The sequence below is a fragment of the Ctenopharyngodon idella genome, chromosome 3 (assembly GCF_019924925.1).
Source record: "Ctenopharyngodon idella isolate HZGC_01 chromosome 3, HZGC01, whole genome shotgun sequence".
NCBI classification, from domain to species: domain Eukaryota; kingdom Metazoa; phylum Chordata; class Actinopteri; order Cypriniformes; family Xenocyprididae; genus Ctenopharyngodon; species Ctenopharyngodon idella.
Genome location: NC_067222.1, coordinates 21,296,506 through 21,412,777, shown reverse-complemented (window position 1 = coordinate 21,412,777; position 116,272 = coordinate 21,296,506). Strand labels below are relative to the sequence as shown.

At 36.8% G+C, this 116,272-nt stretch overlaps 6 protein-coding genes across 15 annotated transcripts; 4 read left to right on the top strand and 2 right to left on the bottom strand.

Moving 5' to 3' along the window:
- Positions 1 to 8,307: 8,307 nt before the first annotated feature.
- LOC127508473 (nuclear body protein SP140-like protein) lies at positions 8,308 to 15,931 on the top strand. 2 transcript variants are annotated; one of them, XM_051886451.1, is made up of 13 exons: positions 8,308 to 8,594; positions 8,746 to 8,844; positions 8,986 to 9,119; positions 9,378 to 9,431; positions 10,272 to 10,305; positions 10,429 to 10,572; positions 10,772 to 10,905; positions 14,724 to 14,792; positions 14,944 to 15,059; positions 15,146 to 15,245; positions 15,391 to 15,450; positions 15,550 to 15,690; positions 15,804 to 15,931. In XM_051886451.1, the coding sequence occupies exons 1-13, from the start codon at positions 8,498 to 8,500 to the stop codon at positions 15,870 to 15,872; spliced, it is 1,251 nt and encodes a 416-aa protein (XP_051742411.1). In that variant the 5' UTR covers positions 8,308 to 8,497; the 3' UTR covers positions 15,873 to 15,931. The 2 variants fall into 2 exon arrangements, with proteins under 2 accessions (XP_051742411.1, XP_051742410.1); XM_051886450.1 differs by having other exon boundaries at positions 8,309 to 8,594; positions 14,941 to 15,059; positions 15,143 to 15,245.
- A 3,068-nt stretch (positions 15,932 to 18,999) lies between these two features.
- On the top strand, positions 19,000 to 32,215 carry zmp:0000000912 (interferon-induced very large GTPase 1). The gene is made up of 6 exons (XM_051888607.1): positions 19,000 to 19,261; positions 23,718 to 23,760; positions 25,422 to 25,486; positions 25,695 to 25,778; positions 26,648 to 26,679; positions 27,107 to 32,215. The coding sequence occupies exons 4-6, from the start codon at positions 25,730 to 25,732 to the stop codon at positions 31,838 to 31,840; spliced, it is 4,815 nt and encodes a 1,604-aa protein (XP_051744567.1). The 5' UTR covers positions 19,000 to 19,261; positions 23,718 to 23,760; positions 25,422 to 25,486; positions 25,695 to 25,729; the 3' UTR covers positions 31,841 to 32,215.
- Positions 32,216 to 32,761: 546 nt separating this feature from the next.
- On the bottom strand, positions 32,762 to 38,233 carry zmp:0000001062 (GTPase IMAP family member 7). The gene is made up of 5 exons (XM_051888609.1): positions 37,973 to 38,233; positions 37,764 to 37,849; positions 37,579 to 37,638; positions 35,899 to 35,943; positions 32,762 to 33,721 (listed from the first exon to the last, which is right to left on the bottom strand). The coding sequence occupies exons 2-5, from the start codon at positions 37,843 to 37,845 to the stop codon at positions 32,859 to 32,861; spliced, it is 1,050 nt and encodes a 349-aa protein (XP_051744569.1). The 5' UTR covers positions 37,846 to 37,849; positions 37,973 to 38,233; the 3' UTR covers positions 32,762 to 32,858.
- A 1,225-nt stretch (positions 38,234 to 39,458) lies between these two features.
- Positions 39,459 to 46,350, bottom strand: LOC127510200 (GTPase IMAP family member 7). The gene is made up of 4 exons (XM_051889774.1): positions 46,036 to 46,350; positions 45,611 to 45,734; positions 45,199 to 45,270; positions 39,459 to 44,382 (listed from the first exon to the last, which is right to left on the bottom strand). Exons 2-4 carry the CDS (start codon positions 45,711 to 45,713, stop codon positions 43,550 to 43,552), a joined length of 1,008 nt encoding a protein of 335 aa, XP_051745734.1. The 5' UTR covers positions 45,714 to 45,734; positions 46,036 to 46,350; the 3' UTR covers positions 39,459 to 43,549.
- Positions 46,351 to 46,891: 541 nt separating this feature from the next.
- On the top strand, positions 46,892 to 56,188 carry slc25a17 (solute carrier family 25 member 17). Of its 2 annotated transcripts, none has more exons than XM_051886876.1 (9): positions 46,892 to 47,100; positions 47,414 to 47,474; positions 47,569 to 47,635; positions 47,784 to 47,935; positions 50,323 to 50,439; positions 50,529 to 50,677; positions 51,684 to 51,779; positions 54,199 to 54,284; positions 54,452 to 56,188. In XM_051886876.1, exons 1-9 carry the CDS (start codon positions 47,026 to 47,028, stop codon positions 54,600 to 54,602), a joined length of 954 nt encoding a protein of 317 aa, XP_051742836.1. In that variant the 5' UTR covers positions 46,892 to 47,025; the 3' UTR covers positions 54,603 to 56,188. The 2 variants fall into 2 exon arrangements, with proteins under 2 accessions (XP_051742836.1, XP_051742837.1); XM_051886877.1 differs by having other exon boundaries at positions 46,920 to 47,092.
- A 662-nt stretch (positions 56,189 to 56,850) lies between these two features.
- On the top strand, positions 56,851 to 106,677 carry mrtfaa (myocardin related transcription factor Aa). 8 transcript variants are annotated; one of them, XM_051886871.1, is made up of 19 exons: positions 56,851 to 56,953; positions 59,710 to 59,772; positions 63,804 to 63,974; positions 80,300 to 80,365; positions 89,148 to 89,203; positions 89,312 to 89,387; positions 89,542 to 89,703; positions 91,816 to 91,976; positions 94,053 to 94,172; positions 95,380 to 95,630; positions 96,133 to 96,301; positions 96,419 to 96,802; positions 98,418 to 98,942; positions 99,314 to 99,517; positions 99,607 to 99,723; positions 100,846 to 100,995; positions 103,037 to 103,117; positions 103,396 to 103,453; positions 103,559 to 106,677. In XM_051886871.1, the coding sequence occupies exons 3-19, from the start codon at positions 63,818 to 63,820 to the stop codon at positions 104,089 to 104,091; spliced, it is 3,270 nt and encodes a 1,089-aa protein (XP_051742831.1). In that variant the 5' UTR covers positions 56,851 to 56,953; positions 59,710 to 59,772; positions 63,804 to 63,817; the 3' UTR covers positions 104,092 to 106,677. The 8 variants fall into 8 exon arrangements, with proteins under 8 accessions (XP_051742831.1, XP_051742830.1, XP_051742827.1 ...); XM_051886870.1 differs by having other exon boundaries at positions 98,385 to 98,942; positions 99,317 to 99,517; XM_051886867.1 differs by having other exon boundaries at positions 56,852 to 56,953; positions 98,385 to 98,942.
- Positions 106,678 to 116,272: the final 9,595 nt, after the last annotated feature.

The window sequence follows — 116,272 nt, the reverse complement described above, 5'->3', positions numbered from 1 at the left end:
TATTTCTTGATATGCACTGAATTCATGTAAAACTAATTTTTATTTATTTTTTTATTTTTTTCTGTTGAAACTATGTTCGTTTGGCAGGTCCACACTGGTTGTCAAACTTGTCATAATACTATCACTTGGTCAATTTACAAACCCAATTCCAAAAAAGTTGGGACACTGTACAAATTGTGAATAAAAAAGGAATGCAATGATGTGGAAGTTTCAAATTTCAAGATTTTATTCAGAATACAACATAGATGACATATCAAATGTATCATTTTAAGGGAAAAATAAGTTGATTTTAAATTTCATGGCATCAACACATCTCAAAAAAGTTGGGACAAAGCCATGTTTACCACTGTGTGGCATCCCCTCTTCTTTTTATAACAGTCTGCAAACGTCTGGGGACTGAGGAGACAAGTTGCTCAAGTTTAGGAATAGGAATGTTGTCCCATTCTTGTCTAATACAGGCTTCTAGTTGCTCAACTGTCTTAGGTCTTCTTTGTCGCATCTTCCTCTTTATGATGCGCCAAATGTTTTCTATGGGTGAAACATCTGGACTGCAGGCTGGCCATTTCAGTACCCGGATCCTTCTTCTACGCAGCCATGATGTTGTAATTGATGCAGTATGTGGTCTGGCATTGTCATGTTGGAAAATGCAAGGTCTTCCCTGAAAGAGACGACGTCTGGATGGGAGCATATGTTGTTCTAGAACTTGGATATACCTTTCAGCATTGATGGTGCCTTTCCAGATGTGTAAGCTGCCCATGCCACACGCACTCATGCAACCCCATACCATCAGAGATGCAGGCTTCTGAACTGAGCGCTGATAACAACTTGGGTTGTCCTTGTCCTCTTTAGTCCGGATGACATGGCATCCCAGTTTTCCAAAAAGAACTTCAAATTTTGATTCGTCTGACCACAGAACAGTTTTCCATTTTGCCACAGTCCATTTTAAATGAGCCTTGGCCCAGAGAAAACGCCTGCGCTTCTGGATCATGTTTAGATATGGCTTCTTTTTTGACCTATAGAGTTTTAGCTGGCAAATTGGTCCTCTAGCTGTTCCTTATATGTACATTTAACTTTTCCGGCCTCTTATTGCTACCTGTCCCAACTTTTTTGGAATGTGTAGCTCTCATGAAATCCAAAATGAGCCAATATTTGGCATGACATTTCAAAATGTCTCACTTTCAACATTTGATATGTTATCCATATTCTATTGTGAATAAAATATAAGTTTATGAGATTTGTAAATTATTGCATTCCTTTTTTATTCACAATTTGTACAGTGTCCCAACTTTTTTGGAATCGGCTTTGTACACTAAACAGCCATCTCTGATAATGATTTTTTTATTCAACTTTACTATGCTATAATATTCCGCTGCTGAAATGAGCATGACGTGGTAAATCCGTCCCGTGCTAATATGCAGTGTCATGTTTTGCTCGTGATGATGGAGCGACTAGCTTGTAGTAGAACAGAACAATTAACCACTTAGTAACATACCTGTATATTTCGCTTTCTTTTTCTCATCCTCTTTTTTATCTTTACGATACTGAGCCCCTGATGGCTTTGACCTTTTCATGATGATGAAACTAAAACATTTAATCCAGGTAAGCACGGATGACGACGTCCCCTGCCGCCTTCTACATCTCATTTCTCTATTCTCTTCCTAACAGCAGCGGCCACTATCACCAGGGAGACTTGTCACTCAGATAATCGCAAGTTATCATAATGCCTCGAAATGGCAAACGTACGAAACAATAATAATAATAATAAAATATATATATAAAAAATCTCTTGGTGCGGCGGGGGCTCTCACTGGCGCCCCCCAGCTGTTTGCGCCCTAGTCGACCGCCTAGTTTGCCTATGCCTAGAAACGCTGCTGACTATAATTAACACTGCGCCTACATGTCTACTAACTCTCATTAGTGTGTTAGTAGAGTATGAGTAGATTGTAGGGTTAGGGATAGAATAAGTTGACATGTAGTTGCAAAGTCATTCACTGTCAGTAGAATGTGGAGCATCACAATAAACAGTTATCAGATATTAAGCAGTCTACTAATACTCTAATGAGAGTTAGTTGACTTGGAGTTGCAAAGTTACTTATAGTCAACAGAATTCAAAAATGGTCCCTTTTTTATTTATTTTTTAATTGTCTTTCCTTGTAAAGATTTTTGAACTGGTAAGGGATCAGGTGGGCGTTGGCAGATCTACTGAAAGGTGTGGTTTATGTGGAGCAAGGAAAAGACTAGACCTTGTTTGTGTGTACATACTCGTCTGTGCATAAAAGAGAGAGGGAACTAGAAAAACAGACAGCAAGGTGAGTACATTAATTATTAGTAATTCCAATTTCAAAGTCGTTTTTCTGATGTATTGTTTTCTTTCAGTTTTGTCATTCAAATTCTACAATAACAGTCCAGGAAGCAACTTTCAGTTTTGTTCCTGTGTCAGAGTGAGTGGCCTGTACTGTTACTGCACCGTAGAGTAGTACAAAATGTTTGGAAAAAAAGACAATACAGGTAATCTTACTGTAAAAAAAAAAATAGTGTACAAATTAATTAAACTATTTTTATTGTGGAAAAAAATACATTTTATTTAATTAGACTGTCTCTGATTATTAGAGAGAATCAGAGACATTCCACTTGTAACAATATGAATGGGAAAAAATTGTAACTTAAAGGATCTAGTAATTAAATAGTGTTAATATTTGAATCATACTGAGCATAACATCTGTTTCCTGATTCCTGTAATTTTCAATATTCATGATCACAAAAATCAGATGTAAAAGAAGGCATTTGAATCTCAAATTATCCAGTGCGTTCAACAGCTGACACGAGCGGACTGAAATTGTATATTTGGTCAAAGTCCTTTTCAGACACACAATACAAAGAAACACCTGCAAACAGACAGGAGTTTTGATAGCACATGATAGTGCTTGTAAAACTATAAATGTTGATATTTTCTAAAAAGTGTTTAAAGGTAGGCTACTACTGTATGTGAACAAGTTGTAACTGCATTACAATGAGTCACTGAAGGTTTGGCTGGATGTCTGTAATATAATATAATGAAGATATAACATAAATGATAATTTGAGCAGAATTGCCAAATTTATTGGTATAATTCACAAATTTAATAATGCACAATCTGTTCTCTTTTGCAGAATCAACCATATTAAAAAAAACTCACTATGGACTATGGATTTTTCACAGATGAAAAGTTATTTGAAGTTTTCTGCCAAAACAAGACAAAAATATCTACAATAGAAAAGCCGCAGATGTTTCTTCGCCATCTCAAAGACAACACACTCATTACAGATGAGCTTTATGTAAGATGATTGTAATTTTAACTGTAAAAGACTGCTATAGTAAAAACCTGTTAATTGGTTAACAGTAGTTTCCTTACTAATAGAGCAGAAAAGCGTTGTTGGATTTACTGTTTTTTAAATTACAGTCTTAAATTTTAAAATGTACGATTTTTGTAAATATGTTTACATTCTGGCAACCAGCTGCCTGTTGTTGTTGTTTTCATAAAAATTACAGGATTTTTTTACAGTGTTGATCTTAACATTATAAGGAGCCCCAAAAGGGACATGGTGAAGAAAAAAAATATGAGATGGGAGGAAAAATTATTTGGCAATGCTTTTGCGTTCTCTCGCAAATAATTTGCGTTCCCCTGAGAAACTTTGCGTTCACTCGCGAAGAACGCAAACGTTTTTGGGAGGGAATGCAAAGGTTTTGTGAGTGAATGCACAGTTTTTTGGGGGAACGCAAACATTTTGCAAGCGAACGTAAAGTTTCTCGGGGGAACGTAAAACATTTGCAAGGGAACACAAAAGCATTGACTTAATATTTTACCTCCCATCTCATATTTTTTTCCCACCACCATGTCACCTTAGGGGCTCCGTATTTCAAACCAATATTATGTCAATATAAAAAAAACAAAAAGATTTAATATTTAATATTTTTCTTCTCTTTTTTTTTTTTTTTTAAGCAAAAGCTTCAGAAAGGTAGTGATGATAATGGTGTGTATGATGCATTGGAGTATATTCACAACCGTGGAGCGAAGAAGGTTAGAAAGTTCTGGAGATGCGTGGACCAGGAGCACATTTTACAGCGTTACCCCCAACTCTCTGAAATCACTACAACTCTGAAGAACTGTGAGAAATCATCTGTTTAGCTATCCGTCTGTCTGTCTGTGACTTATCACATTGAGGTCAGCAGCATTGTTGATTTATTTCCTAATTCTTGCTTTTAATTCCTCAGCTCTTAAGAGAGAGCAAGACCGAAAAATAAGAGAAAGAGAGATTAAAAAGAGGAGGATAGAGAGCAGCTCTGTGAGTAACCAAGCTGGTATGTCATCACAAAGCACTAACAGCCAGAAGAAGAAAGCTGAACATGTGAAGAGAGGTGAGAATCAGTTAACTGATTGATTAGTCTGTCTTTTTGTCTAAAGTAGTTTGAGGTCTGCTACCATACTGTTTTGTACTTTTAAAGATTCTTCAGATCTTAAGGGTTCTCCAGACTCTACCACAGAATCAGAGTCATTTCCCCACCCATCCTTACGTACGTAAAGCACCTTTTTTGTGTAGAATTACATTTGCTGGACATTATAGTGTCTGATTTTTTTTCATTTTAATCATTTTAATTGTGGTTTTTATGCTCATTACCCAAGAGGAAGAAGTGAATCTCTGGGACAAGCCTAAACACAAGAGATGGCTTCCTGTCACATGTGGGAACAAAAAGGCCTTACTGGACAGAGTCGAACTGTATAACAGTAAGTTACTCTCAATGTTTAAATGTTTTAAAGCAGCATCACCTTCTGACTCACGGCACTCTCTGAACATTATAGCAATAAAGAGTCCTGCATGTATCCTCTTTTGTGTTTCAAAATTAGCATACATTTTGTTCGTTGTCTTTCGTTTTTGCATGTGTTCACAATTTCCTTGTATGACAGCCTGGACAAAAATTGTGTCTGCGCAATTTGGGATGTTTCATTGCGTTAAAACAATTGAATCCAAGCACAACTATGCAATATGCTTACAAAATCCTTAACTTTTTTTTTAATAATATTTGAATAAAAGGTCAAGTTTTACTAGACCTGGGCTGGATTTCCTGACAAAGTTGTCTCGCTACGATGACTCTTAAGGTATACCTAAAGTTATACCTTGAGGTCGCTTAAGGTATACCTTCTTAAAGGGTTAGTTCACCCAAAAATGAAATTTCTGTAAGAATAAACTTTATTGTTTCATACACAATGTGTATCTGATATGAATAAAACATTTAGTCAAATTGTATAATTGAAATAATTATTATTGCAGCTTCCATAGTCATATGGAATTTAAATTTAACAAACTATAAATGTCTTAAGGACAAGACTAAACGGACAAGATCGCAGCTGACATTCAAATGGATTTTTTTATTACGAACATAGGACTGACCTGAAGGAAAATGCTAAATTTGAATGCAGGTAACACACTCAGTCACTCGATATCTCTCTCCCACAATATTCTTCTAAATAATGAAGTAAGCTTCAATGAACAAAATCAATAGAGAACTAACATATGTTTACGTTGCTAAGAGTGGTTGCTAAGACAGAAGCAGCAACATACACACTCAGTGGCACAGCGATACTTGTAATGCGGTCAACTGTATGTTTTCGGGAATTTTACAACGGCTTTGAACGCGGCTCAACCAATCAGAAAACAAGGGCTGGAACTATCTGTTTTATAAAATAATCCTAATGTGGTTAAAAACACTGAATAGTTGTGATAAATGACAAGAGCCGAGTGCATGTGGCTTAGTACCAAAGCCCTTTGTATTTAGCAATGATGCACTTAAAGGGTTAGTTCACCCCAAAATGAAAATAATGTCATTTATTACTCGCCCGTCGTTCTACACCCGTAAGACCTTCGTTCATCTTCGGAACACAAATTAAGATATTGTTGATGAAATCCGATGGCTCAGTGAGGCCTCTATTGAGAGCAAAGCCATTCAAACTCTCAAGGTCCAAAAAAAAATATTTTTGAAACAGTTCATGTGAGTTCAGTGGTTCTATCTTAATATTATAAAGCAACAATATCTATATGGGCCGATTTCAAAACACTGCTTCATGAAGCTTCGGAGCATTATGAATCTTTTGTTTCGAATCAGTGGTTCGGATCTCCTATCAAACGGCTAAACTGCTGAAATCATGTGACTTTGGCACTCCGATTCACTGATTCGATTTGTAAAGCTCTGAAGCAGTGTTTTGAAATCGGCCCATATAGATATTGTTGAACAGTCTTTAATTTGTTTTGTTGGCGCACAAAAAGTATTTTGTCGCTTTATAATACTAAGATAGAACCACTGAACTCACATGAACTGTTTCAAATCTGTTTTTAGTATACCTTTATGGACTCTGAGAGTTTGAATGGCTTTGCTCTCAATAGAGGCCTCACTGAGCCATCAGATTTCATCAACAATATCTTAATTTGTGTTCCGAACATGAACAAAGGTCTTACGGGTGTAGAACGACATGAGGGTGAGTAATTAATGACATTATTTTCATTTTTGGGTTAACTAACCCTTTAACGTTCTATTCACGCCGGTGTGATCGTACGCATCAAAGGGTTAAAATCAACCCTGTTTCGAGGGTGGAAGGGGGACAAATTGAAATAGAAGGGGCACAAATCAGATCTCAGGGGGCAATGCCCCATTTTGCCCCTCATGGCGCTGGGCCTGAGTTGGACCAACAAGATCTAAAAGCTGCTGAATTTGCTGCTGTGGCTCTGTATTTATGCCATAGTTTGACCAAACTCCCTACCACACTTATTCCCTTTAAATAGATTCATATGCCTTTACTGCCTAATGGTTTGCCAGCTGATGTAGTATATATCTTTATATAATATAATTAAAAAGCTAACAACCATCAGTGTAATGACAATTTTATTCTTTGCATGAAAAAACTTAAATGAACCTAAATGAATACTGGTTTATCACAACTTCAGAATTATAGGTGTAAAGAAGCTTTTTGCACAGTGATGGCCACTAGTGGAGTGAACTGCCAACAGTGATAAAGTATAGCTAAGAGTGGTCCAGACCAACCTTATGTACGAAATGATTTACAGAATGTATACTTAACTAAGAGCGTTTCGGGAAACACGTATTAACGGCATATTGTTACAATGTGTTCTGTTGACTTTCAGTTTCTTGTGTAGTCTATGCCAGGCCAGACCAATATACAGCCATTTTTTTATTATTATTATTTCTGAAATTACTTACTGTCTAATTTATATGAAACTGATTTATACTATCTATTTATACTTACACATACCTACCACATACACATAATGCATCAAAATTTACTTCTATTCTCAGGAAAAAGGGATTGCATTAAACATGACGGAGAAATGATCTCCCCTCTACAATTTGAGCAAAGGGGTGGAAAAGAATCAAGCAAGTGCTGGAAAACAAGTATATTATGCCAAGGCAAACCCCTCAAGAGTCTCATGGAGGTGAGAACAGGAAGAAATCAGCACATTAGCTAATGTGTCTCAGTACTTCAATACATTTAGTCAAAATATGAAACTGTATCCTTACAATTCTGTGACTTAAATTATCTTCTTTAAAAAAAATACTTTATTTTCCCTGTGCTTTTTCTTCAGATGGAAATTTTGAAGATACCTAAAGTTAACGGAAAATTTACCCTTCGTAAATGATATGCCATGCATCATTTATTCAGCATTTTCTGTGACTCAATATACTGAGCTCATAAATCGGCTAATTTTGTACCACTTTCAATAAAGTCAGTCAATGAATGGGGTGTTGTAGTGTTGTCTTGCCTATTAAATTATATTGTTACCTTTACATGAAGAGGGCAGCGCTGTTTTATACGAAGCTCAGAAAGTGAAGGCGAGTTATAAATACAGTATCATACAGTATGTGTTCAGACTACTACGCACAGCATAACAGATAGGCTAGAGTGAGATAAAGACAGCAATATATGACTCATGTCTGATTATAATATCAAAGGGTACTAAATGAGAGCTTCCCTCTGACAGTGCACTTTGCTATACTTTGTTTTATTGTATTGAATATTTCAAAATATTGTATACTGTACTGTTAAAGTACGGTTAATTGATAAATATTACCTAAATACAATTGCTCTTTACATTAGGTGTCCCATACAGAAATTGGGCACTTGTTTCTGGCTGTTTATCATAAAAATGATAAATAGAAAGCAGGCAATAGAGGAGGGCAATCATTCTAACCAGCACCGTAGGCCAAAAATACCAAAAATATCAGTGAAGGCAAACCAAGAAGCAGCTTTCAGTTTCGTTTCTGTGAAAGTGGGAGGAGAAGTTTTGCACCACAAACAACTCAACATGGAGGAACCCGTTCGCTTCCTGCTGTTCAAATAATGCAGATGATACGACAGCCTCCTTCATGAAATGATTATTTCAGAGCGTTCCAGTATCTGACTGGCTGAGTGAAAACAGCATAAAGGACAGCAAGGGATAAAAAGAGGAGGATGAAGAAACAAAGCTGTAAGAAGAGACAAGAGATGGAGTTGTCGTCCCTCTGCAAACCCAAGAAGAAGAAACAAGCCAAGAGACAAAACTGCCCCAGTGAGTCCAAAGTATTTTTACTAACAAAATGACAGAACAGCGATGAATATGAAGTAATGAACACGTATGTTCTTTAAAATATGAAGAGGTGCACATTTAAATCTTCTAATGCATTTTTTTCACTGAACTGATTTAATTGTACTTGTTTCAGAGTCGTCTGCAAGACACAAAAACTCTCAAAATAAATCTCAACTTCCTGTTACATGTGGTCATAAAAAGGGCGTCTTGCATTTGAAGAAATATAATAACAGTAGGTGCAGAAACGTTTCTATATGTTAAAGAATTCAGTAGTTTATTAGGAACTAAGCTGTTGAATGTCTCAAATAACATCCAGAAGCTCTAAATCTAGTCATCTCAATAGTGTTTGAATAAACTGTTTTTCTGTCCTTAGAACAGAAGTGCATCTTCAGTGAAGGCCAGTGGTTCAAGCCCACTGAGTTTGAGAGGTTTGGGATGAAGGACAGGAACAAAAAATGGAGAACCAGCATCCTTTGCAAAGGCATTACTCTCCAGAAACTCATAGAGGTGCATAAGACCGGTTTTAATAATTAATCAATACTAACAGTTTCAACTAATGCTCTTGAGTGCAATTATAATTAGCATTTAAAAAAAAAAAAAAAAACATGGCCTTGGTGATTGGTGAGTTGGAACTCATTTGATAAATTGAAGTTAAATACCAGTTCCTTGATATAAAAAATGACACAGTGAACATAACACCAATGATGACATATTTAAATATGTTAATGACATATTCTAACTTTGTGTGCTATTTTCTATTCATAGGATGGCTTTCTTTTACCTAAAAGCTTTCAGAAAAGCAAGGTTCAGGATTCACAGGTTGGGCTGCTTTTGGATGCTTTTCAGATTTGATGGAGGAATTAACCTTTCTAGACTGAAGCTTTCAAATGTGACTTCAAGGGTTAGTTCACCCAAAAATAAAAAATTCTGTCATTAATTACTCACTCTCATATCATTCCACACCCATAAGACCTTCGTTCATCTTCTGAACACAAATTAAGATATTTTTGATAAAATCCGATGGCTCAGTGAGGCCTACATTGACAGCAAGATTGCCCAGAAAGAAACTAAAGACGTATTTAAAACAGTTCATGTGAGTACAGTGGTTCAACCTTAATGTTATGAAGCAACGAGAATACTTTTTGTGCGCAAAAAAACAAAATAATGACTTTATTCAACAATATCTAGTGATGGGCGATTTTAAAACACTGCTTCATGAAGCTTTGAAGCTTTATGAATCTTTAGTTTCTAATCAGTGGTTCGGAGCGTGTATCAAACTGCCCCCAGTGGTGAAACTCTTATGACGTAACAAAGCCTCATTTACTGAAATCACGTGACTTTGGCACTCCGAACCGCTGAATCGAAACAAAAGATTTGTAAAGCTTTGAAGCTTCATGAAGCAGTGTTTTGAAATCGCCCATCACTAGATATTGTTGAATAAAGTCGTTATTTTGTTTTTTTTGGCGCACAAAACTATTGTACCACTGTAGTCACATGAACTAAATATCTTAATTTGTGTTCTGAAGATGAACGAAGGTCTTACGGGTGTGGAACGACATAAGGGTGAGTAATTAATGACAATTTTCATTTTTGGGTGAACTAACCCTTTAAGTTAAGAATGACCAAGATGTTCATCAAAATTTATTTTATGTTTTGCAGAAGAAAAAAAGCCCCGTGGGTTTGGAAAAAAAGGGTGAGTAATTTTTTTTAAATAGAAAATAAATATTCCTTTAAATAATATCTTACAACAGTTATTCAGAAATATATTTAATAAATTATTATGTTTGTGTTTGTGCATTTGTATTCTTTGAATCAGATAAGATCAATGACAATCAAGATAATGATGACGATGATGATGATGATGATGATACTGTTGACATGAGCAAATTTGAAGGTTCAACCCTACCTGTTACCTGTGGTTCTGACTCTGGCATCCTACACAAATGTCGCTTTGCCAAAGGTGTGTGAGTGGGAATGCTTTCGTAATAATTATTATGAATATTAATATATTGTCAGTGTTTTACATTTCTAACTATAAAATCTGAAGTGTTTCTTAAGATAAGTTATCATTTTTTCTCTTACATATTGATGATGAATATAAATACAGTGCTTGACTGCAGTGGTACAAGACTATTCACTCAGTTTTGTATTTATCCCAGGGCGTTGTGGGAGATGCATAAGAACAGAGAACTTCTGGCTGAGCCCTGAGGATTTCATCAAATTGAACAAACCAGATGGATCATGGAGGAAAGATATTGTGTCCCATGGAATGCCTCTTGGGAAACTTATAACGGTAAGAGAAAATGTTAAATAGGAAAAAAAGAACATTTAACAATCTGATTTAAATGGAGAAATTCAGAGAAACAAACAGTGGCTTTCATTCCTCATGCAAAGCTATTTTATGGCTTCAGAAGACTTAATACGTAATACAGAAAACAAAGCATAGTGACTACTTTTTAATCTTTTTGAAGCTTGAGAGTAGTCATGTAGGCCAGTGGTTCTCAACTAGTTTGACCACAGCACCCACATTTTCAATGGTCATTAACAAACAGAAAATGTAATGATATCACTAACACAGATGAATAAACAGAATAAGGTAAGACTATTAAATAGCAGTCCCAAACTAGTTTTTATTAATGCAATAAAGTTAGTAAGTTAGTAAATGATTATTGTTTTTGTTGTTTTGACCCAAACATAGCCCTGACGTCTAGGTTAAAATGACATGTAACCAAATTCAAGGTTGTTTTGGCTAGAAGTGAGTAAATCATAGCCGGACTATATCGGGTCAATAGTTAACCAAGACAAAAAATGAAAGCTATTGCTTGCTGGGAACCTACTAAAAAACCTCAGACTACGGTTAGGTGTGAGTGGCACAAAGAAAAAACATAAGAAAGGTCTTCAAAAACTTGTTGACCACCCCTCATACCCTGCGGAATATACAACTATACAGAGGTCCAGAAATGGATACTGAAAATGTCAAGGTCAAAGTGACAGAGATCTGCAAAGGAGTGGTACCTGACCTTGCAGAAAAAATGAGTGAGGTGGTGGATGTAGCTCACAGATTAGGCAAGCCAGTGTCGGGTCGAGCAAGTGTCGGGTCGGGTTTTGCATTCTTTTCTACAAAGAATGCAAAAGTGACTTAATTTTCGTTTTTTGCCCTGAGGATTTTAATTTTAGGAAAAACAATTGAGGTTGAGGTGAGAAAAATAAATGGAGGTGAGATGTGGTTAGCTCATGGCTCAAATCACTCAGGTGGAGTTAGAGTTTTGTCGAATAATTTCCAAAGAAAATGTGTGTGGAGCAAGGGCAACTCTAAAGGTCATCGGATAATACTACTGATTGATGTAATGATTGAAAATGCATTATTGTTAATGTTTAAGGGTGATTTTTGAAAGATGCAAACACATTGAAATTAGGTGAAATTGAAAAGCGTCAACTCTACCATGAGAAATAACCCTGATGCTAAATGAATCATTGTTGGAGACTTTATTTGGTCGTGAATGGTTCCATGGACAGATGCCATCCGAAAGCAAACAGTGAATCCAATCTTTTACATTTAAGTTACAGTCTTGACTTGATTGATATTTGTAGTTTAAAAAAACCCTCAAATTAGCAGTTTACTTGGAGCAACAAAAATTTCTCATTACAGTCACATATTGACCATTGGTTGGTTTCTTCAGACTTAGAACCTTTTATTTTAGATATATTGCCTGCTCCTTTTACTGAGTATACAGTTATTAGTCTTAAAGTTGCATTATGCATAAGAAACATAGAATTATTAGAGGATATTGGAAGCTCAATAATTCACTGCTAAATTATGAAGACTTGAAATCTGAGTTTTCCATAATCATTGGATCTCTGCAGTTAATAATGGTGAATTTGGTTAACAATGGGAACATGGTTGTTAGGACCTATGGTATATAAAAAAAATAAATAAATAAAAAAAAGCTATTAAAAGAAGGGCAGACTTAATTGAAATTTCAATTAATAATTTAATAGAGAGATGAACTTTCACTATTGATGATTAGGCCTCTTTGAATAAACTCCAAAACTGAACTTAACAAAAAGACCTTCGTTCATCTTCAGAACACAAAGTGAGATATTTTTCATAAAATCTGATGGCTCAGTGAGGCCTGCATTAACAGCCAGACAATTAACACTTTCAGATGCCCAGAGAGGTACTAAAGACATATTTAAAACAGTTCATGTGACTACAGTGGTTCAACCTTAATGTTATGAAGCGATGAGAATAGTTTTTGTGTGCCAAAAAACAAAATAACGACTTTATTCAACAATATCTAGTGATAAGCGATTTCAAAACACTGCTTCATGAAGCTTTGAAGCTTTACGAATCTTTTGTTTCCGAATCAGTGGTTCGGAACGTGTATCAAACTGCCAAAGTCACGTGATTTCAGTAAATGAGGCTTCATTACGTCATAAGTGTTTCGAAATGTTTCGAAATTTCAATGGTTCATGTGACTTTGGCAGTTTGATACACGCACCGAACCACAGATTCAAAACAAAAGATTTGTAAAGCTTCAAAGTTTCGTGAAGCAGTGTTTTGAAATCGCCCATCACTAGATTGAATAAAGTCATTTTTTTGGTGCACAAAAAGTATTCTCGTCACTTCATAACATTAAGGTTGAACCTCTGTAGTCACATGCACTGTTTTAAATATAACTTTAGTACCTTTCTGGGCATCTGAAAGTGTTAATTATCTTGCTGTCAATAGAGGCCTCACTGAGCCATCGGATTATATCAAAAATATCTTAATTTGTGTTCTGAAGATGAACGAAGGTCTTACGGGTGTGGAACGACATGAGGGTGAGTAATTAATGACAGAAATTTCATTTTTGGGTGAAGTAACCCTTTAAGAGGAGCAACATCCCTAAAAACCCAACTTTAGTTGGGGAGGGGGATATACAAAGTGGAAGGTTAACTGATGGACCTAACACAGCTTTGTTTGCCTAGCATCAACCCTTAAAGCCAGCCAAAGGGGAGATATGTTTCAAATAAAAGCAGGCAGTTCAGAGGGCAAGACCGAAAGCATCAATGAAAAAGTTTTTCACTTTCTCCCTGATGTCAGCCAGGTTCTACCACAGATACCTCTCTGCATACAGTTAAGCAATGGAAAGAGAGCTGAAGCAAAATACAGGAAAGCAAAAAGTTATGGCATTGTTTGAAATTCAGCAGATCAGCAGCCTTGAGTAAACCATCAGTTTCTTGTTTCTAATGCACCCATATTTAAAAGGGGTAGGGATACTGATCAAATAATGAGAATAATGAGACTAATTGATATGTATCAAATAATGAGACTAACGGCCAGACTTACTAACAGCTTGTGCCAGTGCAAACCCTCTTCTGGCGTTGAAAAACTACCATCAGGATTTTAACTAAGGACACGCAGTGCAAAATTAGCACTGAAAAGGTGTGGACAGGGTTATTTTTGCGGCTGACCTTATTGCATATGCATTTGTAGGAGTTTGGGAGGAGAGTATTTAAATGAATCATGCAAGGTGACTTACTAAAGTTTGTGCTCATCAATTTATTGGTATTTGCGCCATTATTTACCATTTAAAAAGCATGTCTTAAACCAGATGCTAATTTGCGCAGCTCTTGTTACATTGTGTTGGTCATTACGGAAATGATCCGGCTGCATCTGTGTTCTTTAATTTGCCCGTCATCACTAGATCATGCGCAAAACTTTCTACTCCCATCTGTGCTTTTCTGGAATTATGCTATTTTGCCCTGTTTAGTAAATCTGGCCATAAGTTTGATACTTGCATGTCTCGCCCATTTGAACAAAACTGTCCTGATGCAATTTGTGGAGGCTCCCGTTGATCTTTGCTGAAGTTGTCTTGATGAGAGAGAACCAGTTTGAGTCAGAGGATATTTGATGAATAGAAAAAGAGGGCCACAGCCTTACACAAAGACTTCTAACTCAGAATCGTCTTAACATTGGACTTCCTCCAAATTATGACATGAAGAATTTTTGTAATGATGTAACCTGCAAAAAGAATCACCACTAGACGGTCAGTTTGTCTGGATTGCTGTCTGTGGTCGAGTGTTTTTGTAGTATAAACAATACTGATGTTTTCACATACTTTCCAGAAAGGCGTTTTGGAACCACATACAGTCAACTGTGATTGTGAGATGTGCCAAGAACTGGATCAATACCTAGTAAGACATAATCACTTGCAATTACACAGTCATGTCCAAACATCAGCATGACCATCGAAATTCATCACAACTTCAAAAAATTTGAAATTATTTCTAAAATGTGCTTTAAAATGGTACAGTTTCATTTCTTTATGAACTCTTGTCCCAGCAGAATGATGACGTGTGTTTCGTGTGTGACTCTGGGGGAGATCTTGTGTGTTGTGACGAATGTCCACGAGCTTTTCATTCACACTGTCATCTACCAGCTGCAGACGGAGACTCACCTGGGTGAGAGAGAGAGAAAACCTTTACCTGGTTTAGACAAACTAAACATTTGACTTTGTGTAATATTGTGTGTTTTGTCTGTACAGAAGCAAGTGGAGCTGCACATTCTGTGTGATGAAGAATACGAAAGATTCCAGTCAAAAGACCCAACAGGAAGTTTTAAGCAGTCCAGTCTCTCAATACACACTGGTAAGGTTTGTGCAAAACTTTTTGTCCTTACAATGAAAGTCAATGGGTTCCTAAGTAACATTTATTTTACTGTATAGATGAAAAATTTCAACTTTTTATGTGAACTAACACTTACAGGTATGTTTGTTTCTTTTTTCTCTTTCAGCACTGCCAGTGTTTGCTGTTACACTTGCTACATGAGAACACGACTGACCCCTGCACCAATGTAAATATCATCTTTAGCAGCTTCATCTGTCTGTTTTAGATTATTTAATGCTGGGAGGTAAATATACATGCATGTGACGTCTCCACTGCTGGTGTTTAGGTTCCAGGACACAGTGAAAACATTTGTGGTCCCATGATGCTGGGCAGAGTGAAGCTGAACCTGGAAAATAATGATTATCAAACAGTGCGAGAGTTTATCTCGGATATTGAATACGTTTTTCACCACTGCACATCCAACAGGGTGAGTTTCACTCGGGCTTGCAATTTATGTAATGACAGGAGTCTTACAAATTTGCATATTGTCCTATTTACATTGACTGAATTCTGCATTTTCTTTCTTTCTCTTCTCTGTAGGACAGTGACTTCAGTAGAATGACCTCTAGGCTGAAGGAAATGTTTGAAACCATCTTTAAGCTCATATAGGACTGAAACGACAAGCCCACATTATCAACAACTCAGGCAATAAAAAACTGTCAACAATTTTTTGTTGTTGTTGTTTGATCTCATATGGCCCGTTTTAAGGGCCTGCAATAATGCGATTTGACGAGTGGGGCGTCAATGATGCAATCCCAGATGCAATTCAACAGAAGAAGACACTAGTGATGGAAGAAATAAAGGGTGCTTCTCAATTCTTATTTGTGCATCCTCGTTTCCTTTCCTCGCTTCCTTTCCTCGCGTCTTAGCTCCACCCCTTCAGGATGCAAGGGAAGGACACAAGGAAAAGACGCGAGGATGGAGGAATTGAATCAAGTGAAATGATATCCTCGCTCCCTTTATCGTCACTTCAAAGCGTCATCAGCTGCACTCGAGGGATCTACCCATATGTTGTTAAAGTTTGGTTATTTAAAAAAATTATAATAAATATTAATAAAGCAAGATGTCCCATTGAGATATAAAGTTTATTTAAACTGCAAAAGTAAAGAATACATTTAAATTATTGTGACAGATATGAAGGGGGAGGAGAATTTATACATGCGTCAGGTTTCTCGATGAGAAAGACTTCCACAAAGGATACACCTGTGTATCCTCGCTCATGACTCCTTAGGAAGCTTCCTCACTCCTTGTTCCTCGGAGGGATATTGAGAAGCACCCAAAGTATTTTGAAACTTTTGAAGCCAAAGCATTTCGATCGCTCCTTGGTGGCTGGCTGCAGTATAGATCATAAACCCGCTCTCTCCATGTAGGCTAGTAATTGAATGGGACGCGAGCCAAACTAAAAAAAAATCCAATTACACTTCAAATAATTTCTTTTTTACAGTTTATGATACACATTTATAAACCACGGATCCTTAAAAAGTCTTAAAGTATTAAATTAGATCTTTAAAATTTAAGGCCATAAAAGTCTTATTTTTACTTATGAGAAGTCTTAAGTTTTAGATGACACTTTGACTAAAGACATATCTAAATAATCTACCAAATTAAAACTATCTAATCAGCGTACATATTATTTTTATTATTCTCTCTTTGTGGATTTGCTTGTTCACGTGACAATTCGCGGCATTTACGACAGCGTATTATGTACTCTCTCCTGCACACGAAAGGAAGAGAGAAGCAAAAGAAAATGGGCCATGTAAATTCAGTTGTATGTTCATTCTTTTGTTGCGTTGGGGCGGTTGTGCGATATGTCTCATCTGTGATGACATATAGCCTAGTTCATTGGCTCTCAAACCTGTCCTGGGGACTCCCCACTACTGCACATTTTGCATGTCTCCCTCATCTAACATACCCAATTCAACTCTTGCAGTCTCTACTAATTAGCTGATAACTTGACTCAGGTGTGTTAGATGAGGGCAACGTGCAAAATGTGCAGCGGTGGGGGGTCCCCAGGACAGGTTTGAGAACTACTGTCCTAGTATGGCAGGGCTTTGAGGGATGGGCAGCCTTCGACTTCCATCCAATGGTTGCAGGCGGGCACAGGTGTGCGGCCACAGCTTCATCCAGTGGAGGCAGCTTTTCATATCCCTTCTGTTCAGTGCCATCAACAGAGGTGAGAGCGTGTGAAGCAGACGAGCGAAGGCAGGCAGAATAGGGGGTGCGCCATGATTTCATGAGTTCCTTGTGGACCTCGGGAAAGAAGGGCGCGGTCCTTTGGGGAGGGGCCTGGCAGAGTCCTGGCAGGAACCACTCGTCTAAGCAGCTGCGTGTGGGTTCTTCAGGCGCAGACCACTCCAAACCGAGCTCCTCGACGGCTTTAGATAGGACACGGATGAGCTCGGAGTCTATCGAAGCCCTGGCGTTGATCGGCTCAAGAGACGGCAAGGGGGCAGGGTCGTGAGCTGAGCCCATCCAATCCTCGGCGTCCGAAGCTGCTAGGGACCCAATGCGTCTAAAGCCCAGGATACACTGCACGATTTTTGGCTGTCCCAGACGAAAGATTGCCATCGTGAAACAATCGTGGCGATTTCTGTAATTGTGGCTTTTAATCGGTGGTCCTATGTCATACAGTGAGAGAGGCTCAAAGACGGCTGTTTTCCTGGTCTTGCGACCAAAGATAGCCTACAACCATTTTCTGACAGTGTCAGAAATTCAGCATGATCATCGCACAGTGTGTTTGCTGCGACAACCTAGGTCTACTGACCAGCCAATAAAAATGCGACATGAAAAAAGCCTACGAGTCAATAGGTGTCATCATCGTACAGTTTACATGCGTGTCGTACCCAAGTTTAAAAGATCCATGTCGCACAGTGTGATTTGTAATGATTTTATAGGATTGCTAAAATCGTGCAGTATATCCCGGGCTTTAGCCTAAACGGCTTATGACGCAGTACTCGTTCCATACCTAAGGGAACCGAGGTTACGTTAGTAACCGAGTACGTTATTGTTTTAACGATGTGCGAGCTGACATCAAGTGTGTCACTCACGATTAGCCTACTGCGTGATGTAGGTATGCAGTTATATGGCCTCAAAATTGAAGATAGGCCTACGGGTATTTTTGCCCAGATGAGTTTTTATTTTATTACATATAAACGTTTACAATATCAAAAGTTTTCCCCAAATATCAGCACGATTGCAAATGTGTTATTTATTTTATACAACAGTTAAATGAACAAAAGGTTAAGGCTTTAAACCCTGGCATGCACTTATCACTCTTTATTTATTGTAACATGGCAGCAGTTTTTCTTTTAAAAAAAGGGTGCCTGATTGTAAAGCAGTTGCTCCGGTTATTTGAATTATAGATTCATAAACTATACAAGATGTAAAAATGAAACAAACAAACAAATAAAAGCACAGCAATGAGTTTAGAAAAAAATTCTAAGGTTTCAAAGCCTCAGAAGTTTACAATTTGAATCGATCTGTCATGTTTTTTGCATCCGTTAGCCACAATATTTCAATGTCTGCTTATTTATTTAAGTGTAGACAAAGCTTCATGTTCGTTCTTGATGCGCTCCCTCTGTGTGAAAAATCGATCGATAAACGGATATGCTTAACGAAGTGGGTTTAAACTCGCAGTCGCTGCACCACGTATTAATGAGGCGCGTGCACGCGAAGGGGAGTACGATATGCAGTGTTGCCAAGTCCGCGGAATTGAGCTACTTTTACACTGTTGCCACGGGTTGTTTTTCAAGTCCGCGGATTGAAGCGACCCCAAATAACATGATATTTAGCACATGGAATGCGAATTTTACCAGGGGTACCCGGCAAAAAACGCGGATTTTAGCCCCGGGACACTGGGTAAAAACTTGGTTGTAAAAAAAACCTGGCAACGCTTACAATATGCCCGGGAGTGAGATGTTGGTACAACACCTCTTAGCAGTTTTTCTTTCATTTTCATCTGTGGGTGAGGTTGTAAGACAGAAACCCGATGCTGTAAGGTAAAGCAATGCATTTTGTATCCAATGACAAAATACTATGGCATAATTTCTGCAACAATTAACATAGTAAATCTAGCAAAGTTTTTATTATTTTCATCAAAAAAACAACAACATAATATTTATAACACTATACTTTGTTAGCCTATAGGCTATCTTGCATTAAAAAGTCAAGCTGCGTCCGAAATCGCGTACTGAGTAGGCTACATTTGAATTTAAATTTACCCCACGACAGTTAAAAACGTAGGTTCTATATAGTACGAATGCAGAAGGAATAAACCGTTTTGAAACCAGTTTAATCTTAAAGTTTTTAAACCGGTTTAATCTACATCTTAGCATTCTTAATCTCCTACCCGATGGCAGCATTTCATTCAAACTCACAGTTGTATCATGCAGAATTTTATATGCCTCCCTCAGTATAGACTTTTCATTCAGGGTCTGGAGATAAAAGGGTTCTATTCTTCCCCTGATCTTCATAGCTGTTTGAATAAGACATCCAAGCCTGGATTTCAATTGTACTGTCAAATTACCATACCAAAGGTGTATTCCGTATCTAATCACATTCTCCAGTACAGCTTGATAAAACAACATCATAATCTTACTACTGACACCATGAGCCTTCTCAAAAAATACAATCTTTGTTGTAACCGAGTACACAGATTGTCAACATGAACATGCCATGTAAGAGAACAGTCAATATAAACACCAAGATATTTAAATGAAGACACCTGTGTGATTGGAACGTTATGAATACGTACAGGGCTATGGTCTCCAATTGACTTTGGATCAAATATCATCTCCTCAGTTTTCTTCACATTCACAGTCATCACTAAATTTCACAATGTAATTATTGTTGTTTTTGCTCACACAACTGTTTGTGTGCAGTGTAAAGAGAACTGGGGAGCTCACACACCCTGTACTCCTGTACTGATATATTGAGAGTCAGAGATCATCTTGTTAACCTTAACCTGTTGGATTCTGTCCGTTAAAAAAGAAAAGTACCATTTTATGATATAAGGATTTACATCCATCTGTTTCAGTTTCTCCAGTAATAAATATGGTTGCAATGTGTTAAAAGCTAAAATAAAATCAATAAAAAGAAGGCGTGTATATTGAGTCCTCCAGATGTTTAGAGACTAAATGGGTGATGCTTCCTACTGCATCATCCACACTCCTGCCCTGTCTATAAGCAAACTGCCATGGATCTAATTTTGAGGTTACTTCACTTTTCAATAAAGACACAATATATTTCTCAAAGCATTTCGCTACAATTGATGTTAGTGTTACAGGTCTATAATCATTATTCTCAGATGGATGGGGATTTTTTGGAATTGGAATGATCACATCTTTTTCAGGGTGCAGGGACTCTATGCGAGTCCAGTGAATGGTGAAAATGTGTACACCACACTGGAGTGAATTCTACTGCACAAGTTTACAAAAGCCTTGCAGAAAGCCCATCAGGTCCTTTAGATTTGTTTGTGCATAACTGATGAAACAGTAATTGCACCCTGGAACTATCAACCTCTAATTTAGTGCCCATATCATCTGACCAGTGGGGATGGGAGAAACAAGCAAACTTCTTCTTCCAAATGAGTGTGGGCAGGGCTCCTTTCCGTCCCCTCAAACTCCACAAGAACTCCCATTATGATAGACTAGCTGGCTCACACACCTGGCTCACACACCTGGTCAGACATCTTGCGAGGCTCAGACTCTGGAGCAATAATCGGCTTAAGCGTTGTTGCTGGCATTGGCATCATGGCAGGCTTGGGCTCTGTCTGTGGTGCGCTCAGGTGTTGCATCCATAAGAGGTGGCTGGCTGCGCTCTGGGTCCAAGGCGAGCATAGACTTTTTGAGCAGAAGGGTAGATGTGTTGCTCCAGGGTGCTCACCACCCAGTGTGGCCTGTATTCCATGACATCAGAGAATACAGGGGCTTCATTAAACTCAACCTTTCAACGAAGTCCACAGAATTCCCAAACACATTCCTCTAGAGAGTGGCCATTTTGGGATAGAGACAACAGCTGCTAGATCCATATTTTGAATACTTTATCCTAAAGTCCATAAAAGCATATACATAGTACAGTAGTCAACATTTGAAGTGGATCAAAAAAGTTCATCAAAGTTGTCCTGAGAACTAAGCTGTCCTAAAAAGGTTTGATGAAAGGTTTTGATCCACTTCAAATGTTGACTACTATCTCTCTCTCTCTCTCTCTCTCTCTATATATATATATATATATATACACACACACACCATGTGCATAATTATTAGGCAAGTTGATTTTCTGATCATATTTTTTTTCCAAGCATAATGTGCATAATTATTAGGCAGGTTTTCTTTTACAGGCAAAATGAGCCGAATAAATATGCACACCTGAATATAAGACGTTTTTCATTCCCAGCCTTCATGAACAATTATATATCACTTATAAATGATTAAATACAAAATTAATAGTAGTTACTAAAATTTATGAGGTTTGGAATTGGTAAAATGTGCTTGAAAAAGAAATATGATCAGAAAATCAACTTGCCTTATAATTCTGCACACAGTGTATGTGTGTGTATATATATATATATATATATATATAGTATCTCACAGTAGTGAGTACACCCCTCACATTTTTGTAAATATTTTATTATACCTTTTCATGTGACAACACTGAAGAAATTACACTTTGCTACAATGTAAAGTAGTGAGTCACCGCTGGCCACGAAAGTGAGCACACCCCTAAGTGAAAATGTCCAAATTGGGCCCAAAGTGTCAATATTTTGTGTGGCCACCATTATTTTCCAGCACTGCCTTTACCCTCTTGGGCATGGAGTTCACCAGAGCTTCACAGGTTGCCACTGGAGTCCTCTTCCATGACGAAATCACGGAGCTGGTGGATGTTAGAGACCTTGCGCTCCTCCACCTTCCGTTTGAGGATGCCCCACAGATGCTCAATAGGGTTTAGGTCTGGAGACATTCTTTAGCAAGGCAGTGGTCATCTTGGAGGTGTGTTTGGGGTCGTTATCATGTTGGAATACTGCCCTGCAGCCCAGTCTCCGAAGGGAGGGGATTATGCTCTGCTTCAGTATGTCACAGTACATGTTGGCATTCATGGTTCCCTCAGTGAACTGTAGCTCCCCAGTGCCGGCAGCACTCATGCAGCCCCAGACCATGACACTCCCACCACCATGCTTGACTGTAGGCAAGACACACTTGTCTTTGTACTCCTCACCTGGTTGCCGCCACACACGCTTGACACCATCTGAACCAAATAAGTTTATCTTGGTCTCATCAGACCACAGGACATGGTTCCAGTAATCCATGTCCTTAGTCTGCTTGTCTTCAGCAAACTCTTTGCGGGCTTTCTTGTGCATCATCTTTAGAAGAGGCTTCCTTCTGGGACGACAGCCATGCAGACCAATTTGATGCAGTGTGCAGCTTATGGTCTGAGCACTGACAGGCTGACCCCCCACCCCTTCAAACTCTGCAGCAATGCTGGCAGCATTCATACGTCTATTTCCCAAACACAACCTCTGGATATGACGCTGAGCATGTGCACTCAACTTCTTTGGTCGACCATCGCGAGGAACCTGTCCTGTTAAACCGCTGTATGGTCTTGGCCACCGTGCTGCAGCTCAGTTTCAGGGTCTTGGCAATCTTCTTATAGCCTATGCCATCTTTATGTAGAGCAACAATTCTTTTTTTCAGATCCTCAGAGAGTTCTTTGCCATGAGGTGCCATGTTGAACTTCCAGTGACCAGTATGAGAGAGTGAGAGTGATAACACCAAATTTAACACACCTGCTCCCCATTCACACCTGAGACCTTGTAACACTAACGAGTCACATGACACCGGGGAGAGAAAATGGCTAATTGGGCCCAATTTGGACATTTTTACTTAGAGGTGTACTCACTTTTGTGGTCAGCGGTTTAGACATGGCTGTGTGTTGAGTTATTTTGAGGGGACAGCAAATTTACACTGTTATACAAGGTGTACACTCACTACTTTAAATTGTAGCAAAGTGTCAATTCTTCAGTGTCACATGAAAAGATATAATAAAATATTTACAAAAATGTGAGGGGTGTACTCATTTCTGTGAGATACTGTATATATACAGTCAAGTTTGCATGTGTTTTTTGTGGACTATCATATTTCATACACACACAAATCTATTTTTTTTCAAGTAGGAGGGCCTTTAGCTTCATTGGAGGGAGGAAAAAAGGAAGACCCTGTCCCCTCTTTCTGCCATAGAAAATATTGACGGAAATTGCCTGAAAATCCATGTATTTTTGATCTAAAACTGAATAGCTAACTAAATGATTAATGACTAAATGATTTAATAGAATTCATAAAATTTCAACATAAACATAATAAGCTAACTTAATTTATCATAATTTTATGCTTAGTATGAGCTTAGTATTTAATAAAGCACTTGTGTCCAGATAATAAGAAACCCTATTTTCTTTTCCTACAGTCACCGACGACGAGACGAGAAAAACAGATGTTTTACATCATTGGTGAGAAAAAAAAACTTGCTATTCCTCATGTAGTAGCTCTGGTGAACCGGTTAGGATGTGCTTCTGACATGTTTAGTTCTGTTCCTTTTATATAGGCTATTATGTGAGTGCTTTGTGTTGTTCTTGCTTTCTTCCTCTGTCTTTCACTGTTACTGGAAACTCCCCAACTCTTGTTAATGTTCAAAAGCTGCCTCAATGCCCTATCAGGATTACAGTGTTTATGCAATTATTTGCATACAGTATTTTTTTTTTTTTTTCTCTGAAATGTGTCTCTTTAGTTGTCAGTGGTATTGCATAGGTTGTACTTTTGACATTAAATGCCGGTGGCGTGAGTGTTAATGAGCGTCACCTGCGAACTGCACCGGTCTCGAGTTTCTCACTGAGGAGCTTCGGGAGCATAAGGAGGAGTGATGACAGTGAAAGATGAGAGATGACCAGGACTAGACTTTTTATGTTATGATTTATTTATGTGTTTCACTTTCATTTTGTGTTTGTTAATTTATTAAAGTGTTTGAACATTCGCCGGTTCCCACCTCCTTCTTCCCTGATCTACATCCTTACATTGGTGCCGAAACCCGGGAGGAAGGGAACCAGTGAATGTTTAACACACTTTAATTATCATACAGTAAACACACCCAAAACTACAGTAAAACCCGCAGCCCCTCACGGGTGACTGCCGCACACAAAACATAAATAGTCCAGGCCTGGTCCTCTCTCATCCTTCACTGTCAAACGCTGCCTGCAAAGTCATTGCCTGATAGGGCAGCAAGGCAACAAGTCAGCTGCTTAATGCAGCCTTCGTCTGTTCTTTGTCGTGTGTTAACATTTCATGCTGGTATGTATCACAGTCTCTATATTATGATATCTAGGTGAAAGAGCTATGTGTTGGGGTTTATCTGACTTCTGTGACGTGAGGTGGCTAGCAGATGGTCGATTTAGCCAGTCTGTCTGCTTCTGAATTTCTCTTCTGTAAAACACTTTGTAAACACTGTTTTTAAAAGGTGCTATATAAATAAAACTTTATCTACTTAAAAGTTACTCAATTTTAACTATAACTCAATACAACTGTACTATTGTCTACATTAAATTTTTCAACAGTCTGTACTTTATCAGAGTATTCTAACATAAGGACGCCTCTGCCAAAAGAGTGTCTGCGTGTCGTTATGTTTGAATTAGTAAGTTGATAACTGATTCCTTCATTTTATTTTTAAGTGCCACTCGTAGTCCTCCAGAGTTTATGGAATCATGTAATGGTTTGTACCGCAGACAGATATTTGTGGTATGGTATATGCTGCCACTGTTTTGAGTTGTGTGTGTTTGCAATGAACGCTGACCTATCCGTGGCATGTATAAATCTGTTTTGGTCTTCTCTCTCAAGCAGAGTAACTATATCCACCTTTTGACTTACGGCCACAAAATCACTTAATTCCTCCCTGGCTCCACATACTCATCTTTTTATCATTCCCATCATTCTGAATTGTTGGACATTACGGTCTCTTCTCGGTAGTGACTGCACCACAAAAGCTACTGGTCAGTGCTAATAAAAGAGTTGGTGGAAAAATATTCTGTCAAATGGGGAAAAAAAAGCCATATAGATTTTTGCTTTTGAAAATCTTAAAAATATGCATTGTCCACACAATAAGCATGTTTTGTTTCAACAGCTACAGTGTTCTCTTGTGTAATGACACAACTATTGTGACTTGAGTGGCAAAAAGAGAACACTTGGGTGAGCAAACAAACCCATTCTTATCACTATCAAATCCATTTAACTTAAAAATTAAAATGTCTTGTGTCTGTATGTGTGTGTGTGTGTGTGTGTGTGTATGTGTGTGTGTGTGTGTAAGAGAAAGGAATAGTGTTGGAGAAGTAACTGATATTTTCCCACAGTATGTTACCTCAAACATGCAAGATAAATTATGTTTTCTTGTAAATAGATACACACCAGTCAGTGGCTGAGCGTAAAGACAACATGGCAACTCAGGCTTATGGGCAGGAACCTGGAAAAAAGGAAAAACATGGCAAGTAACCTAAACATAAGTGCATTTGAGCTTTCTTGATTTGTTGATTAGACATACCTTGAGAATATTTTGCAGGGTTAAAAGTGGCCATTCCATTCTTTCACATATCAATTTGATTCTGATTCATAAGCTCTTGATTCAGTTTCAATTTGAGGTAACGCTTTAGTATGGGGAACACATATTCACTATTAACTATTGACTGACTTTTGACTTTGACTACTGACTTTTCCTTCAATAAACTCGAAATTTACTGCTTATTAATAGTTAGTAAGCTAGTTGTTGTAGTGGCTAAGTTCAGGTAGGATTAAGGGATGTAGAATATGGTCATGCAGAATAAGGCATTACCTGAACTTAGCACATATATGTGCTTCATAAGTACTAATAAACAACAAATATGCAGGTTAATAAGCAACTAGTTAAAAATAATTGTTCACCATACTGAAGTGTTAACCAATTTGATTCAATATTGATACATTTGTACTGTACATATAATTTTTTCTTAGAGGAACACAATCTCTCAATTAATGCTGAAAACTATACAGGGAACTCTGTCAGATTGGAATACAATATTAAAGAGATAGTTCACCCAAAAATTAAAATTTACTTGTCCTCATGTCATTCCAAACCCATAAGACTTTGGTCAATCTTGAAAACATACATTAAGATATTTTTAATAAAACCTGAGAGGTTTCTCTCCATTGAAAGTCTGTAAGCTCTAATATGTCTGACAGTTATTTTTTCTTTAAAGCTGCTAATTTTTTTATTGTAAAAAAAATGTAAATTTGAATTATTAAACAAATCATTCATATTTATGGAGGAATAATGGTAAAATGCTGCATGATGTAGATTACTTTTATCTTTATTTTTAGGCAACATTCTTCAGCTGCAACATGATTGCAAGGTAAGGTTCATTTCAATGCAGGCATAATCATATATTACATATTTTCAGCATAATGACATAAAGCATACAGCTTTATTGATAGCATGTGTGGCATAACATTAATTATCACAAAACTTTACTGTGTTCTGTAAATAAAAAAAAGCTAAAGTTGTAGTCACTAACTTATGCATTTACAGTGGAAGTATTGTACACAGCAAAGCAATAAAAATGAAATCATACTTTCAAAAATATAGCTACAAGACAAACATTATACACTGTGATAAAATCACTTATTGACATGGTGTAAATTTATATCATTCACCTTTAATGTCATTACATGCATTGAATTATTAACATTAATTATCTTTGTCTAGTTTTCTATTAAAAATACATAAACATCCATAAAATCTAAAAAAATTAACAGTTAAAATGCCCTTTACTAATTTAGCAGAGAGAAGACAGTGAGAAAAGAGAATCGGGAAAAGAACCACCCCAATGTGAAGACAAGGATCAGATCAAATTGGAAAACATCGACAAGCTCTTTAGCAGACTCGAACTCAGTCATGAAAACTCCTACAAACTGTCAAGAGTCTTTCTGCAGGTAACTCCTCCACTACAAAGGCATGAACCTTGTAATGAGAAGAATTTGGTTCAAACATATATACAAGGACTGCTGATGGCAGATTACACAGCAAGATACATTTCAATGAAAGAGGAAAAAAGTGAGGTGCTTAATGCAAAAGGCGCCATGGTTTCTGATGTGCAAGGGGGTAATGCCTTTGAAAACATTTTCAAGAGGTCTGTGCATGTTGATACGGGCAAAATACATCCCATTCACCCAATGGATATTCAGATGGCAGTGTTTCTCTGTGCCAATAATTTCCTTCGTCAGCTCATGGTAACAAAACTCTCACAATGTCAGTATGCTCTTCCTCTGCTTGTGCCTAATATATTTACCAAGGAGATTGAATTTCCCCTGTGGACCTTCAGGCAATTTAAGAAAAGCTGGAAGTCCCACGAAGAAAACATCAGTAAAAACCAGACAATCTACAAGGCTGAAACACCTATGGTTGCCTTTTTTAGATTTTCAGCAGTTTCTTCATCCAAATCAGAATTAATGAACAACCTGATCAATGAACGGCATGAAACTTTCTTCCACAGACACTGCCGTGGAAGCAGCAAATCTCGCCTGCTGATGGATGGAGTGGTTGAGATCGCCTGGTACTGCCCTTCTGGAGAGAAAACTGATAAATTCACGGATTGTGTTGCCTTCTGTAATCTTCATGGCGATGCACAAGCTAATGACACACAGCTACAAATTCTGACTGATAAGTCCTCAATAAATGTAGTGCTTTTGCCAAATCTTGATAGGAGTGACAAAAGTATGAAAATAGTGGAAGAGCTCTACAACAGCACAAAGCCTCTCATTTGCCTTCTGACTGAAGATGACTCAGGTGTTTCCAAGATGATGGAAGGCAAATATACAATTGGCTTGAAAGAAAGAAATAGATCAGATATATCAGAGGAACTTAGAAGAACCATCAATGAGTGCCTCTCAAAACCACTGTCAGTTTTCAAACTTGAGAATATGGGTGAACATTCAGGAATCAAAGTTGATGAGAATGACGATGACTGCAGGAGAGGAAAAGAGGCAGCAGAGAAGATGATGAGACTACTTGAGACTAAGGAAATGTCCAAAATCAAAGAAACATTTCTGCCTTGTCAGGGAAAACTGTGGCACGACTGGTGTCTAAAGAACAAAGAACTACATCGACCTCAAGGGAACAACATTGAAATGCATAACAGCCAAAAACAAACAGAAATGCACAAAATCCGTGAGCAGCAGAAAAAAATTGGCCTCAGTGAATTCTTAAAATTGTTTATTGAAAAACAAAATTCCATAAATGCTGCTGAGAAGATGTATTCCCTTAAATGGCTGGGGATCCTCCTGGACGAATATACTTCAAAAGATCTCTGCAAGCTTCATCAAGAGTATTATGAAACATGGTCAAAAGTGCTGGATTTGAAAAAGGAACATGATAAATCTGCGCAACTGACAGCAGAACAGTCACAACTAGAGAAGCTATCTGAAAAACTGAATTTAGCATCATTTGGCTTGGAGCACATATTAAGAGAGATTGCCCAGATATATGAATCACACATATCTGTGAGAAAGAATAAAAGATCTGAATGTAAACTAGATTCTCTCCCACAGTTTGCTGCAGAGCTCATGATCTCTGGATACCCACTGGAGCTGATGGACGGTGATGCATCTCATGTTCCTCTGATTTGGGTTCAAGCGGTTCTAGATGAACTTATCAAAATGCTGGGAGACCAGAAAGTCTTTGTGTTGTCAATTTTGGGTATTCAGAGCACTGGAAAATCCACCATGCTGAATGCCATGTTTGGACTGCAGTTTGCGGTCAGCGCTGGGAGGTGTACCAGAGGAGCCTTCATGCAGCTGGTCAAGGTGTCAGAAGAACTGAAAACCCAGTTAAACTTTGACTACATTATTGTTGTCGATACTGAGGGACTTCATGCTCTAGAGTTGGCTGGCAGGTCAACAAGACATCATGATAATGAAATGGCAACATTTGTAGTCGGTCTTGGAAGCATGACTTTGATCAACATCTTTGGTGAAAATCCAGCTGAGATGCAGGACATCCTTCAGATTGTTGTTCAGGCCTTCTTGAGGATGAAGAAGGTGCGACTGAATCCCAGCTGCATGTTTGTGCATCAGAATGTTGGAGACATCACAGCGGGCGAGAAGAACATGGTAGGGAAAAGGCGCTTGCAGGAGAAACTAGATGAGATGACTCAACTAGCTGCTAAAGAAGAGGTCTGTGGTGCAGAATGTTTCAGTGACGTCATTGGATTTGATATAAAGACTGATGTGAGGTACTTTGCCCAACTCTGGGAAGGCAGCCCACCAATGGCTCCACCCAATCCAGGTTACAGTGAAAATGTGCAGGAGCTTAAGAACACAATCCTATCCCGTGCCTCACAATATAATTGTGTGACACTGACACAATTCAAAGATCGTATTGGAGACCTGTGGAACGCTCTTCTGAATGAAAACTTTGTTTTCAGTTTTAAGAATACTTTGGAAATTGCAACATACAGAAAATTAGAAGAGGAGTATGCAAAGTGGACCTGGAGTCTCAGAAGTGCCATGCTGGAGATTGAAGATAAATTGCACAACAGAATCAATAACAAGCAACTACATAAAGTTGAGAGTAGAGACTTGGAAAAGGAGATGGCAGAGACCAATGAAGAGGTGAAACAGTCCATGAAGCTTTACTTTGAAGAACACAAAGAAAAGGAGATGCTGATTCAGTGGAAATTGAAATTTCAAGAGAAAATCAACCACCTTCATTGGGAGCTTGTGAGAGATGCAAAAAGAAAACTAGAGAACATTATCTATCAAAAGAAAGCTCTCACCAAACTGGATGGAGAGAAAACTCTGCTTGAGCGAAAACTCCTTGAGAAAAGCAAAGAGTTTGCATTCAGACTCAAACAAAAAGGTCTTGATGAGAATGAGCTGAAGGCACAATTTGATACAGTGTGGGAAATGTGGGTCTCTGAGTTGGCAGGGAATGTTCAACCTTTTGAAGAACTTAACGTAGTAAGTGACATTATTACAATAATATCAGAAATTCATGAAAAAGCGCTTGTGCTTGACAGATTAAATAAATTTGAACGCATACATCAAATCACTGATTTCACCATATATGTAAATCTCATCGGAAAATTCTGGAAAAACAGACTGTTTGGCCTTCCACCAGAAGAACAAGAGTCAATAAAACAATTGGTGTACACTATTGGTCGTGAAACTGTGAACCAGGTGAAGTCAAAATCAGTTGCAAACACAGGCTACAACCCAAGCTACATTCAAGAAATTGCACAACTTGTAAAAATGAATGTAGGAAACCACAAGTGCAAAAAAGCACAATATGAATTCAAGAAAGAGTTCACAGTTGATCTGACGATCAGTGCTTGTAAGTGGGCAGGTGAGAAGTTTGCAGAGCTCCATCAGGTGTTCAGAAACAACAATGATCCTTCGATTTATTTAGAAAGAAAGAAACCTGAATACTACAGTGTGTTCCGGGGATTCTGCAAAGGAGCGAAATCTGCTGCAATATTTGGAGCTTTGATTTGTAGTGAGCTGAAAAACCCGATTCTCCAGAGTGCCTACAACAAGGCTGCAAATGATCTAGCAGGAGAGATGCGAACAAATATTCCAGCATTCAAAGGCAACAGGTCAAACCTGGAGAAACACATTCTGAAAGCACTAGCAGATGAGGAAGATTTTAAAAAGTTCATTCAGTATATACATTTACCAAGGAACCACTTTGAAGATTTCATCAAAGCTGAAGTGAAAGCATATTTAACAGGGGAGAACTCCCCAGCTCTTGCAATGATTAATGGGAACATCAAGAACAAGGGGCAATGCGTCATCACGGCTGCTGAAAAAGCAACAACTGAAGTCTCTAGGGAACATGGAGATGCCAATATGTGGCTGGAGATATTCTCAGAGTGTCTGAAAGACGAGCTTGAATACAGTAAAGAACATCTCACTGGTATCTGCTGTGAGGACATCACTAACTTTGAACTTCTAAATGAGGTTGTGAAAGAAGAACTTCAGCCCATCACAGAAGAGTCAAACAAATACTTAAAAAAACCCTCTGATATTGAAATGAAAATGTTCAGGGAACCACCAGATGAGATTTTGATTGAACACTTCTGCCAATGCTGCTGGGTTCAGTGTCCCTTCTGTGGTGTCGTCTGTGTTAACACAATGGAGGACCATCTTGGAGATCACATTGCTCCCTTCCATCGTAACTGTGGGATGAGAGGGATGATTTACAGAGGTACAGATAATCTTTGCTTGGAGTTCTGCACATCTTCAGTGGCAAGTGACAGCCAATCCTTTTACCCAACATCTGATTCAGATGAGACAGTTTTATGGAAGGAGTATAGAACAGCAGGTCCGGATTTTGAGAAATGGAGCATCACGCCTGATGTCTCAGAGCTGCCATTCTGGAAGTGGTTTGTGTGTCGATTCCAGAATGATTTGGAAAAGCATTACAACAAAACTTTCAGTGGTTATGGTAAGATTCCAAATGAATGGAGATCATTCACAAAAAATCAAGCTTTGGAGAGTTTGGAGAAATACCTGTAAGTCTAATTGCTGCCTTAAATTTTTAAAGTGGAACCAAAGTGTCCTGTAAGACCTAGAGTTTATTTCCAATAAGCTGTTCTCACCACTTTCTAAAGGCCTTTTTATGAAAAGATGTCATTATAATTAAATTTATGTCAGATTTTTAATTATTTTATATAGAAATGATTATGTGTACCATTGGTTTCCTTTTATGTTCAGGGTTTTTGATTGGTATTTTAATTGTTTTAATTACATAATTTGAAAAAAGTTTTTAAGTCTACTTTTTGTAACTGAAGTTTTTAGTAAATTTACCATCATATTCTTAGGATCCCAATAAAATTATACTGTACTTTTTACAAAAATAATTTTAATAAAACAGTTTTTTTTTCCCCTTGAGCTTTTTCTTAATGCAAATAATGTTCCTTAGAGTAAAATATTTGCAGGACAAAAACAATTTAAAGGTAAGAAAGTATGATTTAGGAAATTTTGTTTGCAAGCTGTGTCTGGGAGGTTATGTATTTGTTTTTTGCTATAATAACTGGCTGATTGTACATTATTGTGAAATGTGTAGGTAATTTTTCCCCTTGAAGCAAAGTTTGCACTTGCTAACAGTCATTACCAGAAGAGGGCAGCATTAAATCATGAAAATCAGTAAGAGTGAAGGTCAGAAACAGAACTGCTCATTGAATACAGCAGGTATAATCCAATTTTTTATAGCAGTGGAGATTACTGCCAGTAGAATTGTTTCATAATTTAGAAATTTTCATAATAGTATTATGGTATTTTCAATTTAATTAAACATGTATGGAAACGTAAACGTTTTTTTTTTTAGATTCTTTTTTTTTTTTACATGTGGAAGAAGAGGTTATTCAGTGTGAATGAATTGCTATTACATACACAGTTAATGAGGTACCTAAATAAAACAACACAACAACATGCAGCAACAATTTAAAACCTGAATAATGCAGATTATAGATGATCAATACAGACAATATTACATTATCTCCATTAATCTTCAGAAAGTTCCTGTACAGTTAGATCAATTGACGTAATGAATGGTCTGTGATTTTGTTACAGATGTGGGGGATCTGGTGAGTTTCACTGTCAGACTTTTGCGTCTTTGTGGATTCTCAGCTAGTTTCCGTGCATCTTCCTCTTCTTCTCTCCAGAGCTCACGCTTTTTCTTCTCTAACTCCTCCTCATCTTCATAATTCTCCTCCAGCTCTCTCTCTTTTCGTGCTATCTCCTCCTGTCTCTCCTCCAGTATCTTCTCTTGTTTTTCACGTATCTTTCTCTCTGAAGTCGGGTAAAACAAATTTGTGTAGCAGCCTCTGCTATTGATGGCCACCAAAGTATCAATCTTCTCCAGAAGTTTGGTCACTTGCTCAAAGTTTCCTGTGTTCTTGTTATTGAAGAATACAAATCCACCACTGCAAGTGCGAATAAAGTCTCTAAGGTCTTTATCTGAGCTGGCAATAACGTCATTCGGCATCTTCCCTTCTAGTCGATCTCCATGCGTCAACAGAACAACTGTGTAATTCCAAACATTCTTTCCAAACATGTCCTGGATCAGCTTATGCATGTTCTTGTCCTCTTTGGTTAAATTTCCCACTGGCAGAACCAGCAGAAACACATGTGGTCCTGGTTTATAGAGCGTGACAGATTTCATGATCTCCCTGACCACCTCCTTCTCTATTCGACTGATCTTATTCAGTCCCGGCGTATCGATTATGGCCACGGGCCGGCCGTTGATGTTTCCAGATGCTCTTTCACAGAACTGCGTGACTCTGCTCAGTTGCATGTCCGTGTTGAAGGCGTTCCACCTGAGGATGGTGTTTCCAGTTGAGCTTTTTCCAGACCCCCTTGCCCCCAGTAACATGATGCGCAATTCCTCTGCCTCTGCTAGAAAAAGATTATGCATATATTTCAATATGTTGAGATTTTAAACTTGGTAGCTTAGGAGCATCAGGGTGATTATTAATATAACTCCGATTGTATTCATCTGAAAGAATGAGTTTAATGAAGAAAGTCATATACATCTTGGATGGCTTGAGGGTGAGTAAACCATGGGGTAATTTTCAATTTAAAGTGAACTAATCCTTTAAGTTTTTCACAGTTATACCACTTCCCACCTCTAGAGGTCACCATCTCCAGGAAACTGACTCAAATCCAGTGTTGCCAACTCAGACCCCTTTACCGACTTAAAATAAATAAATAAATAAAAACTGCCTAGCAACATTCTGGTGACTTTTTGGACAAACCTTAGCAACTTTCCAAATGTCTCCAGTATTGCCCTGAAAACGCAAGGTTTTGCTTTTCCGCTGCTCTCACACCTCTCTGTTTTTACACTGGTCAGTGAGTGACAGAGCAGTCTGAGCAGCACTGTCTGAAAATGTCTATGTCATTCTCGTTCTGTTATCTTGACAGAAAATATGTAAATGAGAACAGCTTTATTGGACATTCGGCTATGTATTATATTAAAATACAATATGTAAGCACAAATTAGGAGAGAAAACATGTAAAGTGCAGACATTAGACAGAATTCAAATACAACGAACTGACATGCTAACTGACTTCATCTGGCAACATTTAGGGTATGTCTCAATCAGCCCCCTAGATCAGAAGTCAGGGCACTGATCAGGGAGTCGGCCATTTTAAGGGCAAAAAATCCAGTGCACTGAAACATTCGCTCCCTAAAAAGTCCCAGAGTGCACAGTGAACACCAGGGAGCTTCGACGCTCACTATGTTCCTTTAATGGAAGTTCTGAAGGGCAAAACTACGCAAGCCAACTAACACATGACACACGATAGATGTTTTGAAAAAACAATTTATTCCATGTCAAACCCTATCTTTGCACCCACATATATAGTTCACCCAAAAATGAAATTTCTGTCATCAAGTACTCACCCTCATGATGTTCCACACCCGTAAGACCTTCGTTTGTCGTCGGAACACAAATTAAGATATTTTTGATGAAATCTGAGTATTAGTATTAGTAGAGTATTGGTATTGGCCGGCTCCTGCGTCAGCATCACACGCATGCGTCATGCTGCTCACGTGAACAGCTTCGGCCAATACTGAAGCTCTGCAACGAAAATAGCGCAGCAATATGACAGGGGACAGACGAATTTGTTGAATAAAGTTGTTATTTTTGCACACAAAAAGTATTCTCATCGCTTCATAACATTAAGGTTGAACCACTGTAGTCACGTTGACTATTTTATCGATGTCTTTAATACCTTTCTGGGCCTCAAAAGGTGCAGTGTCGTTGCTGCCTATGTGTGGATCAGATACCCTCGGATTTCATCAAAAACATCTTAATTTGTGTTCCTAATACAAACGAAGAGCTTACAGGTTTGGGACGACATGAGGGGGAGTACTTAATGACAGAAATTTCATTTTTGGGTGAACTAACCCTTCAAGTAAAATGTTGAATTTGAAGGTCAAAGAATGCCTGAGTTAAAGAACAATGGCAACATGTCAAACATCGTATGTCCGGCCACTGAATTCAGAATGCACTTCACTAATGGTTGATATTGAGAAGTAATCAAATTCAGTATATACAATAAAAGAAGTCAAATTTCTCTAGCTTCCTAAACAAAATTTACCAGATGTTAGCATGTTGACTTAATAGACTAATAAACATAAAAAACACAGCACTCTCAAATATTGGGTGAAATAGTTCATTCCCAATTAAACTGAAACATACTTCAAATTGACATTCTGGAAAATGTTCATAAAGCTCACTGCAAGGCATTCTGCGATTCTTCAGTCTTTAAGATCTGCTTAAAAAAGTTTCACTGTGTCAGGAATGTTCTTATGCCTAAAATGCTATATGTTTACCCGTTTGGAAGAGCACATATGACTTTGCAAATCCTTCTTTAGTTTCAGTTCTGAGCATTCTTGGTATTCTGATCTGATGTGTTTGATTCTTTATCTTGTTTTTGTTCTCTTGGATTTTGTTGACCATTGTCTGCTTCTTTAGACTCAAGCACTAGAAGACAATAAACCAGCTGAACCTGCTTAGTACATTCATTCATTTATATCCATTGCCAGTGGTTATTAATATCATACTTACCGTTCAAGGAGGGTGATTTTGAAATTGCTTTTGAGTCTTGAGTATCTAAACCAAATAAAGCACAGAATAATTATATATATATATACAGGTGCTGGTCATATAATTAGAATATCATCAAAAAGTTAATTTTTTTATTATAAATTATTTTTAAAAATGAAACTTTCATATATTCTAGATTCCCCACATGTAAAGTAAAACATTTCAAAAGTTTTTTTTTAAAATTTTGATGATTAGAGCGTACAGCTCATGAAAGTCCAAAATCCAGTATTTCAAAATATTAGAATATTTCCTAAGATCAATCAAAAAATGGATTTGCAAAACAGAAAAGTTCAAGTTCTTTAAAGTATGTTCTTTTGTGCACTCAATACTTGATCGGCAGGACATATTACAGCAAATGACTTGCTCCTAGCACAAATTACTGCATCAGTGAAGTGTGGCATGGAAGTGATCAGCCTGTGGCACTGCTGAGGCACTATTGAGCCTTCAGATCATCTGTATATTGTTGGATCGACTGTTTCTCATCTTTCTCTTGAAAATATCCCATAGATTCAGGTCAGGCATATTGGCTGGCCAATAAAGCACAGTAATATCATGGTCAGCAAACCACTTGGAAGTGGTTTTTGCACTGTGGGCAGATGCTAAAGTCCTGCTGGAAAAGGAAATCAGCATCTCCATAAAGCTTGTCAGCAGATAGAAGCATAAAGTGCTCCAAAATCTCCTGGAAGATGGCTGCATTGACTTTGCACTTGATAAAACACAATGGACCAACACCAGCAGACGTCACGGCCCCCCCAAATCATTACTGACTTCAGAAACTTCACACTAGACTTCAAGCAGCTTGGATTCTGTGCCTCTCCAGTCTTCCTTCAGACTCTGGGACCATGATTTCAACATGAAATGCAAAATTTACTTTTATCTGAAAAGAGGATTTTCGACCACTGTTCACTGTCCAGTTCTTTTTCTCCTTAGCTCAGGTAAGATGCTTCTGACGTTGTCTCTGGTTCAGAAGTGGCTTGGTAGTCCTTTTCCTGAAGATGTCTGAGTGTGGTGACTCTTGATGTGCTGACTCCGGCTTCATTCTACTCATTGTGAAGCTCTCCCAAGTGTTTGAATCGGCTTTACTTGACAGTATTCTCAAGCTTGCGGTCATCCCTGTTGCTTGTGCACCTTTGCCTACCCAATTTCTTCCTTCCAGTCAACTTTGCATTTAATATGCTTTGATACATCACTCTGTAAACAGCCACCCCATTCAGTAATGACCTTCTGTGACTTACTCTCTTTGTGGAGGGTGTCAATGATTGTCTCCTGGACCATTGCCAAGTCAGCAGTCTTCCCCATTAGTGTGGTTTCAAAGAACAAGAGATACCCGGAATTTATACTGTAGGGATGGTCATTTAATCAAACTCAAATGTAAATATTCTAATATTTTGAGATACTGGATTTTGGACTTTCATTAGCTGTACGCTCTAATCAACAAATAAAAATAAAAAAAACTTTTGAAATGTTTTACTTTACATGTAGGGAATCTAGAATATATGAAAGTTTCATTTTTTAAAATAATTTACAATAAAAAAATGAACTTGTTCACGATATTCTAATTATATGACCAGCACCTGTATATACAGTATGTGTGTGTGCGTGTGTGTATTTAAATTATTGTCCTCACAAAATTATGCTTACCTTTGAGGGTTGGTGATTTTGAGTTTGTTCTTACATTTTCGTATAGTTCATCAATCTCAGCTACATAAGATATTAATATTCATTATTTTATAGACAACGTATATCTTTCAGTAAAAGAACAGATTATATGAATTATTTGATTTGAATGAATTGGTTTAGACTTATATATTGAATGAGTAACTCACAGCTCAGCGATGATTCTAGTTCAAAGGTTTCTTTCTCTATTTCAGCCTTCAGACTGTCCCACAACTTCTCATCTGAAGTCATCGCTCTGTTTAATAGAAAATTACTTAATGAATGAAATATCTGCCCTCAATATTTTATTTCAACAGTTTAGTCTCTTTTTTTCTTTCTAGCATATATATTTAAAAGATATATTCAAGAAAATACTCACAATGTTCAGAGCAGATGTTTATGATTCTGGATCCGCAGAAAGTGTAAAGTGCTTGAATCTGAGTTCCTTCGCCACTATGAATGACTGGGAATCCTGTTTGACCAGTGTCTTTAAGGGTTGCACAAACCCAATGAGAAGTCTTCTATCTGTCCTCTAACAGGCATTTATGATAAGAAAATGAGCTAAACATCTTTCAGATACGCAAACAATTTTCAGTAGTTTCAAGCATGGGAGGGCTGATTGTACGGAGTTGTACTGAAGGATTTCATCCAGACTCCTCCGTTTGCTATCTGACACATTTCTAAGGTATGCTGAGCTGACGTGATTGGAATGAGGTTTTTTTAATCAGGAATGAAGCTTTGATGACCTGTTTTTAGTTTAAATTACAAAAAAATACATAAATGAAGTAATTGTCAAGTGAATTAAAAAATATTGTGAAAGCAGCCAAGAGATATAATTTGCTCATCTACTGCCTTTAATAGTTTCTCTTTTGATATAAACTATAAATATTGTTCAAAAATATTTTCCTGCTTGGGTAAAAGTGGGGTTAAAATTTAAATTTAAGATGACTTGTGCAGTTTTTAAATATTCACACAACAAGTTGAATGCAAAACAGTCCTAGAGTATTTGGAGGTTTTTATACGATAATGATCATGTTAAGAGTTTTGTCTTATGGTGTGTCAGGATGTGATGTGTGATTTGTTTTCAGGAAGTGCATACTGAGATAACACCTGTGAGCTCAGCAACTCAACAACAAAGAAACCCATCAAATGGTGTTATCTCTGGGTGCCATCTGTTGCTATTTTCAAATGTGTTTTTCATCATCTAACTTAGATAAATTTAAATCAGAAAACTCTAAGAAGAAAACATATGGAACCTTCTGTCAGGCACTTCATATATATGACCTTTTAGGCATTTATTTTATGCAATTAGTTCATTTTGTTTTAATTGATATTTAATTTTTATTAAATTTTATGAATTTAAAAAAAATTAAATAACCCATTAAACATGAAAGTATATGCAGTACAGTGTTGGGGGTAACGGATTACAAGTAACGTGAGTTACATAATCAGATTACTTTTTTTAAGGTATTGAGTAAAGTAACACATTCATTTTACATTTATAACAAAATATCTATTAATTTTTCAAATAAGTAACGCAAGTTACTTTGTTTTGACTGACACCTCTCCTGTCCCCTTGTTGAGAGAAATCTGGTCTTTGCTGCTGACATTCAATGACCCATTTCAACCATACTAATAAGCAAAAATGACTTTGATAAACATCACATTTGTTTCATGTTTTGTTTTTTGTTTTCTGAAGTAAGAGTGTTGAACTTTATTCTCTTGCATCTCATTCTTCTGCAATCCAGAATGGCAGCAGAGCTGAAAGGTTTGTGCTGCGCTTTTTACTGGACAGGCGTGATTTTTTGCATTTCCTTCAGCCTGAGGTTTATTCACTTTCGGTATGAAAGGGCTTTTACATTTGCCAAAAATAGAAACAAAGTCCAGCCCATGTGAGAAAAGTAATGTAATTCATTACTTAAAAGTAACTAAATATCGCAGTTTATTTTTTAGGGAGTAACACAATATTGTAACACATTACTTTTAAAAGTAACTTTTCCCAACACTGATGCATTCATTTAAGACATTTATCCTCATATAGAACCTTTCTGGCATGAAGCGTTCTTTAAAATTGAGACAAGAACCCTAGATTAAATGCTTGAATGCTTTAAAATGATTATTTACAAGACATGAGTATACTGTAGGTTACTTAGGATGAATACACAAATGGAAAACTGACAATATGACATTAAAAAAAATTTAACATTAAAATGAAAAAATACAAAAATCTGACTAGGCACACTTGCAGTAGGTACTTTACTGTTGTACTTTACAATAGTCTTTTAACCAGAGGAGGGCAGCACTGAGACGATCCCCATGATGATGGAATAATCTGAGCATGTAGTAGTCAAACCAGTGTTACCCTATAGAGTACTCTGGTATGTAAACATCAACTACAAGAGGTTCAAAAGAAATAAAGAATTTCTGACGGAAGGAAATGACACATCTACGTAAAACACAAGAGTGTGGAGAAAGACAATCACAGACAATAACGACAATAACATTTTTTTTTTTTTTTTGCAGCTACTGTATTGGAAACTGTCCAGCAAAATAATTAGGTTTTGGTTTGTTAAAAGAAACACTTTAACATATTTGACTAATTAATTCTCTTTATCCTGAATAGAATTTATTTTTACACTAGTGTTCTATGTATCACATTTAAGAATGGTACAGACAGTAAATAACATGGCTCATTTTCAATTGTTGTGTTTATAATAATTACATATATTTTCCCAGGTCAATAAGTGAAAAACTACAACAGATCAGTTTAGATAATCATACCTGACCGGAATTCAAAGACTTATGTAAGATTTATTTCACTGGAACATTATTGAGGTTAGATTGAATTTTTCTGCATTGGATAATAGTGATATTTGAATTTATGTCACATTTAATATCAAGTTTTATGTGTTATAAAGTGATGGAGATTTTTCGTGCAGTAAAGGGGAAGATATGTTTCAAATATCAGGTTATTCATCATAACCTGGTTGGGTCGAATCATTCAAATGTTTATTATTATTATTATTAGCCTATTATTAAATGTGATTTGATTTAGTGATTTGATTTAGCTTTGTACCTCGAGGAGCCTCTGCTCTGGTTACTATACACTCCAAAAGTGGGCCAAGATGGACACTGTTCAAAAAATTTAAATGGAAAAATTTTTGTTTTGTTTTTGTGCACAAAAAGTATTCTCGTCGCTTTATAATATTAAAGGTGCAATATGTATGATTTTTGCAGTAAAATATCCAAAAACCACTAGGCCAGTGTTATATATTTGGTTCACTTGCGTACTTACAAGATCCCAAATGTTTCCAACTATTTGTAAATCATGAGAAAATTGCAATTTTAACCAAGGCTCCGGGACATGTGAGGAGTCGCCCTGTCAATTGCGTCATACCCGCGTTACCCTCGGTCTGCCTCGGTTTCCGGTAGGGCTGGACGATTATGGCCTAAAATCAAAACCTCGATTAATTGAACATTTTACCTCGATTACAATTAATGAACGATTCTTTTGTTTGTTTGGTTTTTTGCCCTCATAGTTCACTGACAAGGTTTGTACTGTAAATGTGATTGAATATTAAAGGTGGGATATATTTTCCTATTGAAAGAGTGATCTGACATAACAGCTCACTTTCAGCAGTTATTTTATCTATGGTTCGTAACATTTCTTACAGATTTCTGCTCGTTGTAAATCAGATAAAGATAAATTAGCACAGTACCAGTACGCAATGAGAGCGATTACGTGTGTGAATAAGTCATACCGTCTCTCTATTAATTGTGAAGCTGTGGGTTGTAAATAGTTACTTCAAAAGTAGAAAAATATATGCTATAATAAGTTTTGAGTTTCTAAGCTACTTTAGTGATAAATCACAGGACAGCTCTGACAACTAGTTTCTGTTCCTCAGTGCGCGCGATCTTCACGTTTTGTGCAGCTACTGTTTGTATGAGTGTTCGTGCCACAATGCAGCTGCGCGAGCATGTGTTATCTCAATATAAAAAACACACAGCCGATCGTCTAATCGCTTTAATGTCTAAATTGGCAAACCGTAATACACATGCAACTGACAAAGGTTACTGAAGACACAAGGCTCACTGCTCGCGTGCCATCTCTGTGTTGACTCTGCGTTCACCTGCATGTTAACTGGACCGGGCGGAGTCACATGGCAACACGCACGCTAGTATGTTTTTAAGTGGGAAGTATTAACAGGATTAAAAAACCGAAATAACCGACATGGGAAAATTACGTCGGTTAGAGGTTCTGGATTTCGGTTTCGATTACTTTTAATCGTCCAGCCCTAGTTTCCGGTTTTATTTTGTAGAAACCATGGAAACACCAAAGACGCTTTAATATATTACACGTTTTAATAGACAAGGGAACAACTGTTTTGATATGTTTATAGACAGAAATCGAATTGTTGTTATATAGCTCAACACGTTTAGTCTCATTGTTTAAATCTAATTTTCTTGATTCTTTGTAAGTAGCCTTTACCATGCCTCAGAGAAAAACACTATTTTGTCAAGTAGCTAATATAGCATAATCAGATGCAGCTTTATTTTTAGTAACAGTAATACAGAATTTTCTCCATCATACAACACGTTTTAAAATTAATTGCATGCCATTTATCAACACAAGCCATCCAGCATTTATTAATCTGATATTCTAAAATCGACCTATCTTACTGCAGTGTGTCTCAAACAAGTGTCTCACAGCAGCCAACGAGCGAACGCACAGAGTAGGATTATAACATCATTTTCAACACTCTCAAATGCATCTAATATGATAAACAGAGCTGTGTTACCTCATACTCATGACCGGAAAAGTGGAAGCGGCGCCAGCGACTGTGGCATAATAAAAGTTCCGCTGCTCGCGGCGTTGTTGCGCAATCGCTCCAGCTGCCTCGTTCAGCTCCCACAACACTCGGTCCTGCTCTGCTTCATACTACAATAACGTTAATAATGGCATCCCTGAACATGATTTCTTCCCGAGTCCTATCTCTATTCTTTTGCACTATCCGTTGAAGTGAAGAACACATGTCCCAAGATTCCGCGCTCAAACTTGGTGTCATCAAGCTACGCCTTTGTTTTGAATAGGGCTCTAACGACCTCTAGCGGACAGAAATCCTACATACTGCACCTTTAAAGTTGAACCACTGCAGTCACGTTGACTATTTTAACGACGTCTTTACTACTTCTACTGTGGTAACTTCGTTGCTTTCTATGGGAGATAAAAAACCTCTTGGATTTCATCAAAAATATCTTAATTTGTGTTCCGAAGATGAACGAAGGTTTTACAGGTGTGGAACGACATGAAGGTGAGTAATCAGAATTTCCATTTTTGGGTGAACTTTTGGGTGAGCTTCAGAGATAATCGCAAACTCTGGATTAAACCTGAGTTGACAGAGAAAGTTTATACCGAGCGTTGTGGACCTGTTGAGCCTGATCTAAACCAGTTGGATTTATATGGAACTGTCAACTCTAAACCTACTCTGAAACTTTGTTCAACTACCTTCATGCAACAGGCCTCTGGTGTGTCGAGATTTAGCTCCATGTCAACCTTTCTCGCTTATTGACAACTAACCTTTCCACTCCCACATCATACACACTTCAAAGTAGCCGGAGCAACTTATGCAATTTCCCGTAGAAAAAAAAAAAAAAAAATCATCCTGCTAGGTGTAAAATATAAACACTTATAATGGGCTTGGCTTACCATAGTGAATTAGGGTAAGATAAACACATTCTGTAAGTAAGACTGATGGTGTATTGACTCATTATTTAAATTTGGTTAATTTTGAACAAAACAAAAAGTTACATAGTGCACCTTTAAGGGTATTAAATGGCATAATTTTGCTCAGTCAAACAAAAAATACATTAGAAGAATTCATATCATCCATTTCTATCTTACTATACAAGCCAGACCAATAAAAACACAAGCATTGTCAAATAATTGGACAAGTTTCTAGATGGAAGACTGTCGGTCTTGGTGCCATTTGGCTAGTTTGATGGACAGTTTTTTTTTGGCTGGATTCTCAGCCATTTTTCTTGCATCATTTTCTTCCATTCTCCAGAGTTCCTGCTTTATTCTTTCCACCTCCTGCTCAGTTTTGCAGTGTACCAGCAGCTCCCTCTCTTTCTGTGCAATCTGGTCTTTTCTCATCTCTAAAACTTTCTCCATTTTCTTCCTGATCTTTCTCTCAGCGGCCGGGTAGAAAGACAACGTGTAGCAGCTCTTTCCATTGATGGCCACGAGGGTATCGACTTTCTTTAGGAGTTCTGTCACAGGCTCGTAGTTTGTCGTGTCCTTGTTATTGAAAAACAGAAACCCACCACTGCACTTATGAATAAAACTGCGTAGCGCCTTGTCTGAGTATGCGATAACATCATTCGCCGTCTTTCCCTCCAGACGATCACCGTGAGTGAACACAATGATGGTGTACTTCCAGACGCTCTCCCCAAACATGCTCTCAATCAGCTTATGCATGCTTTTGTCATCATTAGTTAAGTTCCCAACAGGCATAACCAGCAGAAACACATGCGGTCCTGGAGTATATAGAGAGATGGACTTTAGGATCTCTCGGGTCACTTCCCTCTCTGTACGGCCGATCCTGTTCAGTCCCGGCGTGTCGATTATGGCCACGGGCCGGCCGTTGATGTTTCCAGATGCTCTTTCACAGAACTGTGTGACTCTGTTCAGCTGCATGTCCGATTTAAAAGCGCTGCACCTGAGGATGGTGTTTCCAGTTGAGCTTTTTCCAGACCCCCTCGCCCCCAGTAACATGATGCGCAATTCCTCTGCCAAAATCATGAAAAACAAAGGTTGTAATCATACAAAATAAGAGTTTAATATAACTCTCATAGTCTCTCCAAGATTGTTTTAAAATCACCATGAAATGGACAATTCTTATTTTTTATGGAATTTTGGAGCATTTATTATAAATGATTTATCCATGCACATCGATATTTTTTAAAAAGAATGTACCATCATAATCTTTAATCAAAATAACTTCCCCTCTCTCTTGCAACGACATCTATGGAAGCCTGTTTCCACCATGCAATAAAAAATAAATGTAAAAAACAAAACTAATTGAGACTTTTTATCTCACAAATCTGACTTTGTTCCTCACAATTGCGAGTTTATATTCTTTCTGAGAAAAAAGGTCAGAATTGCAAGTTATATACTCAAAATTGCACAATTCTGACTTTATTTCTCGCAATTGTGATATGTAAACCTGCAATTCTGACTTTTTTTTTCCTGCACTTGCTAGTTTATAACAAGCTTCCATACATCTCTTCGTGTTTACTGACGTGAGGGCAGGGCAACCTGTCACTCACATTACATCACAGCAATAGCAAACCACACAAATACAATCAATCCCCCATGGACAAAATCAAGTCCCGCCCTACATTTTTTCTTGTTCGAGAAGCCGTTTCACTCGGATATACATCACAATAGGGAAGAAAAGACTGTCGCAACTGTTTCATGCTGACTTTTATACCTTGAAAAATGCTATTAAAATTGAAGTGCAGGTTGACACAACATGATGTTTCCTAACTGATTATAAACAAATTTTTAAAATGTGAAAATATGGATGCCATAAAATGTCTTACCATGTAAGTTTGTTGATGCACTGGTTTCCTCTACATTATGCAAATTTTCATACAGTTTTTCAGATGTTGCATCTGTGAATAAAGTTGATTAAGTTCTCTGAATAAAACACATTATTTTATGTCGACAGACTATTTTTTTGTGTAATCCTCAATTTTTAAATCATTTATTTTTTTTTTTGAGTGATAGACATTGATCTTCCTGATCTTGTTGATAATCATTGACTGTTGGAATATTGTATGGAACTGTTAGGGTGAATTCTTGTTGATTGGGACACTTTTTCCCAGTCATCTCAATGGCAAAAAGTGTCTCAATCAACCTGAATTCACCCTACTAAAATAGTTTAGATTTTTTTTTTTTTTTTTTGATGTCACAAGATGTTGTAATCGTTTGTTTATCTCCTCTGTGACTCACAGCTCGTTGATGAGTCCCATGCTGAATCATTCTCATCTTCCTCAGAGTCAATCCCATCTTCCTCAGACTCATCTACATCTTCATCTGTCTTCTTACTGTCCATCTTACCCTGAAGAGTCGTTTTCTGATGTTAAAAAGAGATAATTTCAAGCATCACACTGGAGAATACCATTTTCTTATCCAGTATTTTTATCTTGTTTTCCAGTAAGAATATGATTAAATTTAAAGATAAGATATTTAAAGAAGTATGTTTTTCTCATTTCATTAGCATGTTTTTTCTTGTTTTAAGCATAAAAAAAAGACCTCAAAAAAGTTTTCCAAGATTTATGCTTAAAAAAAAGGTCTCTGATCTGTTATTTTTATGTTTAGTTTCACTCTGTTTATTCTGGATCATCGAAGTATAAAGAGATGAGAAAGTGACTTACCACAGTTGGTAAAGTTGTTACAGCAGCGTTAAACCTGTTTACATGCAGCGATCAGCACCTCCACACTTACATGTGACGAGTCTCTAGGAAATATGCTGGTTTCATCTATGCTGAGTTTATTGTGGAAGATGTGTAAAGTAATTCACACAGGTTTCGACTTTAGTAAAGGGGCTGGTCTTGTTGAAGGATGCAATCACTTCACTCAACAAGCGTTTCATTGAGGCACGAGCACTCGTTCAACTTGTTGATCAGGTTTATAGAGTGTGTTTGGCAAGTGATGAATGAAAAATGACCCTTCAGCCTTGAAAGTGGAATTTAGATTTTAACCTGAGTAACAGAGTAGATTAAACTGACAATATTTGAGCACACATCTGTGTTTAAAGTCAAGATACTCTATTTCACTGTAGTCTGAGTTGTGTGGTTGCATTTCAAAATATCAAATATCCATTCTTAACAGTTATTGTGAACTAGTGAGTTGCGTTATACATTATGTAGGCTAAATTTTGCTCTGGCACATGGTACAGAGCCCCTACTGTCAGCTGCTTTAAACTGAACTTCATAACGCATATTGCAATAAAGAAGGTCAATATGAGAATTTTGTATGAATGTTTTTGACTGATTTGAAAGAGAATCCCATTTAATCATATCTGAGACAGTTATTTGTCATATTTCCCCTAGAAAGTGTGTATTCAGCAGAACTAAATAAAAAAACCTTACAGTTTCCTTTTATTTAAATCTGAGGGAACGGTTTCCGTTTCTGATTGGCTACACAACGCGGGGTCAAGAACAACTTTTGTCCAATCATCGTTTATGAAATATCTATAAGCTTTTTCATTGGCTCAATCGGACCCGGAAGTTGACCAGATTGATGTTGACAGGGAAATCTCTACTGGAGCTGTGTATCATTTCCAAATTCTGAACTCAGAAATCATATGAATTGTTTGTGATCTAAATAAGCAATAAAAAGAAAGTATCTTTGCAGTTGCGAGGATGGGATCTAAAGATATGAAACTCCTGGATGTTTTTTCATACGAGAGTCTCGTGCATGCAGTCGCCGGTGCGGTGGTAAAAACACAGCTTTACATGATCACGTTATATCTGTAGGGTTTTTATATGATTCACGGCTTTTTGAACGATGACACATGTGGAGTTATCGCACTTTTATCTGCTTTTCTGACCTCCACCTGCTGCATGACAGCATTAAAAACAATTCGAGGAAAAATAAACAAAATATATATATATTTATATTTTTTTATTTTTTTTATTTGTACCTTTAAAGTCAGCATATTAAATGTGGCAAAATATGGTGAATTTGCACTTATGAATATAGTAGGATATATATATTATTAAAATAATAATATAAGTTATTTGTTTTCAGGGCAGTGTTACAGCAATGACTGTTTTCTTTCCTCTTGACACAGCTCGGCTCCGGCTGCAAGGTAAGAAGTGAAACACATGAGTTTGTTTGATTTTCTGTTTTTTCCCCTTCTGTTCTGTTAAAACGTGACCGCATTTCTTTCTGTTTCTGTGCAGTTGATGACAAGCGGAAAGCCAAATCTACTCCAGCCATTCTGTCAGAGATCATCAAGGAGGAGGGTCTGTAAGTTATTTTGCATGCATTGGATTGTTTTGTGCCATCATCTAAGCCAAAGTCTTTTTCATTTCAGGTTGCAAGCATAACCAGTGATAAATGTTTTTTTTTTTTTTTTTTACTCTCTCTCTCTCTCTCTCTCTCTCTCTCTCTCCAGGTTAGCTCCATATAGAGGCTGGTTTCCAGTAATCTGCAGCCTCTGTTGCTCAAACTTCGTCTACTTCTATTGTTTCCATAGTCTAAAGGCCACCTGGCTGCAAGGTCAGAGGTCAACGCCAGGGCGAGACCTCATCATTGGCATTGCTGCAGGTTTGCTTATTTGAAAAATAGTTTCTGTCATATTTACTTTGTGCAACCAGTATTTATACAGACAAGTTGTATGAATGTACATGTACTGTATGTGTTTCCCATAAATTTGCAGAAAAGCACAATTTTTCCGTTTATACTATATATATATATATATATATATATATATACACACAAACTATATTGCCAAAAGTATTAGAACACCCTTCTAAATCATTGAATTCAGGTGTTCCAATCATTTCCATGGCCACAGGTGTATAAAATCAAGCACCTAGGCATGCAGACTGCTTCTACAAACATTTGTGAAAGAATGGGTCGCTCTCAGGAGCTCAGCGAATTCAAGCGTGGTACAGTGATAGGTTGCCATCTGTGCAATAAGTCCATTCGTGAAATTTCCTCACTACTAAATATTTCACGGTCAACTGTTAGTGGTATCATAACAAAGTGGAAGCAATTGGGAACAACAGCAACTCAGCCATGAAGTGGTAGGCCACATAAAATCACAGAGTGGGGTCAGCGCATGCTGAGGCGCACAGTGCGCAGAAGTTGCCAACTTTCTGCAGAGTCAATAGCTACAGACCTCCAAACTTCGTGTGGCCTTCAGATTAGCTCAAGAACAGTGCGTAGAGAGCTTCATGGAATAGGTTTCCATGGCCGAGCAGCTGCATCCAAGCCTTACATCACCAAGTGCAATGCAAAGCGTCGGATGCAGTGGTGTAAAGTGCGCCGCCACTGGACTCTAGAGCAGTGGAGACGTGTTCTCTGGAGTGACGAATCACGCTTCTCTGTCTGGCAATCCGATGGACGAGTCTGGTTGTTTTTCAGGGATTGGGCTTGGCCCCTTATTTCCAGTGAAAGGAACTCTTAATGCTTCAGCATACCAAGACATTTTGGACATTTTCATGCTCCCAACTTTGTGGGAACAGTTTGGGGATGGCCCCTTCCTGTTCCAACATGACTGTGCACCAGTGCACAAAGCAAGGTCCATAAAGACATGGATGAGCAAGTTTGGTGTGGAGGAACTTGACTGGCCAGCACAGAGTCCTGACCTCAACCCGATAGAACACCTTTGGGATGAATTAGAGCGGAGACTGTGAGCCAGACCTTCTAATCCAACATCAGTGCCTGACCTCACAAATGCGCTTCTAGAAGAATGGTCAAAAATTCCCATAAACACACTCCTAAACCTTGTGAAAAGGTTTCCCAGAAGAGTTGAGGCTGTTATAGCTGCAAAGGGTGGGCCAATTCCATATTATATGGATTAAGAATAGGATGTCATTAAAGTTCATGTGCACGTAAAGGCAGGCGTCCCAAAACTTTTGGCAATATAGTGTGTGTGTATATAATATATATATATAATTTTTTTTTTCTTTTTTTTTTTCTTATATTATTTAGTCGATTATGATCCATATACACCTGTACACTAGCGGTCAAAAGTTTGGAATAGTTAAGATTTTTTTAATGTTTTTGAAAGAATTCTCTTATGCTTACCAAGGCTGCATTTAGTTGATCAAAATGACAGTAAAAACAGTAATATTATGAAATATTATTATCATTTAAAATAACTGTTTTCTGTTGGTGCCAATAGCCTCGTAGGCAGCGCGCCAACATATAATGACGTTGCGTTTTGGCGACCTGAGTTCGTGTCCCCCTCTCTGTCTGCCTATAAAGGCAAAAACGCCAAAAAAATAAATAAATAAATGTTTTCTATTTGAATATATTTTATGTAATATTTTCTGTTTAATATATTTTAATATATTTTATTTAATATACATTTTTTTTAAGGATTTTTTTTATCAATAGACACGTCAAAGAACAGCATTTATTTTAAAGAGAAACCTTTTATAACACTTTTGATCAATTTAATGCATCCTTGCTAAGTAAAAGCATTAATTTACATTTTTTAAAAACTTACTTTCCCTAGGCTTTTTAATGGTAGTTTATCACGGTTTCCACCTAAATATTAAGCAGCACAACTGTTGATAGCATTGATAATAATAATAAATGTTTCTTGAGCATCAAATCAGCATATCAGAATGATTTCTGAAGGATCATGTGACACTGAAGACTGGAGTAATGATGAAAATTCAGCCTTGACATCACAGGAATAAATTACATTTTAAAATGTATTACAGTTATTTTAATTTGTAATAATATTTCACAATATTACTGTTTTACTGTATTTTTGATCAAATAAATGAATCTTAATTATTCCAAACTTTAGACCAGTATATATTTAAATTATTTTTGTTTTTAATTTTTTTTATGGCAGAACATATACACATCTGCTGGCAGTGGCGTTCATCAGATTTTTTTCAAGTTTCCTTATCTTCTACTATATGCATGTAGCTTGTGCTGGGACTAAAATAAAGCTCACTGTCTGCCTTTAGGTGTAGTGAATGTTCTTGTGACCACTCCACTCTGGGTCGTCAATACCAGACTGAAACTGCAGGGGGCGAAATTCAGAAATGAGGACATACAGCCCACACACTACAAAGGAATTATGGGTAAAAGATATCAGACATGATATTAATTTCATTCCCTTTAAGTAAAATGTGTGTCCAGTGATATCATTAGTTGATCTGTCTCTCTTTAGATGCATTTGTACAGATCATACAGCAGGAAGGAGCGGGAGCGTTATGGAACGGGACGTTTCCCTCTCTACTGCTGGTGCTCAATCCAGCCGTGCAGTTCATGATCTACGAGGGTCTGAAAAGGCATCTCCTGAGGGGCGTGAACAGAGAGGTTAGACTACTTATCCAAAAACAGACTTTTGGGGTTTTAAAATGTACTAAAGTTTATAGTCTGAAACATTGTTAGATACAGTTTTAATGCAGTATTGTTACTACTTTGAATTATCTTCATTTAGAGGCTTTTCTCAGCAGACCCAATTATGATCGCATATGAATAAACAGACGAGTCTGTTCACAAGATCTCTGTTTCCTGGGAAACAGTAACTGCAGCATTTGTGATATTGTAGAGCGTGGAGATGATGATTAGAAGTGTTAGGGTGGATTTGCCCATTCAGATCAGCACTCATGAGCGAGCATCTGTCGAGTATGAGTAAACAACTCCACGCGTGGCTATAGACGTGCATTATTACCATTGTAACCTAGCAATAAGATTATGCAACTCCTTGACAACTGTGCATGATGTCACAGAACATTCAGATTCCATTGAAGTTCCATTGCAGTTTAAATTCAAATCAGGCTTTTTGGTTTAAATTTTATGTTCTGTTTCCTCTGTGTTAACAGTGTGACTGTGAATGGGTTTGCAATGTGTTAAATTACCCACACATGTCATGTCCAAACTCATGACTTTCTTTCTTTTGTGGAAACGAAATGAAAAATGTGTGCGCTCGCAGCTTTTTTCCATATGACTAAAGTATATAGTGACCATGGTTTGTCATGCTTCAATAAGTGCAGAAAAAGTACATAAAAGATTTTGTGCACTATTTCAGGTTTTCTGAAGCCTTTGTGGGAGGAACAGGCTCAAATTTTTTCTCTATAATAACTTTAAATCTTGTTCACATTTCACACTATCACATATTCAAACTTGGCGAGGCGCACATGTTTGGTTTCCTTGAAAAAAGACAGAATTATCATTTTTGGTTAAACTAACCTTTACATTTAAAGGGAATATGGCATTAGAACAACACCAGGGTAAAACAACACTGTAAATGTTGGCTTAATTTTCATTTTAGGGTAAACTATCCCTTTCATTAATTGTTTCACTATGATTCTGTTAATAGCTGTCCTCGGTGGAGGTGTTTCTCATTGGAGCCATTGCTAAAGCCATAGCAACCACCATAACCTACCCACTACAGACGGTTCAGTCTGTTCTACGGGTAAGACAACAATACATTTGTATTATATTTACCCCAGCCAGTCTCATATATGTTCAAGCGTTTGGGGTCACTAAGAAAGACATTTTGAAATAAATTAATACTTTTGAAAGAAATGTTATTCTTTGAAAGATATCCATCCATCCTGCAAAATGCTTGTCCTATTTAGGGTCATGGAGAAGTTGTCCATACAACAAAGCTATTCTATATACTATACTTTTATTCCGCAATGATGTATTAAATTGATTTTACATTGTTACAAAAAAAAATAGCTGCAATAAAAAATAGCTGTTCTTAAGAAATTTCTGTTCACCAAAGAAAAAAATATGTTTTCCACAAAAATATTAAGCAGCACAACTGTTTTTAACATTGATAATAATCAGAAATGTTTCTTGAGCGTCAGATCATCATATTAGAAAGATTTCTGAAGGATCATGTGACACTGAAGACTGGAGTAATGATGCTGAAAATTCAGTTTTGATCACAGGAATAAATAACATTTTAAAGCTGCAGTCCGTAACTTTTTTTGCTTAAAAATTATCAAAAATCAATTTTTGAGCATGTACATAACCAGCCAGTGTTCAAAACTATCTCCTTACCTTATCCCGATTCACAGCGGTAAGCTTGTAATAATGTTTTATCATTTGGGTGGTACTGGTGGGTTTCCGCGGGAAATTCGAGCATGTCTTTGCGTCATTGCGTCACGTCTGTATGCATAAAGAACGAGTCCCAGCTAGTACACTACATCGCATGTGAGGCGGATCATTTATAGCCTTTTCTTACAGCAGCTGCAATAATTAAAGTTATCATTTTGATGGCGGATTGTATGGTATGACAAATTAATTTTAGAGATTAGATCTATATGTAATGCTAATACACGCTAAATAGCCTACACATAGTCACACAATGCTGATATGTTAACATTAACAATTTGAGAAAGTATAACAATAATAATAATTTGCACAGTTTGACGTGATCTGAGCTAAACGATCGTTAGATTTAATCACCATTGGCAGCGTGATTTACTGTAATGTTTTTTTTTTTCCCCCCTCAGTTGGTCAGAACAAAAGTGGCAGACATGTAAAAGTGGCAGATGACATTTTCTGTTGAAAATTCTTATTTTGGTCATACTTCCAAGACTACAATCTGCGATTCCAAAGTACAGTATCCACACCGGTGCGGTGATTGACATCAAACATTAGGTTCATCCGTGCTGAGGAGCCGTGCCGAGGCACAATGCATGTACAGATAATAATTCCGCAAACACCTCAAACAGAGATGGCGACAAAGAGGCAAAACTACGAACTGCAGCTTTAATAAAATTGGTAATAAAAGCTAAATAAAAAGTGGCGGTGTCCAATCAAACCGTGTACATATAGATGCATTTGCACAAAAATCCTGTACAGTTTGATTGGACTCATGAACACCAATGTCAACAACAAAAGATAAGTGAGGGAAGCCTTGTCTCCACCCTTTTAAGAGTGGATTTATTTAGCTGTCTTAAAGTGATAGTTCACCCAAAAATGAAAATTCTGTCATCAATTACTCACCCTCACGTCTTTCCAAACCCATTTTCGAAACACAAATGAAGATCTTTTTGATGAAATCTGAGAGCTTTCTGTCCCTCCATTGACAGCTACATGTAGATCGTAAAACTAATCCATATGAATTGAGTGGTTTAGTCCAAATTTTCTGAAGAGACTCGATCTCTGAACAGATTTAATTTAGGCTTTTATTCACATATAAACTTTCATCAACTCATCAGTTGTGGTAAACGGAAGCTCAAGCATGTTTTCTTAAAGTGCGAAAACCAATGAGGTTCATTCTCGTGTGTTACGCAGCACGTTTGAGCTTCTGGAAGAGGTTTGTTCTCACGCATCAAGCAGTTTCGGTTGAGCTTCTGCTCATGTTCGCTGATCAAAGTTTATATGTGAATAAAAGCCTAAATTCAATCTGTTCATTATATAAAGCAATCGAGTCTCTTCATTAAATTTTCACTAAACCACTCAATTCATATGGATTAGTTTTGCAATCTCTTTATGAACTTTTTGAAGCATCAAAGTTTCAGTTGCATAGCTGTCAATGGAGGGACAGAACTCTCTCAGATTTCATCAAAAAGATATTCGTGTTACGAAGATGAAAAGTCTTACAGGTCTGGAACATGAGGGTGAGTAATTACTGACAGAATTTTCATTTTTTGGGTGAACTATCCCTTTAACTATGCACGGTTATATGGTTAGTTTCATTTGCTTACATTCATTTAGCGTGATTTATCTCTGCTGTCCCTATCAGAACTGATCTGCGGCCCACCAGTTCACAACCGCTGTTAGACATCAGGGAATCACGCCTTTTCTAAAGTTTTTATTTTGTTTGTGTACTGATAATATGGTCTATTTAAACTGTCATCCTCATCTGTGTTCAGTTCGGACAGCACGGGCAACCGGCAGATCAATCCAAACTCCTGAATAGCCTGAGATCTGTCATGTATCTGCTCATCAATAGAATCAGGTACAATAACACACATTTCACTTGTGTGCCTGTATAGTGCAAATATTCCACTCCGCAGTTCATTTTTAGTAGCTGAGCTGTCACACAAGTTGTTGTCAAGTGATTTATTATCTGCTTATGACATATGAACTCCTCCTGTCAAACGTTTGTTGATTGATTTACTGCAGGAAGTGGGGCATGCTGGGATTGTTTAAAGGCCTGGAGGCGAAGCTGCTTCAGACAGTCCTCACTGCCGCACTGATGTTCTTACTGTACGAGAAGATCGCCAACACCACCTTCAGGGTCATGGGGGTCAAACGCACAGTGACGTCCCACTGAGCTTCCACGGGGTGTTTAGCAGCTCTCTGATGTCATAGGAACTTCATGGGCTGACATGGGTGCTTGTGTTATGAGAAGTGGTCAAATAATGTGTGTTTGTTTTTATAAATGGACGAAATATACAGTACGGGTTAAAAGTTTAGATACACTTGCCTCAGTTTGTTTCTCATGATCTTTTGATTTATAGGCTTATGCTTACACGTTTGATATAAACTGCAAAGGCAAATGTACGCTTTGCCTACATATGAATATATCTTGTATAAAAAAAATATATCTTTTTTTTTTTTTTTTTTTTTTTTTTATAAATGTTTGAGTTGGTCTGGATAGTGAAGGAAATTCAGCCAACTTGTAGAGTTGTAGGGTTCAGCCCTATTGAAACTCCTTCAATACTGTTTAAAAAGCATCCCAGGATGCACATCTTTGTTTGTGAGAATATCCAGAGTGTGCAGAGCTATGATTTAGACATTTACATTTATTAATTTAACAGACGCTTTTATTATTCAAAAATAAGAAACATCACAAGCAATTATGTCATAAGAGCGAACAGTGTTGTTTAACAAAGCAATTGCTATAATAAAAACTAAAATCAAAATATAAAATAAAAGCTAAATCAAATTATTGATTAATGCTGTAATAAATAATACTAAAATAACACTGATTGGTCGATGACTAGGTTTAAACTAGATATAAAGTGTGGCTACTTTGAAGAAGATAAAATATAGGACATTTTTTATTTGTGAAACTTTTTTGGTTTTACTTAGTTCTTTCTTTCATTGGTGTTATTTCATGGTTTAATGACTTTTATTTAAGAATGTGGCAAATAGTAACAAGGAGTATGTCCAAATCTTTCACTGATAGTGTAGTGATACAAATTAATGATGACAAATAGGATGTATGCAAAATTACTGAAATCAAACCCACTTAAGTAATTCATTCTCTATGTACTTATTAATGCAAAATTGCCTTAATATTTCAATACCTTGGTCACTATTTTATGTAGTATTCTGAACTAACCTTGTTTATGAATAACAGCAGATCTGGACTGGTTTACAAAGTGTCAAAACGAAAATAATGCTTGTGACGGATTTGTTTTGTGACCAAGATCATTGCTGTCAACATCTTAGATCTTAGATCAGCTTTCCTGCATTGATATACCATATGGAAACCAGGCTGGTTTTTCTGGTTCTGTGTAAGTGATACTTGATTCTACTTGACAATACAAAGCCACTGACACTGTAACAGACCTTTAAGCTAAAAAGTCTATAGTCTGAACTTTAAAATATCTTATTTAACCAGTTAGTGAGTCAGAATCACCACATCTGAAATCTGAATGTTGCGCGCAGAAACTTGTACATGCCTTATTGGCAGACTGATTTCAAAAATGTCTCTCAGTGCTGATGTTCACTCTGTACTGAAATGTAAGTTGAATCATCAGCATGCAGTTACAGTTATTTATGAATGTAAAATGTGAATTTTAGTCAGATTAATTCATATTATAAATAATTTAGGATATTATACTCATTAAAGACTTCTGAGATTTTATAAATGTGTAATATTTTTTCTACAATAAAATAATTGATCCATGATTATGTGGTATATGCATTGTTTTGCTTTTTGTTTTTCAAGGGAAACCGGGTCAGACAAACAGACAATTGTATAAATTGGCCTCCAGGAGGCAGTAAAATCGCTCTTTTTGCGCTGGTCTTCAACCCAGAGTCGGTAAGAAGTCTCCATGATTTTAGTGACTAATTAACATTTTTTATTAAAATAATTACAATATTTTAATTATAAAAATATTTGTACTAAATTATTATTGTTGATTTGTTTGTTTGGAAACTAAGGTTATGCCGAATCCATTGTGGACCACAAAAAAAAGAACATTCAATTTGTTTGTTATTGGAGATATTTGTACACTTTAAATCATAGTTTTTAAAATATATGATTTTTTTTTTTTTTTTTTTTTAATTGTATAAACAATAACGTACATCGTGCTAACTTCCATTGTAGAAAAATGTTATTCTATTCCTGTGGTAAAATCTTAACGCTGAGCCTCCAACCAAAACCGGTGAGGATTCCAATTGGCCCTCTGGTTCCACCGAGAACAGAGAGCAGTGATGTGATTGGTTTAGTAGGTCATCGTTCAACACAGTCGATCGTTCGTCTCTTTCGCGGAAGTCATTTACATGAGCCTATTGGTTATTTGCAATGCCAGTCTTCAAAGTGCTCGCCCACTATTGGATGGATCCTAAAAACGGGCGGGGTTCCGGTTGAAGTTTACTGGATATCGGAAACGATTAGTGAAGTCCAGTCCAGTGGAATACCAATAGATGAGATGTATCAACCATTGTAAAGTAAGACAACTGTTAAACTTATCATGTTTAAGCCTTGTTTTGACATGCTAACGCTGCATGCGCAATCTTTTGTTCGAATACTTCCAGGGTGTTTAATATTGCATTATGAGCTTGCTGGAAGTTGCATTGTGTAGTTGGGAACAGCAAGCACATGGTCTGAGTTTGCTTGTCAGGTTACTGTGCCATATGTTTGCTGGGTGAGACAGCATATTTTTTGGGCTGTCATACGTGTGACTGAAGATTATAAGGGATACAGGTCACCTTGGCCACAGTGGGCATAGGAGGGTGCTTGTGGTCCTGATGCTGTGAAGGTGGGACTGTTATGTAACATGCATCATGACATGTTGTCTTTATTCTTTTAATGCATGCATCTGTCATTAGGTGAGTTTGCGTATTATGACAGCTCTTATAACGTGTTTTTTTAAAGCTTTTAAAGTGTGTTGTTTTGCCTTTGGTTCAAAAGTACTATATCATATTTTTTGTACACGATACCATGGTAAATAATACCAAGTTTTTCTGCACATGTAATATGATACTGCCCATGTTTATTTTGACATTATGCTATTATCATACCATGTGTAATATCAGACTGTATGAAGGTGGTAATCAAGTTCCAAGGTGTATGAAAGTATCAATTTTTGTTTTTAAATCATTTAGACACTTTACCAGCTAAAGTCATGTTGAAGCTTATGGTCATAAAGATGCATTTGAACTCTGTATGACTGCATTATTCCTTTATAAGCAATAGTTTAATGTCCTGTTTTGCAAAAATTTTGTTGGTTTGTTAATTCAAATGATTTTTAACAGGCTTGAAAGTTTTTTTTTTTTATTTTATTTATTAATATAAAATATATTAAGGTAAATATGTTTATGAAAATCTATAATTCTAAAAGATAATACATATTTATATTTTTATTTATTACAATAAAATGGGCTCAAGTTTCTGTTAAGTGTCTTGGGATGTATTGCATGATGCGAAAGACTTATTAATCTGTCTTTCTGTTGCATCAGCAATTTTAACTGCAGGTTGGAAACATGAGTATACAATATTCAACATATACACAATAATACCACAGTTTATGATCAACAAGCATGACTTCTGCTTCACAAGTTGTGTATAAACTAGGTCAGCTTATGATTCATAGTGACTAAATAAAGTGGGACAAAAGAAACTCCAACTTCTGCTTCATTTCACACTATATAGAGACTTTGAGACTAAAATTGTAAAAACAACAGTCCTCACTTATTTGTGTAATATATCTACCATGCCTACATTTTTTTTTTTTTTTTTCCCTCCACTCTTACTTTTGTGCTTTTGTCTTGCAGCTCAGGTTTCAAGGAATGTTCCAGGTTCAAGTTCAACCTTATCAACAGCAAAAATGTACAGCTTGTACTTTAGATAAAGCACTTATATTGGTTCTTCTGCTAATATGTGTTATTTGAGCTGTGAGATTGTCTAATTTGTCCTTTTAGTTGTGGAACTGCTGTTTTAGGTGGAAAGACTTCTGGTTATGGGTTACCGCCTTAATTCTAGTGTGTGGATTTCGGTCTTTGTGCGGACCATGTCGGTACTGAGGGATGACGAGTCAAAATGATTTTCTGTGGCATGCTGTTGATGGAGCTGATTGAACTCAGAACATTCCTCTATGCAACAAAACCTTATGCATTATAAAAAGTAAAAATATAGGCCTACAGTATATATACTGTGTGCATATATAGGCCGAGGGCCAGTGTAAAGGCCCGTATGCACAAAGAACGATAACTATAACAATAACTATATTAGCATCCACACCAGCATATGTTATCATATGTTATGTTTATTATAAGCACGCACTGCAGTTTTGTTGCCTGTCTCTTTAAATGCTCAAGCTCTTTTCTACTATAAAAAATTATGTTCTGTAATTGAAATGAAGCTGAAATAAAATATAGCTATAAGGTTAAACTTAAACTTGAAAAAACTGAAAAAAAAAAAGCTGAAATAAACAAGTTTAAGTTGAAGTACTAAACGTGCTAAAACCGAAATAAAAATATAAAACAAAACAAAACCTAAAGAATTTACTAAATTACTAAATCTTAAACTAAAATCAAAGTATTAATATTATGGTATATAAATAATACTGTATTGTAAAATACTGAAAATCTTGTACAACAACATGCATTTTTATTCTTTGCTAACTTGCAAAAGTTTTGCTTTCTGTTATATATGTATTTCATATTATCTTTGTGACAAATCAGCAAAATTTGCAACAGCAGTGTTATCTAGCTTGCTAACAGATTCGGTTTTGTGGAAACTACAAACATCTCTTGTGATATATGTTGATAACTATAAACCAGTTCGTACTGTTTTGCCTTGTACATGTCTGCATTGTTTTCCAGAAGAAGTTCATGAAATGTATGTGGTTACATCAAAGCTGTAATTTCCAGCTTGTTGTTTTGTAGTTCTAAAGAAAAATCATTTTTGTAAAGAAAAATAAGAATATTTCTAAAATAAGTATTTATTTATTAAAATAAATTAAATGTTTGTAACATAAAAATACTTATCACGATCATTCTTTTGTGGTTGGGGTCAATGAACATGTTGACATAGTGAGTAAAAAATTGAAACTACTGGCAAAACAATCCTTATTGTTGAATCCTGATGATCTTCTAATGCCCCTAATGTAAACTGATTTCATAGATGTTTTTTTTTTTTTATTATTATTATTATTATTATTATTATTAGCTAATCTTTCTTTTCCTATTTTTCTTTCTTTTAGTTGGTGGTGCCTCAAACCTGACATGGAATTACTCCGGACTCTTTTGAACAGGGAATAAATCAGGTAACTGAATCACAGGCAACTAAACGTAAACACCTCTGGGTATTATGGGTATTTTTACTTAACCTGTTCTACAATATTTCATGTGTGTTTAAATAAATCTGTCATGAAAACAGATTTTTATGACAGTCACCCTTTAAATGTTTATATTTCAAAAAACGAATTGAAGTAGAAATACAATTATGTAAGTCAAAGGGTTATTATATTATATTCTTCCTTATTGTGTAATTTAAATGTTTGTACACAAATCAGTTAATTTGAACCTTTAATAGTCCTGTACCAATTGGCAGGGTTCCCTGTATAGGTTACAGCATTAGTTGACAGATATTGTTTTCCTTGAGAAAGTTTGACGTGTACTCTACCTGATATACATCCAAATGAATAAATATCGTATTTGAATTTAAACAAAGTTAGAATTGAGTTGAATCAAATCACAAGCCTGTGAATTAGAAATCGAATTGTGAAATTTGTGTCAATACCCAGCCCTAGCCATATAGCCTAGAAGTAAAAGTCAATATGAAACGCCATACACAATTTTGCTTCTGTAATCCGATTCATCTCAGAAAGAAAAAAACAACTGAAAGTCACTTGGCATTGTGGGCCACTTTAGTACCAAGCTGTTGGCCCGCCCGCTCCTGGCATGGATTAGCCAGCTGCCACTTTGCAGAGGCACCAGGCACACGGCATGACATTCTGACCCAGTGACCTCATCTTTTGGGTGATGTGTTTAGTCTTAAAATGTTGACTTGTCTATGCCCTACTTGTTTAGCTTGGTAAACAGTAAAAACAACCATCCAACTGCCTGCTGTTAAAGCTGATCATAACGCCAGAGAGCATTTGTGGAGGGACAATTCATCTCAGAGAGAATGGTGTTTTGCATTTTGGCCCAGATAAAAGCAAACAGCCTGACCACCAAAGCCAAAATAAGAAACTGACCACAGTTTCACAATTCAAAGACCTGAGGGAAACCTTGCTTATGCTGGAGGCCTGGGTTTAAGTCATATCCCATTCCTCACACATGAAAGTAGCCAGAACACCCAGAATTTGTTTGCGCACTGGCTTTAATTGGACTGTCTTTTTGCTGGGAGGTAATAAAACAGTGTATCGGAAAGACTGTAACTTCTGCATAGTGTATTAGTAATAGCAATGAACGTTTAGTGATGTCAGCAAGTGCAGTATGTTCCCAGCAGTTGAGCATCAGTTTCCCATAAAAATCAATAAATCATATACATTTCGTGTAAGTGTATAGTGTAGTTAGCAGGAGTGTGTCCGGCAGCACAGTCAGGATGTCAGAGAGCATGTTTTAAAATCCATCCATCCATCCATCCATCCATCCATCCATCCATCCATCCATCCATCCATCCATCCATCCATCCATCCATCCATCCATCCATCCATCCATCCATCCATCCATCCATCCATCCATCCATCCATCCATCCATCCATCCATCCATCCATCCATCCATCCATCCATCCATCCATCCATCCATCCATCCATCCATCCATCCATCCATCCATCCATCCATCGTTTTTGAAGTCTCTAATGCTCATTGAGACTGCATTTATTTGATTAAAAATACAAAAACAGGAATATTGTGGAATATTATTATAATTTAAAATAAATATTTTCTATTTGAATATCTTTTTAAACATAATTTATTCCTGTGATGGCAAAGCTGAATTTTCAGCATCATTACTGCAGTCTTCAGTGTCACATGATCCTTCAGAAATCATTCTAATAGGCTGATTTGGTGCTATATATGTAAATGTAAATCTCTATACATCTCTATCTATATCTATAAACCCACAAAGTCTGGCCCAAACAGTACATCTGGTGTCTTGCAGTCCCTTTTCCCAACACTTCCCTGTGTTCATTGTCGCTCTCAGCACATTTCACTCACCACAAATACTCCCACTCATATTTTTAGTATTACTTCACAGAAATGTTCTGTGAACCAATGGAAGGGAAGAAAAAGAAGCATATTACAGAAAAACAAACGAGTTAGCAAAGCAATTTTACTGCAGTGCTGAGAAACTGAGATGTAAACAGAATGCACCTGTCAATCATGTTTTCCCATCGTGACATCATTCATCACCATGGCGATAGATTCCAGCAGCACTGTTTTGCTCAGATGGCCTGATGAGAATGAAGCGTGTGCGTTTGTGTGACTCACTTGGCACATGACTAAGCTGTTATCTGTTCCTCTCTTTATCTCTGTACTCGAACCCTGTAGAGAGAAATGCATTTCTGAACACACCTGACACTCTATCAAAACCAATTCTCTTGTTCTGCAGCAAAGTGTTTCGGTTTCTGATAATAACCCTCTGTGCAGATAGATTGTCTGATCTGTATGACTTTTTCTGTTCCACAAAATCAGACATCTTAAGAATCTTTATTTATTTTTTCGGCTTATACAGGACAAATAACACCATCAAATCATCGAGAGCTCAGTGAGAAGCCTTACTACATCAATGAAATTTACTGACATTGTCATTTGTGATTCATGCCATTGTTTGACAAGAACAGGAAACATTCATTTTTTTTTTTATTCATTTTTTCACCTAATTGGGCTCAAAATAAGAAAAAACTCTTCATTAAATATTGCTCCATTATTAAATTGTTTTACCAAGTACATACTTCATATGGCTCCCGCTTGAGTTTGCAGGTTTGTTGGCTTTGTTGATGCTTGCAACTTCTCAGTAAACTAGCTGAATTAACAATGTTATTTCCCTATTATTCAAAGCAAGGTAATAGGATCTGACAATGATCTTTTTTCTGAAGGGGGGATTTTGTAACTTGAGATCAGTTTTGATGGAAGCAGACTCCATTTTACTGAGGAACTCGAGAGGTTATTATTGAAATTCCACTGAAAAAGAGAAATCTGTCATTTGAAATGTACTAATTATAATGTTACAGTATCATAGTTCTTTCAAAAGAGTGAATTGTGTGTAACAACACCGTCAAACTGTCCAGAATATATATATATATATATATATATATATATATATATATATATATATATATATATATATATATAATATATATATAATATATTTTTTAAATGATACAGATCTTACTTGTAGCAATTACAATTACAAGATTATTCAGGACATTTCAATGTTCCACATTGATAGTTCCAAAATGTATCCAATTCTGTAGCATACATTATTACATTAACCATATTTTCTCATGTTGTGCTTTTTTACATGAGAAAACTTTTTGACACATATATCACTTTTTTTGAATAGGTGTTGGAGACATTCTAAAATTTTGTTTTTGAGCATTTTAAATGTGCTAAATGTTCAAAACAGAATTTTTCATCATTTAAGCATTTTAGATGATGCAGACAATGCTAAAATTCTGTTTTTGAACATCTTTCAAGTTCTGTAATTGAGTGTAAAAAGTGTAATGTGAGCTCTTTAGGTTTGCCAAGACATTTCCCCATGACACAGAATATGTAAAGGTCAGAGCAGACATGCTCTCAATTTTCAAATAATCTTTTCAAGCTTTCTAACATTGGAAATGTATGGTTGGAAAGAGTGACCTCATTAGCAGATGTGGCCATGACGGATTTTTTGACTCAGTGTTGGGATGATGGCATGTGTTTATGTGTGTTGGATACCTTCACAACCTGTCCCTGCAAAGATGCTGCTTTCTGCATGTGAAGTGTTATAACATGTTACCATGGTGATGGTGTTTGTCATCTGCTTAAAATGCTTGCAGCAGTTTGTGTTACCACTGTCTTTTTCTGTTGCAGTGAGATCATATATCTCTTCACTACACACACACACACACACACAATCTTTATGAGCTGAATGCCTCATTTCTTTGTTATGTAACTAAAGGTCATGTTCACAATTTTGTACTTTTTCATGGAAAATATCCTTGTACATATTCTGTAAAACTTTTGTTTATATTATAGTTTGTTACTACTAGTAGTTTGCCTACTAACAAATTAAAGATAAAGTAGGTTAACAATGAAGGACTGATGTAATTACTTTTATTAATGCTGTGTTCTCTTTTTTTCCTTTAGGGCTGTTTTTGACCATGGCAACTGTGGGGGAGGAGTCAAGTCCCAGTGTCACCGCCCCTGCTGTTGCAGGCTCCGCCTCCAGTCCACAGAGTGAAGCAGTAGCCAATGAGCTGCAAGAACTGTCTCTTCATCCCGCCCCCAACTTGCTTCCTATTCACGAGAGAAAGAATGGTGAGCTTATCATAATGCCAAAACAATTACATCGAATTACTTAATCTAAAAACATAGAAACTTGAATAATTTAGACTGCAGCCTTTGTGAATGCACTGGACGCTGTTTATTGTTACCAAGCAGCTTGCATATATATAGAGTTAAGTTGATGGTCCAAATGTAATTTTTTGCCACACAAGCCAATAACAGGCAATTTATCTGATATATTGTAAATATCTCACTCAAATTATTTTTGAGTCACACTGGAATTCTTTAAATGGGTCGTATTATGCTTTTTTACATTTTCACATTTCTTTAGTGTGTAAAATTGCTGTTTGAGCATGAAAAAGATCTGCAAGGTTACAAAGTACAAAGACACACCGAAGGGAGTTAGTTATTCTCTATATCAGTAAGCACTGTTTCTCCCTGAAACGGCTTAAATTTTCTTACATTTTCTTCCAAGAGCGTATGTGTCACAATATTCCTCATTTAAATATTTTCCGCACAAGTCATACATGCAAAAAAGGGACTAGGCATTGGGTTACATTAGTAGTATGTGTTTAAAGTCTGGTTATGGGGTGGCATTTCTGAAACTCGTTCGAAACGGTTGACCAATCACAACACATTAGTCCAGCCAACCAATTAGAGCACATTGTGCTTTTCAGAAGGAGGGGCTTCATACAGACCAGAACTAAACAGAGGGTCACTGACAGACTGGGAAGAGAGGTGCTGCAACATTGAAAAATATGTGAAAATTAATGTGATTTTTGAACAGTCCAGCATGAAAACCTATTCTAGAAAACCCTGAAAACAAAATCAAAATTTTGTAAAAGGGCATTATATGGCCTCTTTAAAACAACTGGTTTTTGTAATTTAAAAAATTAAACAAAGATAAATCATAATATCATATCAGAAATTTTGCACCTTTAATGTATACTTACAACCTATGCAATGCCACTGAAAACCAGTGACACATTTCAGACAAAAAAATAGTTTATCTTAAAATAACCTGTGAAAAGGCACCATCTCTCAATACCTGGACAGATTTTGTCCCTCATATTTTTGTCTGGGTGCCTTAATGAGAAGAATATTTCATGAAAATGGCAGTGTCACTGTCACCACATCGAGTTTATCCTAGATAAACTTCTGATGGTAAATTTTCCACCAAAAATGTTAAAGTGGGAAGGTACGATTCATTTTAGACAAAGTTTAATGTTGCAGGTCTTTTGTAAATCTAGCAGCCAAATGTTTGAGTTTTATTCTCATTTAGCACTTATCGGATGCTGATTTTGGACCCTTTATGTGCGATCACAGAATTTTTTTTTCTTTTAATAAGTAGCTTGAGTCCCAATAATCAAATATAAAAGTATGGTAACACTTTACAGTATGGTTCCATTTGTTAACATGAGTTAACTACAATAACAGAAGCTAACAACGAAAAAAAAAACTTGTAAAGCATTTATTAATATCAGTTAATGCTAATTTCAACATTTACAGTACTAAAACATTATTATAATCAAAAGTTTTATCTGTTAATATTATTTAATGGACCTGAGCTAACATAAACTAATAATGAACAGTTGTGTAACTAACGTTAACAAAGATGATCAAATGCAGTGTCAATGTATTTCCCACTGTTAGTTAATGTGTTAACTAATGGAAACCTATTGTAAATTGTTACCAAAATCATAAACGGGACAAAAATGTGCTTCCACTGACATGCATGTATAATTGCACAATAACATAATGTTATAATGATATTATAAGCCTAATGTTATGATCTTCATACATGATCTGCACATGGTGGAAACATGACACGCTCTCACATGCTTAACCATACTTTGCTTCATAGCTGTGACATGTTTAGAATATGGTGACCGGCCCCTGGCTAATAATGGTATCTGGGTTTATTTTGCATTACTTATCTTTGTAAACACCCACACTCACATCCCACAGTCTCTGAATATGTTCAGGGTGAAAATCAGGTTATAGGAACTGTTATCTGTGAGGTTTCACAACTGCCATCTAGTGGATCTTATCAGCATTTTGTTCTGTTTATTTATTGGTCAGCCTGAAATCACTTACTGTACATGACAGGGATTGGACAATGAAACTAAAACACTGGCCAATATAGTGTTGGAGGTTTCACGCCTATATATGCGTGGCCTGGTGGCAAATCTTCATTCCATCAGTAAGAGCAGAGTGTGAAGGTTGAATTAGCATAGCAACAGCACAGCTGCACATAAAATATTGCAATACACACAACATAATGAGAGACATGTCAGAGTTCAGAAGAGGACAAATTGTTGCTGGCGCATCTGTGACCAAGACAGCAAGTCTTTCGAGAGCTATGGTATCCAGGGTAATTCCGGCATATTTTTGGGTATTTTTTGGGTATTTTGGAGGAGAAAACTCATAGTGACCTGGCCACTGTTCTGGAAGAGGAATGGCATAAAAAAATCCCTCTGGCCACTGTGAAGGACTTGTATCTGTCATTCCCAAGATGGATTGTTGTTGTATTGGTTGCAAAAGGAGGCCCTACACCATACTAATAAATTACTGTGGTCTAAAACCAGGTGTTTCAGTTTCATTGTCCAACCCCTGTATATACACAGTCTGGCAAGTGAGTAGTCATTTAGCAGATGCTTTTAACCAACCCTGAGTGACCTGATTTTAAGTGCCTCATTCAGGCTAATGGATCAGCCCTAGCGAGAAGGGTCTGGCTGCAGACATGCACTCTACTCTGTCTGCAATGTCACTTGCACTCTCTGTACAGGAACTGGAAATTAGTTGCATAATGCTGTGACAGATTTTGACACTTTTGGCAACTTGGATTGATATGTGTTTCAGAGGACATAGTTAGTGTGTGTTCTGTGCTTTTAAACACTTTAATATTTTGTTCTCTTATCCAAAGTCATTTATTGTATACTGTGAGTGTAACTTTCAGCAGGTGTCTGAATAATTTTTTGGGGCGAATGTGTGTTTATTTGGACACATTGCATACCTGATTATGTTTTGGACATCACACGGGATGAGAGACCATATATCTCGACCATATATTATTTATATACTATAGTATTTATTACAATTTTGAGTTAGCTGTTATTTTTGCATTTTAAGTTTTATCATTTTAATTTCGTGTACTTTTTTTTTATTTGTATTAGTTTTTTTAGTAATTATTTTTTTTCACTTTCACTTTTAGTAATTTTAGTACTTCAATGTCAACATATTTTGGTTAGTTGGCAAGGCAGCATTTCTAATTTTTAATGTTAAGTTTTTCTTTTTATTTCATTTTAGCTTTATTTAGATTAACGAAAACCATTTTTAATAGTTTTAGTTTTACGTAAAGTCTGCATGAAATGGAAGTTGTGATAGTTTTTTCTCCCCTATTGTGACGTATATCTGAGTGAAACAGCTTCTCGAACAAGAAAAAATGTAGGGCGGGACTTTAATTTTTGTCCATGGGGAATGGGCTATATGCATGGAGCGTTCTTTAGAACTTCCGCATTAATATAAGCCAGCTCGAAAACTTCCGGTAAGATGTCATTTGCTGGTTTGTTGAGCATCAGTAGTGTAATACTTATTTTATAATCAGAATATAGTCACTTAAATAGTCAGGCATAGCATTAATTTAGTTATTCAAACGTAAGACGGCATAAAAAATAAATAAATAAAGACGTACCTCATTGTTCCTCCTCGGCTAAATTCAGTTCGACCATCAGTTTTCACACATTTTTATGTGAAAAAAAAGCTTCAAAAATTAAATATTTATTGTGCACTTTAGTTAGATTCATTTAATAAAATGTGTGTTTTTTTTGTGCTGAAATCATTGATTTTGCGCTGCACTGATTGACAGCTGCTGTAATTAGAAAGGGAAAGCGCGGTGCTCGCGTTCTGTCATGAATCACAAGAAAAGTTATTGTTTTTCTTAAGATTTTTTGAATATTTCATACTAGAAAACCTAGTTATTTTATAATGTTTAATATTTAGTCAAAAACGAAGTGAAAAACGATTAGAGGAAATGGCTGATATATGCGCAAATAAATGCTACTTTGCCGCCACCTGCTGGTTAAAGTGGTAATTATTGTCTTTTTTTTTATTTTTAAATAAACGTTTTCTATCAAATGTTCCTACATTTTGAAACGTTCAGTTTTACAATGGGGACAATCTCAGAAGGATGAACAAATAATGTTTGTGGTCATCACATTAAAATAACATTTGAAGCGCTGGGGGGAAAATTAATGTCTAATTACGGACATGGGCATTTTTAAACGGTCCCAATAGCTTTGTCTTTATTGCAATCATAAAAACTGGTTTATTGGAAAATTAGGTAAATGTGATAAGTGCATTAAAATATTAATACGACATTAAAAAGTCAACCATTGATGGTTTTGTGTCGATGTACAGCGACTACAGAATAAACAGCTAACAGTTCACCGGAAATGCCCGAGCTGGCTTAACGACAACCAGGAAGTAACCGTGCATATAGCCCATTGGTTGGATGGGTGTGGTTTGCTATTGCTGTGATGTCGTGTGAGTGACAGGTTGCCCCGCCCTCACGCCAGTAAACACATCATCACAGAAGAGAAGAGCTGTCACTGCAAGAGGGAGGGGAAAGTATTTTAATTAAAGATTATGAGAACATATGAATTTAAAAAATAATAATGATGTGCATGGATAAATAATTTAAATTAAATACTTTAGTATTCCATGATGTCATGGTGACTATAACAGTAACAACAACTCCATTTTGTCACTCAGGATGTAGGAGACAAGACTGTGGTTACATATACACACATTCTATTCAGTTACAATTTTTTCAGTTTCATTTCTTTTACCCTTGAGGCCATCACATTTTCTTAAGTTTATCAATAAAGCGCATGCTTTTCTCGATTCGTCTCCTCCAAAGATATTTTACACCCTCACACTTCGGCGTGTAAAATCACATGCGGTTCAGGAAAGAGTCTGCAGCACATTTGCTAAAAACAGCTCCTAAAACACCTGCCAAACAGAGCGATTTTACACCTCAGCGGCGAGGTGTGGCTGTCAGACAGACTTTAGAGGCATTTCCATAAATTCTGCAGCCTTAAATAGCTGCACCAGACAATTGTGATGTTCTCTGTATAGCCTCCAGAAAGTCATTTTTAGGAAGTCCTATTTCTCAGATTTTAATTTCAGCCATATATTCATACTGAGAAACACACTTCTGTGAATGTACGTTTCTGTGTGTCATTCTGTTGGCAGAGAGAGGTCATTGAGTGCAGAGTGGGCTGCTTTAATAAAACACACACTACTCAGCACAAATGTGTGTGTGTATATGTGGACTGAATGACTTGAGGAACAGCTGCGGTTGTGCGGTAGTGCTGTCACACACACACAAACATACACCTTTCCCTGCGGATAACTTCAGTCTCAATGCTGCTACTGCAACAGCAGGAGCTCTGGATCTTTGATGTGGCTGTTTCTACTCATCAGATATCTCCCTTCTTTATTTTTTATTTCTTTGCTTTCCGTCATCTTCTGCTCTCTTTTTTTCCTCATCCGGATTCCTGTGAGCAGATCAGCAGTTTGGCTGTTCTACGTGAATGACTGAAACAGATGAAATATGAAAGACACAAAGGCTGAATTAAGTTTTTGAGTCAAAAACTTGAACGTCTCTTTGAAGGAAAAGCAGTGAGGAGTTGCTGCAGAAAGATTCATTTACCTTTTGAAAACATGACCACCATGCTGGACACCAGCTCTTGGCTCTTGCCCGGTCCCGCCTCTTTTGGATCTGCTTCAGTCAGCCGAGTCATGAGGAAACGAGTTGTCCGATTGGACCGTGAGCGGCGTGCCTGCCTGAGTCTGAGAGAAGGTGTGGAGTCGTGTTGCATGTGCATTCAGACCAACAAACACATTTAAAGCCTGTAGCAGGTATTTGAACAGGGCCTTAACTCTATTCAACTTTGCATAGATCAATCTTGTGCTACAGACATGAACTGTGGCGTACTATTACTGTTTTAAGCAATTGGACTTACAATATTAGCCTGGAGGATGATAAAAATAGGCAAAAAAATTTAAGCAACCACCCAGAACACTATAACAACTGCTTAGCAACACTCTGGCAACCCACCACAACACCTTAGCATACTGATGTCAAGTTTTAAATGAATTTCATTATAGCTTTAATTATATTTTTGGTTTTAGCCTCCTGTTGCATTCGTGCCTGTTTTGACCCAATAGGGTTTTTTTTTTTTTTTTTTTAAATCCATAGTGTTTATAATGAGAATGAAACTTTGGAAATGTGTTAAAGGGTTAGTTCAACCAAAAATGAAAATTCTGTCATTTTACTCACCCTCATGTCGTTTCACACCCGTAAGACCTTCGTTCATCTTCAGAACACAAATTAAGATATTTTTCATAAAATCCGATGGCTCAGGGAGGCCTCCATTGCCAGCAAGATAATTAACACTTTCAGATGCCCAGAAAGCTACTAAAGACATATTTAAAACAGTTCATGTGACTACAGTGGTTCAACCTTTATGTTATGAAGCGGCAAAAATACTTTTTGTGCACCAAAAAAACAAAATAACGACTTTGACAATATCTGGAGATGGGAGATTTCAAAACACTGCTTCATGAAGCTTTGAAGCTTTTGTTTCGAATCAGTTTTTCGGAGCGCCAGAGTCACGTGATTTCAGTAAACAAGGCTTCGTTATGTCATAAGTGTTTCAAAATTTCAATGGTTCACCACTGGGGGCGTGACTTTGGCAGTTTCATACACGCTCCGAACCACTGATTCGAAACAAAAGATTCATAAAGCTTCGAAGCTTCATGAAGCAGTGTTTTGAAATCGCCTATCTCTAGATATTGTCATAAAGTCGTTATGTTGTTTTTTTGGTGCACAAAAAGTATTCTCGTCGCTTCATAACATTAAGGTTGAACCACTGTAGTCACATGAACTGTTTTAAATACGTCTTTAGTAGCTTTCTTGGCATCTGAAAGTGTTAATTGTCTTGCTGGCAATGCAGGCCTCACTGAGCTATCAGATTTTATCAAAAATATCTTAATTTGTGTTCTGAAGATGAACGAAGGTCTTACGGGTGTGGAACGACATGAGGGTGAGTAATTAATGACAGAATTTTCATTTTTGGGTGAACTAACCCTCTAAGACTATCAAAATACTCAAATTACTTCTATTAAAGGTGCAGTGTGTAAATTTTAGCAGCATCTAGCGGTGAATTTGAGGTGAAATTGCAACTAACGGGGCACACCCCTCGCACCCCTCCCTTTTGGAGAAGCTACGGTGGCCGTCTGGCCGACACAAGACAAGGATGTCGTCGTCTGAGACAGCAGAGTGTAGCTTGTGTGAAGCAATGAGGTTTCTTCTTACTTCTAACAAAGAACGGTCTCTGCTTCTAATAAACCAGACGACTACTACTACTACTTTGTGCGTATTCAACGTAGTGACGATGCAAGTGGTCTCTAAAAACACGAACGATTTAGAAGAAGAACAACATAGTGATGAGACGTGCTCTGTAGAGTGTTTGTCCATTTAGGGCTGCTGTAGAAACATGTCGGCACAAAATGGCGATTTGACATGGAGGGGGGACCCGCGGTGAATGAGATACAAATGGCTCATTCTAAGGTAATAAAAACATAACTGTTCATTATGTAAGGTCCTTATGTACCGCTGAAAACATAGTTATGTATATGATATTGCATTTCTGTCAATAGATCCTCCCAAATTTTACACATTGCACCTTTAAATACATTTAGCCTCTTTTCTACACTCAACACATTTTTTCCTTCTCACTTGTTTTTTATAAACATGTTATTTAACATGCTTAAAATAAAATGACAAGTTAAATGTCTGTTTATAGATCAGTTTTATCGACCAAATAGTCTAAATTTGAAAAAGGAAAGAGGGGTCAAAAAAAGAAGTCTCCATTTCACTCTACTGCCACCTATTGATGAACCACTGCAGCATGAAAAAGGAGATTTAGGCTGTTTATCATCTTTTTTTTTTTTTTTTTCATCTAAAAGTAAGTTTATGTAAGTAAAATGAATATATTTTGTTTGAAAACATTCATAAATGTAGACTGTTTTGAGCAGTCATGAGTTTTAAGTTCAAAGGAATTTAATTAAATCCATTGAAATCAATGGAGTTTACTGGTAATTTTCATGTTATATGTTCTTTTAAATTTCATAGAATGATATATTCAAATAAAATTTCTCATAAATATTGATATATATTTTCTTGCATCACACTGGTTTTTGCTGTAGTTCTTGTAACATTTTATATTTCAACGAATTTCTCAATTTTTAATTAATAAAAAGGGGTAATTGAAGTAATAGTATGGTAAAAACATGGTAACATTCAAAACTTTACAACTTTTCCGCATTCATTAATGAGAAGTTACTGATGCTGTTTTAGTAGATTTTTTTTAAAGTTATGATTGTTTTATAAGCTTATATTCCACAGGGTCCAAACAGACCCACAATGCAACAGGTGTATACAGTTTTTTTTTTTTTTTTTTTTTTTTATGCATTAGGATGGTTAATTTTTTCATCTAATACTTATATTTTACTTTATTTCAGCTTTATTTAAATTACCAAATAAAAACATTTTTTAGTAATCGTAGTTAACCATAAGCCATTCCTAAAGCATGTTTGTGTGTAAACAATAAAAAAATGTACGTACGCCACCAACTACATATCTTGCTTAATAGGGTAAATGTCCTTCTTTGTGGTCAGTTTTCTCTTTCAGGTCAACTACAGTCATAATAGAGCAATATATACTACCATCGTAATAGAGCAACAGTTTGTATAGAATATTGCTAAGCAAGTTAGTATATCTTTATAGCATGAATAATAACGCACCTTATTTAGAAGTTTGAAAGTAAATCTGTTGCCCTCTGGTGTACTGAGGTTTGTTACTTTCAGACTAATACATGAGCGAATTTTAAAGTATGTTCAGTTGGGCCATACTTTACCCAAGTGCTCACAACTTGCATAGAGAATGTTTCTAGTCTAATACAGTCTACAAACTTGCAACTGTGCAATTATAGCTGTGCAATATAGAAAATCTATCAAAACCCAGTATCTTCTGAGCCTGTTTTACATCCATTAATCTGTCAGTCAACTAAAAATGCTTTTTAAAAAGTCTAAAAACAAACACGTAATTAGGTGTTTATAAGCCTCAAAATGCATGCATCTGCTAATTTATAAATTGGCTGTGGATTAGCAATCAGAACTAATTAGATCAAATGTGAGCTGTGAAGTTGTATTATTGAATATTTTATTAGTGAAACATGTAGACAGCAGGCGTGATCCACTGAGCTTTTTGCACGTGTTTGTGTGATTGTGCGTACATTGGGTGATAAGGGAACCGGAGCGATGACATTCCTCTCGATCCAGGATGAAGAAGCATCAGCTCATGCACGCGCTCACACACATGCACATGCTTTAACAGCACATTTAGGTGTCCTGCAGGTTGCAATTTGAGACATGAGGCGTAATTCACAATGATATCCTCAATAACTCAGCAGCAGCTCAGCGGCCTGTCACACAGATTGAGTGTCAGGTACAGAATAGCTGTCAAGACACAAATAGAAACATATGGAGAGCAAGGTACCGAGATAGATGGAGAGATTCCAAACAACTACCATAAGTCTTGCATTGTGAGCTTAACTGTGAAAATTTGGTAAAGCAACTCCTTTAGAGGGGTTAGATCAGTTTATATTCTGCCGTTGTTGAATCCTTAATTCTGATTGTTTGACAGATGTTGCAGGATATTGATTCATTTTCTTTAACTACATGGCTACATAGTTCCAGATTTATAAATTAACATAAAATGTCATAATAATCTAGGGGGATAGGGGGATTCGCAATCTAGTTATATTTATTTTAGCATTATTCAGTTCAAGAAAAATATGCTGCTCAATTTAATCGTAATTTAAATTTTTAGATTCATATCACTTAAATATTAAGTTTCACCATTTAACCAAATGTATTCATGGTGTCACATCCACCAGCTGGAGTGCCCTTGATCTCCACTGCCATTTTTATCATGAACTGCATTTTCCATAACCCTTTGCCTGGACTCATTATTCTTCAGCAGTGTTGGGGAAAGTTACTTTAAAAAGTAATGCATTACAATACTCCCTAAAAAAGTAACTAATTGCATTACTTAGTTTCTTTTTATGAAAAGTAGTGTGTTACATTACATTACTTTTGCGTTACTTTTTCTCACTTGGGCTGGGCTTGCTTGTTTGTTTGTTAATAATAACAAAAAAGTTCTATTTTTGGCAAATATTAAGGCCCTTTCTTTCACACCAAAAGTGAAATGAATAAGCCTCAGGATGAAGGAAATGAATATTTATGCCTTACAGTAGAGGGCGCAGCTCAAACAAACCTTTCAGCTGTGCTGATTAAAGAAAAATTGGATACAGGAGAAGGAAGTTCAACACTCGTATTTCTAAATATAATCTAAAGTCATTTTTACTTATTAGTATGGTTGAATTAGATCATTGGAGGTCAGCAGCAAAGACATTGCTTAATAAAGTGAGATTAAATACATAAAGTATATTTGTGTCATTTAATATATTTAATTATTACATGTTTGCTTAAAATTCAGAGATTGCGTTTCACTGTTTTTATTTCATTTTGAGGAATACTGAATGTTTTCATGCAAGTGAGATGAGTAAATGCATGTTCACATTTAGTTTAGAACTACAATAACCATCATGTTCATACAGCACACAACACCTCTGCACTTTATTTCTCTCAACATGGGGACAGGAGAGTTGTCAGTCAATAAAAAGTAACTTAGATATTTTGTTGTAAATTGGAAAAAAAGTAATGCGTTACTTTACTAGTTACTTGAAAAAGTAATCTGATTACGTAACTCAAGTTACTTGTAATGCGTTACCCCCAACACTGCTCTTCATTACTTTGAGCTGTGTCTCCTTAATTTGTTAACTCTGCCTTTATGAGCCTTGTGTTTTCAGTTATTGTTTGCAAAGTCTTGTAAGTGTTACATTGCAATTCTGAGAGCTCTCTCTTTGGTTTCCTGTGTTACAATTACAAACATCTGCCTGGTTTCCTGGATTTCCCCGTTTGCCTGTGATTTGGACTCAGTCGTGGTTTAGATTGTTTGTCTTGTTTTTTTTAATCTCTTGCCTGTTACTAGAATTATGATTACGATTACTGCACATGGATCCTCAACCTGTGTTGTCAGCAGTTTGTGACACATGGGATATAATTTCTATTAGGCATAGTACAGTATTTTAGTTATATTTTTGCTTTTAATCTATATTACTATTTACATATTACCAGTGTAATATTTATATACAAATAATAATTACAAATAAATTATGTTTTATATGTCATTAAAAAATATTGTAACTGTAAACCATAAGTAAATGTGCCATGAATTATTTAGAAGCATGATCATCAAGGGATTAGAATGAATTACAAAACCACAATAGAGCAGACGTTTATGTTGTTGGGCTTGTGTACACTGTACAGCCTAGTTAGGACCTGCATCCCTTTATTCTTCTCATTTGTTCACACTCTTCGAGTCTCTGATTTTGACATTACATTTTCCACATCAATACAGATTTTTTTTTGTTGTTTGTGTTTTTTTTGCTGCAGTTTGTGCTGAAACAATTCACTCTGACACTGAAGGAATTCTCTCGCACATCACATCATACACACAATCTTCCCAGACTAACTTTAGATCCCTAATACTGTGATTATGAGTCATAGGCCTCAATTATCTTGCTTACGGTGGGTGTGACAATCATTAACTCGCAATGTTGAGGTTTAATGTCTGTTAGCACCGTTGTCCTCCTGAAACTTTTGCACACGACTCCTGTCAGCCATCTCGATTTCACCTCCCGAGCATCTTTAGTGACCTCATGCCAGATCAAAATTCAGCAGCCCGTCAGCTGTTGTGATGCCTACTGCCAGATCACAATTTAACTGCACAACAGGTGCGTCACTGACTCTATTCCACAACACAAACAGGTGCTATAGGCGCTTGGTTAATAAATATAGTAGTACTGACAGGTTCTGATCCAAAGCCATGTTAAAAACATATCTTCAGGCTTTCATGGTTATCAAATGAATGGTAAAATGAATTTATTACAAACTATGGTACCTATGGTAACTGTGTGTGTGTGTGTGTGTGTGTGTGTGTGTGTGTGTCATATACTGTATTTTATATAATATATACTATTTATTTAAAGGGATAGTTTACCCAAAAATGAAAATTCTGTGAGGAATTACTCAATCTCATGTCATTCCAAACTTTTGTTCATTTTCTAAACACAAATGAAGATATTTTTTATTGAAATCTGAGAGATTTCTGTCACTCCATTGAAAGTCTATTCATTCAAAATTCTGATGCTTCAAAACACTCATAAAAAGATCACAAATTGTATCCGAATGAATCCAGCAGTTTAAGTAAACAGAAGCTCAAACATACTTGATTGATGCAGGAGAAAACCTCAATGGTTCCTGCAGAAGCTCAAATGTGCTGCGCAACACACGATAATGAACCTCAATGGTTCTTGCGGAAGCTCAAACGTGCTGTGTAACACACGAAAATGAAACTCATTGGTTCTTACGGAAAGTCAGACATGCTGCGTAACACACGATAATGAACCTCAGTGGTTCTTGCGGAAAGTCAAACGTGCTGTGTAACACACGAGAATGAACCTCAATAGTTCTTGCGGAAGGTCAAACGTGCGGCATAACACACGATAATGAACCTCAATGGTTCTTGCGGAAGCTCGAACGTGCTGCGTAACACACGATAGTGAACCTCAATGGTTCTTGCGGAAGCTCAAACGTACTGCGTAACACATGATAGTGAACCTCAGTGGTTCTTGCGGAAGCTCAAACGTACTGCGCAACACACGATAATGAACCTCAATGGTTCTTGCGGAAGCTCAAACGTGCTGTGTAACACACGAAAATGAAACTCATTGGTTCTTACGGAAAGTCAGACATGCTGCGTAACACACGATAATGAACCTCAGTGGTTCTTGCGGAAAGTCAAACGTGCTGTGTAACACACGAGAATGAACCTCAATAGTTCTTGTGGAAGGTCAAACGTGCGGCATAACACACGATAATGAACCTCAATGGTTCTTGCGGAAGCTCGAACGTGCTGCGTAACACACGATAGTGAACCTCAATGGTTCTTGCGGAAGCTCAAACGTACTGCGTAACACATGATAGTGAACCTCAGTGGTTCTTGCGGAAGCTCAAACGTACTGCGTAACACACAAGAACGAGCCTCAATGGTTCTTGCGGAAGCTCAAACGTGCTGCGTAACACACGATAGTGAACCTCAGTGGTTCTTGCGGAAGCTCAAACGTGCTGCGTAACACACAAGAACGAGCCTCAATGGTTCTTGCGGAAGCTCAAACGTACTGCGTAACACATGATAATGAACCTCAATGGTTCTTGCGGAAGCTCAAACGTGCTGCGTAACACATGAGTATGAACCTCAATGGTTCTTGCAGAAGGTCAAGCGTGCTGCGTAACACACGATAATGAACCTCAGTGGTTCTTGCAGAAGGTCAAGCATGCTGCGTAACACACGATAGTGAACCTCAGTGGTTCTTGCGGAAGGTCAAACGTACTGTGTAACACACAAGAACGAGCCTCATTGGTTCTTGCGGAAGGTCAAACGTGCTGCGTAACACACGATAGTGAACCTCAATGGTTCTTGCGGAAGCTCAAACGTGCTGCGTAACACATGAGTATGAACCTCAATGGTTCTTGCAGAAGGTCAAGCGTGCTGCGTAACACACGATAGTGAACCTCAGTGGTTCTTGCGGAAGCTCAAACGTGCTGCGTAACACACGATAGTGAACCTCAATGGTTCTTGCGGAAGCTCAAACGTGCTGCGTAACACATGAGTATGAACCTCAATGGTTCTTGTGGAAGCTCAAACGTGCTGCGTAACACATGAGTATGAACCTCAATGGTTCTTGCAGAAGGTCAAGCGTGCTGCGTAACACACGATAATGAACCTCAATGGTTCTTGCAGAAGGTCAAACGTACTGTGTAACACACGATAGTGAACCTCAGTGGTTCTTGCGGAAGCTCAAACGTACTGCGTAACACACGATAGTGAACCTCAGTGGTTCTTGCGGAAGCTCAAACGTGCTGCGTAACACACAAGAACGAGCCTCAATGGTTCTTGCGGAAGCTCAAACGTACTGCGTAACACACGATAGTGAACCTCAGTGGTTCTTGCGGAAGCTCAAACGTGCTGCGTAACACACAAGAACGAGCCTCAATGGTTCTTGCGGAAGCTCAAACGTACTGCGTAACGCACGATAGTGAACCTCAATGGTTCTTGCGGAAGGTCAAACATACTGCGTAACACACAAGAACGAGCCTCAATGGTTCTTGCGGAAGCTCAAACGTACTGCGTAACACACGATAGTGAACCTCAGTGGTTCTTGCGGAAGCTCAAACGTGCTGTGTAACACACGATAGTGAACCTCAGTGGTTCTTGCGGAAGCTCAAACGTGCTGCGTAACACACAAGAACGAGCCTCAATGGTTCTTGCGGAAGGTCAAACGTGCTGTGTAACACATGAAAATGAACACCAACGTTCTTGTTCTCTAGCTGAAAATACACTTTCATTGGAAGGACAGAACATTACATTTAAAATATCTTTTGTGTTTTGAAGATGAACGAAATTCTTCTGGGTTTGAGCATGAGCATGAGTAATTGATTGCAAAATTTTCATTTTTGGGTGAACTAACCCTTTAATGAAAATTTAATAATATTTAATAAATATTTTGTATCTATCATATTTTGTTAATATTGCTCACAGAATGTTTTTTTTTCTGCCTGTTTTGGCAGCTCTTACTGTATTTACACTAACATCTAGATTCATGCATGTTCACTCTAAACCACCACATGGTAATGACAAAACCAGGGAGTAAATGTGTAAAAATGTCAGATGCGAGAAGTAAAACCACAGCGAGAGGTGGCTCGATTTAGCCTCATATCATGTTATTAATCTAACACAGAGGAGCCCGTTCCCTCATGGTGGTGTTTAGTTGTGTGTTTGTTACATGAACGACTTGGTTATGCATTCTCATAGATGTGATAGTAAAATACAATTCAGATGCTTTACGTTTTTATCCACTTGATATGTTTCAGATAAAACCGTTTCTTTAAATTGCACTACTGTTGGTGTTTCTTCTAATGAAGGAGATGGATGCTTGACTTTCGGATTTGCAATGGTGGACATTTGTAGTTCGGATAATGACGATACTTTAATGTTGTTGACGAATTTTGGTTAATCCAAATATGAGCCAATGAGCAAGCCTTGTGCTCTGTCTCATTATTTTACCTCATGTCTTGTCGCTTTATTGGTAAATCACTTGATCAAGCACTTTTTTTTTTTTTTTTGTGACTGTATCTTTGAGGTTCTGGTCGAACCCCAGGTAACCTATGAAGATGTTTGCTTTAAGAAGTATAAATGTCCATAACTCTAGCATCTATATTGTATTATTCATGGTAGATGTGCCATGATCATTTTAATACAAGTTTCTAGGTTAAATAGCAATATAGATTCAAACACTCTTCATTGCAGTTTCATGGAATTGACAGTCTGTCTTCCTGTGGTAAGCCGTAGAAACATCTCACACACTTGCTTCTGTTTTTAATTGAATGTAGAAACAGGAAGAGGAAGTATGTTGTAGTCTGTACTCTCTCCTCTCTGACTGATAAGCTCTCTGCCGGCTGTCAGGAAGAGCTTGTTCGAGGGGAGGATGAAGGAGACAGATCGAGCTACTCGTCGGGTATTTTATCAACTTGTGTGTCTTCTGTCATGATGTATCTCCTTACATTTATTGCGTGCTCTCTCCTGAACATGCAGATATTAAGGCGTTATAATAGTAATGAATTACATTGAATCATTTTGTACAGAGTAACTTTTTTTCAGTTCAGTTGTGTTTCTGTTTTGAGAGGTTCAAATGTTTTTATTGCACAAGACCTGCCTGTTAGCATCTTTTTTACTGAGTTTCAGTCTATGAAATGTTTCATTTGTGTGTATATATGTATAGTTTTGTATGCACTTTTGACATATACAGTTGATGCTGCTTATCTGAATCTAAATGTACAGTTTGTCAATCTTTTCATTGTGTAACAGTGGAACATTATATCCCAATAATTCATGAAATTAGTTAAAAGAGTATTTTTAACCCTCTTTGTTAACCTGTTGTCTAATTCAGAATTGATTTGGAGTCATTTTGTGCTCTTTTTCATATTTGATAATTATATATGTGAGATATGTCTTCATCTTTGACTTTATTTTTTTCTTCTAGTGCTCCAACTTAAACTTCAGCAGAGACGGACTCGAGAAGAACTGGTTAGCCAGGGGATCATGCCACGTAAGAACCACTTTTTATTATGAAGTTCTGTTAGTGGATCTTTTGTTCCACTGACGTTCTGTAGTACATCCCGAATGTTCTCTTGATTTGTATCTTGAAGATATTTTTTCCTTCTTTTGCACAAGTTTCGTCCCACACCTGGCTTACGGTTTTCATCCGTTTGTGAATCTAAGTAAAATGTAGCCTTGTCTTGTGGTTGAACCTAGCAGGTATAGCTAGTCTCTCTCATCCTGTGTAAGATGCTGATTTGGTTTGGTAAACATAGTCGAACTCATTTCCTTTGCGTTGTGGTTTCACCGAGCAAGAAAGGTTGGCCCATTCATCTCAAAACTATGATTTTCTCTGCTTAACTGTCGGGTCATCAGTATTCTGATGGTGCCTACGCACTCGATTTTGGCAAAAAGGTTTCCATCTTGTGTTGGCTGGAGATGTATGGTTTGATTTAAGTCAGTTAAAATTAAAAGATAGTTTACATGATGATTTGAATGCTTAATGATGAGTAAAACGAGTACCCAGAGGTCTTAACCACACATAGATCCCAATGTATGTTTGAACAAGCTCTTTTTGAGGTCAAAACTTTTGAAGTAGTTTAGCCTGAATAACTCAACAAATCTCTCACACTTTTCCTTTTGTACATGTTCTACTTCACCAAGTATCTCTAGAAGAATTATCAAATTATATTTAAAGGATTAGTTCACTTTAAATTGAAAATTACCCCAACCTTTACTCACCCTCAAGCCATCCTAGGTGTATATGACCTTCTTCTATCTGATGAACACAGTTTGAGTTATATTAATAAATATCCTGACGCAATCAAGCTTTATAATGGCAGTGAACTGGACCAACGAGTATGAAGCTCAAGAAAGTGCATCCATCCATCATAAACATACTCCATACGGCGCAGGGGGGGTTAATAAAGGCCTTCTGAAGCGAAGCAATGCGTTTGTGTAAAAAAAATATATACATATTTAACAAGTTATAAAGTAAAATATCTAGCTTCCACCAGACCGCCTTCCATATTGAACTTACGAAAAAAGGGTAACTGACGTTGCGTCAGTTACGCTTTTTTCGTAAGTTCAATGCGGAAAGTGTAGGACGTAGTGTAAGCACTTTGAACTGCGAGAGGCGTTACAGTTGAATACGTAAGTAGAATACGGAAGGTGTTCTGGCGGAAGCTAGATATTGGCTCGAGACCTAGGATGGCTTGAGGGTAAGTTAAGCTTGGGGTAATTTTCATTTTAAAGTGAACTAATCCTTTAATTACTCGAGGTGCATCTCGTACAGTAGCTAAGATGGTCATAGCTAAGATGTTGTGCAAGCAGAATTTTTGACATTTAGCATTCGGTCTGCTAATGTAATTAGGGACTTTTGTTATTTTAAAGACATTTTTGTACCAGTTCACATAAGCTGCCATGTTCAGGATGGTTCTGGTATGCTTACAAGTTTTTTAGTGGTTGTCAAGTTTAGCCAGGTGAGAAGTTTGAGTCGCATCATTCTAGACTGGTGATGTGTCTGAGACCTTCATGTTAAGCGTCTTGTTCACACATAACTAAGACTTTAACACTAAACTTGGTTCACACAGGAAGCACGGTTTAAAAAATGCAACTGTTTTAGACACCTAAAAGATCTTAATATAAAAGTGATCCATTTATCAGCCTTCAAAAAATATTCTAGACGCTGTTGTATGAACTGTTATGGGTTATTCCGATGTACTTCTATTATGGTTGTATAGCACTGAAAGTCTTTTTATATTGTAGGGTATGATTTAATTTGTCACTAGCCATGTTTGCAAATTTAATTCATGTGAATAACTGAATATCACATTATTACACATATAACACAAGCAGTGTTTCCATACAATGTTTTTAAGAGAATAAAATTAGGACAGAGTAGCAGTAAAGATTTTATTTTATTTTATTTTATTTTATTTTATTTTATTTTATTTTATTTTATTTTATTTTATTTTATTTTATTTTATTTTATTTTATTTTATTTTTTAACCACTGCATTTACAAAACCAACTACAGAATCGGTCTCATTTTGTTTCCAAGTTTCCAACACTGCTAATCATGTGCATGACAAACTTACCACCAGTAGCATTCATTTCTGGCTCTACTCCTATACAAAACATTAGACATAAACTTCTGAGGATATCTGGAGAATAGACTAGACTAGCTATTCTGGAGAATATCTAGTTATATAATCCAAATGATCGGACTGATGTGATGCTTCCTTTGCTCTGGCTCTTCATCTGCATCTGAATATTAGTTTGCATTTTGAGTATTTATTTAAAGGTCTTAAATTTCATTCTCTCAAATGTGTAGATACCCTGCAACCATCTCATTTTGTCTCCAGAGATCTGGTCTAGCTAGATCTAATTTCGCATTTGTACTTTGCATATGTGTCTCTTTTTTTCCATTTGAATTTACAGTAGGAAATATAACGGTTAAGTACTGTAGTTTACTGTTTGAATTGGGAAAAAGAATGTCTAATATGTGCCAGTTTAACCTACAATACTCTAATTATGATATGATTACAGATATATTAAATGCACATTCCTTATTAAAGCATGCACACAAAACCCAATATGAAATTTGATGTCAGTTTATGTTTGTTTTGTATTAAATATTGATTGTGTGACTGGCCCTTTAAGGAGGCGCGTCGATAGTGGAACCACCAGACGCTTGCTTAAGATCTCTTCTTAGAATTATCTTAAAAAGAAAAAGAAATGAAAACCAGAAAAGAAGAAGCAGAGAGTTTAAACTAGCTGACACTTCCCTTTAGTAGTTTTATGTAATGCTTCATACTGGTCCCATATTATCTTCCAGCATCTGTGATCCAATTTAAACCTAGTGTCTGCTGATATCAGCATTTTGCTTGGCGCATTGACTGGGCTGTCAACTGTTCAACCATCAACAATGATGCAATAGAACATGCTAAGAAGCAATTTCTTAGTGATTTCCTTACATATCTGCAATTTTATTTATTTATTTATTATTAATTTATTTAATTTTTACATTCATTTTTTAATACCATGTGTACAGTTAATCAGAAAAAAGAAGGTTTGAGAAACCTGTTTGAAAACAGTCATTGCAAATCTATCCCAGGATTCTAAGGTGCGTCTGAATTTGCATACTTATGCACTATTCTATGACGTTTGGTAGTATAAATAGTTATAAAATTCATACACTACTAGGGCTTCCCCCTAATAGTTGACTAATTGTTAGTCGATGAGAAGAGGCTTAGTCAACCAAAATTAATTTGTCACAGAAAAAACAAACCCCACAGGAATTGGCGAAGTCACGCAGTCTGATGGACAGATTGTTCACATTGCTGGTCCATTTGGTAATTATGTCAGGCAGGAAATCCAAATTTTCGCCTATCGTTCATCGACATCAAACATGTTTATCATTTAAAACATGTCAGTAGCTAGCTTAACGTTAGCCACTCTACATGGCAGCTCGCTCTAACATTAATGTTAACCTAGAATAATGTGCACAAATCCAAGTGTTCGTGCGGAGTCTGGAAGCTAACTTAGTACAGCGCTTACTGCACGACATATTTAACTTCACATGTATTTCTCTCTAAAGACGCATCCACTATACTGCAGAGATGAGAGTCAGCGTCGTTAACTTCATTTTTGTCGGCGACATTGACTCAGAAAACACTAGTTTATTAATAAATATATATATGACTAGAAAGTTGACTAGAAAAGTCTGAGGAAGCCCTCAGAATTAGCATTTAATCTAAACGTTTTAATTGCAGTAGATCTGCAGTTATTTGTATTGCAGACATGGAGCGTGTCGAATACACATTATCACACTTAAACATGAGTCTAAGATGAAGATATTTTGTGCGGTCTTACTCATAGTGAGTGCATGACTAGCCATGCTCTTCATTTGGGTGGGTTACACACACACACACACACACACACACATACTTGGTTGAGCCAGTGAGCAGGTGATAAGCAGTGTATTTAAATACATGCCATGTTTCCCATTATATCTGTTAGTAAAAGGTCAGACGCCTGTTATAACCATCAAAGCCATTCGCTTTCCATTTGCTTTCCTAATCCTTTTGATTATACGAAGCAAACTACATACTTTGTGGAGAGAATATAGAAAGTCGTTTGGATGGAAATGGTCCAGAATAGAAATAAACAGCAATGACAGCAGATGGCAACCTAAGGGGGATCTTTACAGCTCTCACCCAATAACTGTCTGGATCTAAATATGGATCCCAAGGGGAAAGAAAAGCCAGCAGCAAATGTGCAAATGTGTATCGGTTCTTTTAGAATATTCCTAAGCACTACTTTCACTGTCTTCTCCCTTTCACTTCCTGTGTATGTCTGCACTTCCTGTCAACTTGAATGCCCTCTTTCTCTCTTATCTGCCTTTTCTGATCACCCTGATGACTGAGTCAACATCTCCTACTTTCAAGTTAATGCTTCCCCCATTAAAACCCATTAATACAACCTCCGGAAATAAGTACAATTTGACCTTTGACGCATCAGAACCATCCGGCCAGATTGTAAATTCACAGTTCTTCTATTTTCGAGAAACATTATTTAACAGTGATATTAAATATTTATTCCTGTTTTATTTTCAGTTTGTCCTTTTAATTTAGATTATTTTTACGTTTTCACTCTTTTAGTTTTAGTTTTGTGTGTGTGTGTGTGTGTGTGTGTGTATATATATATATATATATATATATATATATATATATATATATATATATATATATATATATATATATATATATATATATATATATATATACCCTACTAACCCAAAACCTAACAGTCTACTTATACTCTAAGTGTTAGTTGACATGTAGTTGAAAAGTTACTTATAGTTAGTAGAATGTCTGAAGTGGACTAATGAAATAAAGTATAACCACTTTAGGTTGTTTATGTATGTTTGTACTAAATGATGTCATTACATTTGTCACGACTGTCTATTGAAGTCATGTTTTTTTTGCATTTATATTAGTTTTTTAAAAAGTTAATAAAGTTTTCATGCATTTTGTTTAAGTTTACGTTAATAATGCTTATAAAACTGTTTTGTAGGTGATTGATTTAGTCACGGGAGATGCTACAGTTGAGAAACATTTAAATCTGTGTTGTCAGCACAGTGAATCACATATCCAGGATGCAGTTCAGAAAGGAAACCTGAAGATTTGAGCCTGAGTCTTGACGTGGATGTGGTTACAGGGACTTTCTGCTTAAATTCTGATTACATAACCTAAAAAAAACATTTAGGGCCCTATTTTAACGTTCTAAGCATATGGTCTAAAGCGCACGGCGCAAGTGCGCTTAGGGCATATCCAAATCCTCTTTTGCTAGTTAAAAATGGTCGGTGCACCCGGCGCGTGGTCTAAAAGTGTTGTCCCTAGTCTCTTAATAAGTAATGGGTGTGTTTTGGGCGTAACGTGCATTAAACCAATCAGACTCTCATCTCCCATTCCCTTTAAAAGCCAGTTGCGCTTGCGCCATGGCGGATTCGCTATTTACATGGCGGAATTTGCAAGCGGAAAAACTGAACACTTCTCTAGCGAGGAAACGTATCTGCTCGTGCACGAGGTTAAAGCGTGCAAGCCGACCATCTGTGAGCATTTTATCTTTATGCACACAATAATAATCTTTTATATTGTAATCCTTTTATTTTTAATATTTGGCATGTTTGTGTGCTGCTGCGCATCTCTGTGTGTGTAATAAGCAGAGTGTACGCACGTTGTGCACCCACATATTGGCGCATATTTCTAACGCGCTCTTTAAATAACAAAACAAATATTGTGCCATTGACTTTAGACCAGACTTCAGTTGGTCAAAGGCGCAGTCTATTTCAGTTGCCTCAAAATAGCAACGCGCCAACAATGCACCTGAACACACCTCATTTTCAGACCAGCACGCCCATGGGAGAAAAAATGGGCGTGAGTATATTTGCTATTTGAACAACGTGGCACAGGACGTGAAAATGATCACTGCGTCAGGCTGAATCTAGCAAAAAACACTTGCGTCATGCCTGGCGCCGCAATGCACAGTGTATGATAGGGCCCGAAATGTCATTGGATACTGCATTAAGCCTTTACAGACATCTACGAATGCATTTATAAAAGGTTTTACAACACAAATTAATTGTGTTTGTGCCCTGATTTTCACCTTTTCAGTCTTAGTAATTTCTCATCTGTAGATAAATGACACACATCGCCATTTTTTTGACTGTGGTGGACCATTGTGAATGTAGGACCCTCATTTAACTCATAATCAGCTTTAGTAATTGGTCTGTCCAAGATTTTGATGTCAGATAAAGCGACCTTATTTGACCATAATTATGCAATGAATCCTTAATATCAAGATGGCGGTTGGGTGATGTGGCGTTTGATGGGGTGTTAGAGCTGAAAATGATGATGAGAATTCACACAGATGAAGTGGTTTTTCACACTAACCTCATAATTTCTCTCGCACACACTTTTCTCTCTTCCGGCAGATAATTGCATTTTTGCTGGTCAGGGTTAAAGGGCATTGTGTGTGTATTTGTGTGTCTGTGTGTTGCTGTGGGTAGTGCATGAACCACTTTGACCTCACAGGCCAGAATCTCTCAACAAACAACTACCAGTATTCATCTTATTTTTCTTGCTTTATTCCAGCCCTCTCTTTTTCTTCCTTTCCTCATGCTGTCATTGCATTTATCTCTTAGATTATATAGTTTTTTATTTTTTATTTTTCTGTGTTTGTGGCTTTGTAATTCTCATTCATTGTATGCAGGGTGCAATATATCATAAACATCAAAATGAAAGTTTGAATTCCTGTAATATTATAAAAAGGGAAGGGATGAAACATAACGAAAACAATCTAATGTCTAATAGGAAAATAGGAACAAAAATCATTTTCAGTTGTTTCAGATTGAAAATGTTCTTTTAAATGAAATGTTGCAGTAAATGTTATGCAATATTATGTTGCAATAATATATATTATGAGCAATATCTCATTCATAGCCGTGCAATATAGCTGCATATCAGCACGGCTGTGATTTGCAGGCCGAGTGCCGTAGGTAATCACAGCGTGCTGATATGCAGCCATATCGCACGGCTACGAGTGTGATATTGCGTTTATACAACAGTTCAATGGCACGAGTGTGTAAACAAATAAGAAATAACAAGGGAGTGTCTTTAAAACCCTCTTTTGTGCAGAGCTACTTCCTTCCGCCACGGATTCAAATCTCAAGTTGACAGTTTCTAAATTCTAAAACGTCACTTTAGAACTAGTGATGAAGGAATGTTGAGTCCCTCCATTGAAACTCATTGCATTTTGTACAGTATTAGAGAGAGAGAGAAAGAGAGAGAGAGAGAGAGATCGCCTGAGCAAGCATTACCTGTGTCTGATAAATCATTCATTCTTCAGGTCGATGTCCATAATATTATATCCATTATAAAAATCTGTTTGAATGTCCGCTGAGGACAGCGATCTTTGTATTTGTCCTTTTTACAGCTAAGGGAATTTTCCATAACATACAGCGCTAAAGAAACGTCCTTTGTTTACAAAAGTCCTTTTCAATTTAAAAGTCTCTAAAAGTAAATTTAACATAGCCCAATTCGATTTGCTCAGGAACAAGTAATAGATTAATAAGACCAAAGATCGCCTGTTTTATGTACCCAAAATGAATTATATCATGTTTAACCACTATAAGAGACAGCGGCAAATCCCCGAAGCACTGGCCGAGATGAAGCTGTTCTCGGCGGGTACACAACCACTGGCCTGGAGCTCGCATCTCCTCAAACATCTAAGCAAATTGTAAAATGGGCGCTATGATTAAGTCACGTATTTCAGGTCTAAACAACTACTTTCTCACCTAAAAAAACTCTTAAAACTACAGTTTGTGGTACAAGAAGTGTTGTATTTGTAGTAAAAAAAAAAAAAAAAAGGTGGATTTGCTCAGCCGCCATGTCAGTTGCTTCAAGCGGAGTGATACAAATGGTGAAAAGGTAGGAGTGTTGTTGGCACTAGAATATCGCACGGCTCTCAGCCAATCAGATTCGAGAACCAGAAAGAACTGTTGTTTGTGAGTGAGTGAGTGAGTGTAATAATATGTTTAGTTTCAGTTCTTTTGAGAGGGGATAATATTTGAGGCAACTTCTCAGCGGGGTTTTAGCCACTTTAGACCGTCCAGCAAACCACCCAGAATTTTTGCATGGCAAGAGCCATTCACCTTTTCTTCATTAATCTCTAGTTCTCTGTATCATCAGCCGGGCTTTGCTTTCAGTCTCTGTAGAAGCGTTGTGCTGACAACTGTGAACCAGGAGGAGAAGCTCTGTTTCAAAGTGTATTAAATATGGGACAGACACACAGACACACACACACACAAGTACTCAGACTGTGAATCTGCTGGATTAAACTGTCTCTCAGATGTGCCTGTTACGATTAATATTTTTAGATTTTGCATGTACAAATTGCGTATGTGTGCCTGGAATAAAGAGATGCGGTGTAATATGTTGTTCCTGTATCAAGGTCTTCTACAAGCACTTTTTTCATTTATATAAAAATAACATTTTCACCTGATCCAAAAAAAAAACTATGAAAAGTATTTGCACCACACTGAAGCAAAAACGTTGCCTGCGATCTGCACAGTGTAGATAACAAGTTTGCTATTTATGATTTTTCTCATTTATTGAAAAATGTTTTCCATTCTCACAGCTCTTTTCTTTTTAAAAATAGAAACTTTATCCATTTTTATGTCAGCTTGGATTTAATAGTCTTTTCACTTTGTATCTTTTTGCCTTGCAGCACTGAAAAGTTCTGCGTCCTTTCATGAGCAGAGACGAAGTTTAGAACGAGCTAGGGTAAGTCCTCCAATGCAGATTGTTTTGTTTTTTTAATCATCTCTTCTCAGTGAAGCCAAAATAAACACACTCTCACTTTATTTCTCATACTTTCCTCCTGTATTTCAGACTGAGGACTACCTGAAGAGAAAGATCCGCAGTCGCCCAGAGAGGTCAGAGCTGGTCAGGATGCACATTCTTGAAGGTGAGTATTTTAATAACACCTAAAGTTCAAACACAGACACACATCTCATAGAGAGTCCAGAGGTTAAGACATATAAAGAGGCGTCCAAACGTTTAAAAAAAATATGACTGGATTATGTACAGAATGTTTAACTGTATGTATTTTCTGTATATAGAGACGTCAGCGGAGCCATCTCTTCAGGCCAGACAGCTTCTGCTGAAACGAGCTCGTCTAGCTGACGACCTGAACGATAAAATCTCCCAGCGGCCTGGTCCGATGGAGCTCATTCACAAAAATATCCTTCCAGTTCACAGCAGCCTCAAACAAGTCATCATAGGTACTAAATTAAAGCCAGAAACACAATAATGCATAGTGTTGTCAAAAGTACTGACTTCAGTACCAAGCTGGTAATGAATTTTTAAAAATGTGATGCTTTGAGTGCTGTTGAGCAGATTCGTAAACACCTCTGATTGGCCATTGTGTTCACACGCTCATCAGATATGTCTGTGATTGGCTACAATGATCAATGCTTCAAAAACATGTTGTAAATAGTCATTAATGATGTTCTTCATCTTACACAGATACACACGGGAGCGTTTGAAAGCAGGCGTCTATCTATAGATCGATAAACACTTTCATATTCAAACACTTCCATGTGCTTTCAAACGCTCCCATGCGTTGATCATTGTAGCCAATCACAGACATATATGTTGAGCGTGTGAACACAATGGCCAATCAGAGGTGTTTACGAATCCGCAATGCTCAAAGCGTCACATTTTTTAAATTTCAGTACCTACTTGGTATCGAAGTCGGTACTTTTGACAACACTAATAATGTACACACAGTACAGTAAAAGCTTTATTTAGTTATAGACCAATATACAAACCGTTACAACAAAAACAGTCAGCCATTTAACATGAGTGGTAGTTCCCCCTTGTATTAGTTCTGTTTAATTTTAATTCATTAATCTTATTAACTTAATTTAAACTATTATGTATGTATGTATGTCTCATTATCCATCATTATATTGAATTTTTATAATATATCTAGGACTACAAATAACAATTAAGTTGATAATCTGTCAGTTATTTAATATAAATATTATTATTATTTATTTTTGCAATATTCTTATATATTATCATATATATATATATATATATATATATATATATATATTCTACACTTATACATGTATGTATATGCTGTATGTTATGTGCAGTTACTATATAAACTGCTTTACTGCTTTCAAACTTTTTTTTTTTTTGCAAGTTTAAATATCTAAAAATAATATTAATTATAATAAGTGTAAACTAAATAAATATTATTAAAGGAAAACAAAGAACAAGCCTACTGTTAATTGTCTAAGAAATTGGTTATTTATTTTCATTATTGGTTTTGTTGATTAGTTGTTGCAATCTTAAATATATTGCCATTATATCAAAAAATTAAACTTTAAGATAGCAGTTACAATTTATTGAACTTGTAGATACTCTTTCATACTCATTCCGTCTAAATCTTTATCTATCTTTTATCTATGTGCCCTTTTCAGTCCTCCCATCTGTCTCTTTATTCACTGTTTTTGTGAGTGACCGAAGCAAAGCTCTGTTTTCACGATTTGGATAATTCTCCCATCGAAGCTAACATTCACATTTATATTCCTCTCACTCAACATTTCTGCTGGATCATTCCCTTTTTTTTTCTCAATCTACAGCATATCCATACACAGGCACTCCACTGCTCATTCCAGCACCATTGTTAGGTGGTATGTGCGCATTCATCTTCATATTTATATCCTGCCACGTTCCTGCAGCGGTGCAGAGGGCGATAATTTAATGCGGAGTTATGGTAATGAGATCGTTGTGCGTCAAACACCAAGTTAAATTAATTAGAGGGGAATTTACATTAATGTTCATACAGTATATGCCACTCTGTGGTGACAAGAGTCGATTAACCGTGAAGTTTATGCAGCGTCACACAATGCAGCACAGAGAAGGAACACTGAAAGACGTTTGCACAGAACGACTTAAACTGTTTTAATCCCTAAATACCCTAATTAGAGAGTTAATGATTATCGACATAATGCCACACTCTCAGAGCATGCTCAAATTAAATATAAATATCATGCAGTGGAGTTTAAAGGTTTTATTATGCACTCTGGGACAATATTAGTGCAGTGTAAGTTAAACAGGGAAATAGTGCACTAAAGATCAGAGGTTTCTTTCATGTTGTTTTATCAAATGTATTTTTTTTTCTTATTTAAGATCACTGACTATTTCTATTGCTAATTTTTTTTTTTTTTTTTTTTTTTTTTTTAATAACCACATAGCAACACCTTGGCATTGTGGCAGTGAGTTTTGTGTAGGCAAACACCACTGATGTTTTCTTTAGAAAAAGTAAAAATCTTGTATGTTCTACTCTAACCGTCCTTTTTTCACTGTCTCACCTTCAGAGACGGAGTTTCCAAAAGTAGAAGCAGAGAACTCTTCGTTTGATGAGGAAAGCAGTGATGCTTTCTCACCAGAGCAGATACTCTGTCAGGACTCTCCCCTTGGCCACGCCCACATACCTTCTCCACCTGAGATACCAGCCAATGAAACAACACCAAAACAGGTGCCATATCTTAATTTGAATACATAAAATTGTACCTCAAAGTAATGGAAGTATACTTTGTGCTTAACATGCAAACAGTGTCGTTATTGTTAACTAAAACTATTACAGATCTTTTCTGTTATTTGAAATAAAGCTGAAATAAAAATGTCAGTTAATTAAGTAAGAAGTAATTGACAACAAGCCACTGAATTATTAGAAATATAATGCACATCCATGGTATTATTGCAGCTCCAACGTGAAGCATTTTAACTCATTTAAGACTGTGCTTATGAGGATACTTTCCAAAAACAGACATTTTGACAATTTTTGTGTGTTTTCATAAGATGTAAAAGGGAACTGAAATCGGTGCTGGCACACTGTTTGAGATCTGCTACACAGACAGTGCACCAGTAGCGAACTACTCTCTTTTACATCTTATCATGCTTGAATGGTTTAAAAGCACTTGAATGAATGATTGGCTGATCAGAGGATAGGCCTATTTGCAAACCATCTTCGGCTGACCGCTCTCTCTCACTTCATGGAGCTGGTGAGTGGAATCCAGATAGTGTGATCATGCACACCGAGTCCAAAATTTGTGCACATTAAAAAAAAATATGACCTCACATTGTGTCAATCACATTTACACACTGCCTCCGATACTTTGGCCCATCATAAAAAAAATTCGGATTTTCTGTGTTTTTCGCATCCATAGCAAGCGTTTTTTGACAATTCAGAGCCACCGTACAAGCGAACACCAAAATCCAGAATGGTGTCTGGCAAGTTGAGCCACTTCATCTCGCAGCACAAAGCACTATATGACAAACAAAGTGCGGAATACATATATATTAGTGGTCTTCTTTTTAATATGTGGCTCCAGTACCGCTAGCAAAGCATCAAACTGAGCCACTGACATCCTGAAGTAAACTTTTAATCGCTTGGGATAATCCCGCAGCTCCTTGATAAGGAGGTGGAACACTCCTTCCTCTCTATGCCATCTCAGGACTGGATGGACCCAATATTTCCTCTTTCTTTTTCTCTTTTTAAGTAAAGAGAGGACAACAAAATCATCCTCACTGCTTGAAGACTCCATTTTGTATTGGTTTGCGATTTATTTTTTTATTTTTTTTTTTATTTTTTATTTTTTTTGCAACGGATTAATTTGCATCGGACTCAGTGTGCAAGGTTTCTGTGCGTGATGAATTTTTAGGATGACGAATACGAAAAAATGCATATGAAAATTTTGGACTCCGTGTGCAAAGACCTTAACACTGCTGCATTAATTGCATTAAATATTTTTTATAAAGAAAATATTAATCAGAGAACACATTACTTAACACATTTTGACAGCCCTAAAATAAATAATAGATAGATAGATAGAAAATTAAAAATATTGCCTTGGCAAATAAGTTTAAGTTGAAGTACTAAAATACTAAAACTGAAATAAAATTAAAGCTAAATAGAGATATTTTAAAATAACAAATGACAAAAGCATATAACAAAATTATAAAATCTGAAAATATAAAAATAAAGGCTAATTCAAAATTTTAATAAATACTATAATAGAATATAAATAATACTAAAATAAAACTGTAAATGGTGTGTGATAAGGGTATTAGTGGTATGTAAAAGTATGCCAAAAGTATATACTTTGTCATCACCAGTGACGTATATACTTTTAGCGCATAGTAATTGAGTGTCTCAAACACATACAGGTAGCCTCAATTTGTTTTCCATTAAACCTGCATTAATTTTGGCAGTTTTAGTAAATCCCCTCTAAGGTTTATAAAGTAATAATCTATCATCATCAGAATATCACACACACACTTTGAAGTCTTCGTGTAGCTCCTCATGCTCAGTCAGCTCTCTAGAGCTCTGAATTATTTGCAACGCTCACCATCTTCATTCAGCTCATTAAACATCCACACAGACACTTTCGCACACACTTATTCTAACAAGAATGCGTGTAATCGCACTTGATCATCTACATGCATTAATGTTTTGGTCCTGTAGTCACATTTACACACACACATGACTGAATAAAGTCACACAGTCATGGTAGAGTTCCTTAAGTTCATGAGATCCTCCTTTTTCTCTTAGGTCCCGCCCCCTCCTCCTCCTCCTCCTCCACCTCCGCTACCAAACGCAGCTGGCCCCGCCCCTCAGCAGAAACTAGCCAATGGAACAACAGGCCACAAACAAGCTCCTGCACTACAAAAGGTGACAGTTCCTCATATAACCCAGGACAGCTGTAATTACAATTTTAATGTCTTGCACACGTGTCCTATCATGCAAAGTGCAATAATGCCACAAGATAAATCCTCTAACATGCTAATCTTAGTTTTTGGACACTATTAAGTAGCATTTAACTATATTGATTACATACTAGACTGATATATATATATATATATATATATATATATATATATATATATCACCCTGCATTTTTTTACTTGTTGAATATTAGGGTTGTAACGGTACACATACCTCAGTTTTGGGGTTCAATACGAGTTCATTACAACAGGAAAAAGGCAACAAATCCCTAATGCTAGGTTTCTTTTAATTTATTTGGAACAGACAGTAGAGCAAATTACGGTTTGTTCCACCTAGCAGCATTTAGTCCTCCCTGAGGTGGTTGGTACAGCACAGCCTCCTTTAGAGTATTAAGCACTAAGCAGTAAACAGAGCAGAGACAGCCAGTGAAGTGGCACCTGAGACTTCCCATTTCCAGGACATGCAAATTTCATCACTTGACTGTAGTAGTGAGACTTCCATGTCACAAATCGGCACAATGCCAAATGATTTTGTCTCGTTATAACAGCAAAAACAACTTAGAATACTCTGTCATATATGGTCATACAGATAAGAGTAAGGCATCATTGGAAACTATAAGGGTCTAATTTTGTTTGTGTACACTCACAATAAAACAAAACATTGTGCTTTTGTAAAATGAAGAAAACAAACAGGATGCTGCTTTCTGCTGTCCCAGTTTTCATTCTGTGAAGTTTGTAGATAACTCAGCATATAGGCTCTTGAGTGACATCTGAACTCACCATTCTTGTTTTGGGTTGGTGCATATATCATCTCCTCTTTTTGTGGCGGTAAGCAAACGGCATTGCGTTACCATGCATGCCCCATTCTTGATTGGAGTGTGGATCGCCTGTATTCGTCGTCTGACTGTATGCACCGCACCGTGACCATTTGGGACAAGTACCGTTACAGCCTATTGAATATACATCATGTATTGTGATATGAAATAAAACTTATCCAGTTATTATGAATGACTAGAAATCATCAAATTTCATTGGTCAAAAGGTGACATTCCCCCACCAGTTTAAAGATTATTGTCCCTTTGACTTAGCATGGCGGTTTGTCTGAATAACTAACATGTTAATGCTTAATCGTAATCTCTTTCTGTCTTCTTTAGGGTGGTAAAGTGAGTAGTGAGCGCCCTGCTCAGCGCTCTAAGAAAGTGAGAGACAATAAACCAAAAGTAAAGAAGCTGAAATATCACCAGTATGTTCCTCCGGACCAGAAAGCCGAGCGTGAGCCTCCGCCTCTGCTCGACTCCTCCTACGCCAAACTCCTCTATCAACAGCAGCTCTTCCTCCAGCTTCAGATCATAAACCAACAGCAACAAAACTACAACTACCACACCATCTTACCTGCTCCACCCAAGTAAGATATGCCATATATTTTTATATTAAATTATATATTAAATTATGCACAAGTTAGTTCACTCTCAGTGCAGGATAGCGTCAGAAAGAGCATCCGGCATAAAACCTCTGCCAAAAGGCTGTTAATTATTATTATTATTATTTTTTTTTTTTTTTTTATTAAAATATATACTTTTATTCAATCATAAAAAAGTAAAAACAGCAATATTGTGGAATATTATTATAATTTAAAATTTCAGTTTCATAATATCAAATTTATTTCTTTTGATGGTGAAGCAGAATTTTCTGCATTACTGAATTACTGCAGCAATATTTCTTTCAGAAATCATTCTAATATTCAGTTCTCAAGATTCTCAATATAAATATCTTTACTGTCACTTTTGATCATTTTAATGCATCGTTGCTTTGAAAACTTTGAAAAAAAACTTACCCAAACTTTTGAACAGTAGTGTATATATTATTATTATTGTTATTATATTGTTCTTTATTTACACTTTATTTAGGCCTCCTGCTGATCAGCAGCTTGCCTCAGCCAATGGCCCGTCACCATCCAGGAATGACATGCAACCTCAATCAACATCCACTAATCTGACTGGTCAAAATCAACAGACCACTGCAAATGGAGGCGGGATTAATATAGGGCCTCTGCCTCCCAACCTGGAGGAGCTAAAGGTCGAATCACTATGATTGTCATTCTTAATTACAGTACTGATCACTGACTGGCTATTCAAATTGCATTAAATCAGATGAACTCCTGTCACATCCTGTCATTCTCTTCATTTCCTGCAGGTGGCAGAGCTGAAGCAGGAGTTAAAACTGCGTGGCTTAACTGTCTCGGGCACCAAAAATGACCTTATTGAACGGCTGAAGAATTTTCAGGAGCAGCACGGTGGCACCAATGCACCAACATCTTCTAAAACCAGCACACACTCAACAGCTGCAGCAGGAGGAGACTCTTCTCTCTTCCAGTTCACAGACAGGAGCATGGTGGTTGCTCCCTTCCCATTTGTTGCAACTGCTGAAAGGGGTGGAGCTCAGAAGACAGCACCACAGATAATGCAGTTTGGCAGCACTGGCTCCTCCCCTCCGGTTTCCCCCGCCCACTCAGAGCGCTCATCTACTGGATTGAGCCCAGATGAAACAAGCTGTAATGGGGATGCTTTTGGGGAAATGGTAAATGCTTTCTTACCACCAGCTTTCAGATAAATAAAAACGGGTAACTTCTGGATTAGTGATTGTGAAACGTTACTAAGCGTGTACAAAGTGGCATTTACAGATAACTGTACACTGTGTCTGCACTGGAAGCGCACAGTGAAGCATTGCAGCACAACAGCTAGAGCCTGAGGCTGTCTAGTGTGAAAGCTGCATGACACCTCCGAATGTCTACTCACCACAAACCAATCAAATGTGAGCTTGAGGCTAGACTTCAGCAACAGTAAAATAAAAATAAAATCCTGCTTTATATTTAATGAAAATAGTTTGTTTATAATATTGGTGGTAATATAGCAAATATTTTAGTTAATAATTTAGATTATGTCAAAATAATAATTAGGCTAGACTTCAGCAGTGGTAAAATGAAAATAAATTCTGAAAATCTGTTGGTTATATATATTAATATAATATGATAATCAATTTTATTAATAATAATTTAAATAATTTCTTTTATTTAATAAAATAATAATTAGGCTAGATGTTAGCAACAGTAAAATGAAAATAAAATCCTGCTTTATATTTTAATGAAATATATCTTTGATATAATAATTGATATCATAAAAATTGATTTAATTAATAATTTAAATAATGTGTTTCAAAATAATAATAATAAAATAGTATAGTAATTATTTATATCTGTGTATCATATGAATATAAAATTGATTGTTATGAATTGTATTTGTTCTATTTATTCATTCATTTATTTATTTATTTGGTTATTAAATATCAATCTACATTAGAATAATGGAAAACTCGTACTGGCTTGTAATGATCAGAATGTATTTAAAGTGTCCCTATTATGCTTTTTCGAATAGTACCTTTCATGCACTGTGTAATACAGCTGTGTGTGAATGTAAAATATCTGCAAACTTTAAAGATCAAAGTGCACTACAAATTAAGTTATTGTCTTCAAAAGGATGAGGACTTGCACTGACTCGCACAGAAAAACCAATGCCATCATTTGTACCACTGTGTATCAAGTGTTGAGGAAGCCTCTGGAGCTGAAATTTAGATTTCTGACATGCGCTGTAAGCGGTAGACCAATCACAACAGACTGGGCTGTCTGACCAATCAGAGCAGAGTAGCTCTTGGAAAGAGAGACTGAATCTACGAACGAGCCGTTTTTAGACTTTTTGAGAAATGAGGTGTACAATGTATGTTGTAGGAGACCTCCAAAACAAAACTAGGAACATTTAAAATAGCATAATAGGGGCACTTTAACAAATAAAATCCATGGCAATCATTTATTTCTTAACACACATAAGACATACAAAAACAAATAATATTTTATTATTATTTAATAGTAAAAAAATTGTTTTGAGTAGCTGTGCTGCGAGTCAGAAATCACACAGTGCGTTCATCAACTAATTGCACATTGCAGTATGTCAGCCGCTTCCAGCGTAGACTTTTCTGTTGATTATACTTGTGAATGGAATTATTACATTTATACAATTATATACAACAAGTGTGTAAGTATTCTGAATTGTTTTAATTAGTAATATTATGAATAAGAGCTCATAATATTTATGTATGTCCATTTTAGGTGACCTCTCCTCTTACCCAGCTGTCCTTGCAGCCTTCTTCCCCTCTCCCTACAGCGATCTGCATTAAAGAGGAGCCCGGCAGCCGTACATCTCCTTCCTCCTGCTGCCTGGTATCCCAGTCTGCTGCGCCCCCCGTAGACAAAGACCAGATGCTGCAGGAGAAAGACCGGCGCATTCAGGAACTCACACGCATGCTGCTGCAGAAGCAGCAGCTGGTCGAATCGCTGCGCTCACAGCTGGAGGGCAAAGGGGTGGGCGTGCCCGTCCGAGTCAAAGAGGAACTTTCTGCTGTCACTATGGAGGCGGTCAGGGCGACCATAAAGGAAGAGGTCATAGAGGTGATGGAGGAGAGTGAGATGGTAACAGAGCCACAGGTGTTCCCACAGGCAGAGCAGATGCAGCAGCAGCAGCAGCAAAGGATGCTAGCGGCAGCAGAGCTGGAGCAGGACCGGCAGCAACAGCAGCTCGTAATGCAACAGAATCAGCGTAACCTGCAGCAACAAGCACATCAGAGGAAGAGGAAAACACAAAAACAACAGCACAACCAACAAAAACAAGTCAGTACAGTGTTTCTACGACATGCCATTTCCTTTTTGAGATTAGTCATATGATCACGTTACATTGTCATCTAGCAGAGTAATTAAAAGAACTGTTTTTAGAAAGCAGTATGAAACAGAAAGAATGTCACGTTTGGTAAACTGTACATATCTTATTTTATGTTATTATTACTATTACTATCATTATTATTATCATACTACATGTTTTTACACTGTTTTTCCCTGAACATTTCCCCTGACACCCTAGCTCTACATTGCGTCCCCCTGGGGTTATGTTTGCAGCACAGCAGTAGTCAGACACTTTTATTGTATTGGAAAATCGTGGAGCATCTCATGTTTTTACTAATCCTCTGTCTTTTCCATTTTTCCAGCAGTTGCCTCAAGCACTTACCAACCAGCAGTCAAATCCAGTTTCTTCATTCCCAGTGGACGGACATAACTCAAACTCCACCCCTACGATAGTGACCGACTGCAATGGCAACCAGTTCCTGCTAACTCTGTCAAATCAAAACACAGACGCACCAGCCAGAGGCCGCCGCCCCCAGGGCAAAGTAACCAATCAGATCAAACTACAGGTAATACTCAAGGAGTTGAGTATCAATGGTTAAAGTTGTCAAAATCTATTCAATTATTATGTTATTATTGATGTTCATGTCATTTTCAGAGACTACAATCTACATCCACAACATTACCCAACCAATCAGTGACTGAATTGCCTAACAATAACATCCAATCTGAACAGCCCATACAAACTGTCATCTTGAAACAGCCAATCAAAAAGGTTTGTTCAAAACCACTTTTTTTATGCGTTGTGCTTCTTGGAATGAAATATTACTGCATTATGTGAAACAGAATACTTTTTAAATACAGAACACATACATGATCACATGATTTTGTGTAAAAATATTAACTTTTGTCAGTCTGATCAATTAAATGAGAAAAAGAGAAGTCACAGATGATATTACTTCTTGTTCAATCGCCACATCCCAGGTCAAGTCACAATGCACATTGCATTGTGGGTTGGAGTTGTCAAAAGTACTGACTTCGGTACTGAAATTTTAAAAATGTGACACTTTGAGTGCTGTTGAGCGGATTCGTAAACACCTCTGATTTACCGTTGTGTTGACGCACTCATCAGATATGTCTGTGATTGGCTTCAATGATCAACACTTCAAAAACATTGTAAATAGTCATCAATGACGCTCTTCACCGAGCACTTACACAGATACACACGGGAGCTTTTGAAAGCAGGTGTATATCGCAGACCAGTCCACTGATAGATGGCTGCTTTCCAACGCTCCCGATCCCGCTTTCAAATTCAAACACTTCCGTGTGCTTTCAAACGCTCTGGTGCATTGATCATTGGAGCCAATCACAGACATATATGTTGAGCGTGTGAACACAATGGCCAATCAGAGGTGTTTACGAATCCGCTCAACAGCGCTCAAAGCGTCACATTTTTAAAATTTCAGTACCGACTTGGTATGCTGCATGTTTTCTTAAATATTGATAGGGGAATTATATGCATATAGAAAATGTGCATACTACACACAGTATGTTACATACTCCTAAAATCGTACTGTATGAGGATTGTGCTAGTATGCTATTCTGAATATAGCATTCCTTCTTTAAGATGTCAGTGTAATTGAGTGTCTATGATAGTTAATAGGGAAGGACCTTTGCCGAAAATGGTCATCTTTCCTTCATATAAATTAATGATATGTATAAAGCAGCATCACTTATTCTTGACAAGTCATTTAACACAATTATGAGGCTTTTAAACTCGCTTATTAAAATGTTAATGACTAACTACTGTCACTGGTGTTCAAATGAGGGCTGCAGGCATGGGCTATTAGCCCATTAACATCGAGACTAATTGAGATGCATGTTTTTACTTTGACAGGCACTAAAGCCAGACCTGAACATGACGAGCAATTACAGAACATCAAGCTCTACATCCATCTCAGCACCAGCCAATCTCCAACAGTTCTTCTCTTCAGTGGATTCCATGAATGACACCGAGCCCGTCCCCTCATCTCCCAACAACAACAATGTAAGTGTTTTGTTTGTGTAGGCACCAAAGATCTGTTTCAAAACCTTGTTTGATGCCTATCTAGATGCCATTTACTTTATGGTGCTTTCTAATATATGTTGTTTTAACTAAATTCAAATGTAGCATTGCATGTACAGTATGAAAAAGAAAAAAAAAAGTGAACCCTTAGGGTTTAACTGGATTTATGCATTAAAGGATTTGTTCACTTCAGAATTAAAATTTCCTGATAATTTACTCACCCCATGTCATCCAAGATGTTCATGTCTTTCTTTCTTCAGTCGAAAAGAAATTAAGATTTTTGATGAAAACATTCTAGGATTTTTCTCCTTATAGTGGACTTTAGCAGCTACCAATAGGTTGAAGGTCCAAATTGCAGCTTCAAAGGGCTCTACAAGATCCCAGAAGAGGAAAAAGGGTCTTATCTAGCGAAACGATAGGTCATTTTCTAAAAAAAAAAAAAAAAAAAAAAAATTATATAATTTTAACCACAAATGCTCATCTTGCACTGCTCTGCTCTGCGCCACGCATTACGTAATCACGTTGGAATAAGAGCTCCTTCTTATTTTCTCATCCAACTTCAAAATTGTCCGACATTGTTGTTTTACCTTATAAAGGCCTTTTGTCTTAGTCTTTGCATGTTGTAGACGCTGATTCTTTCGCCTACGTCACACGTGATTTCCAACGTGATTACGTAATGCGTGGCGCATCAAAAAGCTAGTGCAAGATGAGCATTTGTGGTTTAAAATTATATAATTTTTATTAATTTTTTAAAAAAAATGACCGATCGTTTCACTATATAAGACCCTTATTCCTCGTCTGGGATCGTGTAGAGCGCTTTGAAGCTGCATTTAATCTGCAATTTGGACCTTCAACCCGTTGATCCCCAGTGAAGTCCACTTTATGGAGAAAAATCCTGGAATGATTTCCTCAAAAACCTTCTTTTCGACTGAAGAAAGAAAGACATAAACATCTTGGGTGACATGGGGGTGAGTAAATTATCAGAAAATTTAATTCTGAAGTGAACTAATCCTTTTAATCAGATCTTTGGATTAGTCACAATAATAGACAAGCAAAGCAAACCTGTATAAACATTTGGGGTCAGTAAAAATGTGATTTCCTTAGTCTAAAGTCTTCACTAGAAGCTAACTGGAGTCATGATTCAGCTAACCTGGACTCTAGTAAAAAAAAAAATTTTTTGGAGTTTGCTCTTCACAAGAAGTATTGCCTCATATAAAGCATGCCTTGAGCAAAAGAGATCTCAGAACACCTAAGATTAAGAATTGTTGACTGTATAAAGCTGGAAAGAGTTACAAAAAAGGATTTTGGAGCAGAGCTCATGTTTGTGCCTGTACTCTATGTAAAGACTGTCTTGAGGCCAGCAAGACTCTTTTCTACAGCTAAATAACAAAATCTGTGTCATACGAGGCAGGAATTCTAATAGAAACTTCAGTCGAACTGCAGTTGTGTCTAGGCTGCTTTATGGCACAGATTCTGTTAGTGGAGTACAGATTTATGCTGTAGGTCTGTGATATAAATAAAGCTCAGCTTGTTTGTGGCAACATCTTTATTGCAACGTGCATGGTGACTATTTTGATAGTTTGGCATGGCATCATGAACCTCACCAACCCTACTTAATCTTACTCTAAAATCTCTTTTAACCACATTCATACCTTTATTTCTTCTCACCTCACTCTGTCATTTTATCACCCTCATGTCATTCCAAACTTGCATGCTATCTACAAAAACAACAAAGACATCAATTAAGCACCACAAATATGGTTCAAACGACTACTAAAATCATATAGACTACTACAAGTAAAGCTATTGTTTGACTTGGAATATAACGCACAAGTCAAATGGGCTACTTTCATGGTGCAAATGTCACATTTTGGTGTTTTTGTCCTGTAAACTTGTTTATGGCATGAACATTCTTCAGAATTCCTCTGTTAGTGTTCCATGGAAAAATGACTTGGAGTAACATGTGGGTGAGTAAATAATGACAGAACGAATCCTGTAATACGCATCCATATCTGTCTTTCAGGAGAAGATGTGTTTGAGTTTGGATCAGCATGCTTTGCGCTCTCCTTCCACCTTGTGTTCACCCATAGCTCTTTGCCATCAGGTACTGTCTTGTACTCAATCTTTCTTCCATCTGCCATCGAATTTCTGTTTTTCCTCTGTGGGATTGTTTTCTTTTCATATTCATTTTTCTGAACATTAATTTGTGTTGCAATCCATGATTTGTCACCACATGGTGCAGATTTAGGATTGTTTTCCCATTTCATTTGTTTACTGAATGATTTAATGGATTTCGGGGAGCAGATCCAAGATCTGATTACTGAATGAGATCCCCAGTAGCTCTCCATGTTGGCGTATCTAATGATGTTGTTGTTCTTGCAGGAAAATGGCTGCCATCAGCAAGTTGACGACCTGTTTGACATCCTAATTCAGCGTGGAGGTGATTTTTGATGATTTATTTTAATATTTATTGTCATCAAAGGTAATTTAAATGAGAAAACTGTATAGTTGCTCACACTCATGCTTTGTTTCCTGCATCCTACAGAAATCTCTGAGAATTTCAAAGCCACTCCTGATCCTGTTCTCGAAAGGCTTCGGCCAAACACGCCCCTTTTCTCAAGCTCCTCCCCTCTTAATCTTTCCCCTCCCTCTGATATGCCCGTCAAAACATCGATTTTAGAACCTCAACCTCCTTCCATTAAGGCTCACAGCAATTGTGACACAGGAGGTGGGCGTCTTGAAGATTTCTTGGAAAGCACTACTGGCAAACCTTTGCTGGGAGTGGAGCCAGGAGGACCGACAACGCTAATCGTTGACCTCCACAACCAAATGCTCAGCACACCGAGTATCCTAGACCACCCACGTTCCCCGATGGATACTTGTGACATGAGTTTTTCCAATCACTCAGTTTCAGATTTGGTAGTCTCCGCCCCCGACCCTATGGATTGGCTGGAGCTCGGAATGGGTGGGACCGGAGGGGAGGAGCCAGGGATGGTACCTATGAATGGACACGACTCCTCTAGCTTATTTTCTGCCGACTTTCTGGACACTTCTGATCTGAATTGGTCCAGTTTATAGTGGATTAGCTTCCTTCGCACAGTACCGCTTTTATTTTCGTTTCCACCAGTGACTTTTCCAGTTTGGATTCAACAAGTTTGGATTCTCATAATACTAATTTAACTTGGATTATGTTACATTTTGAAGGACTTTATCCCTCACCTTCCCTTGTACAAATGCTCACATCCCTTATAACACACGTATGGCACAGAGCAGTCTATCTGATATATTGTTTTTATCCAGAAGCACGTTTTTTGAGCATTTGCTTATCTGAAACACATTTCTAAACCTTTCCAAATTTGGAAACGAAGAGAACAAGATGTTTTTGTGCTTTCATCAATTAAAAAATGTGAATTGTTCTTTTAATAATATGACACTTAAAACAATGTGCTTTCTAGATGATGCATTTGCTCAAATGTTTTAGCAATATACGTGTGCTTATGGAAGCAGGCATACAGAAAAGCAGTATCCAGTTTATACCTCAGTTTTAGCAAATTCATTTACTGAGTGCACATTTTGAATTTAAATTTGAATATGTGGCAGTAAACAAATCGTTTTTCAAAATTGCTTTACCAAGTATAACAGGTCAACTTGTGCATACTAATTATTTAAAACTCAAAATAGCTACAGAATATGCACCTATTTAAAGTGTTGAGCTAATGTTGCTAAAAAATGTATAGCATAAGCCAACAGATTTCGTAACATTTTGTAAGCATTGACATTTGTATGTTAGCATAAGCATTTTAGTAATACTGCTATTACTACTACTTCTAATAATAATTGTTAGTATTAGTATTACTATTATTATTAATATTACAGTGTAAAAATTTCTACCTTCACCTTATTTTTAAATATAATCAAATTGGAGTTACAAGTCATTTCAACTCATTTAAATTGTTAAACTGACTTAAAAAAATTGAGTTGAATCTTCTAATTTAAAGGTTGAAATTTGTTAAATTATTTTGATTATTTTGAATTATTCATATAATTTTTTTTTTTACGGTGTATTGGTTTAATTATTATTATTATTATTATTATTATTATTATTATTCATTAATACAAGAGACTCGATGTGCGTATATCTGTGTAGCTACTATTCACAACATTATCTGTTAAACATTTTGTAGAGGTGCCAAAAATATTATTTTATGGCTACATAGATAGCCAGTAAGCTATTCAAATTCGATTGAATTATAATACAAATGGACTATTCTACTTTAGTTATCTTTTTCAATATGGAAAGACAAGCCATTCAAACCTTGTTTTTGCTAGCCCGTTAGCATTTGCTAGCATTGCCACCCGATGAGAGCTGCCAGACGAAGTTTTGATTGCTTAAGTTAATAGTACAAATTAATTCCGAGTGCTTAACATAGTGAGTTCTGAAGCTGAGAGTACAAATATTAGCCTTATTATTCCTTTTCCTTGCCAGGTTTACATTATCAATAACCACCAAAAGATAAATTTGTATCACATTTTAGCAAACTTAAAAGAAGTATTAATGCTTCATACGTTTCAGGCCCAGTAAATAATCCTATATATTTTGCTCAAACTGCGCATGTTAAATACAAGATGTGGTAAGTGCTGGGAAATTACTTTAAGCTGCATTAATGTTAACGTTCTTAAAAAACAAACATGCCTGTTCCTTTCAAAAACATTGCGTCCCACTTATAGCTCTGAGTGGGAATTTTTAAATGTTTTACTGTAAATATTCTGCACTGTATATGAACTGAAATGTTGTATATGCCTAACACAGTACACAGCGTACTGTAGGTACTGCACTGTATTTTATCAATACTTCTGTCTGCAAGCTGAAGTTTTGATAAAGGAATATGAGCCTAAGAGATAATGAATGTTTCTAAGATGATTTGAATGTATATATTTTTGTGTATAGATGATTCTAATCGCATATAAACAAGGCATAATCGCATTTTCTCAATAAGCAAAATTCAAATTTCAAGGACCTTCAAACACACTTATATTATTACTGTTATTCTCTTTATGCATTGCTTGAATGTGCAATTTTCAGTGTTTCGGCATATTGTACATGAGCTCAGGAATGAATTGTGTTGTGTGCGAGAGTGTGTGGCATATGTGACGTCGTTTGTGGGAACAGCATTACTGTCCGCAGTATTCACGCTCTCCATCTGTTTGAAATTGCACTTACAGAGTTTTGGCTGGTGCTTCCTGTGGTTGAGCCCAAATTGAACTTCATGTCCACATGGTCCCCAGTCCACCGTCCCCTGCTGTATGCTGGAGAATCAAACTCTTCAATGCTTCACTGGCTGAATGTGTTCTTTTGTGGGGCTTCAGAGCCTCTCAGGGCTTAATATCCTTAAATATTTTTTTTTATTTTTTGGAAAATTAAATGTTACAAATAAAAATAAATGTGTTTTGTGCTTTCCAGGGTGGAAAGGACAGTCTTGGTTAAAAAAAAATATATATTGTTATTATTGTGGTTGGGTTAAAAAGTATGCACTAGGGTTGGGTCAGAATGGTCAACTAGCACTTGACATCCATATATTCCTTACAAATGTGTCTAGTGGATGCGACCGTAAACCGGTCTATTTAAAGAGCGCTTTATTAAAGAGACAGTTCACCCAAAAATGAGCAAGTGTGTGAGCAATGATTACATTTCAGCACAAAACTATTGTACAGCTGAGGACTTGAAATTGTATTTGAACCTAAATGTAGTTTACAATTTGAACTTTCGACACTTGACAATGCAATACAGATTATTATTTTATTCTTGCTTACTGTGGAGGTTTGGCACACTTATGATGCCTTGCTGAACCTTCTGAGTGATATTTTTCATTCATTCATTCATTCGGGTTTCTATTTTTTTTTTTAGTGTGAAAGCAGACTCTCAAGCAGAAAATTTACTCTATTTCATGCATGTTCAGTGAACCTTGTGTTTCCAGGCAGCTTGTTAGATTAAATGGTGCGGGCATGATTATAAATTCATAACTTTCCTCTGGCGAGATCAGTGTAAGAGCACCTCCCCTGCCCGTAAATTACTAATTCACACCCTGGCGTCGAATGCACCCATCGATGAACCCATTAGAGAGTATCTTGACCTTAGGATGAGCGATTCAAGATAATAAATCACTGCACGTCTGTTGCAACGTTCAACTGCAGCCTTCCAGGATTCTCAAATTCTAACGGAACAGACTGTTCCCACGTTCCACGCCCTCCCCGATGACATCATCGCCCCTGTCCCATGTGTTTTCCTCCTGGCTGAGTGTTTCAGTGTCCATTCATCACATTGTTTAATCAATTTACTGAGATGCAGAAATCTATCAGCCATAATGGACTGCTGACCCAACCCCTTTCCCAGACAGCCCCTCTCTTAACGACCCAAAGTAATTAAATAATGGCTCATGCAGACGGAAGGGCTTGTCGTTGTATTGCTCAATTGATAGAGCATCATTTGTAATTTATTCAACACAATAAGGTGATTCAGCTGAGCAGGTCAAAACCTGATGGACGAAAGAAACTACGAGGGTCTTGAGTCTCTTCATTATCAGTAGGGCAGGTTTCTCCTCAGCAGTAATGAGTCGTCTGGTGACCCATTTCATTGGTGCATCCTCATGACTTTTAGACCTGAGGTCATTACTTGAAGACTACAGAAAGCTTTTGACACATGTACTGTATAAGGTGTGTTTTGAGTTTGAAACGAAGCGGGAATACAGCAAATTAGGGCAAATTTGTCTGAAATTCTCATTGGTTAATGGATGTCTATGTGTGTTGTGTCAAAGTTTTGGTTGCATGATTGATTTCCACTTTCACACTTTAGTTTTTCTCTACGTCCTTGCAATGCGTCATGCCAGTTTATTGCTTTCTCCATGGACGGGTCAGGTTCTCCGGCTGTGTGTAAGTTAAAACTTTGCTAGATTGTGGCGTAAATGGCAACTTCCAGTTTGTGCATCACTAAATATTTGAGTGTTGAACCATTAAGACATAACCAAGATTCAACTAGACAAGATTTTTAAAGACAAGATTTGAGGCTTTTTATTGGATCAGTATGGGTAAACCTCAAATTATGCACCTATACATTACTTTATGATGAGATGTATGAATATTCAAATAAAAATCTGCCTAAATTCAGCATGAAATAAAAAATCGCTATTTTTCCTAAATGTATATTTTTAAAGGGTGTTAGTTCACCCAAAAATGAAAATTCTGTCATTAATAACTCACCCTCATGTTGTTCCACACCCGTAAGATCTTTGTTTGTTTTTAGAACACAAATTAAGATATTTTTGATGAAATCCGATGGGTCAGTGATGCCCAGCTACTAAAGACATATTTAAAACAGTTCATGTGACTACAGTGGTTCAACCTTAATGTTATGAAGCGACGAGAATACTTTTTGTGTGGCAAAAAAACAAAATAACGACTTTATTCAACAATATCTAGTGATGGGCGATTTCAAAACACTGCTTCATGAAGCTTCGAAGCTTCACGAATCTTTTGTTTCGAATCAGTGGTTCGGAACGTGTATCAAACTGCCAAAGTCACGCCCCCCAGTGGTGAACCATTGAAATTTCGGAACACTTACGACGTAACGAAGCCTCGTTTACTGAAATCACGTGACTTTGGCAGTTTAAAACGCGCTCTGAACCACTGATTCGAAACAAAAGATTCATAAAGCTTCATGAAGCAGTATTTTGAAATCGCCCATCACTAGATGTTGAATAAAGTCGTTATTTTGTTTTTTTTTGGCGCACAAAAAGTATTCTCGTCACTTCATAACATTAAGGTTGAACCACTGTAGTCACATGAACTGTTTTAAATTTGTCTTTAGTAGCTTTCTGGGCGTTTGAAAGTGTTAATTATCTTGCTGGCAATGCAGGCCTCACTGAGCCATAGGATTTTATCAAAAATATCTTAATTTGTGTTCTGAAGATGAACGAAGGTCTTACGGGTGAAGAACGACATGGGGGTAAGTATTTAATGACAGAATCTTCATTTTTGGGTGAACTAACTCTTCAACGATTCATTCATGCATGTTTCATTTTTTAAATTTAGTCTTCTCCAACTATTTACTCTGCTTAAACTCCGCCTCTTCCTTACAATCAACTACAAGCTCGGATTCAGATCTGCTTCCATCCATTCGTCTACTGATGCATAGAACCAAGTTCCCTTTTTCTTCAATAATGTGTTTCACTTTCGTATGTCACAATGCAGAAGAAAAGATCTGTTGCTATTTCCGTTACATCCCAACTTTAAGAAAAAAATGGTGCAACCAAATTAAGAGCAGACTTAGTTAAAAACAAACTAGTAGTCACTACTTGATGAATGGTTCCCAGGTGTCACAGACCTCCTTGTGGTGTCCCATGTAGTGACAGTAACGCTGTGATTGACAGGTCGACGTTCTAGAACACATGCAGATATAGCGCTTGTAGAACCGGTGCTGCCATGACTATGTTCAGTAGACCTCTTGTCCGTATGAGTCTAACATTTATCTTCCGTGTGACTATTGTCATGTGTCCACCCTCTTCTCACTCTCACACAAGTGATTGATGGAGCTATAGCTGACTCTGTGTTTTAATTGGGTAACAAAAAGTGTTGGGGGTTTGCGGGAGCAGTGTGTGTGTCTGACTATAGGGAGGAGTGTAATGGCCTCCATTCTCCGCAGACATGGATACAGATGGGAAAGTGTGTGTGTGCTCTTGTGAGTGTCTCTCCCTGTTGTTTCTTTCTCTATCGATTTAAAAAAAAAAAAAAAAAAGCTTATCTTTTTTTTTTTTTTTTTTTTTTTTTTGCACGCAATTTTCCTCTTTTTCTTTTGGCAATCCTTCCCGGTTATTTCATCATCTCTGTCTCTGTCTCTGTTTAAGGTTCATCTTGCTGCAGTGTGAAAATGGTATTTGGGACACTGAGGACAGCTATGGTTATAAAACAATCAAAATTTGAGGAGTATGCCATATTGGGATAAATAATACACTAAACTTGGTTAAGGTATTAAAATTACATTATTTGGCATGAAAGGCAAACTCCAGCAAATAATTAAATATGGGTTTATTGTATTATGCAAAAAAAAAAAAAAAAAAAAAGCATAATAAAACAGAAGCTCACAAGAAATGCTGACTACAATGCAGCTATTAATATTTTGTTGGTTCTTCCTTGTTTTTGATTACAGCAGTCATTCTTCTGGGCATTGAGTCACTAAACTTTGTGCATGTGTCATGCTTAACTTCTTTCTAACCCTCCTTAAGTTTTTAAAGTTTTAAAGTTGAGCTTCATTGGAAGACCTGCATGACTTACCAAAATTCAGGTTTATAATTTCAAAGGTTTTCAAAAGCTCAAGTGAGATGAGTAAATGCTCATGGTTAGTCCAGAACAGTCAATAAATAGAAAAACAAAGAAACTTACTTATTTGAAAAAGTAACTCAGATATTCTGTTGTCAATTTAAAAGTAATGCATTGCCTTACTAGTTACTTGATTGTGACCATTCACATCCAGCACATGAGCAATAATGAGATTTAGCTATTTTAACAATATCCTCCATGGTTGCCGAGGACAGCTCCTTCCATCTGGTTATTTTCACTAAAACCCACAAAATATCTAATCTAATAATATCTATCTATCTATCTATCTAATAATATAGCTAATACATGACAAATGGTACAGCCGAAATGTGAAACACTTGCATTAGTTTTACACTCCAGACACAACTTCACAATATGCATACAAAATATTTATAAAATATTTAACAAAAAGTTTGACCACTTTTGTCAGACATCTCTTTTGGCCACTAAAATAAATATATATATATATATATATATATATATATATATATATATATATATAAGAAATTTACTAATTTATTCCTGTGATGCAAAGCTGAATTTTCAGCATCATTACTCCAGTCTTCAGTGTCACATGATCCTTCAAAAATCATTCTAATATGATGATTTGATGCTCAAGAAACATTTATTATTATTATTATTGATTTTGAAACAGTTGTGCTGATTAATATTTTTATGAAAACTCTGATACATTTTTTTCAGGCTTTAATGAATAGAAAGTAAAAAAAAAAAAAACAGTATTTATTGGAAAGAGAATTCTTATACATTTTAGAAATGTCTATACTGTCATTTTTGATCAATTAAATCCATCCTTTGATCAATTAAAGCCATCCCTCCAAAAGCTACATTATTAGATATTCTAAGCATAAAGTACATAATGCACAGCAAGCAAATATTGGGTAAAATAGTGAATTTTAATTAGAATTAACTATATGCATAATTCTTGGTACTAAATAAAATATACCAGACTTCTTCCACCTTGGATTATGTTTTTGCAATGCATTCTGGGATTGTCTTCTCTGCATAAGATAGCCTACATGTGATTATGCCTTAGTATTTGGCCAAGCTTTCATGTCTGGATTGCTGTCACTAATGCTGCCTTCACATGCTATCGGAAATTTGATAATTCTCACTTCTTAAGTCGTGATTACGAGCTCATCGCATTCAAGTTTTGAAATCAAAGGGCGTTCATGTGCAATTTTTACCTAGGAAACTCGTATTTATGATAATTCCGAGAGCACGTGAAGACAGCATAAGTAGCTCACTAAGTTTTGGAACACAGTTTATTTCTGCTTTTGGTTTTGTTCTGCAGTTGTTGTTTGCAGATATTGCATGTGTATTTCCCCATCTACAGGCCCAGAGTGAGAGACAGATGTTCAGAAGTAAGGATGAGACATCTGATCTGACGCCACTAGAAAAACTTTATCTTTTGGGATCTGCAGGTAGAACTCTGTCAGTGGAAACACACTGAAGTTTAATGCCATGTCTTGATGTGCAAATGTTGGTGTGAAATCATTAATGACAGGTTAAATCATTCATTTAGGCTGCGGATTCCTCAGAGTCTCTCAGCGCACTGCATGTGTATAATGACATTTCATTGGTTCTGAATTGCTTAACTTCAGGAAATTCTGAACAAAAGCACACACTCTCAGAGATGTCAGCTGGCACAAACTTCCCAAATGTTGTATTTTATTAGCAGTGTTGAGGGTAATGCATAATAATCATAATAATGAGTCATAATAAATGGCACTGACTTAGCTCATGAATATTACCTCATGCTGACATAGAGAGCTGCAGGAATGACATATTTTTGTAGGCCAAAACCCGTAAACGAGTTAGCATGGATCCATAGTCATCAAGTCAATGTTGTTGGGTTTTTTTTTTTTTAATGGGTTTTTGGTTAAATGCCTGAAATATAAGGATCATAAACTTTTGTTGGTCACAGAGCTTATTTTCTGCAATAATGCAAATGCAATGGGAAAAACCTATTGGGTTTTTGTTGTGTGAACCAGGGTGATGCTAAACCATATTTGCTTGGTTATATGGTTCTATATCACTGTTGTCTTGACACATTGGCCACTTTTGTCTGTTTGAAATAATATCAGGTTTCTGAAACTACTGTAAATAGTTTATTTCAGGAGTGCACATCCAACAGAAAGTGCATTTTAAAATCAGCCAGCTGAATGTGAGCAAAAATCGCAGGAGGTCGTTGCCCCTTCTGGTTCCAGCACCTCTAATGTGAATGAGTGAGTGAAGATGTCTTTGTTCCTCGAGTTTCTTTCCAATTAAACTGCTGTGATAGACGGCTTTGTGGTTACCTCTTTCCAAATTCATTTCTCAGACTACTAAAAACAATAGGCATGCCACTGTATCGTCTAATGCGTATTGCATACTTAACTGGAGAGAGCTAAAATCACCAGTTCCACATTATTTCTACAGCTCAGTTTATGAGATATTTGGTGTCAAATGATTGAAAGCTGCATGCTCTGCTTTATGTCCGAGGAAACACTTTATAATAAGGTTTTATTTAATAACATTATTTACAATAAGAGCTAAAAAATACACTACTGTTCAAAAATTTGGGTTCATTATATATATTTTTTAATATTTTTGAAAGAAGTCTCTAACGCTGACCAAGGCTGTATTTATTTGTAAAAACAGTTATTGTGAAATCTTATTAGTAAAATAACTAATTTTTTTTTTTTTAACATTCCAGGTATCAGTGTGTTATGAAAAAAACATGAATTAACAGTTATGAATATTATATTTACAAATTAAAGGCACGATATGTAATTTTTCGCCGCTAGATGTTGCTTATTCAAAAAAAAAAAAAAAAAAAAAAAAAAAGTCGTAGCCGTTGGAATGAATTAAAAATGTCCGCTCTGCACCGCGCCAGTGGACACGCACCGTGTGGCGCGTGTCTGGAGGAAAAGAGGACGCGCGGAGTGGAAAGGGCTTGAATGAAGCATGTTTGGCTTTAGATAAAACTGCTAGAGAGTATAGCGCTGAAATATCATTACCACAAACGATCCTGAGTGCTTGACATATTGTGACCGGAACACACTGAGGTCTGAAGTGGGACATTTAATTTGGGATATTCCCACATCCAACCTCGTCTGGAACGCAGAAGGCTTGTGCACACCGGGACGATTATCGCGCGCGACCTGATGGGATGGTTTTCGCGGGAAGTTGCGTACAAATGTCACTGGCCCGTGTGTGACTCGTCATATCTGCAAAATAGAGAATTGTTGCTCTGGCTCATTTGAGGCGTGTATGGTGTGGGAATGGCATAGGTTAGTTGTCATAATGAGTGAGAAAGGCTGACATGGAGCAGTTAAATCTCGAACCTCCGGGGAATCAACAGTTTTAAAATAACTCCGAAAAAAGGATAGTCTGTTGGCAAAAAGGGACTGCGACAGAGCTTGTAACAAAACCAGAATGAACATTGGCTTGCCTTTTTGGAGATGGAGGGTATTTGAAATATTGTATAAGCAAAACAGAGATGTTTTTGTTACTCAACAGGTGAGTAAGGAATTTTATTGAACAGTTAATTGTAAAGCATTATCTATTGTGAAGTGTCATTTCATTATAGTTGTTGTAGCGCTGTGCTTGAATTTATTTTGAAGGAAGTAACTTACCATGTCTATTACTGTATGTAGCTACAGTAAAGTCTTCAGCAACAATTTATACCATTTATTCATAGTTTTCACGTGATGTCACACCTTTACAGGAACGCCCACCTGGAGGGCAAAACAAGGCTTTCCTCCATTGCCCGCCAGTCATTTTCACCAGGTTTGTAGTAAGATCTAATGTAGCAAGACAGTGATATTAAAAGACCAAATTCAATATACACCTTATTGATTATGCATACTTTGTACAGACAAACAAATGAACACAGAATATTAATGCAACACGAGGTTTCTCGTTAAGCGTTTTTTCCATTGAATACCATTATAAGGAAAACACGTTGCGTTCATATTCTGGGCTCATCTGCTCGCCTGTATATAGTATGCATCATCAAAAAGGGTTAAACTGAATTTGATCCTTTAATATCACTGTTTTAGTATATTACAGCGCTTTAAGGGTGGGTTGCACTAAGGATTCTTTAGCTTGGCATCGGTTCACCCTCCGCCTATGTTGCTTGATCAGCCCTTTAATACTAACGGTCTTTCTGTGTAGTTAATCTGTGTTTAAAATTAAGTGGTGCAACACAACTCGATTTAAAATAAAACCCAGATCAACAAATCCTTGATTAGTGTTAAACTTTGCTTAATTTAATCCTTATTTGTGCAACCCACCCTAGTGTTTTTCATGTTAGCTTTTTAAAGGGGGTGATATAATGCCACTTTTACAAGATGTAAAATAAGTCTCTGATGTCCCCAGAGTGTGTATGTGAAGTTTTAGCTCAAAATACCCTACAGATCATTTTTTATAGCATGTTAAATTTGTCACTTTTTGAGGGTGAGCAAAAATGCTCTGTTTGTGTGTTCCTTTAAATGCAAATGAGCTGCTGCTCCTAAGCAGAGGGCGGGGTTTCAATAGCTCATGTTAGCACATAGTACTGCTAGCAGCGCCGATTACCTCACGCAGACTCACTTAAAATGTCAGAAACTGTTCAGCCTTTTATGTTCAAACCGAAGTCGGACAATGATGGAGAGACTCAGGAAGAAGTGACAACATGTAGAATGCAACAGGACGTTTCTGAATGGTTAGTGGATAAATTTATGTAGCTGATGTGGAGTTAACTATCTTAAAGTCATTGATTAGCATATTCTGTCATAATGATCTATAAATCGCTCGTGTGGGAACTGTTGTAAGATCCTACAGAACCAGAGAATATATGCTGCATGAAGATAGAACAGGTATAGTTTAGTTTAATTACGGTTATAACTTATGTTGCTTTTATGGCATGCTATTGCATTTGTGTTATGTACTGTATTGCAATAACATGGCCTCACCCCCTTTGTTGCGTGTTCTTGGGGGCAGGGTTTATGTACATTTTAGGGTTAGTGATGTCACCAACCCGGAAAGAAGCTCATTGTAGTCCCTACCAGCCATTTGTTGTAGTCCGTAAACAGAGAATTCTTTAAAAGAAAATATCTCCCTTTGCTTTGAACTTTGAGAGTCATAACTTTGCAGATGTTGTTTATGCTCTAACAGCAACATTACACACTAGCTAAAGTTAAAAAAAGTGAACTCATAATGAACCACCCCTTTAAACAATTGTCCTGCTGTTTTTAGTGATTGAAATCACTGCAGGTGCTGTATACGGATCACTTGCATCTTGTTCACATATTTTTGTTTTTAAGATGGAAAATTGACAGGATTGTGCTGCAGTTGCTGTTTTGCCTTCCAGGGCTCCGCGACAGTCACGTGACTGAAAAACTATGAATTAACTTTGTTAGTTCATGATACTTAATGTACTAACTAATGTTAAAGAATTGAACCTTATTGTAAAATGTTGCCATTTCCAACTTAACGTTTCCTTAAACTTAATGTAAAAATGTCAAGCATACACCATTTTCTCGTCTAAAAATGCTGCATTTTGGACCAGATTTGATGTCCATAACTGAAAGTCAGGCTAAATGAGACTACTAAAATGCAATAGCAGGGCTCAATGCTAAGGATTTTTTCTACTGGCCCGGTTGGGCCAGTGGTTACTTGCCCTGCCAAAAATTTCACTGGCCACACAACAAAAAATTAATAAAGTAAAATAAAATAAAATGGGCCTATAAAATAAGCCTAGTTATTGTTTTCGTTGTTTTTGATACATCATGTAACCTATAAGGTTATGACACCAAAAGCTACTAGATTAACTCACTTAAATTTTATATATTGTTAGACAAATAAACAATAGGCTAAGTAATAAAATAGGAACAAATAATCAAAT

Coding starts and splice junctions, on each gene's coding strand:
- LOC127508473 (XM_051886450.1), top strand. CDS start 8,498: ATGAAGAAACAAAGCTGTAAGAAGAGACAAGAGATGGAGTTGTCGTCC. Junction 10,906..14,723: donor CTCTTGGGAAACTTATAACG/GTAAGAGAAAAT, acceptor CATACTTTCCAG/AAAGGCGTTTTGGAACCACA. Junction 15,451..15,549: donor CGACTGACCCCTGCACCAAT/GTAAATATCATC, acceptor GCTGGTGTTTAG/GTTCCAGGACACAGTGAAAA.
- zmp:0000000912 (XM_051888607.1), top strand. CDS start 25,730: ATGGCAACTCAGGCTTATGGGCAGGAACCTGGAAAAAAGGAAAAACAT. Junction 25,779..26,647: donor TGGAAAAAAGGAAAAACATG/GCAAGTAACCTA, acceptor CTTTATTTTTAG/GCAACATTCTTCAGCTGCAA. Junction 26,680..27,106: donor AGCTGCAACATGATTGCAAG/GTAAGGTTCATT, acceptor TTACTAATTTAG/CAGAGAGAAGACAGTGAGAA.
- zmp:0000001062 (XM_051888609.1), bottom strand. CDS start 37,845: ATGACTTCAGATGAGAAGTTGTGGGACAGTCTGAAGGCTGAAATAGAG. Junction 37,639..37,763: donor ACTAGAATCATCGCTGAGCT/GTGAGTTACTCA, acceptor TATCTTATGTAG/CTGAGATTGATGAACTATAC. Junction 35,944..37,578: donor AAAATCACCAACCCTCAAAG/GTAAGCATAATT, acceptor TATTTGGTTTAG/ATACTCAAGACTCAAAAGCA.
- LOC127510200 (XM_051889774.1), bottom strand. CDS start 45,713: ATGGACAGTAAGAAGACAGATGAAGATGTAGATGAGTCTGAGGAAGAT. Junction 45,271..45,610: donor ATGGGACTCATCAACGAGCT/GTGAGTCACAGA, acceptor CTTTATTCACAG/ATGCAACATCTGAAAAACTG. Junction 44,383..45,198: donor TGCATCAACAAACTTACATG/GTAAGACATTTT, acceptor TGATTTTGGCAG/AGGAATTGCGCATCATGTTA.
- slc25a17 (XM_051886876.1), top strand. CDS start 47,026: ATGGGATCTAAAGATATGAAACTCCTGGATGTTTTTTCATACGAGAGT. Junction 47,101..47,413: donor ATGCAGTCGCCGGTGCGGTG/GTAAAAACACAG, acceptor ATTTGTTTTCAG/GGCAGTGTTACAGCAATGAC. Junction 50,440..50,528: donor ACACTACAAAGGAATTATGG/GTAAAAGATATC, acceptor GTCTCTCTTTAG/ATGCATTTGTACAGATCATA.
- mrtfaa (XM_051886867.1), top strand. CDS start 63,818: ATGGCAACTGTGGGGGAGGAGTCAAGTCCCAGTGTCACCGCCCCTGCT. Junction 80,366..89,147: donor TAGCCAGGGGATCATGCCAC/GTAAGAACCACT, acceptor TTTGCCTTGCAG/CACTGAAAAGTTCTGCGTCC. Junction 103,454..103,558: donor CATCCTAATTCAGCGTGGAG/GTGATTTTTGAT, acceptor TGCATCCTACAG/AAATCTCTGAGAATTTCAAA.